This window comes from Pan troglodytes, chromosome 7 (assembly GCF_028858775.2).
Source record: "Pan troglodytes isolate AG18354 chromosome 7, NHGRI_mPanTro3-v2.0_pri, whole genome shotgun sequence".
Lineage (NCBI taxonomy): Eukaryota > Metazoa > Chordata > Mammalia > Primates > Hominidae > Pan > Pan troglodytes.
This window is the reverse complement of record NC_072405.2, coordinates 34,623,480-34,767,658: the sequence shown is the minus strand read 5'-3', so window position 1 is coordinate 34,767,658 and position 144,179 is coordinate 34,623,480. Positions and strand designations below refer to the sequence as shown.

At 39.6% G+C, this 144,179-nt stretch overlaps 2 protein-coding genes and 1 pseudogene across 6 annotated transcripts; 1 reads left to right on the top strand and 2 right to left on the bottom strand.

The window, feature by feature from the left end:
- Window positions 1-1,275: 1,275 nt before the first annotated feature.
- BNIP3L (BCL2 interacting protein 3 like) lies at window positions 1,276-27,252 on the bottom strand. Of its 2 annotated transcripts, XM_009455058.5 has the most exons (7): window positions 24,710-24,855; window positions 18,027-18,406; window positions 17,118-17,301; window positions 13,095-13,167; window positions 6,293-6,396; window positions 6,020-6,169; window positions 1,276-4,036 (listed from the first exon to the last, which is right to left on the bottom strand). In XM_009455058.5, the coding sequence occupies exons 3-7, from the start codon at window positions 17,279-17,281 to the stop codon at window positions 3,988-3,990; spliced, it is 540 nt and encodes a 179-aa protein (XP_009453333.1). In that variant the 5' UTR covers window positions 17,282-17,301; window positions 18,027-18,406; window positions 24,710-24,855; the 3' UTR covers window positions 1,276-3,987. The 2 variants fall into 2 exon arrangements, with proteins under 2 accessions (XP_009453333.1, XP_001162300.1); XM_001162300.8 differs by lacking the exons at window positions 18,027-18,406; window positions 24,710-24,855 and adding an exon at window positions 25,302-27,252.
- Window positions 27,253-27,372: 120 nt separating this feature from the next.
- On the top strand, window positions 27,373-29,266 carry LOC472721 (protein SDA1 homolog; annotated as a pseudogene).
- Window positions 29,267-37,368: 8,102 nt separating this feature from the next.
- On the bottom strand, window positions 37,369-117,584 carry PPP2R2A (protein phosphatase 2 regulatory subunit Balpha). Of its 4 annotated transcripts, none has more exons than XM_016959251.3 (10): window positions 117,217-117,584; window positions 115,303-115,377; window positions 69,431-69,528; window positions 53,804-53,969; window positions 48,173-48,285; window positions 47,303-47,480; window positions 45,661-45,825; window positions 44,612-44,781; window positions 42,103-42,194; window positions 37,369-38,364 (listed from the first exon to the last, which is right to left on the bottom strand). In XM_016959251.3, exons 1-10 carry the CDS (start codon window positions 117,221-117,223, stop codon window positions 38,085-38,087), a joined length of 1,344 nt encoding a protein of 447 aa, XP_016814740.1. In that variant the 5' UTR covers window positions 117,224-117,584; the 3' UTR covers window positions 37,369-38,084. The 4 variants fall into 4 exon arrangements, with proteins under 4 accessions (XP_016814740.1, XP_016814742.1, XP_063672318.1 ...); XM_016959253.3 differs by having other exon boundaries at window positions 69,431-69,525; window positions 117,217-117,551; XM_063816248.1 differs by lacking the exons at window positions 115,303-115,377; window positions 117,217-117,584 and adding exons at window positions 74,847-74,931; window positions 110,432-110,509.
- Window positions 117,585-144,179: the final 26,595 nt, after the last annotated feature.

Genomic DNA, 144,179 nt, shown 5'->3' with positions numbered 1-144,179 from the left:
CTGTCTCCTCTTCAGAAACTCCCCCCTTGTTTTCTTAATCATGAAGTTTATTCAGAAAAGCCAACACTTCTTGCTATTCATTCATTGACCCAACACAATCTTATCCAGGATCCCTCTTTCACTCCTACAGAAAATGCTCTTGCAAAGATCAGCACAGATCTGACTGCCATATTCCAAAGCTTCTCGATTTATCTTACTTAACCACGAAACATGTCAGGCTTGGTCACCTCCTACTTTCGGGGTTTCTGTGATACCAACAATTTCACCTAGAACTTCTCTTCTGCTTAGCCTTCAAATTTTGGGCTTCCCTGTTGTTTGAGTAACTTTCTTCCTTGCCCATTGTCCAATCTTTAAACATCATATAAATATATAATGCATGGGTCTGATTGTGTTTTACTTCCACTCCAGACCCTTCTCCTGGGTTATAGTTCTATCTAATAAGTGTCCAATCAGAAGGCCCTCAGACATTTCATGTTCGACACACTCAAAACTGAAATCCTCCCTCTTTGCCCCTACCACCCCATTTCTTCTCCTGTCCTCCTTTAACTAATGGGATCAACCCATGTTTTCGGGCCACACACACAAAGGAATACACACGCCTTTGTCTCTAAGTCACTTTCTGACCAGTTTACTTCCGCTTTGTTTCTCATACGTATCCTGGCCCACCACTGCCAACCTCAGGGTGACAGCCCAGGACAGGCCCTAGCTCCTCGCCTAGAGAACTGATTGATCTTCTCTGGTACTCTCTCACCAGATGGCTTGACTGTCTAAAATTTACATCTTAAATCACCTCCTGGTTTAAAAGAAGTAAACCCCGCTAACTATATGATGAAGTGTGACCCCTGGGAGGGCACACACATTTCAATTAGGTTCAGTACTAACCTACATTTTTCAGTTTCCTCTGTATCCATCCTGTTTTCCAGGCACGTGGAACTTCCAGTTTCTTCTGGATCCACTTTCACTGGTGTCCCCACTGCCATTCCCATCAGGGCACACTCTTCGTCTCTCCTGTACTTCCTGAGCACTCCTCCCGTGAGCACCCTCCTGCCACTACCTGGAGGCAAACGCTCTGAATGCCACAGTCCCGAGGCACTCACGAATGCTCACACTGCGGTGACTGTCCCCACAGAACACCGTTCACACCCTGAGCACTGTTAGGAACTCCACTGCTGGGGAGCCAGATGACTGGAAGGCTGTGTGCAGGCGAGGAGGCCTCATCGCCTGCAACTCCCAGGCAACAGGTGCGACAGAAAAATGATATACTGACAGGAAAAGTTTTGTGAGAGCTTTAATGGCACAAAATGTTTATAGCTACAAGTTATACATGTATTGTAAACTGTATATAACGATACAAAGTGCTAACTAAAATAGATGAAGAATGCATAATCACTTTGGCTCAGTTAATTCCAATAATTTCCACAACGGGTTCATGAAAAAACTTATCTGACTGGCTAAGTCTTCAATTCTCATTTTTTTTAGAATAGTAAATATTTTTACTGCAATCACGGGAACTTGTTGCACTTTCCAATGTGCAAGTTTGTGCAGTTTTGCTCTTGATTCTATTTACAAACATCTTGAGCCAGTTTTCATCAAACATATGAAAAATGAAGCCTGCCTTTTTGTCCCCAAATTGTAAACAGGTGTAAAGCTTTTTAAACATTAACCTCACAATTTCAACTATTAATTGTTGAATTCTCCTTTCCAAACCACAATGTTTTCGTTCAACACAAATCTGGGTGTAGCAGTAAAACGTTCATCCCATGTGTTAGGGCTACAGATACATACTACATGCTCTCATAATAAATTCTACTGTGATGATGTATTCACGTTTTAAGTAATTTTCCATAATTTCACTGATGCTTTAAGAAAAAGGGCAACACTATGTTTCTTTTTAATGCTGAAAGAAATCATAAATATACCCAGTTTCAGTGGCACCACTGATAGAACTGCTGCTGAACTTGGAAAGAGCACAATGCACTAGCTGTAAGAAGTCACTTTCAGGTAAAGTGTAATTTTACTTTCCCCCCCTGTAATACCAATTGTAATAGAAATTGCATACCGTAGCAGTTTAGCTAGTCAGTTCTCCTAACTTTCCAGCCTTTCCAATTTTATTCAGGCTTTTCAAAAATCAGTGAGCCATCAGATTTACTTTCTTCCCAAAGAAATTCAAATATGAACACTTGAAATAAATAGGTTATAGAAGGCAAATCAAGTGTTACCAGGTTTAAGAGTAAGACAGAAACATGGTCTAGGAAAAAGATGTCCAAAATTATTTAGACATCAAATGCTAGAAAGAAAAAAGAAAATTACTTTCAAAACTAGGATATATCATCTTTCTTAAAGATAGCCAGCTATATTCTTGAAAAAAGATAAAAATTTTGTTTAATCTGTATGTTATTTTCCACTATAACACATCAATTTTACAAATGTTGATGTGAGAGAAAAGAGTTAGTTTCTGCAAACTGGCAAACCTGGCTGTCATAGTGTTTTTATTCAAGTTGACCTGATGCACTTTATAGATTGCTAGTTTTAAAATTAACAATGGTTCTCTAAATAGTCAATATCAATGTCTATATCATAAACAGTAATTATTTATATATAAAACATGTGGTATCCTTCAGAGTCATGCTAGATGTTCTGAAATCCAAGAAAATCTACTCGAGATAACTGGTCATCCTGATGCTTTCTAACAATTTGGTCCTAAAGCTTCACATTTTAGAAATGAACGAACAAGTATATCATTGAAGGAATCTGTTGAGTGTTCTGAACTTTAAGAGTTTACCATAACTGAAAAGACAGCTACATGAGAAAATGACCAGTGCCTGCAGTCGCAGGAATCACCTTGGGAAGACTGTACAGTAAACATTAATCAGTGAGAGATCAGAAGGAAACAAATGGCATCTTTTCAGAACGCTGTCAACTGTTCCCACAACCCAAGTCTGTTTTTCCAAGTTGTGCAAGTGCTTGGAATAACTCTGAAACAATTCTCTTCAGAGTTTAAAGGCTTCAGAGTATAGGTGATGCTTCCTAAAACAAGAAGCCTGTATTAACATCACAAATTGGAACTCATTCCAAAGCCTCTTCTTAGAGAAAAAAAAATAAAGAAATAAAAAACAAAAAATGTAAAGAAGGTCATGAAAAATTCACATGCAGCTAATTAACGTAAAAAATATCAAACACACGCAAAAATCTCAAAAAGCAATTTCATATATTTCTAGGCCTGAGACGTTCCTTATCAGAAAGAAAGATTCTACACCATAGAAAAGACAGCATTACAACATACTAGTATGAAAATCTGCTGATGTATTTTAGTTCTTATTCTATTTCATACCTATCATTTATACAGCTTGCCTCCTATAAATTAAAAGACGCTATTAGGAGGCTTAGACAAAAAGGTGGCTCCAAAGCTGGTTTAAAATAATTTTTTTATTGCCCAGGATATTTTTTTCTTGTGCCTTGCTTTTTTTTTTGTTTTGTTTTCTTTTTAATAACTATCAACTCAAACTTAGGGAAACTTGCCTTTGTCTTGGGGGAAAAAAAACAACTAGACAATAAAGCTTCTTTTACACCATTTGCTAACCTGATCTCGTTTTAAGAGAGAGATGGTAGTTATGTTGCAAGAGTAAAATTTATACCATGAATGATACAGGTCTAGTCTGGTGGCACTAATTAGAGATAACAGCATTGCTGACAAAATTATAATCTGCTGGTGGCATTTGCGGAAAAGAAGCCCTTGCAAATTTCTAAACAACAGTAAACTCTGTTAGGAAATTCTAAAATGTCTTCAGGCCAAAAAGGGTATAAGGTTAGTAAAATGCCTCAACAGAGTTTGAATAAAATACTGAATTTGAGAGTTACTGGAATTGGATATGTAAAAACAGGGTGGTAGGTTGGGTCATGCTTACAATGGTCTCAAGTTCAAATAAGCTACTGTGACAATACACCACTTCACAGGTCACACGCATTTCCAGGGGCTTTTCCTTTCCCTCAGTAGGTGCTGGCAGAGGGTGTGCTCAGTCGCTTTCCAATATAGATGCTGAAAGGAAGCAGAGGCATCATGTTTCACCTGTTTCAACAGTTCTATACCAGCTTGTCCACAGGTTGAACTCTACTTAAAACTCTTCAGTCTTTGTAAAAGGCTCTAAAGGTTTGTGGGTACCGCTCCCCAAACACCGTGAAATCATCACTGACTTTCTTAAAACCAGTCACCAGCCCGGCCAAACTGGTTTTATATGATTTTGTTTACTCATTAAATATCGGGGCTCGACAGCAAAGGGGTAGTGATTAGACAAAGTAAAGCCAGAGAGAACAGATCCCTCCACAGAGTAAATAAAGCAGCCCAACTCCTTCAAGATGTTCCTCTTTGGTGGACAGAAGGTTCTACTGACATTTCAGACACAAAAATATAGTAATATGTGAAATTATTCTGGTGCTCTATGTAGGACAAAAGAAAAAAAAAACCTTAAAAGCTGCCAGTGCTTTAAAGACAGCTCTTACTAATAACTCCTAAGGATTAGGGGCCTTATAATACTTTTTCATGCCAAGAAAGTATTTGGCCTCTTCAACAGCAAAAGCAGAAGGGAAGTTAAGGGAAGTATGTAACTAGCTTCACCTCCAGTGCAATTAAAGCAACGAACTTTTTAAACACTCTTTTTACATTCATCTATAGCAATAGTTATACTTACAGCCAAGACAAACAATCTGAAGATGACTGAAAGAGAGACGGCAAGGTATAGAAACCAATCGCTTAAGGGCAATGAACTGCTGTATAGGCAGCAATGTATTAAACTCCTACACCTGCCCCACATCAACCCCCACGCAACAGTCACACAGTCCCCTTCTGCACAAACCCCTTCTAGGTTGCTGTTTGTGATTACTGTCCTTGCCCTCACAAAAGCAGATCAAGCACCCAAGAGAGACAAGACGGGTGTGTGGAAAGCTGTATGCAAGTTTCTGAGGTCGTGACTAAGAATCTCTCTCCAATATGCTGAGCTCCTTAAAGGGAAGAAAAAGGATGACCCCATCTTCTGCATATCTTATACTGAAAATGACCCACTGGGCATGCTTAGAGCACAACATATGTCTTGAAAAAAATTAACAGCTACTGTTTAACTCCTAAAATCTTTCAGAAGTGTAATTCCTCAATTGTTTAAATCAAGGAAAAAAAGCAATTTATTTAAAAGATGTGGCTAAGAAACTAATGAATTACACGTAAATATGAGGTCGATTTTAGCAAAATAAATGAAAATACTACAAAGTTAAAAAAGGAAAAAATTAGCACCAATCAACCTACCAGTTTCATTAAAAAAAAACTATTCCATGTAATCATGTATTTTCCCATATGAAAAAAAGGTATTTGCACTGACCACAAAATGTACATGCTAAAGATTAGTTTAGTTCATAAATTACTCAAGATTAAATATTACACAACAAAACCCCAAAAGAAAAATCAATCACAGAAGAGTCCGCTTACATTTGATCATTTAGGGGATTATTATGAACATCTTTTTTTTTTTTTTTTCCCGAGATGGAGTCTCACTCTATCCCCCAGGCTGGAGTGCAGTGGCATGATCTCGGCTCACTGCAATTTCCGCCTCCCATGTTCAAGCGATTCTCCTGCCTCAGCCTCCCAAGTAGCTGGGACCACAGGCATGTACCACCATGGCCAGCTAATTTTTGTATTTTTAGTAGAGACCGGGTTTCACCATGTTGGCCAGGCTGGTCTCGAACTCCTGGCCTCAGGTCATCCACCCATCTTGGCCTCCCAAAGTGCTGGGATTACTGGCATGAGCCACCACACCAGGCCAAATATCTTATTTTCAAATAAGAAAACACACTCTACTATTATTAAAAATGCTTATTTGTAGAACAATTGTGCACCCACTTTTTTAAGTTCACCTTATTTGCACTAAAACACTGAAAGTAAAGCAATAAAAACTGCTTTCACATACATTTCTTCAATCTGAAAATAAGAGGATAAAATGAATGGAAAAAACTTCAGGAGTTGACCAGTACTTACCCTAGCCCCAAAGCCAAAACATGAGAAAGGAAGAGAGATGGAATGAACACCTTCAGAAATTCTGCGGAGAAAATACCCCCTTTCTTCATGGCTCCACTTTTCCTCATGCTTAAAGACACAGAACGTTTAGGGTGTCTGAAGTGGAACTCCCTGAGAAAGAAATTCAGAGGCAGATGTCATTTGCTGAAAATATCGTGGGGATTACCAGGCCCATTGCCTGTAAGCGTGCGCAGATCAACTGTGTCCACTGACAAGAAACATGTGAGAACTCACTTGGGTGGAATGTTTTCGGGTCTACTGGACCAGTCTGATACCCAGTCCGCACTTTTCTTCAAAGCCTCGACTTCCTTCTCTCCTTCTACAACTTCTTCTTCTGACTGTAAAGAAGAATTCAAACTTTAAGAAAAAAAGGAAGACCAATTCCTCCTAATACAAAGAAAAATCTAGACAGAAAAGATACCAAACTCATAAGGTTGTGTCTCAGAAATTTTAGATAACAAACATGTTGCTTTTCTAAAAAATGCTGAAAAATAATGTAAGATCAGAGTATGTAATATCTTCAGAACAACCTGAGTGAGCTTCACTGTTGGGATATCTAAGCACAGCACAGGAACTGCATAAGACTGTACTTTGGGATGTAATGCTAAGGGAAGTATGAAAAACCTCGATAAGAGTTAAATCTGGGCAATACTTACATGGAGGTCCATTATATTATTCTCTCTTGTATGCACTTAAAATTTTCGTAATTAGGCCGGGTGCAGTGGCTCATGCCTATAATCCCAGCACTTTGGGAGGCTGAGGCAGGCGGATCACTTGAGGTCAGAAGCTGGAGACCAGCCTGGCCAACATGGTAAAACCCCGTCTTTACTAAAAAAACCACAAAACTTATACGCTGGGCGCGGTGGCTCACGCCTGTAATCCCAGCACTTTGGGAGGCCGAGGTGAGTGGATCACAAGGTCAGGAGATCGAGACCATCCTGGCTAACACAGTGAAACCCTGTGTCTACTAAAAATACAAAAAAATTAGCTGGGCGTGATGGCGGGCACCTGTAGTCCCAGCTACTCGGGAGGCTGAGGCAGGAGAATGGCGTGAACCCAGGAGGCGGAGCTTGCAGTGAGCAGAGATCGCGCCACTACACTCCTGCCTGGGGGAAAGAGCGAGACTCCGCCTCAAAAAACAAAACAAAACAAAACAAAACAAAACAAACTTAGCCGGGCATGGTGGCGGGCACCTGTAATCCCAGCTACTTGAGAGGCTGAGGCAGAAGAATCGCTTGAGCCTGGGAGGTAGAGGTTGCTTGAGCCTGGGAGATGGAGCCGAGATCCAGCCACTACACTCCAGCCTGCGTGATAGAGTGAGATTCCATCTCAACAAAAAAAAGAAAAAAAAAATTTTCATAATTAAAAAAATAAAAGGAAATAAAAGGATATGCTAAAAATAAAATGATGAGAAGTAAAACAAAAATAAGTGAGAGATGTGATGAGGAAATAAATAATAGTATTTATTGAGCACTTAAAGGGGCAAGTATTATTCCAAGCATGTTACATGCATTTTTTTTTTTTTTTCTGGAGACAGGGTCTCCTGTGTCACCCAGGCCAGAGTGCAATCACAGCTTACTGCAGCCTCGAACTCCTGGGCTCAATTAATTCTCCCACCTCAACCTCCCAAGTAGCTGGGACTACAGGTGTGTGCCACCACGCCCAGCTAATTTTTGTATTTCTTTAAAGAGACAGTGTTTCACTATGTTGCCCAGCCTGGTCTTGAACTCCCGGGCCCAAGGGATCTTCCCTGCCTCAGCCTCCCAAAGTGCTGGGATTACAGGTGTGAGACACTGCACCCAGCCACATGCATTAACTTTCACCTTGCAACAAATAACCCTATAAAAATAATTATTAAAATCCCATTTTACAGATGAGGAGACTGAGACATAGATTAAATAACTTGCCTAAGGTTCCACAACCTTAGTACATAGCAGGGCCAGTACATAGCAGGGCCAGTATTCAAACCCAGGAATACTGTATAGAGAGGCCCTACTGTTAAGCACCAGGGTTTACTCTCTGGAAGGAGATTATATTTTTAGGACAAATTGCTATACAAACATTTTCCAAGGTTTCGAAACTATGTTAGCCAAAAGTTTTTGGGAATAATCTATAATAAGTTGAGTCAGAATTTAACATCTGTCATATCAAATAAAATAAAAAATGTGACTTTTAAAAATTGCTTATTATAACCTAAAGTTTCAGGCCAAGAACAATTAACATTTCCAATAGCTCCCCTTTTAATAGAACCAAAAGGAATGAAAAAGTCCTAAAAATGATATTTATTTATTCAGTATTATTTATTCAGTTTTCTTTTTGAGACGGAGTCTCGCTCTGTCACCCAGGCTGGAGTGCAGTGGCGTGACCTTGGCTCACTGCAACCTCTGCCTCCTGGGTTCTAGCAATTCTCCTGCCTCAGCTTCCAGAGTAGCTGGGATTATAGGCGTCTGGCACTACACCTGGCAAATTTTTATATTTTTCATAGAGACGGGGTTTCACCATGTTGGCCAGGCTGGTCTCGAACTCCTGACCTCAAGTGATGATCCACGCGCCTCAGCCTCCCAAAGTGTTGAGATTACAGGCGTGAGCCACCGTGCCTGGTCATAGTCAGTTTTAAGGAATGTCATGCTATGACCCCAAACCCAGGGGTCTCAAAACTAAGAAGCATTTTGACATTTTATTTTGTTTGACTAGGATTCACTCAAAAGAATGACCAAAGCTGTCATTCTTTTCAGTAGGTAGCTAAGAAATGCAGAGTCTGACATATTCACATGACTCTTGACAGGTCTAGTTCTCTGTGAAACAGCTACCCCAGAAAGGAGCTTCAGACAGGGCAAAGTAAAACCCCTGTGCGTTCTGCTGCTCTTGTTAGTACCAATCTTATCTAGTTCTGCTGAACTTGGCAAATTCCACTGAATGACACAATGTAGCATTTAGGATTAAGCTCCTTCCATTGGCTATTGAGATTACTCAGAATCATGAGTTGGCTCTTTGGAGTAACACTGAAATCATCCCAAATCAAAAACAATAAACTGTTACAATTTACTTGCACATCAGTTCCTGTACACACAATATCTGACTATACTCAACACACTGCAGGTCGCTTCTGTTTAGTTTCCTGCTTTGGCCTCACAGGTCTTTCTTTAAACCTGCTCAAAGATTTAACAAGTTAATATTTCATAATTTCTGACAGAATGAAACGCAGTAAGATTTCACGCTCTAATTTTTTTTTTCATGAGGATGGAATTTTCTCAGTTGAATGAAGCAAAGTTATCTCTGGACAAGTGTTTTAAAAAGAAAACAAAACAAAAAAGAACTCCAGAAGTTTCTCAACTTATAATACTTTAAGAATAAGAGTGGTAAGCTTTCCTCATTCACTACCACTCTGTGCTTCCTTTTATTAATCTTAAATTTGCCACTTTCAGGTTTTAAACTGCCTTCCAATTCTTAGAATTCCAGAATATGGTAAAAATGTACTTAATCTAATTACGTAAGATTTGTGCTTTTAAAATCAATAATCCTCTCTCTATACCTACATCTATTCAAAGAAGATTCTGGCTGGGCACCATGGCTCATGCCTGTAATCCCAGCACTTAGGGAGGCCGAGGTGGACGGATCACTTGAGGTTAGGAGTTTGAGACCAGCCTGGCCAACACGGCGAAACCCTGTCTTTACTAAAAATACAAAAATTAGCCAGGCGTTGTGGTGCACACCTGTAATCCCAGCTTCTTGGGCAGCTGAGGCAGCAGAACCACCTGGAAACAGAGGTTGCAGTGAGCCGATGCCACTGCACTCCAGCCTGGTGACAGAGTGAGGTCCATCTCAAAAACAAAAAACAAAAACAAAGAAGATTCTGATCGTTCTAGCCTGTTCTCTCACATGGAGTTCTTTGTTTTCTGATCACTTAAGTTTTCCTTCTCTGGTTTACCTCAAGGTCACTTTGTCCTCTAAATATGGATATTAAGCTGTATACCATGATTCATGTACAGATAAAAATCACAGTTTTACAAGACAGGAAATGGAGGATATTTTCTGTTTGGATCATTTTTCAGTAACACTCAACATTGTGCTGGCATTTTTGGTCCCAGAAACACAATGCAAAAATGTCTTCAATAAATAATCTATATTGCTTCTCGGACTTTTGGCTAAGATCAAGTGAAGAAACAATCTACAGTCTGTTTTCTGATACAAAACTGAGACTCTTGAGGATGATCATCCGAAAAGCAGTTTCATGGTCTTTTTCCTAAGTGCACACTGCCTTAGGCAGATTCCCCATACCATAACTCAGCAGACATTTTTCAGTTCATTCTCATGGCTTTGTGAGCTCTCCTGTTATCAATCGAATTCATTTACTTAGTCCAGTAGAAAGAACAAGGGCCACAGACTCAGACCTGCTTTGAATCCTGGCTCTAACAGTGACTTGCTTTGTGATCTTAGATAAGTAATTAGTACAAAGCCTCACTTTTTCCACTGGTCCATGGGGATAATATCACTGCTTTCACTGGATTGAGAACATTAAAAGAGAGGTGGGAGTAGTAACTCATGTCTGTAATTCCAGCACTTTGGGAGGCCGACATGGGAGGATCATTTGAGGCCAGGAGTTTGAAAACAGCCTGGGCAATATAGCGAGACTCTGTCTATACAAAAAAAAAATAAAAAAGTAGCCAGGCGTGGCAGTGTGAGCCTGTAGTCCCAGCTACTAGGGAGACTGAGGCAGAAAGATTGCTTGAGCTGAGAATCGAAGTCTGTGGTGAGCTATAACTGCACCACTACACTCCAGCCTGGGTGACAAAGCAAGACCCTGAGACGCTGTCTCCAAAAAAAAAAAAAAAAGAAACTGAGCACCTAGAACATATCTAGTTAATGTTAGTGACTTTACTTCCTCATCTTAGAAAAGCTTGAAAATGATATATAGTCCTTATAAACACATATAAAAACATTCTATAAGATCAAGTACAATAACAGTCCTTTAACTGCTTTTTTAAGTTTCCTAACCCTAAACTTTCTTCTTATTCAGGAAGAAAATCAATTTTCCCAAATCCTAAAGAAATTAATTTTTAAATTATTGTTTCTTCCATTAAAAAAAGGTAATGTCAAAGGTTTTTAAAAGTTTAAACTATACCTGCTGACAGCTCCCTTATTAAGTCTTACTCAACTGTTATTTCTCACAGGGGTTAGACTGTCTTTCCAAACTCTTCCCTCTGTTGAAACTGACCGATCTGATTGTCAACATAAAGTAAGTACCTCCTCTTGATGATAGCCTATGCTCTTTTAGGGATTTGGTCCTGAGAAGGGATCAACACTGGCAAACCTACCAAAGGCCAAAAACCTGACATTTTCTTTCCTGAATTTCAAAAATTCCTTTGGAATTCCAGGATAGATGCATTCAACTCTAGAATTCCATGTACATTCAATATTGAGTTAAGCCTGATTGCACATCTGCAACTCCATGAGCCAGGAAAGCACTTACCACAGTGCTCCACGGAGTTATTAAGTTCTTAAGGGAAAAATGTATGCAGAGAAGAGGAAGAAAGTCTAAGGTCAAATAAGCTTGGGCAACATTTGGTTTAATTAAACCCATTTCTTTTTTTCTTTTTTCTAGAGACAGAGAGTCTTGCTATGTTGCCCAGGCTGGACTCAAAACTTGTGGGGCTCAAGGGATCCTCCCACCTCCACCTCCCAAGTAGCTGAGACTACAGGCAAGTGCCACCATGTCCAGCTTAAACTATAATTTCTTTACTGCAGGAACTGGTCAGAATTACTCATGCGACTACTAGGGTGAGAGTGTGGGGGAACCTGGGGCTGCATTACCTTCCATTTATTTGACCTTTGAACAAATGTTCTTGAAAACACATTTTGGAAAATGCTAATCTAAACTTAAAGCTTTCTGTATAAAAGGTGATATAGATTGAAGAAATCCTCCTCAGGAAAGACCACGGCAAAGAATTCGATTTCTCTCCTGGATTCCGTGGTACACTTTCTGCTATGGAGACTTTGTAAGCTTTCTTCTACATCAGCTATAGCTTACTGCATGTGGCCAAACTGACATACATAAGCCAGCAATTCAAATGCTCCAGTCAGATCATCTTATATACGACAGCCTATTGTGAGCTTCTCTATAGTATAAAGCTCATCATCATAAAATAAATTTGTGTTGAATCCATAGATTTTCGACATTTCAGAGAAAAGCAAAAATAGAGCATAGTAAAGTATACAGGAATTCTGTGGCCTTTGGAAACAGAAAGAATACTGGGTGGATCTAAGACACACAAAATATTTCTAGTGCCCAGGACACAGAATAGTGAGAACCCGACAAAACAAGGTTTTTGTTGCGACTCATTCAAAGGTTCATTCAACATTTTTCAAGCACCCTAAATACAGGAGAAAAAGATAATGGTTCCCGTCCTCAAGAATTTGTACTCTAATGACACTTTTAGGTGATCTTACATATCAATAAAGTTAAAGGCTGGCTATGAGTATTCTAAATCATTAGCCACAATTATATACTTACCATATTTTAAGTCTTATAACACAAACATTTGTAAGATTTTAATACTATATCCATCTATGTTTCCAACATTGTCAACTCCTAGTAAACAATATTTATCTTGAAGGAATCCTGCATAATTTAGATAAATTTAAAATTTATCTCAAAAGCCACTGCTTTGATTTCAGATGCAAAAAAAAGTCTTCATGTCTAGTTCTAATACAACCTTCATCTTCATTTATTCTGTGGTCTTAAAGCATCTATCTCAGTCTTTTTCTACTTATAAACTCAAGAAACTAGCCTGGAGTATTGGCATGATTTATTATGGACAAGAATTTTCCAATTCGTTTAGAGTGACAGGGCCCAAAATCCTTAGTTGTAAAGGAGTGCGACAAGAACTATATCATCCTAAATAAATTCCAAAATCAGAAACTCAATAATAGCTTCAAACTATTCCTAAAAGTCTTCACATTTATTTTAGCAAAATATACTTAGAGAATTTACATCTTTCTTAATTGTTTACTGTAAATCAGAATCCCCCCGACACACCTGAGAGCTATGGTCCCTGCTGGTGTGCATTTCCACATCAAACATGATCTGCCCATCTTCTTGTGGCGAAGGGCTAGAAGAGAAGGAATTCAGCTATTAGTTTTAATTCTCACTTTGTCAAATGACTTAGACTCTACTAGAAATTAGAAAATTAAAAGTTACAGCAGTATGGCTTTGAAAAAGCAAATCAGAAAATATATCATAACCCTATACAAGAAAAATTTATGTGATATTAAAAGGCTAAATGAAATTGAGCATTCTTACTCCCAAAATGTTCTGCACTTTTTCAGTAGTAATGAAATCCTTCAAAATGATAAATTTGCAAAGGAAATACTACCTACAGACACAAACTGTCACATTCTCTTATATTTACTCTTTTGTCCATTAAAGGTAAAATAATCTTCAAATTCAGGAACTTCAGAGTTCTTTTTCTCAAAGTTCCCTCATCATTAAATAATTCACCAGTAGTTCTCAAAGTGCATAAGGTAGTTCTCAAAGACGCTTTCAGAGGGTCTTTGAGGTTACAGTTCCTTTCTCAATACTAGTAGGATTTATTTGCCTTTTTCATTCTCATTCTCCCATGTGTATAGTGGAATTTTCCGAAGGCTACATGATGTGTGATAGCACAACAGTTAGAATGCAAACACAGATGAGAACCAGCTGTCTTCTATTAAGCTTGGTATTAGAGATTTGTAAATGTGTAAAACAATGCCACTATTCTTATTAACTTGGAGGGTTTATAGAAAATAGGTATTTTCACTAAAAAATGCTACTTATGTTAAAATGTATTATTTTTGAATGAATATATATTTTCTCTGTTTTAATTTCTAATATAGTAAATATCAAAATATATAAACCCACAAACAAGTTTTTTGGGGTCCCTAATGATTTTTAAGAATGTAAAGGTATGTAATGACCAAAAACTTTGAGAACCACTATTTTACTTATTTCAGAAATATTTGCTTTGAGATATTTCAGAGTGAATTATATAACTTATATATTAATATAAAACCTTTATGATTGCACAAAATACATTCTTAGAACTGTAACAATTTACAAATAAGTTTTTAGACAAAAACAACATGATCACAAACTGCACTTGATACAAGAGATGAACAGAATGTGCTAAGTTAATTTCTTAGCTTTATTAATGATTTCTTGTATAAAAACTAAAAGTCACTGGGGATCCTTCACTACATACACAAACCCTCCCCCAAAATCTAAAATAGAAATAAAAAATATTTGGGGCTTAACTTGCTGAAAGGAATAGATATTAACTATTAAAGTTATCAAGAGTATGTATATAATGTTAATTAATGTATAGAGACGTTGGTGAGACTGACTCAGAAATAAGATCGTCAGAAATTTATCAGACAGATTAGGCCTAGGAGTCTTTTAGACTGGTATAATTGACATAGGAGATTTTTAAATGGGGACAGGAAAACCGAAAAGCTGGTTCTGTATCAAACCAACGTCATATATATTTAGGAAATTTTTGTCTTGAACTAGCACAGGAGTCAACCCGAACTGGGCACTCCTACTGGCCTCAGTTTACCATCTTTGTGCTCCTAACTGTTGGGTTCACAGCTACACATCAAGTTAAGGGTCAGCCTTACACAGCCGTGACCAGGTCAAGGCAGTCAGGGTGACAAAGTCAAGAATCCTATGGAAGCATTGCTCTGCTTCTATATGCTTCTTCACACTGGCACCAACCTCTTCTCTAAACTGTTTACTCCTCCTAACAATTTGGAAGGCATTAGAGCTTCACCCATGGCACATATTAGAATCGGCTGGGGAGCTTTTAAAATATTGTGACGTCTCTACCCTGCCCCTTGTCAACCAAAATGAGAAGTTCTTGAGATGCAGTCCGTGTGCTGCCATTTTTAAAAGCTTTTGGGTGAATCTAGTGTGCCGTCAAGGTGAAAACCCCTGTGACAGGGTGAAAGGCAAAGCAGAACACACTGGGGTTCCCAGCTAACAACCCCTGCGGCAACACAAATATTTCTTTTTTTTTTTTTTTTTTTTTTGAGACGGAGTCTCGCTCTGTCGCCCAGGCTGGAGTGCAGTGGCGCGATCTCGGCTCACTGCAAGCTCCACCTCCCGGGTTCACGCCATTCTCCTGCCTCAGCCTCCCGAGTAGCAACACAAATATTTCTATGGAATAATTTTTAAGTTGAAAATATACATAAATCAGCTCTAGGACTGATACCCAACAACCCTAAAACATTTCCCCCTACAAGAAACACTTCCCAATTACTTTTCACATATAGAGACGCATGGCAATTCAAATGATGTGAGTTTTGAAGACACTCCTCAATGGTAAAGCGTGTTAGTAGGCTATCCCAGAAGACTCGAGTTCTAGCCATTCTCTGAAAGACGACCACTAATCTAGGGCCTGGAGAGACATAAGATGAGGGGTACGAAAGTGTTCAAAAGCATTTGCCATGCCTCCTCATGGCAACCTAAACTTAAACATGATCATAGGAGGGTGAAGGCATATTCAGTCACACGTAAAACTGCACCATAAATGAAGTAAGATGAACAGACAAGTAAGCAGGTGACTCTTCTCTGCTCATTGACAGCACCATGTGAACAACAGGCTCATGGACACCGTGGTATCAATGATCAAGGCCTACACACCTGAACGCAGAGTGAAAGCCTTGTTGACAGGCCGTAACAAGCAGAAAACTTGAGAAACCCATCAGCAAGTTCCATAATATAAATATAAATCTTCATTCGGAAAGACAGACTAATGCTGTAGCTACTGGAATCAAGGGCAAGCTGTTCAGAAGAGAGCCATCTGCTCTGGTTCCGCTTATGACAAGAGCCATCCCAGGCTCTAAGAAGCACAGGGACAAGTCAGGGATGACACGGGGGTGGCGGGGGTGCACAGTGTGCCACAGAGCCAACAAACCAGTCCCCCGCTGCCTTGGCAACATTAGTGGATCATAAGCCACTCAGGAAGTTGGACATGATTTAACTCATTTCTCCTTTTTTTCACTTCTTCTGATAAGTAATAATATGTGCAATATACACAATTTTTACAAAATACAAAAATGTTAAGAAGAAACATATCCATACTGCATTCCTAAAAATAGTCACTGTTTACATTTCCTTAATCCACTTCCCGTGCATTTGCATTTTCTAAATGGTTAACATCAGTTAACAACCACCCAGAAGGTCATCCAGTGCCCCATAATGCTAACAGTGTAGCTGTCACTGAAACAAGAATTTCTTAAATGTCATTTAATATCTAGCCCTTCTGAAAAAAAAAAAAACAGAAAAGTTTATACTAAAAAATAATGACCTGGTTTCATTCCACACACATATCTCGTTGTATTCTTACTCTTTCACCATAAGCAGTCCTTAATCCATGTAATTAGTTTCTTCAGCTCAAATATAGAAAAATGAGGTCTGAAACAAAACATCCTCTGAGAAAGCAGAGGAGACTTCAAAACTATCTTTACAGACCTTGGTTGGTGCTTCCAACTGTGCAAATATTGCTATAACATGAAGCAACCTGCAGTTCCTATGAATCAAACATTTACTGAGTGTCTACTACGTGCCAGCACCATTACTGTGAAGGTAATAAAAATTAAACATGGCCCCTGCCCTTTGCAACGTCAAGATCTAGAAGGGAAGACACATATATACAGAGGTAACTAATTCAAGAACAGTCTGTGATCTGTAACACAGGGACACAAAGGAAAATGGGGGAAAGTCAGATTAATTCTATAAATTAGCATTTATGCCACTGAATTTTAAACTGATAAACTGCTAGAAACAATATAATCTGGGTAAGAAAAATGACAATCTGGGGAAAAACAGTGGGCACTGAAGCACCTGTCAATTAGCTGTCTCATATAAACACAATATATATCTGTGCAATATATATTATACTACAATATATCAGAAGGCATATTTTGCTAAGTGAAGATTTAAGCAAATAAATTTTTCCTAGAGAGAATGGGCCCTGTAACCCACCTGTTTCCTGAATTCCACCAAAACATGGGTCTCACTTACCTGTCACAGTGAGAACTGCCTCTGGAACTACTCTGTCCTGATTCATGTTGTGCATCCAAAAGAATCTTCTCCATGTCTCCATTGTGGATGGAGGATGAGGATGGTACGTGTTCCAGCCCCCCATTTTTCCCATTGCCATTATCATTGCCATTGCTGCTGTTCATGGGTAGCTCCACCCAGGAACCTGTTGGACAAGTCAGATAAGTTAACCACAGCAGAACTGAAATCTGTCATGTGCGCACAGATGTGAACATGGTGAATCCAGATAAGAATTCTGACTCTCCTCAAACCAAATGTAAAAGTATTCTGAAGAAAATAAATAAGAAGTAATAAAAGTCTAAAGATCTATATAGTTCTGTTCCTGAAATAGCTCATGCCATCAACTGAGAAACAGCTCAAACTCTAAAACATCTCAGAAAATGTGTTTTTCAGTCAATTTCTCTCTGGGTAAAGCTTGGTTTATAATAACACTCTACTGAAAACTCAGGTTACTTTTCAAAAAAAAATTGCTACTTTTAGGCTATTTACCTTTAACATTTTAGTTGGTGTATATATACACACACACTTTCTTCATAGTCTACCTAAGCTACTCAGCTGTATCTGCTCCAGAAATGAAATAAATATATCACCTACAAATTTCATAAAAGGTCATCTAAGTAAGTTAGCAACTATATCCTACTTAGTGCAAACAACTGAGAAACTCCTAGAGAGGGAACCTAAATCCAATAGCAAAAATTTCAATTTGTGCACAAATCAGGAGCATAAAATTAATGCAGCTGGTTAACTAAATCAGGTGATAATGCTAAAAATTCAGAAAAAAGCTTTATCTCTATCTCACTGATTAGTTTCTTCATTTCCTTTGTATCTCAGGCTTTCTAGTCCTTCTCCTTTTTTATACACTAAACATACCTTGTGAACTTGTCTTTTTTCTTTTCTCTCCCACGGGTTTCTACTTTCTAGGGTTTTCATTAAACCCTGTTGATTTGGGGGCAGAAACAACTGCACATCAGCTACAGGCAAACACGAAAAGTTTTCTTGGACAAAAAGTTGAAGGGGTGGAGCCACAGAAAAAGGGGATGTGCCACTGGTAATTTTGCATAGGTCTTGAAAATATTTATTGGTCTGATGAGTTTGCTAAATGTTATTAAGGTGCTTTAATTTTAACAAGAGTTGAGGCCAGGTACAGTGGCTCACACATGTAATCCCAGCACTTTGGGAGGCTGAGGCACCAGGATTGCTTGAATCCAGGAGTTTGACACCAGCCTGGGCAACATGGCAAGACCCTGTCTCTACAAAAGAATAGTAAGTAAGTAAATAAATAAATTGTTAACAGTAGCCAATAAACTTAACTTCACAGCAAAAAGAGATAGTGGTATATTTTGTTCATAATTTCCATTTCTTACAATAAATTTTGTTTTAGAAAATGTACCCAAGCAGCTTGGTGTGGCCATCCCTCTAAACTCCCAGCAGAAGTGTTAGAGAGTTCCAGGGATGAACAAGGAGTTCCGTCAGTAAGTTGAAGTAAAATCATCAAAACTGGCTCAAACTCTAAAATGCACTCTAAATGTGGCGATGGCTACACCAGTTCCAGAGTGAACTGAACATCACCCTCACAAGAAGGAAAGCTCCAAGGCAGACCTAGCTGGGAATCTGACCCCATCACTTCCTGTCTACCTGTGTGACCTGAGCTTCAGCTTCCTCATTTGTAAACAGAGATAATAATAACACCGGGGTGCTGTGACGATTTAGTAGTATCAAGTGCTGGTAAATAGAAGATGCTCAGTTATACACTAGAATTTTCTTTTATAAATACTTAGAACTCTTTCCTTTCCATTTGAGGCAGCCCCAGTGGCTACCACCATCCCATAATCACCACCAATTCCTTAGGACTCTGCTGCCAAACGACACAGTTGTACAACATCTCCATGGCCTCATTCTATACACACATAAAATGGACACAGGCTAGAGAACTCAAAATGGATTAACAAATACAACTAGCAAAGCTAAGAGAGATCTAACATTGAAGATAATTTATCTCGAGTGCCTCTGGAGTGTATAAGAAATACGCCAAAAGCATCCCTAAATTTAGAGCTCTGCAACATATTTCAACTGGAGAGAAAGGGGGTGGGGGAGAGAATATGTACATAAAAACAGTTTTTTTTTCTGACTCTCACTGTTTCTAGGATTTTCAAACTTATTTTTAAACCAATGGGACCAGTTCTTCTTGTATAGAAGCCTAACGTGTACAATAGTAGCAAACCAAAACCCAGAGCTGCTCTGACAGAAGCAGAGGTAAGGAACCAGGAGTTCCAGATAGGTCTCTGTGGAAGTCAGTCTTCCCTAAAATACAATTAATATTCACTTGAAGTAGGCAATCAAAGAGAAAAAAGGGTGTAACAAACAATATCAGGTTTTCTGGTCCTTACTTTTGTTTTTCTTTTGAGACAGTCTTGCATTGTCACCCAGGCTGTAGTACAGTGGCACAATCACAGCTCACTGCAGCCTTGATTCCTGGGCCCAAGCAATCCTCCCACCTCAGCCTCCCAAGAAGCTGGGACTACAGGGCACATGCCACCATGCCCGACTTATTTATTTATTTATTTATTTATTTAGTAGAGACAGGGTCTCCCTACATTGCCCAGGTTGGTCTCAAACTCCTGGGCTTCAGCAATCCTCCCACCTCAGCCTCCCAAAGTGCTGGGCTTACAGGTATGAGCCACTGCTCCCAACCTGGTTTTTACTTTTTTGAAGGACTTTCAAATCAATGTCTGGATCCTATTTTCTTCATTAAAAACACATAAGCAATCATAATCCAATATATACTTTTGGAACCTGAAAGAGACATACCTAGAAAAGCTTAGTAAAAGTGATCTCTGCTGTGGCCTCCACACCCTGAATCATAACTGAAAGCATTTCTACTTAAGGCGGACAATTTGTACTTGGGATACACTGGTATAGTGTGGTCAGGGGCTGAGACTGAAGCCAGGCTCCCACTCTCAGTTATAGCTGTTACCCTCGCACAGGGTACTTAACCTCTTTGTGCCTCAGTTTTCTCATCTATAAAATAGAGATAATAACTGTATCTACCTCGAAGACTTTGTTAGGAGGATTAAATGAATATAGCACGCAGAACAATAAGAAAGGTCCCTAAGAAAGTTTTAGCTACTACAATTATATTCTGTATCATAGAAAAACCATTCCTTACTGGAAAAATGTGTTCCTAGAAAACGTAAACATCAGTACATAAAATTAAAAATTAACATCTCTCCCAACCTCCCGTTCCTACTCCCAAAGGAGCCACTTTTGACAGTTTCACATGGAGACTTGCAGAGTTTTTGTCAATGAAATATAGGTCTGTTTTTGCTTTTGTTTTTATAAAGAAATGGAACTGTACCATACACACATACTGACATATTCTGTAAGTCGTTTTTCAAATGTCTTCCCTATCAATATATACTGACATTCATTCTTTTGAACAACTGCATTGCATCTCATCTTTTATAAAGATATACCATACTTTAACCATTATCTAAATGGCAATGGTTAACTACTACTGAGATGGTTGTTTCTAATACTTTGTTATTACAATCAGGGCTTCAGTGAACATTCTGGAGAATAATTTGACAATAGGTATTAACAGCCTTAAAAGGGTAGATTTCCTTTAATTAATTAAGGGTAATTCTCTTTCAAAAATATCATCTATGGAAATACATAGTGGTGCAGAGAAAGTTATGTACACAGGCATTAAGAGGCTACATATTAATCTTTTGAGTAACACATAAAAAAGCAAATGTGTCTTCCTCAATAGATGAACAACACGTCTGTTTCCCATCACCCGATTTGTTCCTGATTTACAGCCTCAGAATTTCTTAGTGTTCTAACTCTACCAATCCTCACAAAGTCCCTTTTTACTTGGAAAGGAAACAAGGCTAGATAAGAGGTTTGTGCTGTCCAAGCAACACAAAGTAGAAAACAACCACAGAGTGAATTCTCCTCCTAATGATCAAGCTTGAAAACTAAAAGCTGGAAGCTTTCTCCATTATCTAAAAGACTTTACAAACTAAGAGCTGTTCCTTATGCCAATTTGTACATAATATGCAATGACATGAGATATTTTCTGGTTTGGGTTTTTGGGAATGACTAAGAGATTCAGAGAAACTTCTGTGAATGCTTCTCCGTTCTCTAACATAATAGACTGTGAAGGGTGGTCCAATAATTGTGATTATACTCATTGCCGTATGTTGTATAATCTTCACAGTTTTATCATCACTAGTTCAATCCTCTTGCAAGAAGAAGAAGAGAGGAGCTTTGGGACAAGGGGAGGAGAGAATGAAGAGTATTTCTCCTCATCTTTCCCCCTAACTTTTCAAGGCCCACATGTAACTCTTTGAAATTTCATTATATTTACATTCTTTCCTCAAAGCTTTTCATTCATTATTGAAAGGAATCCAGACCAGGCCAACCTGATGCTGAAATCCAGACCAGGCCAACAAGAGTTACTGGCATTCTTCTTAAATAAAAAAATAAATAAATAAATTTTTGAAAAGTTGGTCTTTTTGCAGAAGTATGTATTTACATACAAGTTACGTAGGTATTCAAAACATTATTATGAGGCAGTGACAATCCATGAAGGCCTTAAGAGCACTCTTCATAACAAGAAAGCAAGGACATTGTGCTTGAAGATGTTTCTATTTAAAAAAAAGAGTTTGTGACCAGTTTGGGCAACAAAGCGAAACTCCATCTCTACAAAAAATAAGTTAGCCGGTGACCAGCCTGGGTGACAAAGTGAAACTCGAACTCTACAAGAAATAAAATAATTAGCTGGATGTGGGGGCGTACACCTGCAGTCCTAGCTACTTGGGAGGCTGAGGCAGGAGGATCACTTGAGCCCAGGAGGTCGAAGCTGCCATGAGCTATGACTGCACCACTGCACTCCAGTTTGGGTGACAAAGCAAGACCCTGTCTCAAAAAAACAAAAAACAAAAAAGAACAAGAAAATTTGAAAAGAAAAAAAAGGCTGTACTTCTCAACAACAAGAATTATACTACGATTTACACTACTACTTTGGTTTTCCTTATTCGGCCTATTGAATCTTATTCAAACATTCTTAAGGAAGTTGATAGTTTTCTTAACAATAAAACAAACTGGACAACATCCTTTTGACTTGGAAGGAGTTTGGGTATTTGCCCTGTAATTTTTAATGAAAGTGAACAGTCTCTCCACAGCGGTAAAGTTAAAAAAAAAAATCACAGAAATACTTCACTATTCAAATACTTCAGTAATTTGCTATTGAAACTCTGCTTTGACCCCTGAACCAAAGATAAAATCCCAAACGCAAGATAATCTGTACATTTCTTCTCCTGTTTTTCAGTTGTGCAACTTTACCCAACAAAGTCCTTCGACTTATCAGCAATTTGGATAGTACTAGATGCCTGAATAAGTTGTTTTGCCCATTGCCCAAAAATCACTTCAAGGAATTCAATGAGGCTTCTTGTTTTGTTCAGTACAGTGTTGTGTAATGAGCTAAAAAAACGAACAGAGTGAGAGGCAAGAAGGGAGTAATTAAATATGGCAATATCTAAAAGCTTTTCAGAAAGCTCACCCTATCCCACACAAAATACTTTCTATCTAGCAGATGTCCCAAAGCAACATTTTGATATCCCATGCAGGCTGAGTGTACTTCCACCTCTGTAAGAGCTGATGTCAGCCAAGCAGGAACCGACTGGCCGAAGACATCAAACTCCTCATAGGTCTGTCAGACACCAAGATAAACAATGACATATGGCTCAGCCCCGCCCCCCCTTCCCCCCCTTTTTTTTTTGAGACAGAGTCTTGCTCTGTCACCCAGGCTGGAGTGCAGTGGTGTGATTTCGGCTCACTGCAACCTCTGCCTCCCGGATTCAAGCGATTCTCCTGCCTCAGCCTCCTGAATAGCTGGGATTACAGGCGCCCAACACCAAGCCAGGCTAATTTTTGTATTTTCAGTAGAGAGGGGGTTGTTCGCTCACCATGTTGGCCAGGCTGGTCTCGAACTCCTGACCTCAAGTGATCCACTCGCTTTGGCCTCCCAAAGTGCTGGGATGACAGGTGTGAGCCATCGTGCCCTGCCTGGCTCAGCCCTTTTTGTTGTTGTTGTTAAAGGGTCAAAGGAAGATGAAAATCCCTTTGCTTTCAGTGAAATCACGTACACCTACCAAGTATCTTCACTCATAAGAAAACTGTACAATTAAGAAACAATACTAAAAAGAAACAGAAAGGTTGGCCACCTTTGTCAATTAGGTAGAATAACACACTGACAAAATAAGACACACAGACCAGCAGGAGGTTCTGCACCACTGAAAAGAAGCCGGTGCGATGGCTCAAGCCTGTAATCCCAGCACTTTGGGAGGCCCAGGCGGGCGGATCACGTGAGGTCAGGAGTTTGAGACCAGCCTGGCCAACATGGTGAGAGACCAACAACCCCCTCTCTACTGAAAATACAAAAATTAGCCTAGCTTGGTGTCGGGGGCGCCTGTAATCCCAGCTACATGGCGAAACTTCGTCTCTACTAAAAATACAAAAATTAGCTGGGCGGGTGGCAGGCACCTGTAGTCCCAGCTACTCGGGAGGCTGAGGCAGAAGAATCGCTTGCACCTGGGAGGCGGAGGTTGTAGACAGAGCGAGACTCTACCTCAAAAAAAAAAAAAGTCCTCAAAAGAGCAGTAGACAGGCTGAACATGAGAACCTCTGCTTTGCTCCCAGCCGGTTGTGAACTTGGACAAGGCCATTTACTCTAGACCTGTTTCTCTACAGGCAAACAACAGGAGGCAGTTAGCTAGTTCTGAAGTTTCTTCCCATTCTAAAATCTAAGACAGTATGCTAAACATGGGCAAATAACTTAAAATTGCATAGGAATATGTGATACAAGTAACGTTTAAAGACTCATACATTCATCCTAATTTACTGTGGGAAATAATATAACCATCTTACATTCTGAAATATATGACACTTAAAGGTTTTGGGAATTAACCCATCAAAACCTGGAGCAGCAGCATCCATCTTAAAATCTCCAAACTCCATCGCTACCTGGTGAGGGCTCAAACTCTCTTCCCTAAAATAATCTTCAGGCCACACTGGAAGCACCTCCCTCTTACGAAAGATACTGCATGACCTTTAAGCATCCAAGTGGTTTTGAAAAGACTTCATCTGGCCATATGCTCACTGCTCCCATTACCTCTTTCCCAAGAGTTGAATTAAAGAAAGGTTAGGCAAGAACCCTTCCAAGAAGGCTCCCGGTTCTCACGACTAGGAACAATCTGAGGACAAGATGTCTGGGCAGCGGAATGTTATGAAAAGACCCTGGCCTGGGTTGTCTATCAGCCTGGTCCGTTAACTTTCAACTGCCCGAGTGCGTTTTTAATTCCGTTTCTTTAAATGCATGGCCCCAGACTCCCTGACGTGTGCAATCCTGGGTGGTTCAGGAGACTGCTCTCAGCTTTACTGGGCGCACAACCCATCGCTTTAAAAAAAAAAAAAAAATCACTTGGGCAACTTCGAGAAATCTAATAAAAAAATAAAAAAGGAGAAAGGAGAAGCAAGGCACAGCCTCTCACCCCACACGTGACTGAAGCCACCCCTAGACGAGCAAATGAATTTTCCTGACAAACATGTGGCAACAAAGGAATGTTCGCTGGGGGCTCCCGCGCCCGCCAGACGCTGCCCGCCCGCGGGCCCCGCACACCTGATCCCCGACACGTCCCGCGGCAGCCGCCCGCCCCGCCCCGCTCCCGCGCGTCCATCCCCCGGCGTCCCCGCCGCACGTCCCCATCCCGGCCCACGTCCCCTCCGCGGCCCGCTCCGCCCACCCGGCCTCCCCGCCCCCCAGGCCCGCCCCCGCCCCGCCCCGCCCGGCTCCGCTGCTGGGGACCACCCCCCGCACCAGGGGGATCCGCGCTACCCGCGCCGCTCCCGGACCGCGAACCCAAACGGCCCCCGGCCCAAGACCCCAGGAGGCAACAGAGAGGCCCGGAGCAAGGCAGGCGCCCCTCCTCTTGACAGGGGACGGGAGCTGTCAGTCACCTGGACATCCCATGCCTGGGCCAATCAGCTGCCTTCTCCTCCCGCCTCCCGCGCCGCGCCGGTGGCGGCGGCCGGGGCTGCTCCTCCTCCCCCATCCCCTTCACTGAGCCTCGGCCCCACACTCACTATTGAGGCCGGCCGGCGGGGGCAGAGACTGCTCATTTTCCTCGCAGTTGTTGTTGTTGTTGTGCAGGGGCGGCGGCGGCTCGACTAGGTGGGACGACATCGTCGGACAGCTGGCAGGGCTGCGGCAGCAGCAGGACCGTCTCCGGCACTCAGGCAGCAACACAACAAGCCGAGTCCGCCGCCCCCTTTTCTGCGCCTGCGCCGTCCCTCCCCTACCCCTGACGTCAGGGCCCGCCCAGGCCACGTGATGACAACACAACAAGCGACCGGACGGGGCAGGGGCGCTCCCCTGCGGGCCCCGGACGTGGAGACGCTCGAGTCAGGCTGACGCGCGCGCCGGGAACGAACTCTTGCGCGTGACTTGGGATGACCGGATGGGATGAGTGATGCCAATGGCAGTGGGAGAGAGGATGAGGAGAAGCGGAATGAGGAAGTGCGCTCCTGTGTTCGCGCCCGTGCCTCCTCTCACACAGGCTCCACACTGCTTCACCCAGCCCTGCGCATGCATCTGTTTTCTACCTCTTAGGACTCACTTCTGCAATAGGTGTCTTGGGGACACAAAAGAAGCCCCAAACCCAGGTGCCTCCACGTGTAAACTCCAAATAAAGCTGCTGAAACATCAACACTCCATACGGGAAACAAGGGAAGGCCGCCCCCAAATTTAATTGTTACAGAATTTTTAAAATGTCGATTACAAACACACCATCATTGTGAAAAAAAGAGAAAGAAGAAAGGGGAAGAAGGAAAAAAGAAAAATTCAGGAAAACAGAGAGAAGAAAGTACTCACCCAAATCCCATCGACTAATCGCTTTCTGGGACATGACGTGGGAAGCCGTTTATCCTGTACGTGGATGACATTAAACTATGTTCCTGAGCACACCTCCTACTTCACATCTCCATGTCTTCGTCCAGTCTCCTTGGTCTGATTTATGAGTGACATATGTTTCTCGCAGTCTCTAACTTGTCTTTTAATTTGTTTTTTTCACTCTGTAGAAGCTTAAGGTTTTCATGTAATCAGATTTATCATTCTTACATGGCTTGGGGAGACCTTCACACCAAGATTATTAATCTGTAATTCCCTTATAACTTTTTCTAATTTTCTTATAGGCTTAACTTTACATTTAGAGCTCTAATCCATCTGAAATTTATTTTCCATATGCTGTAAATTATTTAACTTCAATTCTTCCCAATTTTTGTAGCCCATTGACCTAATAATATTAATTTTAAGCCATCCTTTCTACACTGATTTGAAATTGCACCTTTGTCACTCTCTGACCACAAAAATGTGAGTCTGTTTCAGGGCTATCTGCAATACCTCTGTTAGATAACTATTAAAGTTTCTCTTCCTTTGTCTTTTTCAGATGTTAATGGCTAGTTACTCTTCAGATGAACTTAAAAATGGACTTGTCCAAGATTGACCTTGTGTTGGTAATTATTGAAGCTATGTAATACATTAAAGTATTCCTCTAATTTTTTAATATATTTGAAAAATTCCATGCTAAAAGGTTTTTTTTAAGGATTGATTTGTCAAATCCCTTTGCAAATTCTTTTAAGATTTTGGTCAGAAATGAACTCTATTAATAGATCGAGTGCTGTTTCTGGTCATACCCGGAAGCAGGAGTTCAAGCCGCAGCTGGTAGGGATTGGCGGCTGCTGGCCATCTGAGTTTTATTCAAACTGCTCCCCGTGAAGCCAGTCTTCAGCCAGAATGTCCAGCAGAAACAACAACAAGCTGCCCAGCAACCTGACTGCAGTTACAGAATCTGATGAAGCGAGACCCACCACCCTCCATCTAGGAGTTTCTACAGCAGTATAATCACTACACATCCAATGTGGGGATTTTCAAATTGCAACCATATAAACCCGGTAAAGAACTAGCAGAGCTGGTGGTGTTTATGGCACAGAACGTCCTAAATATGTGCATCTGAATAATAGGGGAGAGAGAAACTTCAGAAGAGCCTTTACTTTGTTATAGATTAGTTACTGCTACCCAGGGTATCTAAGTAATTTTCCTCAAGTGGTGAAAGATCTTCTGTCCTGTAATCATACTGTATTGGATCCAGATCTTCGAATGACATTTTGCAAAGCTTTGATCTTGCTGAGAAATAAGAATCTCATCAATCCATCAAGCCTGCTAGAACTCTTCTTTGAACTTCTCTGTTGCCATGATAAGCTTCTGCAAAAGACTTTATACACATATATCGTGACTGATATCAAGAATATAAATGCAAAACACAAGAATAAAGTGGATGTAGTATTGTAAAATTTCATGTACACCATGTTAAGAGATAGCAATGCAACTGCAGCCAAGATGTCTTTAGATGTTATGATTGAACTCTACAGAAGGAACATCTGGAATGATACCAAAACTGTCAATGTTATCACAACTGCATGTTTCTCTAAGGTCACCAAGATATTAGTTGTTGCTTTGACATTCTTTCTTGGAAAAGATGAAGATGAAAAACAGGCCAGTGACTCCGAATCTGAGGATGACGGACCAACAGCAAGAGACCTGCTAGCACAGTATGCTACAGGGAAGAAAGTTCCCAAAACAAGAAAAAGTTGGAAAAGGCAATGAAAGTGCTCAAGAAACAAAAGAAGAAGAAAAAAACAGAGGTGTTTAACTTTTTAGCCGTTCACTTGATTCATGATCCCCAAAATTTTGCAGAAAAACTACTAAAGCAGCTTGAGTGCTGTAAGGAGAGGTTGGAAGTGAAGATGATGCTCATGAACCTCATCTCAGATTGGTGGGAATTCATAAGCTCTTCCTCTTCAATTTCTATCACTTTTTGCGAAGGTTTCTGCAGCCCCACCAAAGAGAAGTAACAAAGAACCTTCTGTTTGCTGCACAAGCATCTCATCACCTAGTACACCCAGCGATTATTCAATCATTGCTTATGACTGTGGCCAACAATTTTGTTAACGACAAGAACTCTGGAGAAGCCATGACAATAGGAATCAATGCTGTAAAAGAGACAACAGCTCAGTGTCCTCTGGCCATGACTGAAAAGCTTCTCCAAGACCTGGCTCAGTATAAAACACACAAGGATAATAATGTAATGATGTCTGCTAGAACTTTGATTCGGCTCTTCCGAACACTGAATCCTCAGATGCTGCAGAAGAAATTCTGGGGTAAGCCTACAGAAGCCTCCATAGAAGCAAGAGTACAAAATATGGAGAATTAGATGCTAAAGATTACATTCCAGGAGCAGAAGTTCTGGAAGTTGAGAAAGAGGAGAGTGCTGAAAATGATGAAGATGGATGGGAAAGTACCAGTCTCAGTGAGGAGGAGGATGCCGATGGCGAATGGGTTGATGTGCAACACTCTTCCAATGAAGAACAGCAAGAAATTTCCAAGAAGCTGAACAGCATGCCCATGGAGGAGCAGAAAGCCAAAACTGCAGCCGTCAGCACCAGTCGAGTTTTAAGTTAGGAAGACTTCCAGAAAATCCACATGGCGCAAATGAGAAAAGAACTTGACGCTGTCCCCCGGGAAATCCCAGAAGAGGAAATATATTGAAATCGACAGTGATGAAGAGCCGAGGGGTGAATTACTTTCTCTTCCAGACATTGAACGCCTTCATAAAAAGCCAAAGTCTGACAAAGAGACAAGACTAGCAACTGCAATGGCTGGAAAGACAGACCGAAAAGAATTTGTGAGGAAGAAAACCAAAGTGAATCCATTTTCCAGTTCAAAAAGTAAAGAGAAGAAAAAACAGAAGAACTTTATGATGATGTGGTATAGCCAGAACGTCTGGTCAAAAAATAAGCGTTCCTTCTGAGAAAAACAATTGGCGCTGCGAGATGCCTTTTGAAAAGAGAAAAAGAATGAAGTAACTTCCCAGAAAGTTTTCCATTCCAAGAAGAATGCTAAGTTTGTGTCATTACTCTGAAAATTGGTAAATCAAGCATGTTTGTTTACATTAAAAAGTCCAGAAGCACTATATTATGAAAACTGCTGAAAATGTGGCAGCAATTTGGCGTTTTTATTTTGGGGACAGCTAATGATGGGAAATGTTAATGTAAATAGTGGTGGTAGTGTAATATCATTTATCATTCATGCAAAAAAAGTATTGAGTGCCTATTAATTGTCACTGTAGATACAAAATGACTGAGTTGTAACTACCCCTTCACTCAAGGCATTGACAGCTTAGTTGTGGGGGTGGACACAGACGTGTATTTACAGTGCAGTGTAAATAGTTCTCTAGTAGAGGTAGGTCCACATTTCTATGCAGACACTGAGGCCTTATGGACTAACTCTGTGGGGATGGGGGTTATATATTCCTGTAAAACAAAGCAAAACAGGACAATTGTAACAAGAGTAAGAGGTTCTTACTTGCATATAATAGGCTTACCTGCTGAAAACAGGCCCCTGCTGTACAGATTTTGGGTACATAATTTAGCTCTTTTAGTCAATCCAAAAGATTTAAATGACCCCCTCTTTTTTTTTTTTTTTAATGCCATGTAAAGGCTTTTTGGTTAAGACCTCACTTTTAAAATTGCCTTAAGTGTAAATAGTACCTTTGGAATGTATTTAGTTCATCATTTGAGATGCCTTCATACTGGTTTCCTCAACCTTCCTTCACCCTGTATTATTTTCAGCCCACCGTTTGTCTCAATAAAAGGTTTCTAATGCCAAATAATAAAAAAAATTGAGGGGATTATTGACATATTTATAGAATTGTTTTCCCAGTCAGGACTACGAGATCCCACTTTGTTCTATTTTCCTTTTAGGTGCTCCTTTTAAAAGGTTTTAAACTTTCAAAAAAAAGTTTTTTATTAATCATATGCTATTTTATTTTATTTTATTTTTATTTTTTTGAGACAAGGTCTCATGCTATCACCCAGGCTGGAGTGCAGTGGTACAATCACAGCTCACTGCAGCCTCAGCCTCCCGGGCTCAAGTGATCATCCCACCTCAGCTTTCCCAGTAGGTGGAACTACAGGTGCCTGCAATCATGTCCAGCTATTTTTTTTTGTTTTTTGTAGAGACAGAGTTTTCCTGTGTTGCTCAGGCAAGTCCTGAACTCCTGGTCTTACGGGATCCCCCTGCTTCAGCCTCCCAAACTGCTGGGATTACAGGCATGAGCCACTTTGCCCAGCTTACTATACTCATTTTATTGAAAATAATTAGAAAGTTTCCTTTTCTCTGGTCTTACATAGATGACATTGAAATTACTTTCTTTAAGGAGATGTTATAATTCCCTATGGAAACATTGGGGCCTGATGCTTTTAGGAAGGTCATCTCTGTTTCTACAGGTTGTTACTTTTATTTCTTATTTTATGTTGTTTGTTGTCTGTTTTTTTCTGGATTATATTACCTAATCATTTATTTTATTGGCTCTTGAATTGAATTCCTGCTTCCTAATTGTATTATTCCTAATTCTTGTTTTTTTTTTTTTTTTTTTTTTTTTTTTTTTTTTTTTTTTTTTTTTTTTTTTGAGACAAAGTCTAGCTTTGTTGCCCAGGCTGGAGTGCAGTGGCACAATCTCGGCTCACTGCAACCTCTGCCTCCTGGATTCAAGTGATTCTTCTGCCTCAGCCTCCCGAGTAGCTGGGATTACAGGCGCCCGCCACCACGCCCGGCTATTTTTTTCTATTTTTTTAGTAGAGACGGGGTTTCACCATGTTGCCCAGGCTGGTCTCAGACTCCTGACCTCGTGATCCACCCGCCTTGGCCTCCCAAAGTGCTGGGATTACAGGCGTGAGCCACTGCGCCTAGCCTCCTAATTCTTGTTTTTTTAACAGCCCCATTGAAATATAATTCACATACTATACAGTTCATCCACTTAAAGTTCAATTCAATGTTTTTTATATATTCAGAGTTACGTAACCATCACAGTCACTTTGGAACGCTTTTGTCACACCGCCCCCCCCCCAACCAATGAAACCCTGTACTCATTGGCAGTCACCCTCATGCTTTCCTAGCTTCTTATATATTTGATACTTATTTCATTCTTTATTAATTTGGGTATTTAAGAATTTTTCCCTGGTCAGATTTGGTTTTTGTATCATGCCTAACTTATGATGCCTTTTGGGGACTATTCCGTATTTGAAAAGAAGATGTAGTTTGTGTTCACAAAATCAGGTTTGATTTAAGTTTTCATATAGTTGATTATTTCCCCCCTTTACATGTCATGGATTTCAAGAGGTAAATTAATATCTCCTACTCCTGTTTCTTTCTTCTTGTGTCTTCATTCCTTATAGTTGATGCACAGATATTCATAACTATCCCTGTTTATCACTATAAAGTGGTCATAATTTTGTCTTCAGTTCAACCTCAATATTAAGATCATGGTTTGGGTTTTTACTATTATTATTGTTGCTTAGTTGTATTAGCCTGATGAAATTTTAATTTTTGTTCAGTTAGTTACCTTTATAACTATATATTTATATAATCCTCCTAATCCTTCTTTTCCTTAGTTTCTTTTAATGTCCAGCAAGGAACAGTAATGAAATTAGTATAATTCCTCTTCTTCCACTTTTATCTCTACTACCCATTTTTTAGTTGATCATATCCTTTTTTTTTTTTTTTTGGATAGGTTCTCACTCTGTCACGCAGGCTGGAGTTCAGTGGCAGGATCCCAGCTCACTGCAACCTCCACCTCCCGGGTTCAAGCGATTCTTGTGCCTCAGCCTCCTGAGTAGCTGGGATTACAGGTATGTACCACCATGCCCAGCTTTTTTGTATTTTTAGTAATAAAGATGGGGTCTCACCATGTTGGCCAGGCTTGTCTTAACTCCTGATCTCACGTGATCCACCTACCTTGGCCTCCCCCAGTGTTGGGCTTACAGACATGAGCCACCACGCCCAGCTGATATCCCCACTTAATATTTACTTTTCTCATTTTAGCTATAGTTGTACTTCTGTTACTTGATTGTGGCAATAGCTACTGGATACAAATACTATTACCTGATTTATTAAGATGATTAATTTTCATAAGAAATAAGGTAATATACTTGCCCTACCAATTACTTTATTTATTTATTTAAAGACAGAGTCTCGTTCTGTCGCCCAGGCTGGAGTGCAGTGGCGTTCGAGACCAGCCTGGGCAACATGGTGAAACCCCATCTGTACGAAAAATACAAAAGGGTGTGGTGGTGCACATCTGTAGTCCCAGCTACCCGGGAGGCTGAGGTGGGAGGATCACCTGAGCTTGGGGTTTAAGGTAGCAGTGAACTGTGATTGCACCACTGCCCTACTGCCCTCCAGTCTGGATGATGGAGTAAGACTGTCTCAAAAATAAAGTAAATAAATAAAAAGAAAAAAGAAAAACAGAAACGATGCTGTGCTCTGCAAGATGTTTTACTATTAATTTTTAAGCATTGATTCCATAATACCATATCCAATTACAAGTATTTTGCCTGGTTTGGTTGTAATTTTAAAGCAAAAGAGGAGGTACAAACTCAAATGCTTACAGAAGGAAGGGGAGTTAGAAAGTGTAGTTGAGGAGTGACTGTTGAGAGGCATTGTCATCCAATGACCAAATAAACTTGTCTGCAAATAGGTCAGGACTTGGCTGCCAGTGGACAGAAAGAAGTAAGGATGAGAAGAGGGAAGAAGGGGAGAGGAGGAGGGAGAAGTTTCTATTTTCTAGGCTGGGCACAGTGGTGGCTCATGCCTCTAATCCCAACATTTTGGGAGGTGGACGCGGGAGGATCACTTGAGCCCAGGAATTGAAGCTTAGCTTGGGCAACATCTCTACAAAAACTTTTAAAAAGTTAGCTGGGCATGGTAGCAGGTGCCTGTAGTCCCAGCTACTTGGGAGGCTGAGATGAGAGGAGTGGGCCCAAGAGGTTGAGGCTGCAGTGAGCCATGATCAGGCCACTGCATTACAGCCTGGGTGACAGAGCGAGACTGTGTCTCAAAAAGCAATTATCATTATTATATTTTCTTAAACTCACAGGATTCCTAGTGTGGCAGTCCAGCACGTCCTAACCACTTTGCTCTGTGTTACTTAACAACTACATTACCTGATCAGTGAATCTTTTTAGGCATTGGTAAGTTAAGTGTTGGGCAACAAAAGTTTGATATAGATTTGGGCTAACAAATTAACATTTTCAAAGATACTGTAAGAGAGCAAAATGGTGTTTGACAAACTCAAATTATGATGCTTCATTCTGTTAACTCTGCTGGGCGATTTGGTGAATAGAGCAGAAATACATTTCAATTCTGAAAAGAGACAAACGTTGTTCTCCTTACAGTGACTCAGTGATGTGACCTTTGATAGAATGGTATTTAATAATTTGTCACTAGTGAATTCTACCAAACACTGAAGGAAGAAATTGTACCAATTTTGTCCATATTCTTCAATAATACAGGAGAGGAAAATTCATTTTATGAGATCAGCATTACACTAGACAGTGACATTAAAATATAAAAAAATTGTAGATCAATATCCTTCATGAACATCAATGCAAACTACTCAACAAAATACTTGCAAAATACAAAACTTAGCTGGACGTACCCAAATGCCAACTGTGATGTCATTACTTATATTGTACTACAATAAAGTCATACAGTGTAAGTACAATAAAGTAGTACAATGTAAGTAATGACATCACAGTTGGCATTTGGGTAAACCCAGCTAAAGTTTTGTATTTTGCAAGTATTTTGTTAAGTAACTGTACTACTTTGTTGTACTTATATTGCATGACTTGATTGTAGTACAATATAAGTAATGACATCACAGTTGGCTTTTGTGTTCCCCTCCATCAGTGGGTTCTCAAATATTTACTCGAGGGTCATAGGGAACAGTGGTTTTGGGTACACAATATCCTGTATTTGGTCCCTGATTTTAATAATGAAGCTCTTCCAGTACATAAAGACTCCCGTTTATACTTTCTCAAAAATACCCCATCATTGCTGTTCAAAACTTAACGATCGCCCCCTAGTGGTTTCTTAAAATATATTTCTTAAAATACATCTTTTATTTGTAGAGATGGGATCTTGGTTTGTTGCCCAGGCTGATCTCAAGTGATCCTCCCACCTCAGCCTCCCAAAGTGCTGGGATTACAGGCATGAGCCACCGCTCCCCACCATTGCCCTCTAGTGGGAAAGTCCTCGAAGAACTTGTTGCTATTCAGATTACAAAGGAGCATGAGTAGAACATGTGAAAAAACACAAATATTAGTTTTTCCCCTTATACCAGTTTGCCAAATTCCTTTTAGAGGAAACTAAGCTTTGTAGTGCCTTCTCTTTGATACACTGAGCTAGCAAGAGACTTACTAACGTTAAGCCTGTAAAATGGGTGTTTCTTCATTCTAATACAGAGGTAAGAGGTTCCAGTCTGACACCACTATGGAATAAAACGTTGAGGCAAACTCAGTTACAAAATATATTTGGCATCTGAGAACACCTCAAGACTCTGTAGAATCGCTAAGCATTTGATTAATACTAAAAGAGTTGTAATGTTTTGACCTCATGCATAATTACAAAATGAAGCAGGGTCATTTTTCAAGGCTTTTTGAGGGGGAAGAGGAGGTGCATAAAACTCCCTTTTTAACCGCAGTAAGACATACACGCAGAGCTTAAACTATCACCATCTGAACAGATAAGTAAGATACTAAAGTACAGGTGCTCTCAAATACACAAGTAAACTGACTTGATTCTTGACTACCCAGCATATGCCTATCTTTTCCATCTTTCGGGGGGGATTGGTTTTGTTTTTCTGGAAGGGCACAATACTATCTACATTTGAATTTATGTGTGGTAAAGATGCTCAAACAATATTCCCTTAGAAGGGTTTAAATATCACTAAAAATTCTTTATCAGTACTGCATAGCTTTCACATGTGCACAATTTCCTAATTAACACCTTACTCAAAAAAGTCACACACTGAAAGAACCTGCTTTCCTATCTCTAGCTTTCCGTAGAAGTGTCCCTAACCAGAATAACTCACATTTAAGGTTTAAAAAATTCTCTTCATTTTGAAAGGAAAAGAGTGCATGGACGCATTTTTGTTTGAGTCGGCGTCTCGCTCTGTCACCCAGGCTGGAGTGCAGTGGCGCGATCTCGGCTCACTGCAACTTCTGCCTCCCGGATTCAAGCCAATTCTCCTGCCTCATCTTTTGGAATAGCTGCGATTAGACACGTGCCACCACACCTGGCTGATTTTTGTATTTTTAGTAGAGACGGGGTTTCACCATGTTGGTCAGGCTGGTCTCGAACTCCTGACCTCAGGTGATTCACCCACCTCGGCCTCCCAAAGTGTTGGGATTACAAGAGTGAGCCACTGCGCCCGACTGGACGCATTTTTTTTAATCCCAACAGACGGAGGGCTGCACAGAAGCTTACCATCCAGCAGTTAATGGTTACATAAACATGTATTTAGACAGGTTTATAAAACAATTCTTCTTATTGCCCAGCCACTAAGTAAAGATCAAAAGAGGTTAATAGAATGAAAGTCCTTTTCCTACCCACAATCTCTTCTAAAAGGTTAAGTGATGGAGTATGTGCATGTATATTAGTGGCAAGAGAATAGGAAATACAAGCAACTTGACAAGACTAAGTTTATTCTAAGTATATTTTTTATTAATAAAAAGATTAACCATGGCCATGTAAAATGAGTGGCTGGGCTTAGAGTTTGCTACACCAATGAAATTAAAAAATTAATACTTGAGAATGTTAACAATAATTTATAATAGCATTCCTTGATAGAGGCATTTTAATTTTAGCAATTATTTCTCTTAAATATATAAACTAATCCTTAGTGTCATGGAAGAGAATCATCATAGCTACTGATCAATCAAAAAAGAATTTCTGAGAGCTGTTTGGTGGTGTTATCTCAAGACATACAACCAAGCTGTAGGAAAATCTCCCAAAAAAGATCTGGAAAACTGTCCAGTCACAACACAGGAAGAATATCACTGTTTGACACTTGTGGCAGGGGAATATCCCACTTGCAAGTCAAGTGTGAAGAATAAACACAAATTAAGAATGTACCCAAGATCCCCAAATAAATTAGTAAAAGTGCCATTAAGAATTATCAGACATAGAATGTGTTTCAAATACAGATTTGTTAAATCCAAAAGATACAGTAATTTTATTACATAAAATTTCTCCTGTGTGCTAAAAATGCTAACTTACAAGACATAATATTTGTAGTAGAGGGAATCACGGTCGGCTCGTTGAATTCTTTTTCATTATTGAAGAATAGAACAATAGGTAGTGGACATAGAAGCACTCAGAGTCCTCTGAAATTCAAGGTTGTTACATTATGTTCCACCAAAATAAGACTACCATTCTCTAATAATATAAATGCCTGTTCATTTCACCTTTCAAAAATAAAGTCCATTTCTTCTCCATTAAAGTTTCTGCAAGACTGACAAAGGTACATTCTACCTATTAAAAATAGGAGCACTCTTCATCTTTGGATAATGTATCACCGCTTAGGGAAAATGTATTCATATACAGATTTTTATTTGAGGCAGCTGTTGGAGTTCATTAAGCACTTTTTGAACGCTGTACCTTTAAAAATTTGTCTTTCATATAGCTTTGGAAAACCAAAAATAGAAGAAAAATATCTATGGTAAAGTATATTTCATTCTGATTTGATAGCAGTAAAATACAAAAAAAAGTATTTAGTGCAGTGTCACTTGATGTTAGTTTTCTGCTATTTTATATGACTGAATGACAAAAAAGTTCTAACTTGTTAAAAATGTTTTATAAGTCTTTGACTATTTAGTAAGGCAAAAATGAAATTAAGCACTCTAAAAAGTAGAAATGAAGTTCTACAAATTTGGTTCCCATTTACAACAATTTCATTAACACATAATGAGTTAAATAGAGATACAATGTATCCAATACCCTCATGACGGTAAAAAACAAAAAAAAAACTAGTAGCATTTATAGATTGTGAAATCCTTAATAAAACCAATATATATTCAAAATATGTTCATAGAGAACCAATACCTCTCCTCCTGCATGTAAAAGAACACTTGTTAAAAATAATTAACAAAAATACCAATAAACAATGAAAACCCATTTTGTTTCACTGTGCCCAAAGGTATGACACAAAATATTGGCTACAAGAGGTAGGTTAAAAAGAAAAAGAAAACCAGATTCTCCATTCTTTGTCACTTTTATTCAGTAGTAGGTTTTTTTCCTTATTTTCAGTGCCAGACACGGCGAGGAGTGATTACAGCCAACTGTTACTAAAACATTTGTTCGCAACATATACCCCCTTTATACCACTGACCCCAAACTCACTCATTTTGTGTGCTTTCATTCTTTCTTTTTTTAATATACCACCACCAAGACCGGGTGGAGGGGGCAAGGGTAAGAGATGAAGGGGAGCAGTCCAGGAGGCCAGAAGAGGAGGAATGCTACAAGCCACAGTAAGAATGAGCTGTATTTAATTTAAAAAAAGGGGGAAGGGGTGTACCCCACAAATGATACAGTAATGAGGATACACAATTAAATCCCATAGCATGACTGAAGGCTTTCACTGTGTTTGACGTCATCACAATGGAAGGCATAAAAAGTGGAGTAAATCAATGTTGATACAGTCCAATCTAGTCCATTAGGCAAGATGGTGCAAGAAGTCATTTAAATTAAAAGTGCCCTACCCTTACCTAAATGGCTAGCAGACATGGAGAACACCACAGTGATGAATCCACAGAGCTTTCTCCATGTAGCTATAACAATGTGTTGTCGAATGGCACACTGTCAAACACTGGAAAGGGGCGCCACAATGGACCTCTCTCTTTTATAGGAACGAATGCTAGATTCAACTATCTCAACTAAGCAGGAAGTGGGTTCTTCTGCTAGGAATGCCAACCCTAATTCACTTTGTCTTGAAATATATACAGATTGTTTGTAGTAGCTACGGCAATGATATTTTCCTTGGGGTGCCAGGCTGTGTGAAGGATTTTCTTATTGAAGTCTAGGCTGTCAACACTTATTTCATCTTTCTTTCGCTTGCCACTTGCACAGACTTTGCGAGGCTTCAGAACTGTGCGAGGCTTATTGTTTTCCCGCGATGCTTCTAGGGTTATGTCTCGCTTTGTGTTTCTGTCAAACATTCTGAAGAAATTATTGTAAGATCCAGTCATGACAACACTGTGAAAATAGATAGTACACTCAGTCAAACAAGCAGAACAAGAAATTGTTTTCAAGTAAAATGATTCAGCAATTAAACCATAGGAAGCTACTTCAAAAGCAGATTTAAACTAAGGGACAGGGGCTGTTGACATCAACTCAATCACTAGAATAAACCAGAAATACGGTACTAATTAACTGGGTTTTCTGCTTATTCTTTTTATGGCTACCAAAACTATCAGCAAAGTTGACAGCATCCTCAAGTAAAACTTCTTAGGAGTGCAGAATTACCGTTGTTAAGTATTTTTGCAACTACGGGCTATGTGATCAACCAGGCCAGCCAGTTTCTCAAAGGAGCAACTATCTGTGGAACTCACAGGTTCTAAAACAAAAGAACCCCGCATGAAGTAGCTGTAGCTGTTCACAAGAAACCAATGCTTTATCTTATGATTTACATTTTTTGGGCCGGGCGCAGCGGCTCACGCCTGTAATCCCAGCACTTTGGGAGGCCAAGGTGGGCAGATCACGACGTCAGGAGATCGAGACCATTCTGGCTAACACGGTGAAACCCGGTCTCTACTAAAAATACAAAAAAAATTAGCCTGGCGTGGTGGCAGGCGCCTGTAGTCCCAACTACTCGGGAGGCTGAGGCAGGAGAATGGTGTGAACCCGGGAGGCGGAGCTTGCAGTGAGCCAAGATCGCGCCACTGCACTCCAGCCTGGGCAACCGAGCAAGACTCCGTCTCGGAAAAAAAAAAAAAAATTAGCTGGGTGTAGTGGCACGTGCCTGTAGTCCCAGCTACTCAGGAGGCTGAGGCAGGAGAATCCCTTGAACCCGGGAGGCGGAGGTTGCACTGAGCCAAGATTGTGCCACTGCACTCCAGCCTGGGTGACAGAGTGAGACTCTGTCTCATAAATAAATAATCTTCTCAGGGTATTGTCTGGTTCAGATAATCACATTTAATAAATGCTTATGTTATAATCTGCTCCTGAGAATATTAAGTGGTACATAATATATGTGTGTGTGTGTGTGTGTGTGTGTATAATTTTTTTTTTTTTTTGAGACGGAGTCTCGCTCTGTCGCCCAGGCTGGAGTGCAGTGGTGCGATCTCGGCTCACTGCAAGCTCTGCCTCCTGGGTTCATGCCATTCTTCTGCCTCAGCCTCCTGAGTAGCTGGGACTACAGACGTCCGCCACCACACCCGGCTAATTTTTTTTGTATTTTCAGTAGAGACAGGGTTTCACCACGTTAGCCAGGATGGTCTCAATCTCCTGACCTCATGATCCGCCTGCCTTGGCCTCCCAAAGTGCTGGGATTACAGGCGTGAGCCACCGTGCCCGGCCTATATATATGTATTTTTCAAGACAGGGTTTCACTCTGTCACCCGGGTTGAAATGTGGTGGCACAATCACAGCTCACCGCAACCACAACCTCAACCTCCTGGGCTCAAGCAGTCCTTGCACTTCAGTGTCCTGAGTAGCTGTGACTATAGGCATATGCTGCCATGTCCAGATAATTTTTAAATATTTTGTAGAGACAGGGTCTTGCTATGTTGCCCAGGCTGTAATATTTTCTTAACAGAACATCATTTTACTTTTACCACTGAGAACATTTTAAGCAAATATTTATAAAAGTATCAGTTTAAAGGGGTGGCAAAATTTTTAAACTGCCCAAGACACTTCCTTGTCACTTCTATTTGCCACCCATTACTGCTCGACATTTATTAAGTATCCTCACAAACAAAACTTCGTAAGTTTGAAGCTCTTCATTTGGAAAGGGTCTGCTACCGCTGCTTACCAATGGTTCAAATTATTATTGTAAATAAGGATTACAGGATACTGGGGAATTGTTCAAAGTAATACTTACATACAAAGGTCACCTACTGAGTACATATTATTATCTATTTAGTAATGTCAATTCCCAAAGGACACTTGACCACAACTTTAATCAAACTCAAGGTAATGCATGCCCCTGAAGATGACAAAACTGTATTTCTTTAAAAATGGCTTGTGTAATTTAGATTGACATCCCCATATCATCTGAGTTTGTGTGGTTTTAATGGATTAGGACACCTAGGCTGTGGCTACTTGAAACTTTAAAAAGGTATCATTAGGCCAGCATTTCTGTGGTATTCCTGCCAAAAATGTATAGCCTGAATCTAATCATGAGGCAACATTCTATAAAATAACTGGCCTGTGTTCTTCAAAATGCCAAGGTCACGAAAGACAAGGAGAGACTGAGGAACTGTTTCAGAATAAAGGAGACTAACAAGAGATGACAACTAAATGTTGGATACTGAACCAGACTGACTTTGTTCTGCGCCATAAAGGACACAGTTACAGTAACTGGTGAGTTTCAGTGGGTCTCCGGATTAGATGGCAGTACTGCATCGCTGTGAATGTTGCTTTGGATGCTGCACTGTCACTACGTTGGAAAGTGTTTTTGTCAGGAAATACTCATTCAAGAATTTAGGGTTATGGGCATCACATCTGGAGTAAATGGAATAAATTCCCATGTGGCACACAAGTTGCATGTGAGCACATGCGCACGTACCTATGTGGACAAATATAGCTATAAATAAACAGAGAATAGAACACATGATACAGCAAACAGCAACAGGGGAACCTGGGTCAAGGCCAGCCAAGAGTTCTTTGTGTTATTCTAACAAATTTTCTCTAAGTTTGAAATAGTTAAAAAAAATTTTTTAATATTAAGGAAAACAAATAGTTTTTTTCTGATAATAGAACATAAAACTGCTAATTATCTGCTTAAATACAATGAAAAACTGGTTGTAGCTGTGCGCCACACCCTATTTCAGTATCTCTTTACTCTTCAAATTTGTTAATCTTTTTTTTCTTCTTCCCTTTCCTTCTTTCTTCTTGATGCCTCAGGTTTAGTAGTGGCACTCAAAGGCAATGTTTGCTATTAGCAGAACTCTAGGTTTACTAGTCCTTATGTCAAAAATCAGATAATTTTAAAAGCCAGATGAAAGAAAACATTCTATAAGTTCTATTATCCTCTGTAACACACAACACCATGAAACCGGAATCATATTAAGCTCTGTGATAAAACTGTTGTTAAAGTATCTCTGATTACTTTAAATGTCAGTCTAATTCCAAAATTATGTTTTACTACTTTCTGTTCTACTGGAACATAGTGGCAAACAGACAACTAAAAGACTCAAAGTAAGACTTATTTTATCTTTAAATAATGGGTAACATTTTACTAAAAATGAATACGAAAAAGGAATTACACTACGGCAAAACTGGAAATTATAAAAAGCAAAGGATAACTACTAAAATTTTAACCATATATATTATGGTTAACATCATACATAACATACATATGAAAGACCACTTCTATGAGGTGTTAATGTAGCATCTGGAAAACCTGGTGTTTCTAACAATCCAAATGAATTATCTGCCGCCTGAATGTTTCTGAAACAGTTTAATGGAAGAATAACAACCAAGCTGAAGCTTCACCGTTTTAATGGTTAGCATGTCAGAAATGTGATCTGGTTCATAAAAGAAAAAAAATTCTAGACATTTAAATAATTTAGATTACCTAGAATTTGTGTACTTTTATATTTACTAGTGAAATACAATGCTTTAATTTTTTATCTACCAGTACTGCTGTGCTATATCTAAAATTACTAAATTTATTTCAAGGAATCCCTAGAGACGAAGTTAGGACCTGGAATGAAATAGTTGTTTCTTTTCTTTAATAAAATTCATATTTGAGAGGTTTGACTTAATTACCTGTCAGATCCATTCCAACAACATTCAAATTTGTCAAATATGCAGTCATTTTCATACAGTGAACAGAGTTTACTTCTGAGGTATTCATGCACCTGGGGGAAAAATACAAATATACTGCACTGAAATTAGGAAAATGATTTAACAAGTCCATATCTTTAAAAAGAAAAAAAGGGCATATACAGACACATACACACACCTTTTAAACCTATTAAGCTCAATCTTCTCAGTAACAATAAAGGCATTTTGTCCTTTTACAAAACACACAAGCCCTTCAGGGAGGTACATTTTCCTACTGGTATGACAAAGGAAAACTCCATTCTGGGCATGGCACACATAGCCTTTATAAGCCTGAATAAAACATTCAGGCCAAAAACACTTGAAAATGGCACAGTTAAGAGACTAATAAAAGAACATTACAGCAATATCTGAATATCACTATTCTTGGCTTTCAGTCCATTAACTACTGATAACAACACTGAAACTGTGCCTATTTCTTTCTTAAATACCATTTTCTGGGCATAAATTTAACTGAAGCCTATATTTTCCATTATAAATGCACATGTATGCATAGCGTAACCATGCCTTGGTTTGGTGATAAATTATATGGTTATTCTGGGCATATATTATTAAAAATTTGATAGTATCATATTATACAATGTCAAAAGCTAACAAAGCTGTGCCTGTTTTTTGAATTATATAATTCTGTATTTACTAATATGTCAAAGGATAAACTAGAAATCCCATATTTAAAGTCTGAGAAATATGACATATTTCAACATTAATATTAATTACAAACAAAAGTTCCAAAGTATTTGTTGTAACTCAAAGGAAAAAAGGAAGTGTCTATATTTCACCATCTCTTTTTAAGGAGCTACTTAAGGAGAAATGACAGAAATGAGTCGGTACCTTCTAAATGCTTAGAATTCTCTATTTTATATGAAACAATCTAAACTTATTTTCAGTGTCTATTTTAACTTTAAATATAGTGGAATGATTCAGGCCATGTCTCTGTGACATTAAGTGAAAATCTGTAATACAGAGGAATAGCAACTCATGTGGGGTTAGGATCAAAAGTGAGCATGTAACACAAAAAAATCAGTAAGAAAAAAATACTCTTCAATCACACAAAACTTGGCAAGATGCTGGTACAAATTCAATAAAAATAGTTTTATCTATATATGATACATTTGCCTATAATGTGACTACTTTTAATCACTACTCCAACTGTTTATAAGTAGAAAAGTAGCAAATCAGGTAAAATTAGGTAGATTATCATAATTTAGCAACATTTTAGAATGCACATTATAGAGTTTCTCACTATACATCAGTATGAAGCTAAGCTTCAAATCAATTCTTCTCAATGGGAATGAAATGATGGTGAGGGTAACTAGGAGATATATCAATCTTGGCAGTTACACAAATAGAAGTCTTTTTTCAGTATACACGAGGGATGGGTTCCAAGAACCCCAGGTATACCCAAATCTGCAGTTAGCCCTGCGGAACCCACACGTGAAGTTTTGGCCCTCCATATATTTGAGGGGTTTGCATCCCTCAAATATTGTATTTTCAAATGTGCATTGGTTGAACAAAACAAAAAAAAACCTGTGTATGAGTGAACCCATGCAGTTCAAATCCATGTTGCTCAATAGTGAACTATACTTTGAAAAGCAAAGCAGTATTTTGTCTTTTGTTTCAGTGCAGTATTTATTTTGAAATTTCACGTATCAAAAACAATCTTGGTTTATGTTTGTCAGAGGATTTAAAGTTTGAGAAACATACTTCCCAGTCTATTGAGAATATATAACATAAAGAAAGTATATGTATAAATTAGAGTTAAGTGATTTCAACACTGCAGTCTAGGGCCTAGCACAGGTTTGTGCTGTCCCACACCCTGTTCCAGGCTGTGTACTTCATTCTCTTCTGTTTGATGTAGTGGACACGGATAAACAGTAGTGGCTGGCTGATAAGAGAATCAAGAACTGACATCCAACAACGGATAGGCAACTCCTAAAGCCATCTGCTACGGCTTTCAAGCCCTTTCCTTTAGCTGAAGACAACAGTTATCTGCCAAAAGGCAGAACACCAGTCCATTTGACTTGGCACACCAAATTTAATCTCTAGTTCAACTACTCCCACAACCTGAGCAGGTGCACCTCTACTAAGGACTGGCCACTTTCCCCAATCCTCTTCCTGTCCAGACCTCAATGAAGGGTGCTCTTCCATCCTCACTTTAAATGTACATAGTGGCAGAAAAAAAAACAATGTCAATACTGAACCAAATGGGTAGCAAAATCACACTTTAACTGCAAAACTCAAGAGACAACACAACCTATGTAAGTTTATATACATTTAACATAAGGAAGAGCAACATACTCATAGATCTCTGTGGGAAAAGGCCTAATGGTGAACAAACACCATACAGGGATTAAAACCTAGTAACAAAATCCTTCTCTATAAACACTTCAAAGTAAACAGGGTATATGCTCATTGAAAGAAAAAACTCAAATACCTGGTATGTTTCCACAGGCCTGTTTTCCATATTTAAGTCCCAAATTTTGACTGACAAATAGTCTCTAGTCATCATATATCGACCACTATGGCTGAATTTTACATCCGAAATAGAGGAGATGATTTCGGAAAAAAATGACCTGTTACTGGGATCTTCAGGTTCTTCAAACACTAAAAACAAAACAAAACAACACAAAAAGGGCAAGGTGTACAATATTCTGGCTTGGACAAAGCATTTCCTAAACAACCATTCACAAACTCCCTACAAGTGAGGTAAAATGCCAGGCTAATAAAGAACTGAAAAACATCTCTCTGGCTAGAATTCTCCTGAAAGCTTCTTAGTTTAATTGAATATTGAAGTTGAAGATGCAAAAGTATGCAGTATACTTCCAGTCATATGACTAATTTAGAACCAGACTCACCTGGGACTTCTGACTTCAGTGCACCAGGTTTATTGGTATTATTCCTGCAATATGCCTCACTGACTGCCTATATCATCACCATGAGAAACACACCATCCTCGCCCATCCCAAATTCATACCAGGATTTTATTTTCTAGTAGCCAGGTAAAATTATTTTGGTAACAGGCATGTATCAATTTTCATGAGTTAATATTCAACAAGACAAGAATATTGTATCCTGAAGTTTTTAAACCAAAGTTTTTTTGTTTTTGTTTTTGTTTTTTTTAAGCCAAGGAAACCTCAGAAGAAATCTTCCTAGGAAGCTCAAAGTAGGAAGGGAGGATGGGAAAGAAAGGAACAGCTCTACTTCAATACAAGGTTACAGAGCCCAACCGCAAGTTACCAAAGAACAACAGCATTCCATGAGAGATATATTCCTTGGCAATCAATAGACATGCCCCCCAAGAGAGCTTTCAGGAATAACCTGGAATGCCTCATGAGGAGGTAGGCAGATTACCAAGGGCACACGTGGCTCTGGACACACGGGTTTAAGACTTTTAAACCTCTGTAATTGTACTTATCATGTCTGAGGCTTATTTCAGACAAACAGAATATGTAATCATTTTAAGGAAAGATACAATAAACTTACATTTAGAATGTCTATCACAGAGGGCAGATGCCCTCATGTCACATAGCCGAATAGTTCCTTTACTGCTGCTGTATACAAATGTGTTACAGCTGTTTGGATGAAATTCTGCTGCTGTAATCACCTCTGTTAGCTCTTCCATATTGGCAGGCTTGATATCCACAATGTCTAGATAACATTTTATTAAGGAATTTCCACTTAGAAAAAAGGGCAAATATAATTCTACATTTCTCAAACCTAAAACCCATTCATGGACCTAAGCAAAAATATTAATTCTGAATTGCACTCCACTGTTTTTATGAGTATAAATTCCAAAGGGATTAAAACTTTTTTTTTTAATTTTTATTTAGACGGAGTTTCACTCTGTCACCCAGGCTGGAGGGCAGTGGCACAATCTCGGCTCACTGCAGCCTCCGACTCCCAGGTTCAAGCGATTCTACTGCATCAGTCTCCAGAGAAGCTGGGATTACAGGCGCACACCACCACAACTAATTTTTTTTTTTTTGTATTTTTAGTACAGACGGGGTTTCACTATGTTGGCCAGGCTGGTCTCGAACTCCTGACCTCATGATCCATCCGCCTCGCCTCAGCCTCCCAAAGTGCTGGGATTACAGGCATGAGTCACTGTGCCCAGCCTCAATAGAATATTTTTATTTCTAATCTTAATCTAATCTTAATCTTTAATCTTTCTTTTTCTAATCTTTTTCTAATCTAATGATTAATCTTTTTCTAATCTTAAAATTAATCTTAATCTAATCTTAATCTTTCTAATCTTAATATCAATTAATATATATAAATCTATATATATATAAATCTATATATATATATATTTTTTGAGACAGAGTTTCACTCTTGTTGCCCAGGCTGGAGTGCAATGGCACAATCTCAGCTCACTGCAACCTCTATCTCCCAGGTTCAAGCAATTCTCCTAACTCAGCCTCCCATGTAGCTTAGATTACAGGCATGCGCCACCATGCCCGGCTAATGTTTTGTATTTTTAGGAGAGACGGGGTTTCACTATGTTGGCCAGGCTGGGTTTGAACTACTGACCTTAGGTGATCCACCCACCTTGACCTCCCAAAGTGCTGGGATTACAGGCTGAGTCACCGCAGCCAGGTGAGACTATTTTTACAATAAAAAATTCAAATACAGTAGTTCATACATTTGATTAGAAGAAAAAAAATTTTTTTAGAGACAGGGTGTTGCTCTGTCATCCAAGCTGGAGTGCAGAGGCACAATCAAGTTCACTGTAAACCTTGAACTCCTGGCCTCAAGTGATCTTCCCACCTCAGCCTCCCAAACCGCTGGGATTACAGGCATAAGCTACCATACACAGACCTCACAAATGTGATTTTTAAAACAAAAACCTAAATTATAAAAAATAATCCTATTTACATAGATACAATAGACAAATTCCTTAAAATTCCATGAATCCAATTTTAAATCAATACATTATGCCCTTTATGTTTAGCAAATAACTTTTTCCAGTATTTCATTACTCATCTACAAAGAAAAAAATAAGGTGCCATACATATATGTACACAGACTACAAAAAGCAATCAAATTCATTAGGAGAGATGAAATAAATCTAATATGGGCACAACATGCCTTCTTCACCAAACACCAAAGAAAACCAAATGGATACTAAAACTCCTGTCTGTAATTTCCAGATGCCAAAGATTAATCCGCAAATCATCTGCAGATAAATATGTTTCATAATCACTATTAATAGAAATTGAGTTGATGTGATATGTATGAGCATTGGCAAATATTCTTCGTGGACTGGCCTCAACCATTAGATCCATAGGCCTAAAGACTGGCACCTGTCAATAAGACACATGAAAAACAGAAATTACAAAAGGCTCAGTTTCAAATAGCAATTAAGATTCAGAAAACTTCATTATTTCAGTTTTTGAGAACATAAAATAGAACAATATTACATAGATTTAGTTTTAAAAAGCAACTGATGTTGATCCTTTCAAGTGCTGAAGAAAAAATGAACAATGTGGATAATATATCTTCTTTTACTGGTTGCAATACTATTAGAATTTGCAGTTCTTAGTTTCAATATTTTGCTTGAAAGACATGCCAAGCTAATAAATGTTTATGGTTCAGATTAAAGAGGCTAAAAAGAAAATTAACCCATAACATCTAATTCTTGGTATTTTTTAGCTACAACTAGAAGATTTGATCTGTATCTACTTTTTTGATTTCCAAAGAAAATTTATCTTGAAACTTGACCTTGTGATAGCTAACATGACAAACCAGAGATGAAGTCTGATGGCGTGAAATACTGTCTTGTGCTTGAGTCCTGCTTCTGTCCCTGGCCAAAGTGAGACCTCTATGTAGGTCAGTTTCTATGTTTAAATGAGTTACTCAATGTTCTACCTGATTACAGAATTATTGGGAAAGGGGAGATAGACTGTAATTATTCCTATTCAAGCTCTGCTCAGGATTTGGGCTATATAATATGAATACAAGCACTATCTGTGACATTTTTTTCTTATGTACTTACTCGTAGTGTAGTAACTGTAGTAGGATCTCTATACCTTCCATCTTCCTCTTTCAAGTTATACCCTTCTGGTCTTTTGTCCCTTTCACTGATTTTCCATAATTTTATTGTTTTATCTGGGAAGAAAATAAAGAAAAGTCCTTAACTGAAGAAGAAAAACATTTTAAGGCATTTAAAATATGCTATTTCACATTTCACGTAAAAGGATTCCACGAAAAAAAAAAAAAACCCTAATCTGAACTTATTAAAAAATTTCCTATTATCAGCTGAATAACATACACACATGGAAATAAAGTGCAAAGATTGGTGGCACTCATAAATTCCATGTGATAGTCAAATCAAGTCACAGACAGGTCTCTATCCCTGTCCCTTAAAAGTAATTAAAGCTAGAGGGAAAAACTTGATATGCATGTGTGGTGTATGCAAACACATATATGTCTGTACCTACATGTAAACATATACATGTTCAGTACTGAATTTTAAAAAATTTAAAGGGAACAATGAAGTTGATTAAGACTGCCTATTATGTAGAATCAAAATAGTAAAGCTGCTCTCCCTTGCTCCCACTTCTTAGCAGAGCCTATCAAAGATTCCACAGAGGCCTCCATAGGACTGGATGCCTCCTTTTTAAACCTTTCCCCTTCTTGTATCAGGGTTCAAAAGTAGGAAACAGGGCCTGAAGAAAACTGATTAAAAGCATACATCCCCAAGTCCTTCAAGAAGAAACCAAATTCCTAGGTATCAAGGATATATAAAATGGCATCTGTTTAAAAACAAACTTTTGTTTTACAATTAAGTTTAGATTTACAGAAAAGTTACAAGAATTGCAGTGTTCCATATATCCTTTACCCAGTTTCTTCTGTCAACATCTTACGCAACCATGGTACGTGTGTCAAAACTAAGACATCGACTTTGTATATTACTATTAACTACAGACTTCATTTGGAGATTTAACCAGGTTTTCCACTAATATTTCTTTTCTGTTCCAGAATTCAAACAACACTGCATTTAGTCATCAAGTTTCCTTAGTCTCTCTGCCTTTAAGTTTCTCAGGCTCTCCTTATTTTTCTTGATCTTGACAGTTTTGAGTAGTGGTGGTGAGGTACTTTGTAGAATATCCCTCAACTGGATTTGCCTGCTCTTTCCTCATGATCAGACTGGGACCATGGGTTTTTAGGAACAGAACAGAGAGATGAAGTGACTTCTCACAGCATTGTTCAAAGGGATACATGGTATCAACATGACTTACAGCTGGTGGTGTTAACTTGGGTCATTTGGTTAAGACAATGTTTGCCAGGCTTCTCCACTATACAATGACTCTTTCACCCTTGCCATATTCTGTTCTTTGGAAGTGAGTCACTAAATCCAGCCTGTACTTAAAGGGAGAAATAAGTTATACTCCCTGTAGGGAAGAGTATGTATCCACGTCTTATTTAGAATTCTCCTGCAGGAAGCATCCCTGCTCTCCATGTATCCATTCAATTGTTTATTTGTATCACTATAGGCTCATGCATGTTGATTTAAAACTGTTATAATTGTATAACAGTTTTTCTTATAGAAAAGCATACATTCCTAATGATCTTTCATAAGCAAAATGGTGTAACAAAATTGTTTATAACAGTATATAAAGCCATTTTATAAAAACAGTTAAAAACAACTCAGAGAGATGCCAGTGACTCTAGCCTGGCAGTCTCTGTATCGTATAGAAGAATGATAGTTGCCCCTAAGGATGCCCTTCCCAATGATGAAGTGTAAACAGAGAAAAACTGCTAAATTTAATAATCTGTAATCTATTATTTCTTCTAAGCCCTATGTGACCTTGCTTATAATTTTCTTGTTCAGTCATACAGATTTTCTATGTGTTATTTAGTTTATATATGTATACGATTTATAGATAGATATGAGCCTAGCCTAAATCTGTATTCTGAGAAGTATTTGTTCTAAATACTTGCAAAGTATTTGTGATGAGGATGACAACACCCCCGCCCCCTGGTCCAGTTGTCTTGTGGCCTGTTTAAATCCATCCTCCTTATTAAAGATCCAAATAAAGAAACCACAATGTATTTATGAAACTTTCAGATGAGATAAAATTAGTTTGTGGTGCCTAATAGTGTTTACAGGAAGAAAGCTCTTTAAAAAATGTTTTTTCCTTAACACAAACACAGGACACATATGAATTAGGATACATTTTTCAGTAAGGTGGGGACAAGGCAGGCAGGAAATAAATCAGTATGTTAATAAATATGACAAATTTTTAAAAAATCAGAATCCTTATGTTCTACAGCAGTGATATTTTATTACCTGGAGTTTTTGGCCCGTAAGACAAAGTATGTGAGAATAATCAAACTCCATAAAACTGTATGTGAGATTATGTAAAAACACAGTTTTCAGTGGAGATGTTATTAGATTCTCAAGATCTGTTCCTTCCAAAACGACCACACTGTGGTGTTCCCCTGAATTATCAACACTAATAACTAAAGCATTGGAGAAACTGCAGAAGAACAGAGTTCCTCTCACCACAAGCAGAAGGTATGAGCAGGGAAAACCACACTGCCGTTTCCTTTGTGGGAATGCAGCTTTATGTAAGACCCTAAAAAACTTATCAAGAAGTTGTTAAGACACATCCTATTTATGAGTGAACTTTACATTATTCATATATGTAAGACTCATGGTTGACAGGTCAGTTTCATGTTTTCTGCAATGTAGAGGAATTAATGAGAATTCAGAGGAGCAAAAGAAGATTAAAGAGAATTAAAATGCTTGAAGGAACATTAAATTAACTCAAGTTATAAGGTGACTATGACGTCCTTTAAGTAAAAATGATCTGGGAAACCCAGTTCACATAATGATCATGGAAAGCCAATGCAAATATTTTTATAAGATTAATTTTGGTTAATCAAACCTGGAAAGTTTGGTACTATTTTCCACCATTCTCCCACAGAGATAGTTTTTATATAGACCCATTATATTGGGGGGGGGGTGTTACTATGCTCACAGAAAAAACTCACAGAGAAAAATACACAAAATAATATAAAAGATATCACTCAGAATCAACAGATGTTGACATTTTTCTCTAAGTTTCCTTCTTTCCAAATAGTTTTTCAGATATAGTTCAAGTCCTACTCCTCCCATCCTTTTCCCATCATACCCAGACACAACAGTTCATATGATTCTCATAATCTGCTTTATCCTTCCACATTGGACTCTATTATTAAGCATTTTTAGCATTAAAAAATGCAGCCCCCAGTTAGCTGTATTTTACTTAGTATTAAGAAACAAAAGACAAAAATCTACAATGCATTCTCTAATGTCTTTAAATAAGATTTAATCCACAGACGTTGTAATCGGATTTGCTTCGAAATAACACTGAGGAGGAGGGGAAGGGGAAAGATCCGAGACACAAATTAGCCATGAACTGTGGAGTGTCAGAAGTGGATGATGAGCATGCAGGGCTTCATTATACTATTCTCTTGACCTCAGCCTACATTTAAAAAGTTCTCTTTATAAGAAAGCTGATGTAGCCCTATAAGAAATAAACTGCCATAAAAATATTCCAATATATAAAATGTTAACAACACATTTCCCTAGGAACATTTACTTCTAAAAGTAGAAATTATATAAATGGTTTAATTATGTATCATCTGATGCCAAAGAACAGTGTCTAAAATATTTGAAGCTATTTGAAATAACTTAGTTTACCATATAAATTAAAACTGACCCAAGACTAGAAGCTAGCATATGACAGGAATAAACTGTTCCCTCCACCCATAGTGCTGTGAGTTACAGGCTTTAAATAGTTACTTCTGTTTATTTTTCTTCTAATAAGGACAAGAGAGGGGAATGCAGTCTATTGTGAAAACAGAGAAGGCAGAGGGTACGCATCTCAATGGACTGGCTGGGGAAAGCTTTCATGATCAGAAAAACGGGCACCCAGGAGGCGGCCAACGCTGATGGCCATCAGGCATTTGTGAACAGCATTTCTAAGAACTAATACTGTGGACGAGGGGCATCAATTAGATGGAGGAAGTGCTGAATTTCTTCCCCCATTTCATCCCCGAAGTCATTTAAGTATATATTCTGCAAATGTTTATGGTCTAGGTGTTAGAATTTGCTTTTTAAATTAATAGTGAGGGGATGAGAAAATAAGAGGTTCCCCTCACCCTAGCACCAACCTCAAAAAAGTTTTAATCACAAATTTTTATAGACTACGGCTGCCCAGAAACTAAAGTATCTCCTCAGTCACTCTAATGATTCCCTTTAGACTCAAGACCCCAACAAAGTCCAAACAATTCACAGGAAAAAGTTTTTCATAAGAACAAAGAGAAAGCACCCAACTCATCATAAAGGATTTCAAATTCTGGTAGAGTCATTACTAACTTTTTTTTTTTTTTGAGACGAGTCTCGCTCTGTCGCCTAGGCTGGAGGAGTGCAATGGCGCGATCTCGGCTCACTGCAAGCTCTGCCTCCCAGGTTCACCTCATTCTCCTGCCTCAGCACCCCCGCCCCAGTAGCTGGAACTACAGGCACCCGCCACCACACCCGGATAATTTTTTTGTATTTTTAGTAGAGACGCGGTTTCACCATGTTATTAGCCAGGATGGTCTCAATCTCCTGACCTCGTGATCCACCCGCCTCAGCCTCCTAAAGTGCTGGGATTACAGGCGTGAGCTACCGCGCCCGCCCTGTCATTACTAACTTTTAATCCTCACTCAACTTTTCCTGGGCCAGGCACAGTGGCTCACACGTGTAATCCCAGCACTTTGGGAGACTGAGCAGGGCAGACTGCTTGAGCCCAGGAATTCAAGACCAGCCTGGGCAACATAGGGAGACCCGGTCTCTACAAAAATGTTTTTAAAAAATTAGCCGGGTGTGGTGGCACACACCTGTGGTCCCAGCTACTCAGGAGACTGAGGTGGGGAGGTCGAGGCTGCAGTGAGCTGTGATTACACCAATGCACTTCAGCCTGGGCGACAGACATTGTCTCAAAAAACAACAAAAAATGTTCCCTTGGCAAGTAAACAGTAGGAGAGGAATCTCCTTCCAGCCATGTGGATTGCTGGGAAGAAGGCAATATGCTAATGGTGATCAAGTAAGAAAGTGCTCTCCTATAGCGTATCCTGGAATGGAGACCATCCTTTGAGTATTTTGTATCTGCAGTTTGAGATACTCTGTGTAGAGTTTAGAAACACTTAAAAAGGAGGAATAAATTAACATTTATTGAGCACTTGCACTCATGATGTATGTGAAGTTATTTAATATTCATAATAATACTATAATAAAAAATTGCTATCTCTAGTTTGCTGCTGAGGAAAATTCAATTCAGTGTTAGTAACCTGCCCAAGATTACGAGACTGAGAAATGGCAGAAATAGTACCTGACCTAAATCCAATGGTATAGCAGCCCATTCTTTTCACTACAAATTGGAGGTGTAGTAAACAAAAAATTGCTATCAGAGAATCTTTCAGAGAATCTAAAAACTGCAAGTGACAGTAAAAAAGTAGAGTTTACATTCTGTATAGAAAAACAAAAGTCCTTTTTACAAGTATCTCTGTTAAAGGATTCCTCTCCTAGGCTACAGGATATGTGCAACAGGTACACACAGTGGGCACATGGAAAGAAAATATGTATACTTACCATTGGTAGACAATAAAAACTGAGCAGCATTTTTCTGGGGTAACCACCTAATTTTGTTGATCTTTTCTTCTATTTCTAAACTTTTCAAGTAGTCAAACTCTGGTTCATGGCTCTGGAAGGTGCTGTAAACATTATATTCTCCTCTGCTATGAGACTGGATTTTGTTCTAAAATGAAAACAAAAATATATGGACCATTGTTGAAAAATATTTCAAAATAATCAAATATGTAATCAATTCCAAAGGACCCTGCACATTCTCGATACCCCATTAACTGTGTCTTTATACAATTACATTCTGTTTTTTATATTTCTAAAGGCCTTCAAGGATTAAATGAGAAAACTTAAGGGGGGAAAAGGCTAAATAAAGCTGAATAAATAAGCTCAATTCATTAGGGAAATAATGACATTAAATATGGATCAATTTGATTGCTAATTTACTCTTATGTATTTGATGGTATAGTCTATGAAAAAAACTGATGAAAAAAAACTGAGCACCCATAATAAGGAAGTTCATCTAAAAATAATGATAAAGCCTTGCCCAGAAAGAGCTAGATGAGGCACACCTTCTTCCTATGCCCACTTTAGGGTCAACTCCCTGATCTGTTATTTAATATGATGTATTGTCCTTTTCCTTTCTGCTGCCTGCCTTTTGGTTATTTCGCTGCTGAAAGCTTAAAAAAAGAGCTCTTATAAAAGGAGGGATACCATTTGACCCCTACCTCCCACCCCAAGACCACTGTTCCAGACAGCTTTGCTACCAATCAAGTCCATATTCAGCACTACCCAGCAATGGCCCCATGCACCCCCATCAACAACTGCTTACTCGCCTTAAATTCGCTTTCTCATCTTATGAACCTGGCACACACTGATGACTAATTTCATTTAGTATCACTTTGAAAAAATGTAATTTAAGCTATCTCATAAAGGGACTACTTTTGAACTACTCTGGTTAGCATTAATATCTCAGCAAAAGTGAGAATTATAATCATGTTCAGAATTTCATCTTTTGACCTATTATCACACGATTAAAAACATTTTTATAAAAAAATGTGAAAGTCTAGTTCAAAGAACCACCTATGGAAAAAGTTTAAGTAAAAAATAGAATGAGATATTATTGACAGTCAACTATTTTAAGTAAAAGTGAGTTACCCAGTGAAATGTTTAGAACTTCTTGATAATAAAAACAGCCTATTACTATTCTCCATATCAAAAGGAAACTTCACTGAATCATCTTGAAAGTCTATGTTTTGGGTTGTTTTTTCCAGCAGCCTGATGATCTGGGTTGTTCATTCATGGATGGTTGTATTTGAACCCTTGGACAGCAGTATCAGTTATTAGACGGCAAGTCTGCCAATGTTAAGAATACATGTCCCACAAAACGATCCACATATCGGGGATACACAAGGGGTAAAAATCAGACTCAGAGCCTTGGTCTCATCACCATACCCATACACAAAATTAGACAGCCTATTCCATTAACATATATAAATACTCCAGTATCACTTTAAAGCTCCACAAATCTTTTACCTAAAATGACTCACCCAGTCTCACAAAGTTTATCATTATAGTCTACAAGGAAACCACAATACCATTAAGCAGGCAACTCGATTTTTAAAATAAATCCTGCATTTTAGACTGGTTTTTCATTTAACACTTAAAGAGACTATAATATATAGTACTATGTACACTAGGGCGTAGAGGGATAGACAGAATCCCCACATTCAAGTAACTTGTGTACGTCAAACTTTAGTCAAAGTAGAAACTGGTTATGGTCTACACAATTAAGGTAAGCAATATGAAGGGCCAAGGGCGAGCCACACATTGTATTTGATGAGTTAAGAAAAGCACAAAACAACAGAAATATTTTCTGAAACAGAACATGAACATCTTCCTGTAGACTGGTGGACAACAACACGGGTCTACTAAACATGGTATCTTACAGAATCCAAAAACAAAATCACAGAGGTATATGGCAGTTTCATGGACTGCAAGAAGCTCCATCTCTTTGCAACAGGAAATAAATTAATGTATCACCAAAGGAGAAAATTCTGTCTAAAAAGCTCAAGATGCCAGGCTGAGCACATGCATTAGCCTCCCCTCTCTCTGAAACTTTATTAAAATGATCATAACAGAACTTTTAAAAACAAGTCCACAGGACAAAGAGTAATGGCAGAAATGACAGCAGCAGTAACAAAACTGAAGAGGCTATAAAACAGATGGGTACAAGTGGTAACTGACAGTAGACCACAGAGAGCTGCAGCAGACTTTTCCTAACACTTTGGGAGGGGATGTTTACATTATAATGATCATGATAGCATTGTTCCCTGCACAAACAAAGTACAGTGAGCAAGCCTGAATAAGAAGACACATAACCGCATACTCAACACTGAGCCACTCAAATGAGAATGCATCAAAATCAAACACAATGTTTTTGTTTTAAAAACCTCTCCTACAGTCATACAGAATTGTGACACATCCTTCAACAATTCATACTGGCTTTACCTGCACGGCATTTTCACCTCCCTCTCTTTTCTTGCTTGCCTTTATGATCACTATGAGAATCATCTTCCTAACCATACGATCTATTTGCATGAAAGTTTCTACAGTAAGTTTAGATGTGCTTTATTCCCCAGCACCTATAACAGTACTTGGCACATATAACAGGCATTCAATAAAGACTTTCAAAGCAGGACTTAGAATGAGGTATGTCACATACTTTACATACATTACAAACACAGGACACAAAACCAAAATCACACATTTTCAACACAGATGCTAACAGAATTCACTAAAGGACATCATAACCAAGTTTTAAAGCAAAGTCATAAAGACTGTGTACTGGCATGAGGATACACCAATGTGCCAGTGAAACAGAACAGATGGCCCAGAAACAGGCCTAAATAATGACAAAGGTTGCCTTGCTGGGCAATGGGGAAAGGATGGTCTTTTCACTAAATGGTGTTAGGTTGACTATTCATAGGAAATAAAATGAAGCTCGACCCCTTCCCAAAACCACTCGTAAAGTGATTACAGATGAATAAGAGATATAAATGTGAAGGTACAATAATTAAGTTTTAGGATAACATGACCCAAGAGAACTTTTCTGCAATGATGGAAATAGTCTGTATCTGTGTTGTCCAGTATGGTTGCCACTAGTCATGTTGAGCACTAGGCACACACTGAACACCTAAAATGTGGCTACTGCAACTAAGGAAGTTAATTCTACAATTTATTTTTAATAATTTAAATTTATTTATTTACTTATTTATAAGGTAGTAAGGCTGACTTTAAAGAGGGCCATGGAGACAGGGACCACTGCAACAGGGTCTTGCAGTAGGGGAGAGAGAACAGACTCAACTCCCCATTAATCTGAATAGCCACATGGATCTAGTAGCTACAGTACGAGTCATACAGTTCTAAAAGATAACGGAAATGTCTTCCCTGGATTTTGGGGTTGAAAAGTATTTCTTATACAGGACAGAAAAACCAGTAACCCTAAGAAAAATACTGATCAACTGTATTATATTAATAATCTCTATTTATAAAAATATACTATTCAAAAAAATGAAAAGGCAAGTCGCAGAATGAAAAATACTTCTAACAAATGTGTGGGTTTTCTTGTTTTGTTTTGTTTTTTAAAAAAGATGAGGTCTTGCTATATTGCCCAGCCTGGTCTCAATTTCCTGGGCTCAAGTGATCCAACCAATTCAGCCTCCCAAAGTGCTAGGATTACAGGCGTGAGCCACTGCCCCTGGATCCTCCAACAAATGTAACTGAAAAAGAGTTCATCTACAAAAAGTGTAAAGAAAGTCTACAAATCAGTAAGAAAAATGACACACAACACAGAAAATTATAAGAGATTTCGATAGTCACTTCCAAAAGATAACATCCAAATAGCCAATAAACATACAAAAAGCAGCTCTGGCTAGGAGTGGCAGCTCATGCCTGTAATCCAACACTTTGGGAGGCCAAGACAGAGGATTGCTTGAGGTCAGGAGTTCAAGATCAGCAACACAGTGAGACCATAAAAAGAGAGAGAGAAAAAAAAAATTAGTCAAGTGTTGCAGTGCACGCCTGTAGTCTCAGCTACTGGGGAGGCTGAAGTGGGAAGGATCACTTGAGTCCAGAAGTTTGAGGCTACAGTGAGCTGTAAGCGCACCACTGCACACTCCAACCTGGGCAACACAGAAACACCCTGTCTCAAAACAACACAACAACTACTCAATCTCAATGTGAATCACAAGAGTAAGTACAAGGCCGGAAGTGATGTCTCATGCCTGTAATCCCAGCACTTTGGGAGACCGAGGCGGGCAGATCACCTAAGGTCGAGTTCGAGACCAGCCTGGCTAACACAGTGAAACTCTGTCTCTACTAAAAATACAAAAATTTAGCTGGGCATGGTGGTGCATGCCTGTAATCCCAGCTACTTGGGAGGCTGAGTCAGGAGAATCACTTGATGGGAGGAGGAGGTTGCAGTGAGCGAAGAGCACACCAACTGCATTCCAGCCTGGGTGACAAAGCAAGAAGACTTCGTCTCAAAAAAAAACAAACAGTAAATACAAACTTAATTCATACCCACAAAGTGTTAAATTTTAAAAGACCAATAATACAACACATAGCACTGGCAAAGATGTAGAACAGCCATAAAATTTATATACTGTTCACAAGAATAAAATTAGCAGAACTTTTTACTGTGATGTCTGCTAACAGTGAATGCCTACCCTATGGGCATAATATTTCTACTCATGATTGTACAGCAAAAAACATGAGTAAGAATGTTCACAGCAACATTACTCATAATGGATAAACTGTGGATTCCATCTATTCAAAGTTCTAAAACTGCAGGCCAAAATAATCGTTAATAAGACAGGCTCATAAAGGAGAGGAAGGGAAAAGAGAAGGGTTTGTGGAAGCGTGGGAAGTTCTATTTCTTGACCTAAATGTTTGCTATGTAATAATCTGCTAGTATTTTATGTACTTTTCAGTGTATATTTAAATAAAGATTTTAAAATATATACCACACATATGTTGCGGCCACTATGGAAAACAACGTGGAGATTCCTCAAAAAAGCTAAAAATAGAACTACACCATATAATCCAGCAATCCCACTTCTGGATTTTATCCCAAAGAACTGAAAATGGGACCTCAGAGAGGTGTTTGGACAGCCATGCCCATTACAGCTTTATTCTCAAGAGCCAAAAGGTGGAAGTAACCCAATCAATGGTTCCAACAGTCTCTTCGTCTCCCTAACTGGAAGGCAGTATTTCAACCTGAGAAAACATTGACAGTACATAAAACTAAACATTACAAAGTGATATGTACAACATGAGTCTCATTCTGTAAAACAAAACAAAAATCCCCAACAAAACACACACACATCTACCCACCCACCAAAACTAAGCAATATTATTTTCCCTTAAATGAACAAAAAATTAAAAATGTGATAATGACCATTGTTTTAGTGACAGAAAGGCAAAGTCACATACTACTGGTAGAAGTATAAACTGTTCCCACAAGCCACAAGTTTATTGAACCTTGTCACCTAAGTTATAAGATGGAGTATGTTCTTCCCAACTATTCAAGTGCCCCTTTCTACTCAATGGTTCCAACAGTCTCTTCATCTCCCTGACTGGGAGGCAATATTTCAACCTGAGAAAACATTGACAGTACATAAAACTAAACATTACAAAGTGATATGTACAACATGAGTCTCATTCTGTAAAACAAAACAAAAATCCCTGAGAAAACCACACATACATACACACACACAGGTCTTCATTCTTCATTCCTGTTATGGGATGGTTTTGATTTTATTCTTTGTGGAAATGATACACATTTTTCCTATTTTCTGCAATAAACATACTAAGAATAGTCAAGACTTAAAGGCAAACTTCTGAAAGAATTTCACTTAACATTTTTCAACAGCTACTTCTAAATATAAGTAACTCCATTGTGCTTTTACAGGCTGAGTATCCCTTATCCAAGATGCTTAGGACCAGAAGTGTTTCAGATTTCACATTTTTTTCCATATTTTGGAATATTTACATATTCATGATATTATCTTAGGGAGGGGACCCAAGTCTAAATACGAAATTCAGTGGTTTTGTATATACCTTATACATATAGCCTGAAAGTAATTTTATACAGCATTTTAATTAATTTTGTGCATGAAACAAAGTTTTGACTGTGACCCATCACATGAGGCCAGGGGAATTTTCCACTTGTGGTATCACATCAGCATTCAATAAGTCTCCAATTCTGGAATACTTTGGATTTTGGGTTAGGAATGCTCAACCTGTACTAACTTTCTCCTTCCTTAAATGAAACTCTGCAAAAATGTAGGAAATATTTACTTTGCTCCGTGGAAAAAATTTAAAAATTTAAGAAAATAATAAACGTATTTTACTTTGATCTCATATAGCAGAAAATAAATGAATATTTTTAAGCCTCCAAATAGAACCCTACTAAAACTTACTGTTTATTAATGTTCATCTTCTATATAGTGTAAGCAGTCATTTGTTTTATATTTTATAGCAGTATAAAAGTATTTTAAAAGAGTCAGTGTCTTGTGAAATGGGCATTCAGGGACAGTGGCAGAAATGGTACAAAACAAAATTAAATGATATCTGATAACTACTCTCAACACATTCAGAAAATATGGGGAACTTTCTAGAATAAAGCAAAATACAAGTCATTCGATGAAATAAACACAAGAGAAATCTCAAAACTTTCTCTAAACTAATGATAATGATAGTCATGGAGCACTTCAAGATTTTGCAAGGCCTTATTAAATTATGTTCAGTAAATTAATACTCATTCACTGAGTGCCTATTATGTACTATTCTAAGTGCAATTTGGAAGCGTATCAGTCACAATATCCTATCAAAAAAACAACAATATAGTGGGAGAGATATCTGAATGAAGGATACCTGGTTGAAACAATTAGAAAGTCAAATGAAGTAGCATTATTATTTGTCTATAAGATAGTCAAAATTTAAAGGAAATACATAAAATACAATTAATATAATGCTTTAAAACCTAAAGTTGTTAAAGTGCTTTCACTCAGATTATCAAACTAGCTAGAATATCTGTTCTAAACTATGCTACAGATTAAGTGATAAAGTTACATAGGAGGAATGCTTATTTATTCTACATTTTACACATTACTGAAAGGAATGGAAAAAAAAAAAAACCCTCCATGCACATGCGCGTGGACACACACAAACACCCCACATGAAAACTGTGCCTTGCTCAGATGCTAGCGCTCTTCCCCAGTTCTATCAACAACCAAGGAATGGAGGCAGATCTCAAGGCTCTCCAACCTTGTTTCTCTCAAAATGGAATTTCAATCTAACCTGGACCCTTAAGGAGTTGGTTTCTCTCTGAGAGAAGATTCAGATGAACCCTACCTGGTGTTAGATTAAAAAAAAAAAAAAAGATTCATTTTACTACTTGTGTCTCTTTCCCTTTGAAGTTCATAAAACATAACAATCCCCTGGATCACGTTTTCTTCATGTGTTAAATACAATTTATTCTCTCAGGACAGGATAACTTTGGGAATTTAATGCAAAAGCAACTAAAGTTCAAATATTAGTTTCTCTTCCAGATAAGGATCAAGTGCAAATTCTATCATTTAGAAACAACATGATGCAGGTAAATGCATGACACCCCGACATTTGAGGCGCCTGATTTCAGACTCTTCTCTGTGCCTCAAATTGGAGAAATAACAAATAAGATCGGATCAGATAGTCTTCAATGTCCTTTCCACTGGTAACATTCTAATAAGAAAGTCCTCCATACCCCTGATAAATTGACTACAGATGAAGTTCGCTAGAAAATTCCCCTTTGTAAAGGCACAAGTCAAATCCTTCTTAATAACTAGACACTAAGAAATATGCAACAACAACTATTCTGATCAAGTATTTACTTTGAAAGGCTATAGAGAGATATTTGAGAAAGAACCCAATTTCAATACATTTCAAAACCTATCTACACAACTCAACTGTAAGAAGGAACGAATAAAGTAGAAAGACGTTCATCATCCTTGAATAAGACTTTGAAAAGCTAAAATACAGTGAAGTCTAGACACAACTCTGCAGATGACTGATCTAATGTGCATTTTAAATCCATGTGAAAAAATTTCAATAAATAATGTAATAACCAGCTGGGTGTGGTGGCTCATGCCTATAATCCCAGCACTTTGGGAGGCCTAAGTGGGCAGATAACTTGAGGCCAGAAGTTTGAGACCAGCCCGGTCAGCATGGCAAAACCCTGCCTCTACTAAAAACACAAAAATTAACCAGGCATGGTGGTGCACGTCTGTAATCCCAGCTACTCGGGAGGCTGAGGCATAAGGATGACTTGAACCTGGGTGATGGAGGTTGCAGTGAGCTGAGATCATGCCACTGTACTCCAGCCAGAGTGACAGAGCGAGACTCTATAAAACTAAAATAAATAATAATAATAATAATAATAATAATAATAATAACCCGACTGGCAATCTGTGAATGGGTGGGGAAGGTGGAAGAGAAAAAAATCACTTCATCACATAATGTAGGGTAATAAAGTCTAACTAAATAATAAATTTAAAAGGGAACAAAAGAATGTTTAAATAATCTGTGGGCAGAAAAACAAAGTAAAATAAAATTTAAAGGCAGCCAATCAACAAAGCTGAAAAACATAATGCCTCGTGAGAAAAAGAGCTGATGCCGTCTCTCACAATATGTGGCCCATCCAAATTCAATAAATACACCACTAGAAAAAGAGGGCATAGAACAAGATGCTTTAATTATTGGGAGTATTAAGGCGTAAAGTAAAACCAAAATCCAATGAAATAATGTATTTTCAATCACCAAGTTGCTACTTTAATTTTTTTAGAAAGAGGGAAAAACACAGTAACTGCAAAGGGGCAGTTGCTCACCTCCCAACCCTGAAAAAAGAGGCAGAAATAAACAATCTAGGAATCTAACAATAGAGACTAGATCAAATAAACATAATTATGTCATGTCATGTCATTACAGAGATGGTGATACAGAAAATTGAATGACATGAAAAGGTATTCACTATACAGTATGTGAGAAAAAAAAATCATACAACCCTAAATTTATAATCAGATATTCAGAAAGACAGGCCTTTGGTATATACCAAAAGTTCTTATTTTTGTTTGGTGGGGTTATACATGCATTCTTTGCCACTTATCCATATTTACTAAAATATCTACATCGACCATAATGAATTTATAATTAAGAGGGAAAAATTATTAATAATAAGAATACAATGAAATGTTTTATATGTGTGAGGCTAGGGAGAGCACAGGAAGAAGGAAAGGTAAATAAATTCCAAGTTTATTAATTAAATAATTAATTCCAAAATTACTGGGCATTATTAATTTCATAGATTTGGAGTTGTTTTTGGTGGAGAATTTCTTGGGGATAGGTTGAGCATACCTAATCTGAAAATCTGAAACCCAAAATGCTCCACAATTCGAAACTTTTTACTGTCAACATGACACAAGTGGAAAATTTCACACCTGGCCTCATGTGATGGGTCACAGTCAAAACTGTGTTTCATGCACAAATGATTTAAAATGTTGTATAATTATCTTCAGGTCATATGTATAAGGTGTATATGAAACAAATGAATTTGTGTGTAGGACTTGGGTCCCATCCCCAATATATCTCATTATGTACACATGCGCATATTCCAAACTCCGAAAACATCTGAAATTTGAAACACTTCTGGTTCCAAGCATTTCAGATAAGGGATACTCACCCTGTATAAGAAATATGGTTAATTTAAATTTCTGCTCAACGGGTAAAATTAGGTACCCATTGAGCCGATATTTTAAATATTTAAAATACATGATATTTTGCTTTTGGGAAATGTAATACCCTAAGGAGCCCCAAAAGATTAACAGGTAGCTGACAAGAATCTGATGGCAGTCTGGACAGAAATCTGGACGCTAAAAGGCTGAACAAGAAGAGATGGCTGGGCAAATGCATAAATGAATACCAGGACTAGAACCAAGGCTGTTCAACTCTTAGTCCATTTTCCCCTCTAACACCTATGACAGAAAACAGATCACTCAATAGCTCATATTAAAAAGTCTAAGGATCACGTACTTTCCTCATTAGGTATAAAGTAATGAGACTGATTTTCCTGTGTGATTTCTTAACAATTAGGCTCATCACACCAAACAGGATTAAAGTTTTTTTAATTTTAATATCAATAGCCAGCATTGTGAATACTCATCCAAATTTATACAGAATTAGCTTTTACCCACTTACCTAGCAGGGTGCTCTTGGAAATGTTACTTATCCTCTCTAAATCTCATTTTATTTATAAATTTGTAATACATCAAGATATAGTAAACATACATACATCTTTGTTATTTTGCTGTGATGATTAAGTAAGATTTAGGGATCTTGGCAGAGGTCCTAGCACATAAACTGCTGCTACTACATCCAGGTCAGAGTGGGCAAAGCCATGCAGTAGAAATCAGGATGTGTGGCTTCTGCAGTGAAGAATCACTTCCTTATTAACTGTATGACTTTGGATGGGTAATCTGGTACCTGGGCCCCCAGCTGGCAAAAGGAGACTGCACTACCAGGGGTTAAAAATTGAGGGCTCATGGACACAAGGGTCCAATGACAGAACCCAGGGATTTTATAAGCCTGGATGGGGGGGAAAATGTACATATTTATTTTCACTAACCTCCAGCTAAATTTCAGCATTTCTTTTGATTATGGGCATAGGTAACAAATTGCATATAGTATTAGCAGTTCTTGTGACTCTGTCACACAGAAATGACATTTTAATATCATAATCCAGCTGTTATCCACTTAAAACATATATTACTCAATTATGAGTATTTTGGTAAATTATTTCAACCTTTATAATCTTAAATATTTTATGCAATTTAAACATTCTGGCCAGGCATGGTGGCTCACGCTCAGCACTTTGGGAGGCCAAGGTGGGTAGATCACGAGACGGGTGGATCACGAGGTCAGGAGATCGAGACCATCCTGGCCAATATGGTGAAAACCCATCTCTACCAAAAATGCAAAAATTAGCCAGGTGTGGTGGTGTGCACCTGTAGTCCCAGCTACTCAGGAGGCTGAGGCAAGAGAACTGCTTTAACCCTGGTGGTGGAGGCTGCGCAGTGAGCTGAGATCGCGCCACTGCACTCCAGCCTGGGCAACAGAGTGAGACTCCGTCTCAAAAAAAAAAAAAATCTGAGAAGTCTACAGGATTTACTAGGCTATCAAAGGAATCCATGGGATGACAACAAAAAAGTTAAGAATCCCTAGAAAGCCCTATAAATTTTAGCTCTTACATTCTATGAATGCACCATATACATACATATTCTGATTTAGTAATCTTGAGGAGCAGGATAGAAATCTGTATTTTATTTATTTATTTTTTATTATTAGTTTTTGAGACAGTCTCACTCTGTTGCCCAGGCTGGAGTGCAAAGGCACCATCTCAGCTCACTGCAACCTCCGCCTCCTAGGTTCAAGTGATCCTCATACTTCAGTCACATAGCTGGGATTACAGGTATGTGCCACCAGGATCAGCTAATTTTTTTATTTTTATTAGATACAGGGTTTCACTATGTTGGCCAGCCTGCCCTCAAGTGATCCACCTGCCTCAGCCTCCCAAAGTGTTGGGACTGCAGACATCAGCCACGGCCCCCAACCCAGAAATCTGCATTTTAAATACATGCAAACATTTTGAGCCATATATAATTTAGAAAGAGAATACTATCATATTAACAATACTATCCATCTTTTGTGAAAAGCATGCTTTTTAAGGTTTCTTCTGTATCCTGTTAAGGAATTTTGGGAATACCACATTAAGAATAAAAAAAGCCAGAGGGTATGAAATCCGAGAAAGTTACCAGCAGCCCTAGAAAACAAAAATCAAAGGCCCCATACCAATCTAGAAAAATTATAAAAAGAAGTGGAAAGAGGTACAACCTCCCTCCTCACCTTCCGCCTTAGCTGTCCCTTTAACCCAGCACCCACACACCCACACTACCTTACAGGGTACATCACAAAGTCTCAGAGAAACTGAAGGTCTGAGCAACCCAACTCAGTAGGAAACCAGCTACTTTGACAACTGCTAATTACCTAATTTGAGCACCCATGGAAACAACAAAAATCCCTAAAACCTAGAGAACATCATTATCCACTTTAATAGCTGTTTGGACTCTTCTCCTCAAAACCCTGTATTAATATTTTCATTAACAAAAAGAATATACCCTATCATTTACTTTGCTGTCAAAAGCTATTAGAAGCTATAAAAATAACATGGGTCACTTATATCGGGTCATGCTATAAAGAACACTGGATTTGTTATCAGAATTTTGGACTCTCACTGATCACATGATGGCTGTGATTACATCAGGGAAATCACTTTACTTGTGTGCCTCAATTTCTTTAGATGCCCTGATTCTACAACAGAGATTCCGTGTAGCAGAATATCTATACAAATATATTAGTTATAACAATGCTATTAAATGACAGCTAAAAATATTAAACAATTATCAGTCTGAAACATACTCAAACCAAATGAAGACCCTCTGAATTGGCTACTCAGTTTCTTTATATTACGATTGGGGAATAAATGGACAGGCAGCAAGAGGACACAGATACCCGCCTGGATCACAGGAAGGAGACTAGCTACTTCTGAAGGGTAAAATAAATGAGGCAGACAATGAGGGGTTACAGATGTCAAAGTCTGATGTGCCAAGTTCTCTGTTGCTGTTATATGATCTCTTCTTCTTCCAAGTAAAGACAATAAAAATGAGTGGGTGGAGATATTTTGGTCTCCGGTAAAGTCAAGTTGAAGAAGGAACCCTGCCACTAGGTAAGAGAATAAAGCCACAATAGATCAAATGCCAGTGTATTCTGCAAACAAGGCTAGCACCCTCATCAGAGTCTAAGAAACATTAGGCACCAGTGTACTCTGGAATGAACATATAATAGTTGGATTGAAAATCGGAGACCCAAATCCTAATCTGATTTTTGCTACTAAATGAAGCAATATAACCTTGTTAAATAATTTGGATTTTATCTACAAATTAGGAAAGGACTATTTCTTTCACTTTTCAAACTGTAACACTATCTTACAGATATATACATGTGAATTCATAAAATCTCATTCTATTACATTAGGTATTGAAACAAAGGTGCCTCTAGATGTGAATTCATAAAATCTCATCCAATTACATTAGGTATTGAAACAAAGGTGCCTCTAAGTGTCAAGTATACATATTTATGACCAATGACATAGATTCTGAAGACAACACTGTATTAGAAACTCTAATATAAGACAGGGCTTTAAAATGTAGAAAATTAAATAGGCAAAACACACCAAATTAATAGTCAAGATCAAGTTTCAGAAGTGAAGAGTCAATCACCATCATCATCTTTACTTAATCTATCACTTAAAAACATGCTGATATTTACACCACTAAGTAATTCTCAAAAGACATGTTACTGAGTTTCTACAAAACTCTCTGTCTAGAATTCTTAAATATAGTTAAGAAGAATGAGACACACGAAAAGGAGGTCCTATTTTTCCTATCAATGGCCCTTCCCAAAAAGTTATTCTGCTCATTTCTTCTTACAAGAAAATGTAGTTAAAATACTAGCACTTTAGAATCTTCAGTGGGATTTCAGAAAAGAATCACGGGAAATGATTATCTTTAAAATAATTTTGTCTTATTTTCTAATATAAGTAAATGAGTAATTTCAGTAACTATTAAATTTGGAATTTAATTACAAATTAATGTATTACTAACAACCTTTAGGAAAATACTAAATACTAATATTCTGACTACATTACTAAACCCATATTAAAACAAACATTTCCCCCAATTAAAAAAATTTTCAGCCATTTTTTCCACACTTGATTTTGACTTGGACAACAAACGACCACAGGAGATGAAAATGACTTCATTCTCAGGCAAAATAGTTCCAAATTAGCTTTTAATTGACAAACTTGTATTTTAGAATTGACAATGACACAATGCCCTCATTAAAAATGAAGACTTTCTGAAACCCTCAGAATGTTAAGCCTAGGGCAAAAACAATTTTTACGAGTTTTTCTCAAACACTTTTCTTTAAAATAAAAGTAAAGTGTAGAGAGTCAATAACTTTCAGTAAAAAATACATTCAAGGGCAGAGAACACCTATGGGAAGGTCTGCTCTAAACTCTAGATAAAAACTTTCACATTTTGGTTATCTAGCATGAAAAACAGCAAAGAATACTGAAAAACGACATGTCAAAAGTTCAGGTTCTGCTTGTTAGTTCTGCCACTAAGTAATAAAGTAATCTATTTATATCTTGACTTTCCCGTTAGTAAATAAAGGGAAATTATAATGAAATTATAATGTAAGGTTCCATGTCAACTCTAAGTATGTCAAGATTCTTATGGTCGAGTTTTTGGCTACTTAAAAACAGAAAACTGATTTAGCCCCCCACTTCCCACGAGACCATTCTTTGTCAAGCAAAGCTTGAGTCTTATTTTCATATTTTCTTCCAAACGAAAAAAATAATAAAAGACATATTTAGTGTTTGTGCATCTTCTAATCAGACACTATTAATCATTTCTTTTAAAATTAAATTACCTACCTCACTGGGGTGTTGTGAGGATTAATTCATTAGTGTTTGTAAAGCACTTTGAGATCCTCAGGTCAAAGGCGCTATAGAAGTGCAAAGTAGTAGTATTATTACTAGATTCTTTGCTTATTTAAGGAATTTCACAATCCTTTAAAACCTAACTCTGTGTTATGATTTAGACATGTATTTGTAAAACCCTGCAATTTATCCACATTACTTTAAACTTTTTAAATATATTATAAATAGGGGCAGAATGTTCCAAAACAACTGATTTTAATGGTTAAACTCTGATCTACAAATGGAAGGAGAGAATGAATAAGAAAAAACCAAGTGTGACAAATTTTGTTTAGCAAAAAATTTTTAGTGAGAAATCTGGTCAATTAAATTTAGAAGTGTGCCTAAGTTGTAAGAAAAACAAAACAAAAGCCCACTTTAATTACCGATTCTGCAATTTTCTTTCTTCAAAAAGCTAGCACTGCACTTTTAAGTTACTTTACATGCATGTACATGCAACTGTCATTTAAACCTTTACATTTAAATCATTGTAACAGTATTATTATGAACTGACATCAAAATAATTGAGCTGCTTTTTCTTTAAACTAGCCTCTCACCCCTCAATTGTACAAAGTAAACCAAGCATTGAGAAGAAGTCAAAGCAACTTTGCTTTATGGAGTTTCAAAGGAAAAATTATAATGAAGGGCCAAGGCTTCAAAACCGTTAAAATCTTGGATTATTCCATCACTTTCCACCCCCTTCTCTAATCAAGTATTTTTACAATTAGTGTTATGTTTTTAAACCAAAACAACATACGCTCATGTACACACATGCACACATACAAAGCTAAGAGAACCAGAGCTGTCTATATATTGGACATTGTATTCAATAAACACACACTTCTTTTAAAATTCCAACATCCTCTGATGAGATTCTCCAGTGCAACACAAGCTCTAGTCCTAAGATCAAACTGAAATTTAGACAATAAACTTTAAACACTTACCTCCTGCTCCTGTTGAAAGATGACAACTCTACCACCTTTATCTCCTGTTGCTAGTAATTCTCCAGAATGATTAAATTCTACTGTAGAAATTATATCTGCTGTATAATTGAGACAAAACAAAAAAAGATATTAGTTTTTCTTTCCCGACTCACTAGTTTCAGAACTTAGCATGTTTTCCCAAACATTCCAAGTCTATGAAGTATATCTTTGAAGTACATCAACCACCCATCAGAAATAACATGAATCTAAAGTTCTTTCATAAATATTTTGATCCACTAATAAAAATTCTCCTCAGAATAAACCAGTATGAAACTATTTTAACAGAGAATACAACAAATACTAATTTATTAACATTTCACTAAATTTGTGAATGCAAAGAAATCAACAATTTGTGAATCATTCTGATAGCACCCTTAAACATTATCTTGCTAATTTTCTTATATACATTTGATAAGCTTGTTTATGCAAATGCAAATAATCATCTATAATAAAGGCACATATTACTAATAAGGAGAGGGAATTTTAAATGTAAAAATACTTTTACATGGAATTTTAAGTCATAAATTCAAAATCATGGCTTCAAACAAGTGTTTGCAAATAGATCCCGCTTTTTTATAGCAGAAATGCTTCGTGCTATGTGCCTTCAATGTGCACGGCTCCTCCAGCTCCCCTACACTGCAGGATCACTAGAATCAGTCACGTCACATGGATTCTACCAGCTCAGTGCTGACTTCACAGTCATGATCAAAGAAAACTGTCAAGTTTTTTTTCTTGGTTTTTCACACTAGAGCCCTTTTCCTAAGAAAAAAAGTCTAAATTACAGAAATGGGCATAAGAGCAGTAACATGGTAAAATTCATCACTGCGTCATTAAGAAGTTCTTCACTATAAAGCATTAAGCTGAATTAGAAAAGCCCCTATCATATGCATTTAAAATAAATCAGCTTTATAAAAGAACAGACATCCTCTGGTCTACAGAAGCTCACTGTTAAGAATTTAAGAATCTGATGATACACATACTTTAAAATTTTAAATTTACTGACATGTATTTTACCAATAACCTATCCAGCACTGCATTTCATAATTTTCTTTTAGCAATTTTTTAAAGCCCAGATTTTGAGAAGGTTTCTTTTCTTCCTCCGTTGTCTAGGTCCAAGGCATTTAATCTTTTTGAACTCTTTCAGAATCTACCAAAAGTTACAAATGCTCTCCCACAAAACTGCACATATTTAAGTGCTCATAAAAATGTGCATATTATCTCAGACTGTTTGGACAACACCTCAACGCCAGGTTAAAAAACCCCTGGCTACACCACGGTGGTTACCTAAGTAACTGCTTACCTAAGTAACATAAAAGGCGTAAAACTGAATATACTGGGCTAGTACATAAAGCCAAACACAGTAAGTACTGAGAAGTCATTTGATTAGGAGTTCTGTACTATACTACTGACTTCTACAGCGAATAAAGGATTAAAAATATACAAAGTCCCTGCACTTAAAGCACATTAGAGTACAACTGGGGAGTTAAGTAGGAGCAAAGAGTAGCAGACAAAAAATATTGAATCAAATCTGAGGGTTAGGCTCTAAAATCAAATAATAATACAAACATACAGAGTCAAGATTATCTTTAAATTCAAATCCCTCACACAGACACCCTGAAGACACAAATTCTTTCTCGTAAGTCCAGCTCAATTTTCCCTACAGCATTGATAATTTGCTGGGGTTTTTTTAGCCTAACCATCAAATGAACTAGTTAATTTGAACATGAAATCTTGCTGTACCAAAATACCTATCTTTGATCTCTAGAATATGCTCTCAGCTTGGTGAAATGCTCACATCTGAAACCAATACCAGACTCATTCTCCTGTTCAACTCAGTGGAATAATGGGCCGAGTTGCCCATTACTTATTTTATCTCTTTCCCAGGTCCAAGTTGTTGCATCCACCTAAATTAATTACAACTCCTTGTCAGGCTGATGAGCTGTTACAACTATCACTTAGTAAAGAGATGTCAAGGACCATGGCGTGACTAGCCTGACTACACTCTCTGCTAAGCAGTAAAGTTAGACAGGTAGGTTTGGTGCAGCATGGACTTTTTTTTTTCTTAAAAGAGTCTTTAAAAAAAAAAAAGGCCTTTTGACCAGGCTGGAGTGCAGTGGTGCAATCACGTCGAACTTCTGGGCTCAAGCAATCCTCCCACCTCAGTCTCTTGAATAGCTGGTACTACAGGCACGCACCACCATACCTGGCTAATTTTTAAAAATTTTTTTGTAGAGACAGGGTCTCACTATGTTGCTCAGGGTAGTCTCAAGCTTGTGGTCTTCAGTGATCCTCCCACCTCAGCCTTCCAAACTGCTGGAAGTTTGCAAGCGCTACCATACCCAGCTGGGCTCAATTTCTAATAATGAAGAAACCTTAATATTCCTTAAGTGAACTGAACACATAAAACCTACAGATGATTAAGTCAGTAAGGACAGCATTACAGTAAAACAACTGAGATTTGAGACTGAGGGGTGGGGTGGGAAGGCACATTCCACGCCAATTTATTATTTTTTGAGATGGGGTTTCGCTTTGTTGCCCCAGCTGGAATGCAGTGGTTCAATCATACCTCACTGCAGCCTTGACCTCCAGGGTTCAAGCAATCTTCCCATATCAGCTCCCCAAGTAGCTGGGACTACAGGTGCGGACCACCATGCCAGTCTAATCTTTTTATTTTTATTTTTTTATAGACAGGGTGTTGCCATGTTGCCCAGGCTGGTTTCGAACTCTTGGCATCAAGCAATCCTCCTGCCTTGACCTCCCAAAGTGCTGGGATTACAAGCATGAACCACAAAACACAACACCCAGCCCTTACCTATTTTATTATGAGAAGACAGAACAAGAATCAAGTAATGATTGTAGGTACAATATTCCAAACTGAAGACAGGGGACTCTCACAACCAGTTATAATGTAATCACTGAACATGTGAATGGAAGAGGAAGGTGAAGGGTGTGTGGGGAGAAGAAAAAGACTTGATTGCAAGATGCAACAGAAACAAGACATTTGCTCCAATAACATATCACTTCTTATGGCAGGAACAATTATTTTATGATGACATTTTTAGCGTACAGTGATGTGGTATGTGTTTAGCAGTGAACTAGTTTTGTAGCAAAGGTAAAGAATTTTAAGAGGGACCCTTGTGTAGGGTGAGGAACCCTAGAAACAACTGGCCCAAACAGCAAGTGGCTGGATATCAGGAAAGGACAAGAACCAAAGATTTACACCACAAAAGTCAACTCACTGTAAAATCCTTGAGGGAAATAAACAGTAGGTACATGGATTACCAATTTTTAGATTTTAAGACACTGGTGTTTGTTACTATTTATCTTGCCAAAAGCCAATAAACAGAAAGTTTCAGAAACAGCCAACCAAGTCACTTTTTATCTGAATAGTGTAGAGTAATTTTATTTTGGGGAGGCGTAGATGGACAGATTCATGGTCTCCTTGCTGTGATCTTTATACTGCATATATTTAATGTAATCATATTTCTGGTAGGAAAACTATTTTCCTGGTTTGTAAAACAGAATTTAAATATATCACTACGTCATGGTGTTCCTTCCTCCTTTCTCCCTTAAACAAAAGAGAAGAAGAGAAAGATCATATACAGTTACTCACTAAATCTCTAAGTTTATGGATGATGCTTTGAAAGCTCTTCTAAGTTGTGAAATGTCAATGTCTCACAGTCTCACTGGGAATATGACATATAAAAATGATGAAATAAGAAGGGAGAATGAATTCAAATTCCGCTCATAGACCAAGAAAAACATCCAGGAATGAGTTATAGGGAGCACGCTGAAGCAGCTTTGTACCGTATGTGCCACTGCATACCGGCATGCCAAGAATGGGGTATGGTCTTGCCTGGTGCTGCAGAGCACTCAGATCGGTAAGCCCTAGTTGTAAGCATCCTCGGCTGTGTATCCCAGTGTGCCATACAAACATCGCTGCTTTTTAGGAATGCCATGACATGCAAAAAGTGAGGAAGCACAGTCCTGCAAACAGGGATACCATTTCATGCTACACCCAAACAGGGCTGGCTAAATACTGGTATCCAGGTTTTTAGAAAATAATCTACTCTTAGAAAATATTCTTCTCATGTTCTGATACCCATATGTAGCTAGCGGCTACCAGACTGGACAGCACAGGTCTAAAACATTACAGAGTGGATACTGACTTTTTTTGTTTTTGTTTTTTGTTTTTTTTTGAGATGGAGTCTCACTCTGCCGCCCAGGCTGGAGTGCAGTGGCGCGATCTCGGCTCCCTGCAACCTCCGCCTCCCGGGTTCACGCCATTCTCCTGCCTCAGCCTCCTGAGTAGCTGGGACTACAGGCACCTGCCACCACAACCGGCTAATTTTTTGTATTTTTAGTAGAGGCGGGTTTTCACCGTGTTAGCCAGGATGGTCTCAATCTCCTGACCTTGTGATCCGCCTACCTCGGCCTCCCAATATGCTGGAATTACAGGCGTGAGCCACCGTACCTGGCCGGATACTGACTTTTATTGCAAACCCAAGAATGCTGGAATTTGAGAATTCTGCACCTTTAAACAATGCACTGTGTATCATGTTTTTTAAAAGCAAAAACTGACATCACTGTCAGAGCTATCATATCGAATTTGTGCATACTTTAGTATAGTACATCAGTTGAGTTATATTCTCACAAACCACCACCACCAAAATGCCAAAGAACAAACAACTTCTTTAAAAGGAAAAAATCTGTCCTATGACCAATCACGATGTTATTTTACAATGAAAAATGCCTGTATTAATCTTACAAAAGAACATTCTAATACAGTTAATAAAGAAGGACCTTTCAGAACATTAGTCCACTGCCCTACTATGCATTAAGTCAACCCAGCGATTTTAGATACACATTGACTTCGAAATTGTGCGATATAAAGGTAGTATTTAAAAGGCATAAGAATATTTTTGTTAAAAAAAAAAAAGTAATGTAATGTTCTCAAATTTTATCTATACACTATTAATGCAAACCAAGGGATTGGTAATTTATTATAAAGAATGAAATTCTTACTTTTTCCACCCCCTCTTTCTAAACTGTCAGCACCCAGGCAGGTTTCACTCTTAGAAGGTGAAATAATTGCTTTCTTTTGTGAGTGGAAGAGCAATTGGTAGTGGGAATGACAACAGTGTCATTGGTCGGTTTTTACTTCATAAGGCCGTTTCCTTATTGCCACCTATCTTCTGTTTCTTATGTATTATAAGAAACACAATAGAACACATACAGCCAAAGGTTCAAAAATGTAACTCTCAGTATAAAAATCAGCAAGGGGAAATTCACAAATAGTATATATAAATGGGTGTAACAAATAATTACTATCCATTAAAAGACTAAATTATTAGTAGCCTTGGCATTCTCTAAATACCTCAGCTCTTGTGTTGTGAGGCACTTTATGGAGTCACTCTTTGATTTCATAATTCCACTTGAGGACTATGTCTCAAATAAGTGATCTGAAAGAAATTAATCAAAGTGCAAAGAAGGTTATAACTGTATTACCTATATAATTTTTAATACAGCTGAAGGTATTTGAAATACTCAATAGTTAAGAAATACATTGTACCAAAGCTGTCAAATGAAAACAGCAACAAAAACAAAAAAGACAAAGAAATACAAAAGTAACCTCTAGTCACAGGTTGGAAAACTACGGCCCACAACCTGTTTTTGTAAATAATTCTTTAATGGAACTTGGCCATGCCCATGAGTTGAATAGACGGCACAGACTGAAAACATTTACTATCTGGCCCTTTGCAGAAAATGTTTGCCAAACTCTGCTTTATATTAACTGGATACTGGCATTAAAATAACACAAAGTCATATCAAACTAATGCCAAAGCACATACAGATGTTACAACCAAAATGTGCCAAACATTGTGCTAAGTGGGCATTTATTCTTTCTTAATCTTTATAACATCACTGTAATATGCATATCATTTTCAATGTATAGAAAAACAAATTAGAGTGATTAACCTGCCTAAGAAAAATCACACAGTGATCAACTGTCAGACTCAGGACTCATATTTAGCACTATAGGGATAAGGTGGCAGCACAGAATTCTATACATCTCTGGATGATGAAAAAAGGGATAATGTGTAAGTATTCAGTTTATTGCCTCTTTTTCATTGTCAAAATGTCTGTGTTTAGTAAAATATTTAGAGCCAAGCAACATCAACTTTATACTACTTATTAATGACCACATTACAGTTACTGCCTGTCCCTACAACTTTTAAATATTTATTCAGCATCTGCTACATTCAAGGCACTGGGTGATACACATTCTAAATTCTACCCCCTAATGTGGCTAAGAGAAAGCACTGTAATCCCTACAGATGAAGCATTAACCAATAAAGGATTCAGTAAATGCTTAAGAAAAATCAAAGGAGTATCCTAAGGCAAAATAAACAATTACAGCATGAATTACAAGACATAAGGACCAAGTTAATATGTAAATGCCCGTTTTAAAAAAATAAAAATAAAGGAGGGGAGGAAACAACTGAGAGGAATTGCTTAAGTATTTTTTTTTCAAAAAGTATTTTGATATCAATTTGTATCTTCTTTTTTTGAGACGAAAGAGTCTTGCTCTGTCACCCAGGCTGGAGTGCAGTGGCACGATCTCAGCTCACTGCAACCTCTGCCTCCCGGGTTGAAACAATTCTCCCTGCCTCAGCCTCTTGAGCAGTTGGGATTATAGGTATGCACCACTACACCCAGCTCATTTTTTTTTGTATTTTTAGTAGAGACAGGCTTTCAATATGTTGGCCGGCTTGCTCTTGAACTCCTGGCCAAGTGATCCTCCCACCTCAGCCTTCCAAAGTATTGGGATTACAGGTGTGAGCCACTGCGTCTGGCCTGTTTAAGTATTTTTAACCATCTGATTTATAGATTCCTGAAAGTGCCATTTGAAACAGCTGATGTAGGATCCATTCCTTAAGATGCTGACAAACCCTATTCTGTTATTTCCCTCAATATAATTAGGCTTTACAGTGAAATAGTAACAATTTAAAAGGTTAAAACTCATAAAACACTCTAAACATTGCTGTAGCAAATAAACAACACTGAAAATCCAGAAATATCTGTTTCATGCAACACAAAATAGCATAAATCTTAAGATAATCATGAAGTGTGTGAAAATTCTATTGAGTAACCACTATTTCTTAAAATTCTGTATTCCAAATACTGCCACAAAGGGCTGCATTTGTGTAAAGAGCAAGTATCTACAAACAAATGGGGTTGCCAATGTAGTATTCTAATACGAAATTAAATGTTCATACCTGGAAGAAAATGCTCTTGTCAAGCTGGCTATAATAACTCGTATCTTTCTACAAATAACATTTGACTTCCTGTAAAGCTCTACTAGGTAATCAGTCTCCTCTACTTTTTGTTATATTTCAGTAAAAAAGACAAAGACTAACAAAGAACACTAAGACTACATAAACAAAGGTATTCAGAAAAAGTACCCAATAAAAATGTGTGATTTTTACTACTACTACTTTCAAGAGGTTAAAGTAAATGATAAAAATCAAAATTAAAAATCTGATAACTGGTCTTGTTTCTGGCCACAAAGGAGTTAAGATAACCTGAATTTATTGTCCTGCTGTGAAAGATTAGAAAACTGAATAGAATATATGAAACAACTGTTTTTCAGACAACGGACAATGAATGTGGGTTGGAGACTCTTAGAAAGGAAAAGAAAGTGATCCCCGTAGTAGCTCTTGCTTACTGACTGGAAGGACCAAGACAGCATGGTGAGAGTTATGAAGAATCCAGAGGCCAGAGGTTAAAGCAGCTACAACGTAAAGGCAGAGTACCCCAAAAAAGGTATCTACAGGCTGCTCACTTAGAATCTTTGGCTGAATACTGATCTGGGCATCTATGAAGTGACATGAGGCTCTGAAAAATTAGGGTGCCCACCAGCCAGAGAAGAGAAATCCCCACCAGCAGGTAGAGTTCTCACAAGAGTGTCACACCTTAGTAATCAGGCTAAATCAGCACTAAAGACTAAACTTGTCCTAACAAAGTTTAACAACAAACATTTGATCCTTGGAAAGGATCAAATCTATCCCAAGTGTCTCAACTATGTGCTAGAACAAAATCCAACACTCTACAATGTAAATGCACACTGTCTGGTTTCCAATCCGAAATTACCAGGAATATAAACAAGCAGGAAAATACAACCCATAATCAGAAGAAAAACCAGTGTAAACAGAGCCAGAAGTGACAAAAATGAAAGAATTAAGGTCCTAGCAGACACGGACCAAAAACAGCTTTTGTAAATATGCTCCGTATGATCAAGAATAAATCATGGCCCAGGCACAGTGGCTCACGCCTGCAATCCCAGCACTGAGGCGGGTGGATCACTTGAGGTCAGGAGTTTGAGACCAGTCTGGCCAACGTGGTGAAACCCTGTCTCTACTAAAAAAACAAAAAAATTAAGCCAGGTGCTGTAGCGTGCTCCTGCGGTCCCGGCTACTCAGGAGGCCGAGGTGGGAGGATTGCTTGAACGTGGGAGGATCGCTTGAACCCAGGAGGTGGAAGTTGCAGTGAGCCAAGATTGTGCCACTGCACTCCAGCCTGGGCGACAGAGCCAGACTGTGTCTCAAAAAAAAAAAAAAAAGAATAAAGAATAAATCATCAACATGATGAGAAATAAAAGACGAAAGACAAAAATGTGACTAAAAATAAAAAAACATACTATTTGAAGTGAAAGATACATTGGATAGGACTAACAAATACTGTAGTGGAAAATATCAAGAAGTTGAAGAACTACCCTATAATCAAAACAAAATAAAGCAAAGACAGGAAGAAAAAGTAACCAAGACCTGACCTGTGGGATAACATCAAGTGCTCTAACGTAAGTATCACTGCAGTCCTGGGAAGGGGCAGGGCGGGACTATTTGAAAACATGATGACTAAATGTAAATACTCAAGGTATGATGACACTGTATGCAGAGTACTCAACACAAAGGGTTCAGTATTAAATGTAGACTTACACGGGTATATGGTACCCACAACTCAAAATCCATTAGCAGCATTGCAGTAGTGATGTGATTTTGCAAAACTGTGAAGAATTCTTTGTAAAAAAAAATCCCAACATTTCAAAGTATAACATTCCCTTGATTTACACAGTAAACTTTAGTACAAAAAGTCGTGGCCTCTATCCCCTGAAAAAACCCTTGGTAAGTAAAACAGTTTGTAGGCTTAGAAAATAACCAAGCTTTTTTCCAGCATCACGAACATTTGGCAGTATATTCTAAGCTATGCAGACCATCGAACAATTTTTCTTGTTCAAAACTGTCCTGCTAACTGCCAAATAGCTAGCATACTTGACCCATGCCTAATAAATACAGATGATGTCCCCAAAGTCTGGTGGAATTTTTTTAAAAAGAATTCAATAGGAAAAGGGGGTTTTGTACTATGCAGGTAGGTAGATAAAAGGTATGGTGAGAATGTAACAGTCATAAATTTTTATGCGCAATGCCCAATGCAGATTTTAACTTTACAATTTCAGGGTTATTAGGAATAAGGAGTTGAAAAAAAAGGTAGTAGAAGACAGGAACAGTGATGGGAGCTGGGAGGGAGAAGGGATAGACACCTAAAAAATATAAATGACAAATACACAGAAAAATTATACCAAATTAAAAGTATATATTTCTTCTAAAAAGGTATGCAATTAAGAGTCACAGAGAAACTCCAAGAAATCAAATTATAAAGACCATACTGTCTGACCACAACAAAATAGCTAAAGATTAATAGCCAATGGTTAAATCAACCACTTAGGAACCTTAAAATCAGTACTGCAATAAAGGTACTTTAAAAAGTTTTATAAGAATCTAAATATGTAAATATTTAAGATGGCATTATGTTCATAAAAAAGATACAATTATCACTATAAACTAACCAATTCACAAAAAATAAAGTGTAAGAAACCCTGAAATCTCACCACTGGAACAGTCATTTAGCAGATTCATGCAAACTGCAAATTATGTATCAGATGTGTTTATATACAATATGATTTTTAAAGATCACTTGTAGTAATGAGATTATCATAACATAGGTTTTTAATTAAAATTAACTTCATTCCTTAATCTCACAAATAAACTACTTTGTAGAAAAACGATAATCATCACTCTTAACCCCACTTCTGAGGAAACCACTATTATTTTAGTAAATATTCCTCTGCTGTCTGGCCATATGTGCTTGCACATACCCAGTACAAAAAAAATAACACATCTCTAAGAATATGGTCTACGATGTATCACCGAGTTTTTAAAATGTTACAAAGTACATTTGATCTTGTTTGTATAAAATAAACAAAACAATCAGGGAATTATGGAATAGTTACCAGAGCTCGGAAAGAGAAACCAGGTGACAGGTATTTGATAGCTATTTGCATAAAACCATGGAAACTTTGATAATAGATGGATTTCCACAAGGTGGAAAAATGATATGCCACTACACACCATTCCAATGATTAAGATTTTTTTAAAAAGAGGCAATACTTAGTGCAGGTATTGGGCAATTACTTTCACATATTCCTGGTGGGAATGCAACTTTTACATATTAATATTACCATAAAATCACTTCTGTCATTCTATAGTTCATACTAAGTTTTTAGAACTGAACTCTCTCAGTGAGTTCTATAAAGAAGTATAAATATATTGAGAACAAAAGGACTAAATACATCAAAGGGTTAAACCCATAACTAACTCCTTGACATATATGGTTATGACTAAAATGTCTATCCTGGAATAATAGATGGATCATTTAGTAAACTGAGGCTCTGAAAAAGTTAAGAAACTGTATATGTTAGCTTACTCAGAAATTTTAACATATGCCTGCATCTTGCATTTCCTAATATTAATCTTCTGGAACTCACTGGTTTTGTTCAGATGAGGGGGAGGAGTGGGTGAGAACACAGCTGGTACTATAGATCACCTTTTCCTCTGTTCAATTCAAAGGTCTACTGTCGAAACATTCCGGCACAAAACAGCACAGAAATCAGGTTCTCATCTTGATCTGGTTTGTTCCAATGGTTAGAATATACTAGTCTGTTAGGTCACATGACCCATTTTCATGATCTTCTCAGCTGTATTTCTACACAGTAAATGAACTTTACAATTGGCCCCTCATAGCTAATTAGAGTATGATTAACCCAAATTTCTTTTCAAAGGCACCAATTTCTTCCCAATATAAGAAAACATTTTACTGGATAATACATCTATAAAATGATGGTTTCTTGCTGAAAGGTAGCTTAGCTAATCATTGTAAAATGATTTCCGTACAGACCACTACGACGCTCTTTTATCACTGCTGGCCTCTAGAGGGAGCTCGAAGTTCTTGCTATTTTTCCCAAAGGGCAGGACATTCCTCCCAGAAATGTGTGATATTCAGGATTTAAGAACGTTTTATTGTAATGCCCTGAAGAGCAAGTTCGGTTTGTCCTTTAGGAATCCCTTCCTCCTTAAAAGTGAATAAAGCTTGACCTACTCATCTGTTCCTGATGGGAACAGGTTCCAACCATTCCTTCCTCTCCTTTTAATACTCTTCAAAGGCTCTCCCCACTTGGGATTAATTAACTTATTTATTCCTGTAACCTGAGGCTGAAGGGCGGGAAGGGCAGCAGGCATGGAGGGGCAAATGCTCCCTCTCGCTGATGTGAGTGCAGCAGGCTGGTGAGCTTCTACTTTCCTTACGTCACGGCACACCCTCGATTTAATGCTTATGTAACACACTCTAAAGAGAAGATGGAGCTGCTCTTGTCTGCCCAGGCACTCTAGTCAGCTAAGACCCCACTCAGGCACCCGCTTCCAAGGGCTGAAGGATCTTGGCACACCTGTAACACATTCTCAGGGTCCACAAGGTAACTTCCAGAGATGTGTCCTGGAACCAGTTTCCCTTCTTTGTAACTTGTTCCTGGATAATCTGATAGCCCGTTTGGATAAAATGGAATGGAATCATATCCTACTGCAACCAAGAACAGAAAGATAAACAGCTGCTAATACATTTAGTCTATAGGTGTGGTTTTTTAAACAGACAATAAGCCTTGGTATATAACTGTTACATATGTTAGAAAGAAGAGCTCTAAATTGAGCATTCTAGACTTTAAGTTAGTTATCATCTTCATTAGATGTTCCTCAACTTTTAACTGGCTAATTAACTTCACAAAAGCAAACCACCTCATTCAGTGGCCTTATTAAGTATAATGTAAATAGCTTCTCAAGGAGATTATACAAACAAGTAGTACAGCATGAAACTCTTGCATCTATGTATGCCTAATTAAGGTATTTTTATAATTAGAATGGGTATCTGGCTATTAATATCTCCCTAAAATCTTTACAAATTAGGATTACTATGGCTATGCTATAAGAATCAGAAAGCACTTCACTATCCATCTGTCTTGGTAGAGTCACACCCAATACAGTTTGTTTCCTGCCAGAATTGTTCTAGTTCACCCACAAACTGAAAACAAAGAGGCAAAATATTTAGAGAAAATGGCGGAGTCTTTAAGGTATGTTACAAAACATTTTACAGACTTTATTCCAATGACAAAAAGAAGTCCACTTGGGAATTTTAAGTAAAAGCAATCCAGTCAGACATGCACCTTAGATTGCTCAAACTGAAGTGAAGGAGACTGAGAACTGGGAGGAACCTAAGCAAAGGGAAAACTGGAGACCAACCTGGAGTTACTCCACAGAAATCCCAGTTTAGCAATGATAGTGACCTGAGCCAGTAATAGTAAAATATGGTTATCATTAGACAGCAACATTTAACATTTACGTAACAAGCCAACATGGTGGCTCACACCTATAATCCCAGCATTTTGGGAGGCCAAAGTGGGAGGATCACTTGAGCTCAGAAGTTCAAGACCAGCCTGGGCAACATGGCGAAAACCCGTCTCTACAAAAAATACAAAATATTAGCCAGGCATGGCAGCGCACACCTGTAGTCTCAGTTACTTGTGGGGCTGAGATGAGAGGATGGCTTGAGCCCAGTAGGCTGAGACTGCTGTGAGCCAAGATCGCGCCACCACACTCCAGCCTGGGTGACAGGGTGAGGCCCTATCTCAAAAAATAATAAAAAATAAATAAAAATAAGTAAAGTTTACATACTCTATGTTAGGTATTTAATCATCACAACAAACCTATTAAGTTGGCTGTATCAATATACCCATTTAACAAATGAAGAAATTAAAGTACCAAGGCCAAAGAGGGGTCATAAGCGAACAAACTTTAAGATACATTTCCAAAGTACATACAACAAGGCTTGATAATTGATAAAGTGTGGACAGCTACAGATGAAAGCCAAGAATAATGTTCAGGTACTTATGCAGCTGAATGCACCTAATATCATTAATAGGCAGATACTTATCTTACATGAAATATTATTTAACAGCATCTAAACAGGGAATACAACTGTATTAGTCCGTTTTCACGCCGCTGATAAAGACATACCCAAGATTGGGAAGAAAAAGAGGTTTAATTTAACTTGCAGTTCCACATGGCTGGGAAGGCCTCAGAATCATGACGGGAGGTGAAAGTTACCTCTTACATGGCGGCGGCAAGAGAAAAATGAGGAAGAAGCAAAAGTGTAAACACCTGACAAACCCATCAAATCTCATGAGACTTACTATCACGAGAATAGCACAGCAAAGACCAGCCCCCATGATTCAATTACCTCCCCATGGGTCCCCCCACAACATGTGGGAATTCTGGGAGATACAATTCAAGTTGAGATTTGAATGGGGACACAGCAAAACCATTTATCATTCTGCCCCAACCCCTCCAAATCTCATGTCCTCACATTTTAAAACCAATCATGCCTTCCCAACGGTCCCCCAACGTCTTAACTCATTTCAGCATTAACTCAAAAGTCCACAGTACAAAGTTGCATCTGAGACAAGGCACCCTAGATACAGTGGGGGTACAGATATTGAGTAAATATAGCCATTCCAAATAGGATAAATTGGCCCAAACAAAGAGGGTATAGGGTCCATGCAAGTCCGAAATCCAGCAGGTCAGTCAAATTTTAAAGCTCCGAAATGATCTCCTTTGGCTCCAGGTCTCACATCCAGGTCATGCTGATGCAAGACGTGGGTTCCCATGGTCTTGGGCAGCTCTGCTCCTGTGGCTTTGCAGGGTACAGCCTCCCTGCTGGCTGCTTTCACAGGCTGGCGTTGATTGTCTGCAGCTTTTCCTGGCGCATGGTGCAAGCTGTCGGTGGATCTACCATTCTGTAGTCTGGAGGATGGTAGCCCTCTTCTCACAGCTCGGCGAGGCAGTGCCCCAGTAGGGACTCTGTGTGGGGGCTCCGACCCCACATTTCCCTTCCGCACTGTCCTAGCAGAGGTTCTCCATGAGGGCCCTGCCCCTGCAGCAGACTTCTGTCTGGGCATCCAGGCATTTCCACACGTCTGAAAACTAGGCAGAGGTTCCCAAACCTCAGTTCTTGACTTCTGTGCACCCACAGGCTCAACACCACGTGGAAGCTGTATTAGACCCCATTTCTAGGTACAAGAGTAAGACAAACAAAAATCCCTGCTCTCATGGATCTTACATTCTTGTGATAAACACATACTATAAACAAATTAATAATATAAAATGTATCAGGCAGTGCTCAGTGCTCTAAAAATATAAAGCCCTAAAACAATAAAAAGTCATGGAGTGGGGAATACTATTTCAGGTAGGGTGGTCAAAGAAAGCCTCTCTGAGGTGGTGACTTACGCAGAAACCAAAATGAAGACATAGGAATGAGCCATCCAAACTTGTTGAAGGAAAGCATTCCAGAATGCCAGGCCTAATGAGAAAAGAGGCTGGCAAACTTGATGCAAACAAGAAAGCCAGTAAGATTAATGTAGACTCTGTAAGACAAATGGTGGCAATGGCCTTGTAGGCCACGGTAAAAGGGCAGTGGACTTGTCCTAACATGTGATAAGACACTGGAGAGGTTCTAAATCTGTTGTGTGAAAACAATGAAAACTGGAGGAAGGAAGAAATGGTTCCTATGTTACTGCAGTAGCCTAAGAGAGTAGAGGAGTCAGAACTCAGGTGGTAGCCACAGAGAAGTGGAAGGGAGTGGGGCTGAAGACTGAGCAGATCACAAACGGCCAATGACTTAATCATAATGAAGCCTCCACGGAGTTTGGAGGGCTTCCAGGAAGGTAAACTAGAACACATCCAGGAGCTGGGTAGGTGGCGCACTCCAACTCCACGGGGATGGAAGCTCCTGCATTCAGGACCCTTCCAGACCTTGTCCTACATATCTCTTCATGTAGCTGTTCATTTGTATCCTTTAAAATGCCCTTCATAATAAAAGTGGTAAATGTTTGCCCTGAGTTCTGTGAGCCACTCTAGCAAATTAATCGAACCCAAGAAGGAGGTCTTGGTAACCTCTATGTATGGCCACTTGGTCAGAGGCACAGGTAAACAACCTGGGGCTTCCAACTGGCATTGGAAAAAGTGGGGGCAGTCTTGTGGGACTGAGCCCCCTCAACCTGGGGAATATGATGCTATTTCCAGGTAGACAGTGTTGGAACTGAATGGGGGGACACCCAGCTGGTGTCTGCTGCAAAACTGATTGCTTGCTTGATGTACAGAGAAAAACTTACAGATGAATATATGTTATCAGAAGTGTGTTGTGCAAGAAACTGTGTGTGTGTTTTCTACATAGTCAGCTAGATTGATCTGACAGCAGATTAGGGAAAAGGAGATATAATTAGGGTATCATCAGCTCAGAGAAAACATTTAAAGTCACATGACACTTAAATGTGATTTCCTAGTGAATAAGTATAGATAAAGAAAGCCAGAGGTCTGGGCTAAGGATTAAGCCTGGAGACCAGGTAAAAAAGGAGACTGCACAGGAACTACTAGTGAGTAGGAAGAAGTTTTCTGGAAGCTAGGCAAAGACCGTGTTTTTAAAAGGACGCAGTGATGAATTGCATCCAAAGGTACTTAAAGATCAAGAAAGGGCTGAGAATGAAACTTGGTTTTGGTGACTTGGAGACTTTTTAGTGATTTCAGCAAAAGTGGTTTCAATGGATTAATGTCTTTAAAAACTGCTGCTTCCTGTGGCTTTATTTATCGTTGTCAAAAGGAGAGGGGAAGCTCTGGAGTTGAACTAAGTTGAAACCACCGTTCTGACGGTCTGAAGTTTGGCTTAAGAAGGGCATCCTCTTAATAGCTGTCAAAGATGAAGATTTTCCCCTACTTTTATATGTAAGTTTTGGGTTGTTCTGGGAAACAGGAAACAGAGTTAAACAATGCTGAAGTTGACTTACATGCTTCTGAGATGCTAACTACTCAGCTGGGTGTAGTTAAGTCTTTTTTTTTTCCCCAAGTAGTCGAGTGATATACTTTGAGTTCCTGCACACCTATAAAAAGCCATCTTGTTGCACTGCCTATGTAAAGGATAACTTCATCAATTTAGGATTCTTAGTTTATCATAGTTTTTTCCTCAGAGTTCTCTGGAAGACACTCTACCACAGCACTGTCCATCAAAACTTCCTACGATAGAAATGTTCTATTCTGCACTGTCTAGTACAGTAGCCACTAGTCACACACAGCTACTGAGCACCTGAAACGTGCACAATGCAACTGAGAAAATCAACGAAAACAAATGCTGTGTTCCTTATATTTTTGTTACAATTTTCAACTTTTTTTCCCATTGTATTGAGGGAATATTTCTAAAACCCTGCTGCTACTTGACTCCAGAGAGTCACAAATTTCACTTAAGAACTCCTTCCTGCTCTCTGATTCTTTCAAATGCTCATCAGTCTCCCAGAGCAACTAATTAGTTGCTCTTTAAACTTCAACAGTTTCTCTTGTTTCCTGCACTAAGTCTATTTCATGGGAAGTTACTGCTCATACTGGTCAACTTCTTTTACAGTACCTACTGAATCTGTATGTGTCTATCATTCTCTGTATGTATCTTTAAAGAAAAGGGCCTGTGTTTATGTAATATTGGGTACTGTGTTGGGTTCAACCAGAAAACACAATAGAACCAAGTTCAAATCTTAGACCTAGGAGGGGAAATGTTGACATTGTTACTTCCTATATAAGTTCTCTATTGCTGCCTTAAAAATTGTCCCAAAGGTAGCAGCTTAAAACAACAAACACTTATTATCTCATAACAGGTCAGGAATCTGGGTGTGACTTAGCCAGGGGGCCTTGCGTTCAAGGTCTCTCACAAAGTTGCAGGTATCCGAAAGCCTGACTGGAGGAGGAGATCTACTTCCAAGCTCGTGCGCCTGGCTGCTGACAGGTGTCAGGTCGCCAGCTGTTGGCCAGAGACAACAGATCCTTGACATGTGAGCTCCACAGGGAACCACATAAACATGGTAGCTGGCTTCCCTCAGCAAGTGAAATAGGGCAGCCCAACATGGATGCCAAAACCTTTCTGTAACCTAACCTCTGAAGCAGCATCCCAGCATCTTGCCCCACTTGTGGAAGCAAGTCACGAGAGGTCCAGAAACACTCAAAGGGACAAGGTTACACAGAGACATAAATACCAGAAGCCAGGGATCACTGGGGCCACCTTAAGCGGCTGCCTGACAAAGAAGGCAGCTTTGGGGCAGAGTTTCAACTTTGTGCTTCTCTCTCAGGTCACATTTCTCTGGTCAGAGCCATTTAGTTTTTAATCCCAGTTTCAAAGTACAGAATACATGAACCAATTGTCCAGTGGCTCCCCCTTCAATTCTAACTCTGGCTATTCAAAGTAGGTCTGTCACTTACTCCTACTAGCGCTTCACAACCACAGAAATGAACACTAAGGCCTTCCCTCACGATGTTTCTTGTTTGTACCGTTTCCTGCTAAAATTTTTTTAGTTTAGTTATGGCACCCTTCCAGGGTTTCCAAGGATACTGAATTCTCCTTATTATGCTCGTTGGTCATTTCAGTGTGTCATCTGTCTGTTTTAACACATGGGCTTAGGTAACCATCCTCCTCCCAAAGTCAAGACAAGCTATTTGTTTAAGTAAGGCCCTCTACACATTCTTTAAAAGACTGTTTCGATAACTGTGACAGGAAGTGCTTGCTGGTGTTCCTAGCCATATAATTCAATTCTATTGTTGGATAAAACAAAGATATTTTAATCTACACCATCAATCCCCAGGATATTTTCTACCATGTTAATTTAAGTAACTGCTTTCTTTTAAAAAAATAATAATACCACCAAACTTGGTTCCGTTTAAAACATCACAAAACTTAGTAAGCACAGCAACACTATCAATATACCTACAATTGTAAAAGGCAGGGAGACACAGCTGCTCAGCAGTATGAACTAATTGCACAGACAGGATAAACTAGCCAGAGTTATAAAGAAGTACCTACAACTGCATGCCCAGCAGTGGGCACCTGGCACTGTGGAATATACATAATACTTAAAGACTAATCATAAGTTAGAATACCAGCAGTATTTTAACTCACAAACCAAAATACCCACTTCTGGTTTAACAATTAAAAAAACATTCCCTACATCACGTATCTCTTTTACCCTCTCCCAATAGCTTATTCACTCTATCTCCTGAGAATATTAATGATATCGGAGGGGAAGAATCAACCAAAACTGAATCAGGCAGCAACGTATTTGCTGATCTGACACCTTGGAGTACAACGTGTAGAGTTTGCCAAATAACCAGGATTCTCCTTTTTCGTCTTCTGCTGATGAATACTCAAGAGAACAAGAGAGTTGACACCCACATAACGTCTACCACATATGGCTGTACAGGATATAACCAACACAGGTAGCTATCCTGTACAGCACATGTAAGGCACAGTGCCTAAGGGTCAAACCTGATCTCACCAGATTTCCAGGTGAGGTGTTGAAAGAAAGGTGATTTTCAAACATTTTAGCACGGCACTTAGGGAATAAAATCACTTACCTTGGCAAAGATACAGACACAAAATCACACAAAAATCAGTTGTTTCTACACACTACCAATGAACAACCCAAAAAGGAAATTAAGAGAACAATTCCATTCACAGTAGCATCAAAATGAATAAAATACTAAGGAATAAATTCATCCAAGGAGACAAAAGACTTTTACACTGAAAACTACAAAACACTGCTAAAATAAATTAAAGACATAAATAAATGAAAAGACATTCCATGTTCATGGATTGGAAGATTTAATTCCTAACAAAATCCCTAAAGCACTTTTTGTATAAATAAAAAAAAATCCACCCTCATGGGTTCTATCAATGGAATAGAGAGCTCAGAAGTAAACCCCTGCACATATGGTCAAATGATTTTGGACAAGGCTGCCAAGACCAACGAATGGGGAAAAGTACAGTCTTTTCAAAACATAAGAGTTAGGAAAACTGGATATCCACACACAAAAGAAAAAAAAATGGACCCTTGCTTTACATCATACTAAAAATTAGCTCAAAGTGGATCAAAGGGCTAAAGACCTAGAAGTATAAAATTCTTATAAAAAAAGTAGAAAGTGTTAATGAGAAATTAAAACCCTTGTGTATTGCTGGTGAAAATGTAAAATGGTGCTGCCACTATGGAAAACAGTATGATTGTTCCTAAAAAGTTAAACACAGAATTACTATATGATACACTAGCTGCACTTCTTAGGTATATACCAAAAATAATTCAAAGCAGGGACTTGAACAGATACTTGAAGATCAGTGTTCATAGCAACACTATTGAAATAGCCAAAAGGTGAAAGCAATCCAAATGTCCATCAAGAGATGAGTGAACAAACAAAATGTGGTACACACATAAGATTATGCAGCCTTAAGAAAGAAAATTCTGACATACGCTATAACAGTCACAAAAGACAAATACTGTAGGATTCCACCAATATGAAACATCTAGGAGTCAAATTCATAGAGACACAAAGTAGAATGGGGGTTGCTAGGTGCTGGGGAGACAGGAATGAGGAGTTAATGTTTTAATGGGTATAAAGTTTTAGTTTGGGAAGATGAAAAGAGTCCTGGATATGGATGGTGGCCATGGCTGCATAACATATTTGTATGCACTTAATGACACTGAACTATACACTTTAAAATGGTAAATCTTATGTGTATTTTACCACAATAAAAAAATTGTCATCCCACATAAAAAGTCCCAAGGCATGGCAAGTAAACCCAGGGCTAGTTAATTCATTGGCTTAATGTTATCAAATATCCAGGTTCTGTCTATCTTTATATTCTGACAAAAAATAGTTACAGGGCTGGGAACTAAGGTTCTCACTGTGAGAGCCAAAAGACATAAATATAGAATGAGGGAAGTAAGGAATAACCCTGCGGTATCAATTTAAATTGGAGTTATCAGTATAAACTGGTATTTTAAAAGTTTCACTACAGAGTATTTCAATCATATACAAAAGTAGGCAGAAGAGCATCATACGAATTCCTGTGTACCTATCACACAGCTTCTACAATTATACATTCATAGACAATCTTGTTTCATCTATAAACCCATGCCACATTACTTCATGTACATCCCAGACATCAAATTATTTCACCCATAAATATTTCAGGAAAGATTTATAAAAGACCACCATTTTCAATATAATCAAACACCATTACCGTACCTTGAAAAAATCAAAAGCACTTCCTTAGTATGAAATATCCAGTAACTGTTCAAATTTCCAATTGTTTCATGTCATAAAAAATATTAAACTATTTGAATTAGGATCCTATAAGGCTTTTACAGTAACACTGGAAGGAGGAAGGAAAGAGGAATGAACAAAGTCCTGAGTAAAAGTTCTAAGAATTAGTAGCTGTAGCAGAGACTAATCGTCCCTAAGAGTGGCCATTTCCCCCTTTCTCCTTTAGTAATGGCACATCCTGGCACCTTCACTCTCAGAACCCAAAAAACCACATACACACAGAGTTTTAACAGGAAATTAGAGGCTGCATGTTTCTCTAATATCAAGTTCTAAACAATAGGTTATGAATAAAATTTCTGTCACATCCTTAAAAGGTAGCTACTTGCCCTTCTCTCTCTTTTCTCCCCCATGGGCTAGATAGAACACAGACTTGAGCCAGATCTGACCGTGCACACAAGAGCAATACACCTAGACCCTGAGCAGAACAAACCTGCAATCCTGGGTAATCTCTGGCAAAACCAGCTTATCCACTTCAGATCCCTCTCTGCCACCAATGGTCACGTGAGAGAGAAACAAGCTAATTTTTTGAACCACTGCGTATGTGGGTCTTTAAAGTAGTTTGGTCAATAATACATATACTAGCTTGTGTGACTGTGGGGATTTGTCTGGGTCTCCTTTTACTGGTTCAAAAAACTGGGAAGTGCTACTAATTTTTAGCTTATTTCATTTCCCTATTTTAAACAACAAAGTGTACATTTAGTAAAATAAACAACTGAAGTTATCATATATTTTAAAATGAGATGACATATTGCAGAATTTATCTATCCATTCAACAAATGCCCACTAAATGCCAGATACTGTCCTGTGCCTAAAAATGTTACAGATGCTAAGAATGAAAATCACAGAACAAAAAAATCAGGATTTCCTCATACGTGAAACTCACAAACTGGAGAGAAAGAAGCCTACATACAATAAGCAAGCAAACAATAAGTAACATCATTTCAAATAATAGTAAAGATATTTTAAAAACAGATAACATTAAATGTACATCTCTTTTGGGGTTGGAATGGAAATGAGTTAATTTACACAGGTAGTCAAGATTATGAAGGAAGGTCTATTTCAGAATAAAAGGGGCAAGTTCAAAGCCCTCAAGAAAGCTCCTGTGGCTGGACCTACTAGTGAGCAAGGGGAGAATGACAGGAATGACCTCTGGGGTAGGCAGAGGGAGCACAGTACTAAACCTACGATACAAATGTTGTACTACTAGTAACAGGCGAGTATTCCTGATGGAAAACAAAGAAAGCCATTACTCTCTTAATCCTATGTCTTAGTTTCAAGACAAATCATCTTCCCAATGGAAAACTGGTATTTTAGTTGCCCTGCAATCAGTAACTGACTATAATCTTATGTTCTACTTTATGTTGCTATGGACTAAATGTTCATCTCCCACAAAATTCACATGTTGAAACCTAATATGATGTATTTGGAGGGGAGGTCTTTGGCAGGTGATCCAGTAATAAGGGTGGAGCCCTCATGAATGCGATTAGTGTGTCCCTATAAAAGAGACCTAAGAGAAAGCCCTTGTCCCTTCTATCATGTCAAGACACAGTTGTCTCTGAACCAGAAAGTAGGTCCTCACCAGATCTGCAGGTGCCTTGATCTAGGACTTCCCAGCCTTCAGAACTGTGAGAAATAAATGTCTGTTGTTTGTTTGTAAGCCACCCAGTCTGTGCTATTCTGTTAACAGCAGCCCAAAAGGTCTTTGACAAATGTCTTCATTCTAAGACAAATATATGTATTAATTTAAATTATTTCAGGAGTAAAAAAATATAAACTGATTTTTATCTAAGAAAGCTGAAGTTTTCTCTGATATATTAAGTTCTTTGAAACCTCACGGCTTTTGGCTGACTGCTTCATGCCTGAAATTTAGGTCTAAAAATGCAGGTAAGTATCTTAGACAAAAGCTATTTTAATTTTTATCATTTTTTTGCTATTAATTGAAGAAAGAAAAGGCCATTAAAAACAGTACACAAGCTGGGCACGGTGGTTCAGGCCTATAATTCCAGCACTTTGGGAGGCCGAGGCAGGTGGATCACCTGAGCTCACAAGTTCGAGACCACCTTGGCCAACATGGTGAAACCCCATCTCTACTAGAAATACAAAAGAAATTAGCCGGGCGTGGTGGCAGGTGTCTGTAGTCCCAGCTACTCAGGAGGCTGAGGCAGGAGAACTGCTTTAACCCAGGAGGCGGAGGCTGCAGTGAGCCGAGGTCGCATGGTTGTACTCCAGCCTGGGCAACAACATTGAGACTCCACCTCAAAAAAAGAAGTACACAATATCAGAATTTAGATTTAAGAAAACAAATCTACTTTTATATAAATTCTGTGAATTCCCCTTTTCTATTGCATAGAAAGTGATTACCAAGTGTTCTAGACATGAATGAAAAGAAACTATAAACATTTTATTGATACACTTGTTAAACATGTAGATGTAAAACACGCATTTATCTTCTAAACCCACTAAAATGACGGTAAACTAATAAAAACAGTCTAAAATAAGAACAAAGAAAACGCAAGGCAACAGCAGAAGGAAGGTAACAACCAATGTGCTGAAAAATAGAAAACTCAGCAAAATAAAGTGAAACCTCTGAGCATGCAAAAGGGGTTGTCAAGTCAGGACACAGAAGCACCAGGTACCTTGGAGGGCTGCAGTGAAGCATGAGACTCAAAACAGCTATTGGTTGAAACATCTATGCAAGACACAGAGAAGCTAGACTCTAAAATAGAGAACACATTTACCTTCTGGAGAAACTGAACCTGACCTTGAGAAGGTATCAATTTGAGAGGAAGCTGGTGGTGAGGCGTCAAATTAAAAACAAGATTAAATGAAAGGCTGCATAGTAATCCATGAGTTGCTCGGTGATCTTCCTGGCTCCCAGAATGTCAGCAGCCAGGCTTAAGATGTGACCCATCCCACTTACCCACCTCCCACTGAGATAAGACACTAGAAGTTCCTTCTCATCTAGAGATACTGACTGCGGGTCCCTGGCTCACCACCCTACAGTGAAGCCCACCAGCCGAATATCTCTGCCAGTGGACACAAAGCTCCTAATTTACTCTTACTACCTCATTCTTAAGAACTAACAGACAACCAAGGATTACCAGATACCAGTCTACCAATATGAATAAGAAAAAAGAAACTCAAAGGAAATAGATGCTCAGATTAGAAAATGAAAAGAAACCCAAAAAACTATTAATCTTCTCAAAGACAAGATACTCCATTTATAAAACCGGGGCTGCTTAAAACTACACCACCACCATTATTTCCAAAGGGCAAAAGAGCTCTTAAAATGCAATGGTAAAAATAAATGAAAGAGTTGAGAACAAAACTGAGGAACTCCCCCAGAATGTAAAGCAAAAAGGAAATGGAAAATAGTAGGGGGGGGGGGGAGGGAAAAAAAAAAGAGGACCAGTACAAAAAGTCCAAGATCCAGATAAGTTCCAGAAAGAACAAATGAAACAGAGAAGGAAAAAACAGAAGGAAATGAATCTACAAGCTGCAAGGGTCCAGTGAGTATGAGTCCAATTAATGAAAAAGACCCACACCAAAGCACATCATCCAGAAAGGAAAAATCAGTACACAGAATGGCATTAGTGTTCTCAAATGTAACACCGGAAGCTAACAGACAAAAGAAACACCTCCCAAATTCTAACGGAAAATGTTAACCAGCCAAACTTGAAAGTGTGGAAGTAGAATAAAGACATCTCTTCCAGGCAGGCAAGATCTCAAAAATTTTACCTCCTATGAAACCTTTCCCATAAAGCACTGGATACTGTGCACCATCCCAAAATAATAGCATAAAACAAGAAAGAAAAAGATGTGAGATCCAAGAACAAGGAGCTCCAACACAGGAGAGGCAAAAGAATTCCCACGATGATGATGATCACAATGATAATGATGAAGGAAAATCCCAGGACAACAGCTGTGCACCAGGCTTAGAAACTGCCCAGATTGAAGCACGTGTGTTGGAGGGATAGAGCTTAAGGCAAAAGTAAAACTGATACAACATCTGATGTGCTTCAATATACTAGGAGGGGATTCAGTCTCTGCAGAGGATTTGAGGATGATTTAGTGATAGATTCACAGAAAACGAAACGAAGTACTCCAGACTGAAACATGATGGAGAACTCCAGGAAGAACATAAACTGATTCTTCTTGATCATGTGGAAAATTACATTAGAAGGCTTTTGAAGGTGCAGAAAGAAAACAGTGATGGGAGATTAAAAGCCAAATTAATAAGGTAATTTTTAACTCTAAAGAAAACAATAATAGAAAAAAATCAGAATTTATTATACAGCAGCCATATGTACAATGTCCACTCCTGCGTGAGTTTCCTATGGCTGCTGTAACAAATTACTGCAAATTCGGTGGCTTAAAACACCATTAATTTTTTTCTCTTACAGTTAAAGTCAAAAAACAGTTTCACTGGGCTAAGGTGAAGTTGTCAGCTGGGCTGGTTCCTTCTAGAAGCTTTAAGGGGAGAATCCATTTTCTTGCCTTTCCTCGCTTCTGGAGGCCACCTGCATTTCTTGGCTTGTGACCCTTTCCTTGCAATCACTCCTATCTCTTGCTTCCTCCTTTGATTTTCTTGCCTCCCTTTTATAGCATCCTTGTGCTTACATATTTACAGCCTACCAGGATAACCTAGGATGATCTCCCTATCTCAAAAATCCTTGATTTACTCACATCTGCAAGTCCTTTTGCCATATAAGGTACCAGTCACAGGTTCCAGAGATTAGGACGCAGATTTCTTTCGGGGACCATTATCCAGTCTACTACAACTGTGAACACTGGCTTAAACAATCAACACAGTGTAACAATACCAAGAAAGCTGGGAGGAGCAGTAGGAAGAGCCTAGCGGACCTCAGTTCTTAGCTACCATTTCCATCTGTGGACTGCTTTTAAAAACAGCTGTATGAGCATGTAGTTTAGAAATATGAAAATAGGCCAGGCACGGTGGCTCATTCCTGTAATCCCAGCACTTTGGGAGGCCAAGGCAGGCAAACCACCTGAGGTCAGGGGTTCGAGATCAGCCTGGCCAACATAGTGAAACCATGTCTCTACTAAAAATACAAAAAATTAGCCAGGCATGGTGGCGCGCATCTGTAGTCCTAGCTACTTGGAAGGCTGAGGCAGGAGAATCACTTGAATCCAGGAGGTGGAGGCTGCAGTGAGCCAAGATGGTGCCACTCCAGCCTGGGCGACAGAACAAGATTTCATCTCAAAAAAAAAAAAAAGAAAGAAAAAAAAGAAATATGAAAATAAACACCAGAAGAAATAGCTAAAAGAGTTTGGGAAAGTGGATCAAGATGAGGACAGGTGAGAGAAACAGAAAACTGTTCATTTGCCTTGTAAGTATTTTGAAATATGGACTTTTATTTAAAAACTATATACATGAGCTACATGGATAAAATAAAAATCAATCTAAAACAACATTAAACTTAGATAGCTGGTAAGGGAGAGAAACCCTGATCTGAGATGAACAGGTGCCTCAAGGGTAAGGAAGCAAACAGAAAAATGGCAAAGATAAAAATTTAAAGGCAAATTACCAGCAAAAAGCACACCTTTGCTAAGTATAGTAAGGTCTTAGACTGAGCCAAACTTGAAATTGAAATACAAATTTAAAGTAACAACTAGAGATGGCTAACGTGTAGCAGTATGATGCAATCTGCTCTTTTAAGAGCTAGTGCAAAACTCCCAAAGAGGTATTTTATTCATTTACAGAACAAATGTTAACTGATGTGAGAACAGCACGATAGATCTATTTATTCTGTCAAAAATGCTGAGTAAAAAAATTAAGCTACTAGTTCTCCCTTACCCTTAAAGAGAGGCTATAAGCTGCCTTGCCACTCAAAGTATAGTCTGGGGACCACCAGCAGCAACACCAGCATCACTGGGAGCTGATCAGAAATGCAAAAATCACAGGATCCCCCACAAGACCTAAATGCACCATCATCATCTGTATTTTAACCAGATTCCCAGGACATTCACATGCACATAAAGCTAGAGAAGTGTTGATTATCAGGCCAATACAACTCTTTTAACAAAACAGCACACTTCTGAATAAGGAATTGAGGGGAATTAAGCACGTTCACTGGTATAATAACATTTGCTTTCCATTTCTATTCTCTTCAGACTTCTGGAGAATTTTCCAAGGGCTCTAAATATATTTGTCAGCCTACTTGAAACTCTGATAAAAGATTCAGATCATCATACAAACAAGTGAGTAGAAGAACAAGGAGAAAGAGAAAATATCTATAATGTAAAAAATATACTATTTACAACGTCACCCTAGGTAGCAAGGGGAGCCAATAGCAGGGTGTTTTAGAGCCTCCGTGTGCCTGACACCATCCCTTCAGATGTTCCCAAACTCCATCCCTCCCTGCTATGAGAAACTGACACCAATAGTGAAGGGTGCTTTGGACCCTCCTGCATGTTCTAGGTGCACCCCACCCTACCCAATTATATTACTCTTGAGGGAAGATGCAGAATATATAATTATAGGGAAGAATAAAACACTGGAGGAACTTGAGAAAAAAGGGAAAACGAGAGAAAAAAAGAAGCTTGAATTTCTGTTGCCACACATTATTTTTCGTTCATTGTTTCAGAGACAGGGTCATGCTACGTTGCCCAGACTGGAGTGCAGTGGCTGTTCACAGGCATGATCACTGTGCACAACAGCTTTGAACTCGTGGCTTCAAGTGCTCCTCTCACCTCAGCCTCCCAATTAACTGGGATTACATGCTTGCACGACCGTGCCCGGCTCAGCACAATAATTTTAAATTAGTCAAATTAATAGTCAAAGTGCCAGACCCTAAACTAATCCCAATTCTGATGAAGCTGGGAAACTAATCTCTCCCTAGTTTTACCAAATGCCTAACCCAACCAAGCTGAAATGTTAGTCATTAATGTAACGTATATTTATTGGAAGTGCCTAAAATGTGCCCAAAACCTCAAAAACTAGTTGATCTCAATTTGTGGACCGGAATAGGCTTTTATTCTTCTGCTATCAACTGTTAATTCTGTTAATTGGGCATCAGATAGAAAAATAACTACATCAATTAAATGTTCTGAGGCTTACTATGTGCCAAAACTAAGCATTCATGTACATTTAATCCTCTAAATAAAAAGACAAGTACTATTATTCCCATTTACAGATAAGAAAACTAAAACACAGCAATTCTCAAATGTTTGTTTCCTTACTCTCTGGTTTCCTTTGCTTGAACAAAAAAGAAAAAAGAAAAAGGAAAAAAATCCACTTCATTTAGGAAGTCTTTCCCATGTAATACAGACCCAAATTATTTCTTCTTTGAGCTTCCCTCCAACATTCCTCCACTACAATGTATGATTCAGAAGGGGAAAAGGGCTGTGATACTACAAATAAATTTAAAAAAGCATCACCAAAGAAAACTAGACAAAGAACACAAAAAGGCTCCAACACTTGAACGTGCTCAAACAAATAACTGGGAAAGATTTTTCTGAATGGTGAATATTGTGCCAGGTATTGTCAAGAGGTCAGGAAATGGCCACTCCCATTCACTATTGGAGGAAGTGAAAAATCAACACCAACTTTCTGTGGTGATTTGGCAATAAATACCATAAGCCATTAAAAAAAAAAAAAAGAAAAAAAAATCACACCTTTCGACCCAGCAATCCCATTTCCAGATAATATATCCTAAAGCAATAAGATTCTCACAAGGATGTTCATCATGATCTTTACAATAGCAAACATTATAAACAATCTAAATGTCTAAATGAAATACACTAGAGATCCAATTAAATATCACACAGCCATTTATCTTCTCATATATGTTAACTGGAAAAAAACATAATACAAAACTGTACATCTGATAACAGTTTTGAAAATACATATTTGCTGTGGAAAAAGAACTATATGCTGGAAAGATCTATGCCCAAATATTAACAGATGTAATATAAAAATTGCGAGATTATACAGGCATACTTTTATTGTGCTTCATAGACACTGTGTTTTTTTTTTTTTTTTGAGAGGGAGTCTTGCTCAGTCGCCCAGGCTGTAGTGCAGTGGTGTGATCTCGGCTCACTGCAAGTTCCACCTCCCGGGTTCATGCCATTCTCCTGCCGCAGCCTCCCAAGTAAGCTGGGACTACAGGCACCTGCCACCACGCCCAGCTAATTTTTTTTTGTATTTTTAGTAGAGACGGGGTTTCACCATGTTAGCCAGGATGGTCTCGATCTCCTGACCTCATGATCCACCTGCCTCGGCCTCCCAAAGTGCTGGTATTACAGGCGTGAGCCACCACGCCCGGCCGACACTGTGTTTTTTATAAATTGAAAGTTTGTCGTCAGGCGCAGGGGCTCATGCCTGTAATCCCAACACTTTGGGAGGCCGAGGCGGGTGGATCACCTGAGGTCAGAAGTTCGAGACCAACCTGGCCAACACGATGAAGCCCCGTCTCTACTAAACATACAAAAAAAATTAGCCAGGTGTGGTGGTCAGCACCTGTAATCCCAGCTACTCGGGAGGCTGAGGCAGAAGAATCACTTGAACCTAGGAGGCAGAGGTTGCAGTGAGGCGAGATCGCGCCACAGCACTACAGCCTGGGCAACAGAGTGGGACTACATCTCAAAAAAAAAAAAAAAAAAGTAAGTTTGCAGCAACCTTGCTAGAAAGGCACTTTTTTTGAGATGGAGTCTTGCCCTGTTGCCCAGGCTTGGAGTGCAGTGGCGCGATCTCAGCTCACTGCAACCTCCGCCTCCCGGGTTCAAATGATTCTCCTGCCTCAGCCTCCCGAGTAGCTGGGACTACAGGCGTACGCCACCACACCCAGCTAATTTTTGTATTTTTAGTAGAGGCGGGATTTCATCATGTTGGCCAAGATGGTCTAGATATCTTGACCTCGTGATCCGCCCGCCTCAGCCTCCCAAAGTGCTAGGATTACAGGGGTGAGCCACCACGCCTGGCCGAATGGCACCATTTTTCCAACATGTGCTAGCTTTGTGTCTCTGTGTCACACTTTGGTAATTCTTGCAAAACTTCAATTTTTCCATCATTATACCTGTTATGGTCATCTGTGACCAATGATCTTTGATATTACTATTGTAATTGTTTTGGAATGCCATGAAGCACCTCCATAAGACAGCAAATGTAATTCTTAAAAATGCTGCGTGTTCTGACTGCTCCACCTACTGGCAGTTCCCCTCTCTCTCTCCCTCCTTGGGCCTCCTGGAGACACAATACTGAAATTAGGCCAATTACCTATGGGCCTCTTAAGTGTTCAAGTGAAAGGAAGATAATTTAGTTGATAAAGGTGACTACACTAAACAACAGATTTTCAAAGTCAACTAAACAGCTCTGTATTAACAGCCCTGTATTCAAAGAAGATACCACCTAGGACTCTCATAGCTGGAAAGGAGAAGCTGATGCCTGGCTTCAAAGCTTCAAAGAACAGGCTCTTTTGTTAGGGGCTAATGCAGCTGGGTGACTTTAAGTTGAGGCCAATGCTCATTGACCATTCTGAATTCTAGGGCCCAAATCTACTCTGCCTGTACTCTAGAAAAAAGCCTAGTTGAGAGCACATCTGTTTATAGCACTGTTTACTAAACATTTTAAGCCCACTGTTGAGACCTACTGCTTAGAAAAAAGACTCATTTCCAAATATTGCTGCTCATCCAAGAACTCTGATAGAGAGGGACAAGGAGATGTTGTTTACATGCCTGCTAACACAATATTCATTCTGTAGCCCATGGATCAAGGCGTGATTCTGACTTACAAGACAATTGTTAGCATTATTAAAGAAATATAGGCTGCGCGTGGTGGCTCACTCCTGTAATCCCAGCACTTTGGGAGGCCAAGGTGAGTGGATCGTTTGAGCCCAGGAGCTCAAGCCCAGCCTGGACAACACATTGAAACCCCAACTCTACAAAAAGTAGAAATATGAGCCAGGTGTAGTGGCGCACACCTGAAGCCCCAACCACTTGGAAGGCTGAGGCGGGAGAATCACCTGAGCCCAGGAAGTCAAGGCTGCAGTGAGCCATGATCACACCACTGCACTGCAGCCTGGGCAACAGAGACCCTATCTCAAAAAAAGTATATATATATACATTTTGTAAGGCTGTAACTGACATAGACAGTGATTCCTCTTAAAGATCTGGGCAAAGTCAACTGAAAACCTCCTGGAAAGAATTCAACATTCTAGATGCCATTAAGAACATCCATGATTCATGGGAAGATGTCAAAATACCAACACTGACAAGAGTTTGAAAGGAGCTGATTCCAGTCTTCACGGATAACTCCGAGGGGCTCAAGACTTCCATGTAGGAAGTAACTGCAGATGTAGTGGAAATAGCGAGAGAACTAGAATTAGAAGTGGAGCCTAAAGATGTATTGGTCCAATTTCATGATACCATCAATAGATGAGCAGTTTCTTTTTAAAGAAAATGGTTTCTTGAGATGGAATCTACTGCTGGTGATAACACTGTGAACATTGTTAAAATGAAACAAACAAAATTTAGAATATTATATAAACTTAGTTGATAAAGCAGCAGTAGGGTTAAAGAATTGTCTCCAATTTTGAAAGAAGTTCTACTGTGGATAAAATGCTATTAAAGAGCATTGCATGCTACAGAGAAATCTTTCATGAAAGAGTCAACTGATGCAGCAAATTTCATTTGGCACTTTTTAAGAAGTGCCACAGTCACTCCAACCTTCAGCAAACACCACACTGATCAGTCAACAGCCATCAACATCAAGATAAGATCCTCTACTGGCAAAAAATGTAAACTTGCCGAAGGCTCAGACGACTATTAACATTTTTTAGCAATAATGTACTTTTTAATTGTCATGTACACTGTTGTTTCAGACATTAACGCTATTATACACTTAACAGACTACTGCATAATGTAAACATAACTTTTATATGCTCTGGGAAACCAAAAATTTGTGACTCACCTTATTGCAATATTTGCTTTATTACAGTGATCTGGAACCAAAGCAGCAATATTTCTGACGTATGCCTGTATTTGATTTTATTTTTTCATTTACATATAGTACATGGGCTGTGAAGTCAGAAGAACCAAGAAGGTTCAACCCCTCACTCCCCCATTTTCCAACTACGTGACTTTGGGCAAGTTACTTTATCTAAGCCTTGATTTCCTCATCTATAAAATGAAAGTAATAATTTATCCTCAGAGTGAGAGGATTAAACGAGATAATGCATATAAAGCACTTATAGACAGCTCAGTCTCTTGAGCACTTATTTTTTAAATTTCTCAGACATTTATAATCAAAGTTGTTTTTCCTTTAACAAACAAAAATTCTTAAAGATTAAAAGAATTCTGCATAGCAAGAATTTAACAAAGCTTTATTCCAATCAACCTGAGCAGTATACAAATTATGACATTTTGGCATTTTAAGGAATATTAACAAAACTCCCAAGAAATTAGGTCGAGAATTAGACATGGTGGACAAGTGACCAAAAAGGCCTACGTGTTTACTGAACACTTAAGAACACACATTATGTCTTTAGGATCTAGCCTATTCTATAATGTGTAATATAGTCTTAATTAAATAAATCACCAAAATGAACCGATCACTTTACACACTGCCAGGAACAATCAGATTCAAGTGGAGAAAGAAGACTTAAGGTCTACAATCCGAAGACTCCAGTATCTATGAACCCAAACTGTTATTTTTAAAGACTTGTATATCTTAGATATTATAGATTTTACTTAGCTTTGTTTAGAGTCCACTAATTACATATCTAGATGTAAATTCCAAATGTGTACAACCTTCTCAGCAACTCTCCATATAGAAATCTGTATGGTTTTAATCTACTGGTTAAAAGAAAATGCTAATTTCTCAGGCAACTCATCAGATCTTTAAGGCAGGGCCTATAGACCTTGCTTAATAATTCATGGATTCCTAGAATACATTTTCCTACTTTCAAGTCCAAAATGATAAAGATGCGCTGTTAAAAACATTGCAAATACAAAATAAAATACTTCTGGAATGATATATAAGAAACCTGTGATGGCATCTCTGGTGAGAGGACAAAGAAACTGGGAGAAAGAAGAGAGAAGCATACATTTGCTGTATTCCTCTTGATTTACCATTCTATATATGTATTAATTTTTTCTGTCACCCAAGCTGGTATGTAGTGGCACGATCATGGCTTACTGCAACCTCGAACTCCTGGGCTCAAGCAATCCTCCTGCCTTGGCCTCTTGAGTAGCTGGGACTACAGGCATGCATCATCTAATAAAGCCCAGCCTTTATTAGATTTTTTTAACCTAGTTACTAAAACATAAAAATCTTTACCTATATTTGGTTTGTAAAACAGACGTACAAACTAGATTTGATTAATACAGTGGGAAAAGTTAGATGTAAATGTAGTCTGTGTATGACTCAGAAGTACAGTGCTGTAAAATGTTTTTCTTTTGTAAATGCAGTTTATTGGCTCTAGAAAACTTTTTTTTTTTTTTTTTTTTTTTGAGACAGAGTCTCGCTCTGTCACCCAGGCTGGAGTACAGTGGCGCGATCTTGGCTCACTGCAACATTTGCCTCCTGGGTTCAAGTATTTCTCGTGCCTCAGCCTTCTGAGCAGCTGAGATTACAGGCAAGCGCCACCAAGCCCAGCTAATTTTTGTACTTTTAGTAGAGACGGCGTTTCAACATGTTGGCCAGGCTGGTCTCGAACACCTGACCTCAAGCGATCCACCCACCTTGGCCTCCCAAAGTGCTGGGATTACAGATGTGAGTCACCACGCCCAGTCTAGAAACTCATTTTTTTTTTTTGAGATGGAGTCTTGCTCTGTCACCCAGGCTGGAAGGCAGTGACACGATCTCGGCTCACTGCAACCTCTAACTCCTGGGTTCAAGCGATTCTCCTGTCTCAGCCTCCTGACTGGCTGGGATTACAGGCACGTGCCACCATGCCCAGCTAATTTTTGTAATTTTGTATGGTAGCTTGTAGGCTACCATAAACATTCACCTAGAGAAGTCTCTAAAAATACTAATTGGAAAATTCCAACTCACGACCATTTGAAAGCAGTAAAAGACAAATTTATGGTCTTAGACCTGCAATATGGGATTTTTTAAAATTTAACTCCAAGAAACAAGTAAATATTTGTACTACATCCCCATCTCAATATCAAGCAGCATAAAATCAACTTAGAAAAGGGAAAGTAATTTACTACTCAGACTCTAGTATCATCTGTAAAATTTTTACATGGCATTAGAGAAGGTTTTCACAGTACCATAAGTAGGTGTAATACCAAATGCCAAGTGCTATGGGAAATGTTTATTTCAATAAAATGGACCTCCATGTACCTAAAATGAAGGAATAATGTCTTCTATCTCCTTCACATTCTCCACAGTGCTGGGAACTCAACAGATACCTGTTGACTTGTGGCTGTGTCTCACCTTAGCTCTGCCCCCTCCCCATAAAAATCAGAGATGTAGACTCAATCAAACAGGAGTTTTAAAAATAAAACTACACCAATCTCTAAATCCTTTAAACTGACACTTTCATGTTCTACCTAGACTACTCAAATTAATTACAGAAAGTACCTACCTGGTTCCTTCCCACCGAACCCCATATATATAAAAAGACTAGGAGCTCGAGAGAGTTAAAACATGAAAGCAACCAAAATGCCCATCAAAGGATGAATGAATAAACAAAAGGGATATATACACACAATGGTCTATTATTCAGCCTTAAAAAGGAAGGAAATCCTGTCACATACTACAACAGGGATGAACCCTGAAGACATTATGAAATAAGCCAGTCACAAAAAGACTGTATGATTCCACTTGGAGGAGGAATCTAAAGCAGTCAAATTTACAGAAACAGAAAGTAGAATGGTAGCTGCCAAGATCTGAGGGGAGGGGAAGAAGGGAGTTATTTAATGGGTATAGAGTTTCAGTTTTGCAAGACGAAAAAGTTCTGAGGATCTGTTTCACAATATGAATAGAGTTAACACTACTGAACAGTGTATTTGAAAATGGTTAAGATGGTAAATTTAATGTTATATGTTTTCTATAATATGCATAAAAACATTAGGTAGCTAAAAATTTTCATTAAAAATTGGTTCTGTTGCTAGAAAAAAAAATAATGCTCACTTTATGTCAAGGAGAAGAAAGACAGAACAAGCAATGCCTTTGCTACTACCAATTCCTTTAACAAACATTTTTGCATGTTGCATGCCTTGATAAGAAATTTGGTCAGAACTATTTATTGCCTACAATAGCCTGTTTCTCTTGAATTAGAGCCTTCCCACTCTATTAGCCAAAAGGAAAGATTCCTCTTATGTTCCCTTAGAAAGTCATCCACCCTTAAGAATCTTACCTTGTGGTAAGCAGGAAAAAAGAGACACGCAGGGTAACACCAAAAAGGTACTATTTCTACTTTCATACAGAGCAGACCTACAATGAGCCTGCAATGGCAGGTTTGAAAAGTAACACTGCTCCAGATCTAACCATGTTCTTCTGGATCTTTAGAAAATTTTTAAAATTTTGCCCCCAATCCCTTTTACCTACTCTGATTTCTCTCTTAATACAAGCTACTGAAAAACTTAAATTTCCTTCTGATTAAAGTATAAAATAAGCAACTGGTTCAAAATCCAATATATCCTTCTAATGTTTTTACCCATGACAGACAGTTTTTAATAAAGGAAAAAAAAAAAAAAAAGATGGGAACACACTAAATCTGTCAAGTCTGGTATTTTACAGATGATTAATCCCTCCCATATTATCTCAGGAAAAAGTAATAAGAGGACCGGTAAGAAAAAATACCCTCCTAAATAGTCTAAACACCATTATTACCATACAAATATCCTTGATTCTTCCAAATTTAGAATCCAGCACAGAAGTTTCAGTAAGTGTGTAAACACACGCATAACTCAAGATTAGAGCAGAAGTTCTTAAACCAGATCACCGGTCCACAGACCCTGTGAACTGGAAAAAGAGAGATCATTCGAAGATTCTAGAAGAGAAAACTCCATCTGGTATTTGAACATACAGAGAGGATTTAACCAATAGAAACTAAAAGCTACAAGAGCGTAACTCCCGGCAATGTGGTATATAGAAGTATTCAACGACTTGCCAAGGATTCCACATATGCCAAGAGCAAAGATCTAGATGATATTGTAATCAACTACTGCCAAAATTAACTAAAAACATTCATATTCATTTTTAAAAATTAGCGGAGTTTTTTTTAAAAATTACATTCAGTGTTTAAACCTAGACAGAAAACTGCTAAAGTCTACAAACTTTGGCATTCAAGAGTAGAAAACAAACACAAAAATACTGAAAATATTAAGCAATAGTTGATACTACATCCTTAGAATGGGAAATTTAACTATTTAAAATATAATTATGTTGTTCACTTCAGGATTTTCAGAAAAACATTGTTCCCTCTCTCTCTTCCCTTCAGTAGTTAAGATGGGAAAGTTAGCAAGCCAATTTTATGCCTTCTTTCCTAGAACAGACAACACATCACCAAACTGCTACCAGTTGGGCTCAAAATAAAACACAATGTCAAGGTCACCAACTCACTTCTAATGACGAGGCAGGCAACCTAGGAGTGGCACTAAATTAGGCTGTGAGAATTTCAGTGTTCCTGATAGTTGGACCTGAGCAGACATTGTGGGGAAAACCGTAAAAAATTATTTTATTCTGGCAAATATGTTACTGGTATTTAATCTCTGTAAGGGAGAGGTAAGTTTAAAAATAGATACTTTAACGTCCTGAAGGTATTCTTCCTTCACCAAGATCACCAGCTGAAGGAGCTTAAGGCAGATCTAATTTGGTATCTAAAAGAACAGGGAGGGAGGAGACTGAAACAATTTCAAGTCACAGAAACTACTTTCATAGGCAATTTTTTAAGACATTCATCCACAAAAGCAGTACACTATTCTGATCACTTATCTTGTGGTTCATGAGACTTGTAAAGCATTATTACTAAAATGAAATCTATGAACAGACTAAACCAACAACTGTCAAATTTTCTGAATGACAGGATCCCCTTAACTCTTAAAATCTTAGACCATCAAAGACCTTTAAAACTTTAAAATATTTCTTCATTGTAAAATAGTAATAAACCTCACACATTAACAAAAATGTTATGAAAAATGACTACATCCCCCTCCCCACCAACAAAATTAATGACATTGCTTTACACTGCTGCAAATCTCTTTAATTTAATCTGGCCTAACAGAATGAAGATTCTCTTAATTGCTTCTGTATTCAATGTACTGCACCACAATATATTCTGTTGGTTAAATGTATGAAGAAAATCCAGCCTCACTCAGATATGTAGTTAGAAAGGGAGGAATATTTTAATAGGTTTTTCAGGTAGTTATGGATATACCTTCGATACTACACCAAAATTCCGCAGTGGTGGATTCTTGAAGGTTTGTGGAATCTCAAAACATATCGGTAGTCTGTCACATTAAAATTCAATGCTGTAGCACGCACTTTTACTGATGTATGACTGTTTAACATCACATGCATCGGTCACCCGTAAAAGACTGATTTACTGAGTTATACAGATCTTCCAAATGTTAACACATTACATAGTATCAAAAAATCACATTCGTTAATATGACTACTGATTTTATTTGAAAAAATATTTTAAGTATTGGGAGGCTGTCAAGCTCACAATGGCAGAGACGTGTTTTCCAAAATTCTAAGTTTTGCTTGAAAGCTCAAATTTCATCATGGGCAACAAACACTGTACACTGAAGTAACAGTTTCACTGTTCTTTTGAGAAAATGTCCACCAAATATCCAAGTCTGAATAACTATAGTTCATCAGTTACTTCAAATAAAAGTGATGTTCCATGAAAACTGCAGTTGAAACTCAAAACAGCTGCACCAATGCTGTTCCTCCAGACAACCACTTTACCCCCTTGCAGAAGTTCTCTAGGTATACCTTCCATTCTGTCATGCAGAACGTTTAATAGACATGTGTTCAAGTAGAAATTTAATCAAATTAAGTTTTCACTGCTTCAAGGACATTCTTAAAACTGATGGTTTTTTAAACTGCTAGTACATGGTAATGAAGATTACCTCTACAGGTACCCTTTTGTGCTACTGTCTTGATCTCATGCTAAGATGGCTTCTGCAGCACTGCTGCAAAGTCAGTGTATTGAAAAAGGCCAGTATCACCTGAGTACTACTGTGAAAATAAGTTTTTACTTCACAGACATTTGGAATGAGTTCAGGGGTTGCCAGACGACATTTAGAGAACCACTGGACTAAATGATATCAATTTTGATGGCAGCTACGGACTCCGACCAGACAAATGCACATATGTACAATCACACACAATTTCACACACATCATCAGAGGGTTCACAAAGCCCTTATAACCCATCTATATATAGCACATCTCAGCTAACGAATGCCATCAGCAGACCAGCCTGGGCAACATGGTGAGATCTGTCTCTACAAAAAAAAATTTTTTAAAACTAGCCGGGCGTGGTGGCCTGTGCCTGTAGTCCCAGCTACTCAGGAGGCTGGGGTAGGAGGATCGCTTGAGCCTGGGAGGTTGAGGCTGCAGTGAGCCATGATCACGCCATTGCACTCCAGCCAGGATGACAGAGCAAGACCCCGTCTCAAAAACAAAAAACAAAAAAAAGAAAAAGGAAAAAAAAAAGAATGGCATTAGCAGAAAATTTAACAAATCTCCAAATTATATTTAATTATTTCAAAATAAAAATTATCTACTAGGCATTACAAATAAACCTTGTTATAAACAGGAGTTGCAGTTCAACATCAAACGCCTTCACCTGAACTAAAAGGAGATTAAGTTTTGAAATAAAATTATATTAGGAAAAGTGAAAGGTCTAAGGTAAGAATCCCAGCTTCACCACCTGCTCAAGATTATACAGTTAATTAACTTTCCCACCAGTATCTACTTATTTCACAGGGTATTTGTGAAGAACAGTAAATAAATAGATGTAAAGGACCTAAAACAATGCCTGGTACACAGTTAAGCACTCAAAAAATGTAGGTACTCAAGATGGCCATGCCATGCCTTCCTTACAATGACTATATAGCAGTTTATTTATAGAAAATCTAATTTGCACCCAGGCTTTTTCTTTTCTTTTTTGAGATGGAGTCTTGCTGTGTTGCCCAGGCTGGAGTGCAGTGGCACGATCTCGGCTCACTGCAACCTCCACCTCCCAGGTTCAAGCAATTCTTCTGCCTCAGCCTGAGTAGCTGGGACTACAGGCACGTGCCACCACACCCGGCTAATTTTTGTATTTTTAGTAGAGACAGTGTTTCACCATATTGGCCAGGCTGGTCTCAAACTCCTGACCTCGTGATCTGCCTGCCTCCGTCTCCCAAAGTGCTGGGATTACAGGCGTGAGCCACCGCGCCCCGCCAGCTTTTACTTTTCTTTCTGTCTGCTGAGGAAGCACCTTATGGATACTTGATTACTTAATTATAAATTCCATCATCACCTTAAAGGGCAATGAGATTACAGTTGAGGATATTAACTAAAATTTTTTAGCTATTTCCAATCCTTCAGTTTTCCTATTTAACAGCATTAAGAAACGTACCTTTCTTCCTACAATCAACTTTAAGATAAACTAGGCAAACACTTATATGCAAATACGTAACACATTGTAACCTCTTCACTGATTTAATACATTTTTGCTTCAACCTCTCATCATTCTGCTTATTCCACAATTTTCAAGAACTTGATTTTAATATTTTGTTCACTATTACAGAGTACTAAGAAATACCTAAGGCTAATTTTTGTTTTATTTTAATAACATGACAAAATGTCAGCAATATGTTTTCAATGGCCATTATCTCTCATAATTTTTTGTCAAATGAATGTGAAAAAACTTAGTATTTTAAAACAAAGCAAGAAAACTATTTGATGCTAAACAGATACTATCATTCATGGTATTTAATGGGTAAACTTACACTACTACTTTAAGTGACTGTACTGAGTGAGGTCTACTAGACTTCAGTAGTAATGCTAGTGTTAAGAAAAAGAAGTGTCACATGTCATACAAGGTAAGGATATTAAATAAGACCTTTACCATAGGTCATTAGGTTTCGGAATGCAGCTAATGTGCCACTATTTTTAAATCCACAAAACAACAGGGTTCTACTTTTTCTACTAACTTACCTTACTGCCTAAATCTAACATGCATACTACTCTAAGAAACACAGAAGACGGCCTGGGCAACACAGCAAGACCTTGTCTCTAACAAAAAAAAAAAAAAAAGAGATGCAGAAGAGAAATGATTTTAAATTGTTTATATTATAGCATTAAACATATGGAATGGACTAAAACCATTAAATTGTGTGAGATATCATAATATGGACTGTTTTTCAAATTTTTACTTATGTCCTTATTTGGGGCATATTTTAGCCTCTACCATTTAAAAAATATTTTTTCAAGACCCAGTCCACAAGGCTAAATCCTACCAAAAGTAAACAGAAAGCAAAGAGTTGAAAACACACAATGCACTTGGATCCAAGTTTCATAAAATAAGACTTTATAAGATAATATCCTAAAATAATTTCCTGTGAAAGTTTAAGACTATCAAATATGCAGATGAGGTTCATTATTAAATATTTAATAACATCTGATATTTTAAGATTACTAAACAATGAAAAATTTACATTAAAATAATTAAAATAACTATCTTGAATGGTTAAGTTGTTCCTTTTTTTTTTGAAACAGAGTCTTACTCTATTGTCCAGGCTGGAGACCAGTGGCACAATCACAGCCTAAGTGTAGCAGACCTCTCAGGCTCAAGTCTCAGCCTCCTGAGTAGCTGTGACTACAGTTGCACACTGCCATGCCCTGCTAATATTTTTAATTTTTGTAGAGAAAAGGTCTCACTATGTTGTCCAGGCTGGTCTCAGACTCCTGGATTCAAGAGATCCTCTCGCCTGGCCTCCCAAAGTGCTGGGATTACAGGCGTGAGCCACTGCACCTGGCCTGTTCTATTATTTTGACCAAATATTACACACTTCAGATTATCCACATGTATTTGAATTTTTAATAATTTATTTCCACAAGTAAAATTTAAACACATTATCAAAATCATTAGAAAAAATTTCTTACTGTTCGACTTTAAGAAATGAACTTGGCTTTCTATTTTGTTAAATTCAGATTTTAAAAACAAGTATTACATTATTAAATAACAAAAGGATGGGAAAGGGTCCAGTGATGGAACCATACATGGGGCAACACTGGCCATTGACAACACCGGGTGACAGGAGTTCATTATACTATTCCACATACTTTCTGTAATGTTCCAGATTGATTACGGTTTTTAAAAAACCAAATAGTCAAATTAACAAACAAGCAATTACTGTATTACCTTGAGGATGAAATAAACACTGCAGAGCACTACTGGTTCAGCAGAGAATGTGTGCGTGGTCATAACAACTTAAGCACTGACGTCCAATTTAATCATAGTGTGTGATGTAACATCGGGGCACAATGGGGACAGAAATGGGGGTGATAATGTGAATAGCTTAGTTATCATCTACTAGAGGAGCAAGTCAGCTGGAAATACTAAAATTGACAAGATATAGAAATACCATTTTATTCCCAAAAAGGAAATGAAGCACCAAGGAACCCAGCGGAAGAGTTGAACAACTGCTCTTAGGAGATGGACTAGGGATTAAGGAGTGGGGAGGTAGGGGACTGCCATTTTTCATCCTAAACCCTTTAATACATTATTAGATTTCCAAAAACTTCTTATTGTAAAATGTAACAGATAAAGAAAACCAAAAATTGAAACAAAAATGTCCAGGTTACTCTTTACAAACATCTGTACAACCACCATCCCAGTCAAGATAGCCCACAAGGGCCTCCCCAGCCCTTCCCGATCACAACTCCTTTCCAACAGCGTAAGGGTAGCCACTATACTGACTTTTATAGTACTTTTTACAGTATGTTTTTTTCCTTTTACTTCATAGCTTTTCTTCATAGTTTTACCAGCTGCATATGTGCCTCTAAACCTATAGCTTAATTTTGAATGTATTTTGTAATTTACTAGTGGAATCAAAGAGTATGTATAAAACACATACATGCTATTTCCTTCACTTTGAGAAATTTTTAGTAGGCTTTAAAGACAAATCCTCAATATACTCATACTCCAAAGACTCTTCCTTCAAAGTAACAATAATATGAAGGTTCAAGTAATAATATCTAAATCCTCATAAGGCTCTTTTCTGCTGGGTACTGTTCTGTTTTATGTGTATAAACTCATTTAATCATCAAAACAACACTGTAGGACAAGTTTTATTGTTATCCTCATTTTATAGAGGGGAGCTAGGCACAAAGAGATGACCACAGAAATGATAAATGACTGAGCAAGATTCAAACCATGTAGCCTAGCACCTGAGTCTGTGCTCTTACCTACTGTCTCATGACAGACAGTTTTCAATAAAAGAAAAATTAAAAATGTAAAATATATTACTAGCAATAATTTATTTTTTATTTAAGGCCTCTAGAGAGTACGGTATCTCAAACAATCTAGCTTACCAGTAGTATTAATTACCAGTAGTAATAATTTTGTGGCCGGTGGCTCACACCTGTAATCTCAGCACTTTGGGAGGCCGAGGCAGGTGGATCACTTGAGGTCAGGAGTTCAAAACAAGCCTGGCCAACATGGCAAAATCATCTCTAATAAAAATACAAAAATGAGCCGGACATGGCGGGGTGCACCTGTAGTCCCAGCTTCTCAAGAGGCTGAGGCAGGAGAATCACTTGAACCCGGGAGGCTGAGGATGCAGTGAGTCGAGATCGTGCCACTGCACTCCAGCCTAACAGAGTGAGACTCTGTCTCACACACACACACACACAAAAAGAATTTGGGCTGTTTTTACATGCCTTTGGAAATTAACAAGATTAAAGTACAAGGAAGAGCAGAAATCACCTAATCCGCTCTTGTTATTCCATTGCTAAACACACAGGAACCCAGGAGAGTACTTATCCCCAGTGACCTACACTAGTTTGTGCTGGAGCTAGGGTAAAAACCCAAGGTCTCCTGATTTCTTTGCATTATACGGTTGCATAACATCAATCTGGTTATAAAAAGCCTACAGATGATTCTGCAGAAAGCGTTTTAAATTTTTATTTTAAAAAGCCTACCAAGTAAATATATCCATGACTGCTAGAAGTACATCTCAATCATCCTGCCTTTTACCATTTCTCTTCCCCTTTCAAAACCTAAGAACAATAACATTTACGTTCCTTCATTCAAAGAAATATTCAACTACTGTGTGCCAGGCACTGTTCTAGACAGAGCAGCTTCATGCCTGCATAAGGTACGAAGATAAATCAGTCCTACACTAAACTCTGTAGTATGTAACAGTAGAGATGTGGGGTACCATATGATATCTACGTAACAAAGTGCTATAAAGGAAGATTTTAAAAATAGGTTATTTCCAAAAGAGGAAATTAGCAAAAAGGTTAAAGGCATGACTTGAGAGATGAGCAGGATCCTGGTAAGAGAACTGTGGGATGATTGTCAGGCATTCCAAGGTGGAAGCAGCAAAAACAAAGACCCTAAAGTGAGAGAGCATAGAACGCCTTTTAAGAACAGTATCTGTTTAGCTGGGTCATTAGCCATAGCAGCAAATAAACTGAGAGGAGAGGCCATATTGGGCAAAGGTCGTACATTCTAGACTGAGATGTTTGAACTTAATTCCTAATCCAGTGGATACAGTGATCCACTGTAGATTTATGAGGAAAACGACAAAACTGGGACTGCATTTAAGATTAACTTTGAAGCAAAACATAGGACGAAGAAGCAGGGAATAATTTAGGAACTTACTGCAATCTGGATGAGGGAGAGTGCAAACCTGAATAGAGGTGAAAGCAGGTATGCAAAGAAGATTAAGGCATTACAGAGTAAAAATGGTATGCCCTTGCAGCTGACTGCATGTAGACGGGAGAAAGGCAGGCAATATGGAGACAATCAAAATGTATCATTAACAGAAAACAGGCAAGTAAAAGTTGAGCTACATGTAACCTGTTTAAGAGATCAGTCTAAAGGTAGGGGGGTGGGGAATGTGTTAATAACCTTATTTTACTTCAGAAAAGCAAATCTCCCCTTAGTCAAATAAACAAGACTATAATATGCAAACTCTAGTATGCAGAAATATCCAAATTAAAGCAGTGTCATTTGAAAACTGGATTATTTTTATACTTAATACATTTGTACAGCAATACCTATTAGAACTAGTCATATTTTTACTAAGATATGTTATTTTACTAAAATGTATATACCAAGTATCAGCATTTTACCATGCTAAGAATATGCTTACGTTAAAATATTTAACAACCTCTAAAGAAAATTATTTAACCAATCAGTAGAAAAATGCAGCTACTAAGTATCAGCAAAGGGGAACTATAACTGATTTATCTCCTAACTTCACGTCAATAGGTTCTTGAAAACTTTGACTTTGTTTTCTGCTCAGCATCTTTTGTTATGGTATGGATAAAAAATGGTTTTGTTATAAGTTGCTTTCTTTGCTTAAAGTCACAGAACCTATTAACATTACACTATTGACAGAACCTATACATTAAGGGAAGACTTAATGTATATCACAAGTTATTTGGTTCAGGTAGGTAAATGATGTTCAGTTTGAACTATCAATTTCTTCTGATTAAATAAAAGCCATGTGATCTTTCTGCGTAATGTTTAACAAGCAAACTATGAGCTCCTTGTGGGCAGAGTTTATGTTCCAGACACCAAGTATCCTCAGTGCTCAGCATTTAGGGGAACTTTCCTAAGGGAATAAATGGAATTCAACCAAAGAACATTTTCCAAGTATACAGCACTTTCATAACTTGGTGAGTATTACACAACTGCACAGAACTAATGATCCAATACTGGAGTGTCTACTATTCAACAGGTAATGTAGTTACAACATGAGTAATACACAACTCCTCCCTTGAAGTCAGGACTTACTTCTCTGAACAAGTCAAACACCACTGACTTCATCAGAAAACCCTGATTTACACTATGTGCATGACCATCAGTCAGTCTCTTCTGTTTCTGGTTTCTCATCTAAGAAACAGATGAGGATCCAATAGAAAAGGAACGTGAGAGAGCTCTGCAAAATATGACAAGTATAATCTACGCCAGTTGGCTTCCCATAGGATTCACCACACTCTAAAACAGACAATTAAGAATGACACTGACACAAGCAAATAAGAGAGTTCGGCTACCACCCACCACCTGAAAAAAAATCTCCAGAACAAACAGTACCCTACAGACAGGTCAGAAATATGAGGACAACACAATCTAGGGAAAAAAGGTTTATGAATTTTCACCAAATTTTTAAAACTCACAAGTACATGTTTAAATTTATCTGAGTTTTGTTTGGAAAATTCCTACTGTAATTCAAGACACACAATACCATTAAAACTCAAACTTTAACATTTCTCAGGAATGAAACAATGCAACAACTTTGTGGAAAATGCCTCCGCTGCCTAAGACCATCTCAAATGAATGCAAAACCTTGAAGTTTCAAAACTTAAACTTCTGAAACACGTTAGAAAACAAATTTGGGGAGAAAATTAGACGTAAGTACTTCAACTGATCAAACACAGTTTCTGCCTGCACAAGAATATACGATTCCTAAAAGACAAGCGATATATGCATAGCATTGTTACTGTCTTATCCACCTAAATACCAGAAAGACAACAAAATGAATAATCTGAGCTATCATCTCTTCACAGAATATGCCAAGCAGCATCACACTCCCAAAGTGGACAAATTCAAAAGTAGTTTAAAAATCTTCCCATAAAAATCAAAGATGCCGTTAAGAATGTTTCTGAGCCAAATGTTGATGGCACCTATTTCAATTTACTTATCTAAAAACAATGTACAAACATAAAAATGCATCACCATTTATTTGTATGTGGAATTTACATAACAAAGAAACCCTTACATGGAGCTCAGAGCTTTCATGTGAGGATCTTATATGTCTCATCATCTACCGCTCCTTCCATGTAAATTCAGAGGAAAAAATAATAAAAACAAGGCGTAAATAACAAATGAAATTTAAGGCTGTTTTTCAGAAAGGTATCTTTTAAAACTGTTCTTACATTTCTTGGACAACAAAATCATCTTGAATTTATAGCAGTCTCGGCTTCAAGGAAATCCTCCAGTAGGAAACATTTCTGCAAAAATTATATATCCAAATTTTGCATTATTAAACGCTTTCTTACCTTCTGCTACATCATCATCTACTGCTCCTTTCACCTGAGAAAAACACCACTGAATATCATTCCCTCCTCCAGCTCCTGGAAAAAGAAAACATACCAATTAAAACCGAGTTCTGCTTACGTTGACTCTCGTAAACACAGAGATGGTATCCATGGTTGGCATGATACTAACAGCCTAGTTCTGCCCACACATACAACTACCACCAAGAGCACCAGTTTGGAAAGAGGTTAGTCCCCAATACTTGGTACTGCATTAGAAAGAAAAAAAAGATTCCAGGTACGAAATATTTAAAGGCACATGTTCTGTGGTCATTAAACATCTGTTCACAAACTTCCTCTCAAATACAGTAAAAGCCTTACATTCAGGCAAGACCTACCAGAAAAAAAGTAAATACCAAGAGTTAAAGAGTTTTCTTAAGTGTACAAAAAGCCTGCAGAAGAGTTAATAAGGTTAAACTACCATGAAACATAGAACGAAGAGAAAACTTCGGGAATATTACTGCCTGGGTAAGGAGTAATGATTCATATGAACCTTATCACCAAAGTGCACACACAGCAAACACTACACCCATTTCTTTGCATTCATTACCAGCAAATCACTGGCTCCAGACAGAGAGGAAAAGAAACCGAAATGAATGCTGCTAAAGAGACTGTCAAAGGAAGCTTGTTCTGCCTCCCTTCACCTCATCCCTTGACTCCAAAGGACCTGGCAAAGAATTCATTTTGCTAATGTCATCTCGTGCAAAACAATTTTAATCTCATTTCATTTTTCAACAAGGCCAACAAGCAACTTGTTTATAGCAAACCGTAAGTCAATCCGACATGTTAACTTTTTCAAAAGGTTTAATTATCTAAATAATGAATACAGCACGGAAAACTGGTCTCATCTCGGAATGTTTCTATTTCACGTGCAAGTACTGAGGTCGAAATGGTTGAAAATGTCCTGGGGCTCTAGGGAGAAAGAAACTGAATCTAAATCTGCAACTGATTCTACTACATGAAGGAAAAGATTTAGCAATACCAACATGTACAAAAAGAATTCTCAAAGCAATTACATTACTTCTCTCTCCCCCATCACCCCTATTCCTTGCTAAATTTATTTCCAAACTGGTTTTCTCTCTACATCCTTTCCCCTCCCCTTCAAAGCTTCTACCTAAATCTCTCTCCTCCTTGCTATTTATATCTCTGAACTCCGCAACTATTTTAACTAACTCTACCAAACCCTTTTGGGAAAAGGACATCTGCAAAAAAGCTAACATGCTAAACGGAAAGTTTAAATTATTTTCATGCAACTTGCTGTACATGAAAGGCCTTGCACTCTTCGGCGGTAAAAGGGAAGAAACGGAAACGAAATGGTTCGAAACAAAAAATTCAGGCTTCCAGTCTCAAAAATATTGGCATCTACAGTGGGGAAAAAATACACATATGCCCCCACTGTATTTTAACTTATAAGGCGCTCTTCCTTCTCGAGGCAAAATAAATGTGTATATACACCCAAGGCGGCTTGCAGCAGGGGGAAAAATAGAAATTAAATGAAGACCTGCAGGAAAAAAAAATAAAGGCGGGGGGCAAGGTGGGGAGGTGGGAGAAGATCCACCAGGCTCCCGAGCGGGAGGGACAAATCTGCACGCACCCCCACCCCGCCCCACCCACGCCTCACCCCAAGCTCGCCGGCACACCCCACCCCCACCCCCGCCACGGCGCCAGCCCCGTTCTCCAAGCCCAGTGACTCCCACCGTGACCACTTGCCTCCCGGGAGCCCTCCCCGCCCCCACCCCACCCCTCTGGACCCTACTCCCTCAAACCCGAGGGGCGCCCTGTGGCTCTGCGCGAGGCGCGGGCGGTCGCTAGGGGGTGATGGAGGGAGGAAGAAGGAAGCGGTGCCTTGTCAGGGGGCGAGGGGGATTTCTCCTTTACCTGCCATGTTGCGCTGCAAATGGTGACCCTGCTGGGTTCCTCGGGGTCTCCGCTTCCTGAACTCACCCCCCTCACCTGGGGATGGGGGGGTAGAGAGGGCGGATGGCGGCGGATGGCACCTGCGGGGGGAGGGGACGGGGGCCGGGGGAAAAGGAAGGAGGGGCGGGCAGACCAGCCGGCAGGATGCTAGATTTCACTCTGGGGCTTCCCCGCTCGTGCTCTTTCTCCGGCAGCGGCGGCGGCGACTACGACAGCGACGGCGGCGGCGGCAGCGGCAGGGGCAGGCGACTCCACTTTCAAAATGGCGCCGGCTGGCCTGGCCAGTGACGTCACCTAGGGGGCGGAGCCGCCGGGCTGGGGCGGAGAGCGGAGGGGGAGGGGCGGGGGAGCGGCCGGGCGGCTCTTGGCCACGCCCCCTTCCTGCTGCGCCTGTGCCCCGCCCTCCGTGTCCCGGCCTGCAGGGCCTGCGCCGCGCCAGCGTCTCGCCATGGCATACCCTCTGTCCGCACCGCCTGCGCCAGGCCGCGGCTGTGTGCACCTAGCAGTGTCCCAGCCTCGCGCACTAGCCCCGGGGCTCTGGGGCGGGCTTAGCAGTCCAGTTTACGTGCTCTCCTGCAAGGATTCATGGGGTCCTATGTCTTCTAGGAATACCTGGGCCGGGCACGGTGGCTCATGCCTGTAATCCCAGCACTTTGGGAGGCTGAGGCGGGCGGATCACAAGGTCAGGAGTTCGAGACCAGCCTGGCCAACATGGCGAAACCCCGTCTCTACTTAAAAATATACAAAAATTAGCCAGGCGTGGTGGTGTGAGCCTGTAATCCCAGCTACTTGGGAGGCTGAGGTGTGAGAACTGCTTGAACCCGGGAGGCAGAGGTTGCAGTGAGCCGAGATCGCACCACTGCACTCCAGCCTGGGTGACAGAGCAAGACTCCGTCTCAAAAACAAAAAACAAACAAAAAAAAAACCCCGTACTGCTTCTTAGGAAATTGTCACTTTGGATTAGCCCTGAGACCACAAAGAAAGGGACAGCGGTGCAGACTTACTGCTCAGCCGGGGTGAAAGTTCACGGGGTTCAGAGGGACACGATTGGGCTGGTTCTATCTGGGTGAATTAAATTACCTTCTCGTGGGCCCCAGGATCCAAGGCGGGAGTCCTAGGCACTGCGGACACTAAGAGTGATTTCTAAGAGAAACCTGAGTTTGTGATGAGAGGGTATGGCCCAAGAAGTGGCCCGGCGTCTCTCCAGCTAAACGTGTTGGACTGCGTGCTTAAGAGCTGGGTTCAGGGCCGGGCGCGGTGGCTCACGCCTGTAGTCCCAGCACTTTGGGAAGCCGAGGTGGGAGGATCGCTTGAGGCCAGGAGTTCCGAGTTCAGCCTGGAGAACATAGGGAGACCCATCTCTACAAAAAAAAAATTTTTTTTTTAAATTAGCCAGGTATAATGGCGTGCCTGTAGTCCCAGCTACTAGAAGGCTGCAGTAGGAGGACTGCTTGAGCCCAGTAGGTCAAGGCTGCAGTGAGCTATGTGATCACATCACTGCACTCCAGCCTGGGAGAAAGAATGCGATCCTGTCAAAACAAAAACAAAAGCACAAAAAGTGCTGGGCTCTGAAGCCAGGCTGCCTAATATGATTCCAAGGCTCAGGAGATGAAGATGACAGTCCTACCTGATAGGATTGTTGGGGAGATGAAATGACTTAATTTGAGCACATGATAAATGTTAGCTGCCGTTATTATTAGATTTGTATTGAAAGCATCGTCAGTAAGGTTAAGAGGTAGAAGGAAAAAAATAAACAGGAAATGCCAGTCATCAGCTATGAGGGGATGTGCCCTTCTGTTGAAAGATGCTCTAATGATGCAGTTGCTATATACAGCACACTTTACATATCTCATTCCATCTCCACGATACTCCTAGGAGATAGATATGCACATTTTACACGTGAAAAACACCTGTAAAAGCATCCAGAATTTGGCCTAAGGCTGAATGGAGTGATAAAGGCGTTTGGAAACCAAGAAGGGGGAGTTAAAGATATTTACACGTCCTCCCCACCATCTCCACTTTCTACCATATTTTTGATTTCCAGGACAGTTGAACTGTAATGCAACGTTCAAAATTCCTTCAAAGGAACAACTGCACCACTGCATGATCATTCCTCTGTTTCTGCATGAATATTTCCCACGTTACCAATGAATTAATCAAAACTAAAAATCCACCCTCTATGTGTCATCTTTTGGCTACCTGTACAACAGGTACAAAACTTCAGTGCACTGCGTGCTGTATTTTCTTCAATGCTGGTGTTTTTCATAAATGTATTTCTCTGGATATGCCTTCATTTATTTTCCTTTTTGCTTGCTCTGCCCTTCTTTGGTGGTTCAATCCCAGACTCTCCAGGGAGAGCTCTCCATCTTAACCAGAACCCAGAAGGAAGGAGAGAGAGAGAAAGGAAGACAGAAAAAGAGAATATAGACTTTACATACCCTGAAAATGATTTGGTTTACATAAATGATTTGTTCTTAGAAGCCAATAAAGCTTGCCTAGAAACTGGGATAATTATAACAAAAATGTATATAGCACCGACTATATGCCAGGTGCTGTTTTAAGAACATTATTTGGAGCCTCGGGGGTACTGCATGCCTGTGGAATGGGCTGACTTGGGTCTGATAATCAAGGGCCAGTGCACCCTGGCACCCTGGTGTAAGCGACCTGGCTCTTTTTGGGCCCTGGTCAGCCCTTTCAGAGGACCATAAGCCACCTCCCTTTCATCAGAATGGCCCTTAGGAGGAGAGGCCAGAACACCCGCTAGCCCAGAGTCAAGGGTTGCTCTTGTCCATCTCACTTCCATATCTATCTTCCACTTAAAAAAACATTTTTGCCGGGCACGGTGGCTCACGCCTGTAATCCCAATACTTTGGGAGGCCAAGGCAGGTGGATCAGCTGAGGTTGGGAGTTCAAGACCAGCCTGACCAACATGGAGAAACTCCATCTCTACTAAAAATACAAAAAAAATAGCCTTGTGTGGTGGTGCGTGCCTGTAATCCCAGCTACTCGGGAGGCTGAGGCAGGAGAATCGCTTGAACCAGGAAGGCGGAGATTGTGGTGAGCCGATATCAAGCCATTGCACTCCAGCCTGGGCAACAAAAAGCAAAACTCCCTCTCAAAAACAAAAAAAAAACAAAACTTTTTTTTCTTTTAAAGACAGAGTCTAGCTCTGTCACCCAGGCTGGAGTGCAGTGGCATGATCATATCTCACTGCAGCCTCAAACTCCTGGGCTCAAGTGATCCTCCTGCCTCTGTCTCCCTAGTAGCTGGGACTATAGGCATGTGCTTCCACACGTGGCTCTACCTTCCACTCTGTCCTCTGCCCTTACCACTGCACTTAAATAGCCTCTGTCAAGGTCATTAATGATCTCTATGTTGCTACAATGGTCACTTCTCTCTTTTAATTTTTCTGTATTTCCCAGCAGCATTTGAAACCATCCATCAATCCCTCTTTTTTGAGACTCTTTTTTTCCCCTTGACACTTTATTTGTCACCCCCCCTAACCTATCCACCTGTCTAGCCATTCCTTGTAGTTTCTTTTGCTGGCTCCTTCTCCTAGACTACCCTCTAAATATTAGAGTGGTGGCCGGGAGTAGTAGCTCACACCTGTAATCCCAACACTTTGGGAATCTGAGTTGGGAGGATCACTTGAGCCCAGGATTTTGAGACTAGCCAGGGCAACAAAAGGAGACCTTGTCTCTACAAAAAAATACAAAAAAATTAGTCAGGTGTGGTGGCACGTGACTGTAGTCCCAGCTACCTGGGTTACCTGAGCCCAGGAGGTCGAGGCTGCAGTGAGCCATCATCACACCACTGCACTCCAGCGTGGGTGGCAGAACAAGATCTTGTCTCTAAATAAATAAATAAATATTATGGTGATCTGTCTCCCCAGCCTCCGTACTGGGGTCCCTTGTGTAACTACACATTCTTCGAGCAACCTCATTTAGTCTTAAGTAAATATCATGTAATACCACGTATATACCAGGGACTGCTAAATTTAGATCTCCAGCTATGCCCTCACCCTGGAACTGTAGACACACACCTCTGCATACCTATGTGACATTTCTAGATGCCCATTTAGCATTTCAAACATAGTGTTGCCAGGCACAAGTCTTGATTCCACATCCCCTCCATACCATGGTTGATGCTGTCCCTTTCCTGAGCACTACCATCCACTCACCCCGCCACCCCCACCCCAGCACTCCCACACACCCTGCCAACCCCACCCCCAACACTCCCACACACCCCGCCACCCCCACCTCAGCACTCCCACACACCCCGCCACCCCCAGCCCAACACTCCCACGCACCCCGCCACCCCCACCCCAACACTCCCAGCAGCCGTCCTTCTTCCTCCTCAGCCAGTAAAACTACTGTTCTTTAAAAAACAATTCCAATGTTAACTTCCTCCAGGAAGGCTTCTCTGACATTGTTCCCCATTTCCTACCCACCTTAAGCTGGGCTGGGCACCCTTACTCAATATTCTTGTAAAATCCAGTGCACTTCTGTCTTTCTAGACCACACTCAAATTATCTAAATATTTGTCTGTTACTACACTGAGTTCTTTGAGGGTAGGAAGTATGCCATTCATTGCCATATCATCAACCACATAATTTGTGGGATTAATGTATGAATGAATAAATCTCTCTGGCTTAAAGAAAACCACTGAAATGTTGACTCCTCAATGCTTGCCATATCATAAATGTTGTCACTCACCCTTAACTGTGGAAGAAAGACGTTTTACAATGATCTCAGTCATTCTGATCTACATTTGTCAGGCAACAGTTGTTTAAATATGTAAGTTGCTTATAGATAGATTCATCCCAGCTACTTCCACCTGGTCCTTTGTCTCCTGAATACATATTATCCAAGAGGATCCCGTAGGACACCATTCCCTCATCCAGATGCTATCATCCAAGTTTTCTTTAATGTGAGCCTTTAGCCAGAACTTCAACACCTGGCCACATATAACATACACAAACTCATAGTTTCCTGCAGAACTGAGTTCAGCTTAGGCACAAACAGGGAGAAAACTCCCTCTGGAGTTTCCTGGTGAGGTTGTAGACAGCCTGTTTGTCTTGGAAGTGTTCTGCTTTGGGTCTGAGCTGAAAGGTACTAAAGACACTCACAATCTCACCAGCAGGATGGAGCCAACAGGACTTAGCCATGGGTTACTGCAAGATGGCTTTTTAAAGTATACTGAATGACCAAAGAAGAAACATTTGAAAGTTACTCTTTTCCTCGATGAAGCATGTTTGGAGTTGAGAGGAACACAACCCACGCCCCCACCCCACCCCCACACACTAAATGAGAAGTGGCACTTTTCAGCTGCTTTTCTCCTCTAGGTGGTTAGACCAAGGGGTATCCAGGAAAGTCCATGAATTCAAGAGTAAGGGGAGAGGTCCCTGATTAAAAATGGTTACAGTTTAGAATTTTGACAAACCCACCATAGCTATGCCTTCTGACCTGAAGTGATTGCAAGGGCTTTACAGGGAAAGTTATAAGGACTTGTCAGTTTTTTATATACTTTTTTTTTTCGAGATGGAGTTTCACTCTGTTGCCCAGTGCAGTGGCGCAATCTTGGCTCACTGTAACCTGCATCTCTGGGGTTCAAGCGATTCTCCTGCCTCAGCCTCCTGAGTAGCGGGGATTACAGGCATGTGCCACCACGCCTGGCTAATTTTTGTATTTTTAGTAGAGATGGATTTCACCATGTTGGCCAGGCTGGTCTCGAACTTCTGGCCTCAAGTGATCCACCAGCCTCAGCCTCCCAAAGTGCTAGAACTACAGGCATGAGCCACCGTTCTCAGCCTACTTTTTTAATAGCTACACATTTGGCCTATAAGTCAGTTTCCCAAAACTCTGCAGAGTCTACACAATAAAGACTATTCATACCATGGTATTCAAGGTATAGAACTGACTATAAAATAACTAAGATATCTTACACTAGAAGGATAAACCCCAAAATGATAGTGAATCTACCAGGTGGATTACTATGTAGTCAAATGTTTGTAAGGCACATTGCTTGTGCCTTAGAAGCAGGATAAAAAATATAGATACAATATGAACGCAAGTATGTACAACAAACAAACACAATATATGCACAGCTGAAAGAGACAGGAAGGAAATGCACCAAGGTGTTCTCAGTAATGTCTCTGGACAGTGACACGATGGGTAATTTTTTCTCCTTTGACACTTGCGTTTCTCTAAATATTCTATAATTAACATATATTAAAGGGAAAGAATAAACTTAATTATGAAAATTCATTCTAATGCTGGTATTAGAGCTTGATAACATCTATGCTACCTATTTTCTACCTTAAAGTGAAAGTTGTAGTCTGTTATAACTGTATGCACAGATGTGACTTAATCCATGGTTTTACCATAAAATAGAGAAACATTTTGTCTTTGTCTTTTAACAGTGTTCAGTGTTGCAATGAACATTCATACCATGACATTCAAGGTATTCATTTCTGTGCAATGTATAATGTAAGGCAGAATTACTTCATGATTACATTGCAATGTACATTGCAACAGTGTCATTTAACGAAGGAAACATTAGTAAGTTCATGCAATTACCTTCTGTTTGTAAATTGCAACCGAAAATGTTGTATTATACTTTTGTGGCAGGTACATCCTGTAAGGATATAACCTGAATATCTGGTATAAAATGCAAACTTTGTGAAATTAAACATTATCTCTAAAATGTATTTTCAGTGTTGCATATTGAACGATCATAAATGTCCTGTAATGTAAACTATTACATTACAGCCTATTTGTTTGAAGAATGAGTGTATGTCCATGCTGCAGATTTTTTGTTGTTGTTGAGACAGGATCTCACTGTGTCCCCCAGGCTGGAGTGCAGTGACACAATCATGGCTCACTGAAGCCTTGACCTTCCATGGCTCACTGCAGCCTTGAGCTTCCAAGGAAGCTCAAGAGATCCTTCTGCTAAGCCTCCCAAGTAGCTGGGACCAAAGGTGTGCACTACCACACCCAGCTAATTTTTGTATTTTTCATAAATGTTGTGTTTTGCCATGTTGCCCAGACTGGACTCAAACTCCTGAGCTTATGCAATCCACCTGGATCCCAAAGTGCTGGAATTACAGGCATGAGCCACCACACCAGGCCCATGCTGCAGATTTTTTAGGTGGCATTTGAGGTTATTAGCCATGACACAAGTGTGTGTTTTATGCATGTATGACAGAAACACACAGGCTTAAGGTTGGGAGGAAGTTCAGGCATTAACTAACCCAGTTCTCATAATGGATACTTAAATTCCTTATATAACATGTCCTTCAGTGCTCATTCAGCCTTGGCTTAAAATTTGCAAGTAGCTGAGAACTAAGACGCATTCTGTTTTTAGAGAGCTATGATCACGAAGTAATTCGGCCTTACACTGTACATTGTACAGAAATGAATACCTTGAATATCATGGTATGAATGTTCATTGCAACTTTAAACAGCAGACCCTGGCTGTCCCATCTGAGCCCTCTTCAATGAAGGTCATTTAGATCTTGGAACATAACTACATCTCCCAAGTTTTCTCTTCTCTACAATAATCAATGAGCTTCTTCCAAGCTTCTTCATCTGCCCATCTTTAATCTCTGCATCTCATCTTGGGCGTACCCTCTACATATAGTGTACTTGTTCCAAATGCCTCAAATAGTGATGCCCAGAACTAAATATAATAATTCAGGCCTGACGATTATACACCTGAGTGAAACTGTTACCTGTTCTTTTCTACAAACTGGACTTCCTTGGATTTGACAATCACACAGACTGCACCTCCTTATATTGTGATCGAGCCTTTTCCCATGCACAGCTGTTAACACACATCTCTCTCTAATCTTTTTCCCAATAGGTCATTTTTTTTATTGATACATAGTCCCTAGAACATAGTAGGAACTTGGTAAATACTTGAACAAACACATATAAAGTTTTATGTTATTCTGTATTATTTCCTTCATCATTGAGATTTTATTATTATTCAATATAAACAATTTGTACAGAATATCTAAAAAGCCATGTAATTGTAATTCTTTCTAGAGAATTAACGACTTCAGCTTAAAATTTAGTGCCAAAATGTTTTTTGAGAGAGGATTTCTGGCCGGGCATGGTGGCTCATGCCTGTAATTGTAGCACTTTAGGAGGCTGAGGCAGGAGGATCACTTAAGCCCAGGAGTTCAAGACCAGTTTGGACAATATAGTGAGACCCCTGTCTTTATGATAAAATTTTAAAAATTATTATTTAAGGCCGGGTGCGGTGGCTTACGGCTGTAATCTCAGCACTTTGGGAGGCCGAGGCGGGTGGATCACCAGGTCAGGAGATCAAGACTGTCCTGGCCAACATGGTGAAACCCCATCTCTACTAAAAATACAAAAAAAATTAGCCAGGTGTGATGGCAGGCGCCTGTAGTTCCAGCTACTGGAGAGGCTGAGGCAAGAGAATGGCATGAACTCGGGAGGTGGAGCTTGCAGTGAGCTGAGATCGCACCACTGCACTCCAGCCTGGGTGACAGAGCAAGAGTCCATCTCAAAAAAAAAAAAAATTATTATTTAAAAAAAGAAGATTTCAAATATATAATCTTAAAATATTGATAAGTTGTTATATTTAAAGTCTCCTGAATTCACAATGTAATATCCGTCTCACTACATGCTCAAAACTACACTCAGTCAGGTGCGGTGGCACATGCCTGTAACCTCAGCAACTTGGGAAGCAGATGCAGGAGGATCTCTTGAGCCCAGGAATTCAAGACCGACCAGGACAATATAGGGAGACCTCATCTCTACAAAAATTTTTAAAAATGAATATGGTGGCATATGCCTGTAGTCCCAGCTACTTGGGAAGCTGGGATGGAAGGATAGTTTGAGCCAGGGAGGTAAAGGCTGTAGTAAGCTGTGATTGCATTACTGCACTCCAGCCTAGACTACAGAGAAAGACTCTGTCTCAGTTGATCAATCAATCAATTTGCACTCTTTCAGAGCACATTGACAAATTATTAGAAAAAAATATTGCCAAAAATGTTATGGGTAGTAGTACCCTTGTCTGATGGGAAGAATTTTTTAAAAATATTTTATTTTATATTCACTGCTGAGTAATGGGAAGAATTTTTTAAAGAGAGATCTTCTTGGGCCCCAACTCCAAAGATTCTGATTCATTAGGTCTTTTAAGAAGCCTCCAGAGGAATCTGATGTGTAGTCAAATTTGAGAATCACTGACTTAGTCTATCTCCTATGGTACGAAAGATTTGATCAACACACTATAACTTGTCTGAAGTCATTAATCATGAAGGTTGAAGGACAGGATACTTACAACCAACCTACTGAGTAGTTTCTTGACTGATCTGCCATAGATATTAAGTATTCTGTGGGGAATAAGAGGTTTTACAGTCAAAAAAGTTGGGCAACACTAGGCGTAAAAGATTCTTCATTATATGATTTTTTAATGTACGTGCCAAATCTGCAGCAGATGAGCTATAGTATGAAGCATTTCCCATGCCTGTGGGACAAAAGAAGTTGATCATTAATGAGCATTATTTAAGTAAAATCATTCTACAGTTATGCATTAACTTATATGAAGAATAATCTAAACCCACCTTTCTCTATTTTTTCCTTGTAAGTAACGAAATCTTTCACAGCTATTCCTTTCTCTCTCTCTTTTTTTTCTTTTTGAGACAGAATCTCACTCTGTCACCCAGGCTGGAGTGCAGTGCTGCGATATCAGCTCACTGCCACCTCTGCCTCCGAGGCTCAACCTGTCCTCCCACCTCAGCCTCCCGGGTAGCTGGGACCACAAGCCAGCACCACCATGCCTGGCTAATTTTTTTTTGTATTTTTGGTAGAGCTAGGTTTTCACCATGTTGCCCAGGATGGTCTTGAACTCCTGAACTCAAGCGATCCACCCGCCTTGGCCTCCTAAAGTGTTGGGATTACAGGCGTGAGCCACCGCGCCTGGTCCCTTTTTCTTTTCATCTTTCCCTAAAGATGCTCCGATGTCCTTTCACTCACAGGCAGTGGTGTGCTGGAGCTAGTTCATACTAGCTTGAAAGAGATGATTGTGAAATTTTTAGGAATTTTGTGAGCTTGTTAAAAACAGACATTAATAAAAATTAAATTATATAAACATAATTAAGTTATATTATAAACAAAGGTAATAAATATTCAAAACTCATCACTTCCTAATTATTTTACTATATTTTACTATTATCTATGCTCTTGGGGTTATTCACATCTATTATATCTGTATGGTAGAAATTGGTTACAGAGGGAATATTTATACCTCAGAAATCAACAAATGCTAGAAACTGGGGCTCCCCCACACTCCCAGAAAGCTGGTTATCAAACATTTACCAGCACACTACCACCTGTGGATTCATTGACTTCCACATACATAAATCTCTGCCCACAGTTATATCAGCCTTCCTCTCTAATCAGTGTATTTTTACCCTAAAGCATTTCCTTTCATTGACATGTTCCACATACGATGACCTTCCTTTCCGTGATAACTCTAACCGTTTTATTTTAAAATTTCAATTTTAGGATGTTCCTGAAATATGCCTGTACATTGGTTGTGAATCTTTCCTATTGAGATGGTGAAATAGTGATGTTAGAATACGTGTACTCTTGAATGAAGACCAACCAACCGACATCAAAACAAATCTATGATTTCAAATAAAGGTTGCTTTTGAGTTGCAATAAAGATCTATTTGGACATGCTACAGGCTGTTCCTTGCATTTCTAACTGTACTGCCAGCTAGTGTTTGCTCCCGTATTTCCCCCAGAAGTCTGCCCACAGCTCTGCCCCAATGCTTGATAATGCACTTTGGGACTTACTTCAACTATTGTTTCTGTGCTTTGACCTCATTTTGGACATCCATTACATTAGGTTTATTGTATCTTGCCGTTATTCTCTAATGTCTAGCTCAGGGCATTCTGTGACAAGTCATGGGCGATTCTTCAGTGCTGATAGCTGTTCCAGTGCCCCATGACGAGATTCTGCACTGTCCTTCATTATTCCACTGGACTCATTGACAACACTGATGAAACAATACTTCCATGAGCCCCAGTACCTTATGTACACACAGTCTTAGCTATGGGGCATTCAATCCTAAATACTAGATTCTATGATGTGCCTCTGCTGACCTTCTAAATCAGTTTTCACTAGCTATTGCGTCTGATAAACTCAAGAACCTATGAGTTCTTTAATATGGTTTACTGCATCCTGTTCCATCATATCCAAGTTCAGCCCATGTTGCTTCTAGACCCCCTCAGTGGCAACAAAAATTCAGTGGCCACTTAACCATCTGGGAATTAGCCTTTGATATCGGCGTACACTTCACAAAGGCCTATCTCAACCACAGCACTTGTGAATACCAAGCCTGGTCCAACATTGACTGAGGCTGCCTTGAGCACTGGAAGCCCCTGGACATATGGGGAAAAGGGATGTCAATGCAGATCTTCCTCAGTTCGCCTTCCAAATTTTGGAGTGAGCCAAAGCCCTGCCCACTTCCATTTTTACCATAATTCAGGTTTCAAATATTATATTATTATAACAAAATCAAGAATAATACTCTGCATTCGGCCAGTATATTAACTTTGTTTGTCATGTGCATGATCTCAAAGACCTTCATAAGAGAAACGAGGAAATGGGGGTTTTAAGAGATTAAGGCATTTGTTATTAAAGGCTGGTAGCTTGCATGCAGTTCATTCAGCTAGATGGAGGAGAGGCTGGGAGCTGGGAGCCAGTCTTTGGCTCTCAATCCACTCAGTCTAATGCTTCTTACATTATCCCACCAAGCTGCTTATTCCATACCGTTTATCTTTGTACTGTACTCTGATCCAGAAGATGTGTCCTCAAACACATTTTAAAAATAAACCATAACTGGCAAAGTAAAAATTCCTTGGGGGTGAAATATGTAAACTCACCCATGAGGACCCCAAATGTCTTAGTATGACTTTACTGTACCCTTGTCTTTAGAACAGACTCCCCCACCCTCCCTGAAAAAAGGTTATGAATGCTTCCACAAACACTTGAACACGGCCTTAGAGAAAATTGAAAGCTTAATGAATCTAATCCAGCTTACGCCTAACAGATCTGCAAAAACCTCTCTGACATGGTATATTGGTAGCTTTGCAATAAAAATTTAAATGTAATAACCTCTTAATATGGAAGACAATAAAGCTATAACAAAAGTTAGACTTCAAGTTGCTTTCAGCAAGAGAAATTAGATGAGACACCACCTTGCAAATGCTATTTGAAGCACCCACCTCCACAATCTAACCTCCTCCACCACAGCAAAGTTCTCAGTCCCAACCAAGTTGCAGAAGGAAAAGTGTACGATTTCTTTTGGAAGGTCACATGAGGATTCTATAGGTTGTCCCACCTATGTTCCTGCCAGAGTTCTTTCCAAAGCTAAGATTTCCCTCTGACACGGGTTCCCACTTCCATAATGTAACCTCTTTTATCACAGCAGGTTTCACGGCCTCAATCAAGTTATCCAGGGGAAAATACTGCCTTGTGTAAGGGACGGGAAGCTAATAAACATCAAGACCACGTGATAAGGCAGTAACATTTCCACTGAAGTCGGGAGACAGTGCTGTAGCTCAGGTACAGAGACATCCAAGAATAAATGGGCATAAGGTACTTCCATATCACAAGAGCCTACAGTGACAGCAGATCAAGGAGTGCCAATGGTGGGTAAGCCGCAAAGAACTCGGATGATTTAGTCAGCTGCCATGTTAGGAGAGCTGAAGATGAAGCAACAATCGCTTGAGTGAATAGGAAAGTATTGATAACTGAAATATATATATATGTCATAGGGATCGTGTAACCTTAATTGAATCCTGTTCCTGATTGGTCCCTATTTTGATTTGGAAATGGAGTCGCCAAAGCCACAATCTCAAGAGTTTTATAGCAGGAATTCACTTCATATCAGAAGACTCATAAAAAGGCTTACCAAATATCTCAGAGTCTGTAACTACCTTACACTCCTTGGGGAAAAACCAGGTGCTACAGGAGCGATGTTTAACTAGCCCATTTGGAAACAGCATTCCTTTCATTTAAGAAAATGCTACTCAGGCCAGGTGCAGTGGCTTATAGCCGTAATGCCAGCACTTTGGGAGGCAGAGGCAAGCAGATCATTTGAGCCCTGGAGTTTGAGACCAACCTGGGCAACAAAGTGAGACCCCCGTCTATACAAAAAATACAAAAATTAGCTGGGTGTGGTGGGTGCATCTGTAGTCCCAGCTACTTGAGAGGCTGAGGTGGGACGATCGCTTGAGCCCAGGAAGTCAAGTCTGCAGTCAGCCATGATTGTACCACTGCACTCCAGTCTGGGTGACAGAGCAAGACCCTGGCTCAAAAAAGAAAAAAGAAAAAAATAAATAAATAATACTCTGTTCTTAGAAGGTTCCAGAAGAGTACATTGTTAACACAAGAACTTAAGAACAGCACCTACGGAAAACTGACTAGAGGTGCCATTGTTGCTGGTGATCAACGTTTGATGGATACTAAATCCAGTCTGAGCTAAACTGGGCCCTGTATGGAAAGAGGACAGGCCTGTCTTCTAACAAGCAAAAAAGTCACAGAGATCAAAACGTTGCCTTTTCAACAAGGAAAAATCTATTGAGGAAAGGAGAAATATTGTGCTCACCTGGGAAGGAACACTGCTTGTCTGGGAAAGAGGGAAGTCAGCTCAGAGAGACCTCAGGCAGAGTGGAGAGTTCACAGGCAGAAAGTCCCCACAAGGAAGAAAGTGGAGAGGGGGCAGAACACACATATCTGAGACCTTACTACCACTGCAAGTGTGTCTGTGAAGCCCTTCTCCCAAGAGTCCATGTTGCTACCCTATAGGAATGCTTGGATCCAGATGGAAGCAAGGAAAAGGAGAGGGAAGTAACGGGAGTCAGAACCAGGAAACTTTTCTTTTGATTGACAGCTCAGAATTCTCCCCTGGAAGAACCCACAGGTGAGTTCAAGGTCACTGTACAGCTACTAAGAGCCACTCTTTCACAGAAGTAGTATTGATGGTAGAAATATCAGTAAGGTGACAGATTATGTAAAAATGAAGAAAGATAGCAAATGGATTTTTGAGACAAATAAGTCCAGGTTTACCTGTTGTCTCCTGCTATGGTCCAAATATTTGTGCCCCTTCCCTGCACCCCAACCCAGAACCAACTTCATATGCTGAAATCCTAACCTTCAAAATGATGGTATTATGAGGTGAGACCTTTGGGAGATAATTAGGTCAGGAGAGTGGAGCTCTCTTGTATGGGATTAATGCCCTTATGAAAGAAACCCCTGAGAGCTAGCTAGCCCCTTCCCACATATAAGGACACAGAAGGTGCCATCTATAAGCCTGAAAGTAGGCCCTCACCAGATGGCACATCGGCCAGTGCTTGATCTTGGACTTCCCAGCATCCAGAACTGTGAGAAATATATTTCTATTGCATATAAGCTGGCCAGCTTATGGTATTTTGTTATAGCATCCCAATGAACTAAGACATCTCCTTTACCCTTAAAAGTGTCTAGGTTTAGACAAAAAAATATATACGGTCACCTTATTAATATGTTCTATTAGCTTTCTCTGCTCACCTAGTGTCTCTTAGCCATAGGAGCCTCTGTCAGCCTAGCACTGTGGAAGGTGGGAGAACACTCTAAATTCAGGAGACCTAGCTATGCCGGCCCCTATCACTGCCCCAATCAGCTGAGACCTCAGAGACATCACCAACCTTGGTTGCTTTCTCAGGTTGGTGATGTCTCTGTCTGAGGCCTCAGCTGGTTGGGGCAAGGATAAAGAGGACTGAAAGAAAGAGGACTAGTGTATCTCGTGGTCTCTTCTAGCTCTAAAATTATGACTCTACCGGAAAAAAAGAATTGATTTGGGGCCTACTCAAATCCCACCTATTCGATCTTCACCTCCTACGATGAAAGGAACCTCAGTCCTTAGATGTTTCTGCCTTGTGTCTCTGGACTTCTCCGCTCATGCAGGTTTCATTGAGTCATCTACCTCTTCAAAATCATCTTTAGTTATTTATTTATTTTTGCCACCACCTTCTCTCTGTCTTCGGCTCTTTCAGTAAAGCATACTCATGAGATTGGATGGGGTTTAACAATCCTGAACAGCATGTGCTTTTCCTCCTGCTTCTTTTTCTCCCCATGATAAGCTCGGAGTTAAACGAAGTCTTAAGTGGTAGTTGAACAATACACGTCTTTGTGACATACTAAATAACAGAAGATGAAAGCCAGTTATTAGCTTAAAGAGAAATATGGCATACCCCACACAGAAAAGATATGGAAAGAAAAATGGGGATTTGTAGGGGGCTGGAAGGCCCAGATCCACTGAATTATTCTCTTAATTAAGGAGAGGCAGTACAGCTGTGTTTCTCAACCTTGGTTGAACACTCAAATCATCTGGGGAGCTTTAAACATTACTTATGCCTTGGTCCCATCCTCCAGATATTCTCACTTAATTGATCTAGAGTGTGGCTTGGGTATTGGAGTTTTTAAAAAATCTCCATGTGTGATTCTAACATAGAACTAGGGCTGAGCACCACTGCAAGAGAAGTTAAAAATAATGGAAAAAATAATTGAATCCCAAGGTTCATCTTATAAAAGTGTGGCCCTAGAACTTGACATTTGAAACAATCACCATGGAGATGTGCCTCAAAGAATTTTGGAAAGAAGCTCCATTCCATAACTTTCTTTTTCTACTTCTCCCATGTACATAGCAGTGATATCTTAACTTGAGGTCAGTGAACCTCATGCTTTTGCATGCAAAATAGTCTATGCATATGTGAATATGCACTGTTCTGAGCAGAGGGTACCTAGTTCATAGTTTTCATCAACTTTTTTTTTTTGTTTTTTTTGTGATGGATGAGAGTTGCACTTCTCACTGTGTTGCCCAGGCTGGTCTTGAACTCCTGGGCACAAGCAATCCTCCCACCTCAGCCTTCCAAGTAGCTAGGACTAGAGGTACAAGCCACCATGCCTGGCTTCATCAGATTTTTTTAAAGGAGTCCATGACCTAAAATATTAGGAACCACTGATTTACTGGAACGAGAAAAACCATATAAGATAATGTATTTGGGATGGCAAATACCCTTGTACTGGTAGAATACTGGCCATTTAAGGTTAGTCCCTGTGAATCAGTCCTCCTGGTTAAAAGTTCACTTGCAATAAAATGTTGCATTTTTCTTAGACTTTGTTCCCTAATTAAATAGGATTAATATGTCCATCCTGTCCCACAGGTGGGCTATGTAAAGCATCAGCATGGCCAGTTTTTTCTTGTCTTTTATTTTCTTTTGAGACAGAGTCTTGCTCGGTTGTTCAGGCTGGGGGGCAGTGGTGCAGTCTCGGCTCACTGCAAACTCTGCCTCCCAGGTTCAAGTGATTTTTCTTCCTCAGCCTCCCAAGTGGCTGGGATTACAGACATGCACCATCACGCCTGGCTAATTTTTGTATTTTTAGTAGAGACGGCGTTTCACCATGTTGGCCAGGCTGGTCTCGAACTCCTGGCCTCAAGGGACCCACCCGCCTCGGCCTCCCAAAGTGTTGGGATTACAGGTGTGAGCCACCGTGCCTGGCCCGGCATGGCCAGTTTTTGCTCCTGGTGCTCACTAGGTGAATTGGGAATCACAACAGCAACACAAGGAGCAAAAACCTCCCTTGCATTTTCTAACAGTGCCAGCACATCTTCTCACCCTTTGCACACATTCTCACTTGTGCCTCAAAACAGCCCTATGAGGTAGGTACTATTACCCTCATTTTCCTGGAAGAAAATGAAAGCAGCACAGAGAGTTTAAATAACTCTACAAGGTCCCTCAGCTAATAGACATCAAATACAAACCCAGATACAGCAGATACAAACCCAGATAGCCTGACTCCAGGGTCCATCCTTAACTAAACACCTCAAAAACGAGATGGCAGACTGGCCAAAGGGTAATGAAGGTTTTGAAAAAATGTCACTGCTGCAGAGGAACTGCCGCCTTTCATCCTCCTTACCGTTATTACTGGGCTAGAAATTTAGGATGACAATACAGTTAGATAAATTAAGGTGACAACACTCCAGCTGAGGGAACTGGAATAAGATGCAATGAAATGTGTTCTATTTATTTACAAAGGGCTTCTTTCCCCTCACTTAAAAGTTACTGCCAGGCCAGACATGTTGGCCCATGCCTGTCATCCCAGCACTTTGGGAGGCTGAGGTGGGAGAAATTGCTGAGTCCAGGAGTTTAAGACCAGCCTCAGCAACATAGCAAGACCTCATTACTATAAAAAAAAATTCAAAAATTAGCTTGGCATGATGGGGTGCACCTGTAGTCCTAGCTGCTTGGGTGGCTGGGGCAGGAGGCTCATTTATGCCCAGGAGTTCGAGGCTGCAGTGAGCCATGATCACACCACTACAAAGTTGCTGCTGAGAACATGAACAATTTCCTAAGTGGCCAAGGGTGACATGATTTTGAAGAAAAGTGATACTGTGACTCCAAACCTTTGTTGATGAAAAGAGTCAAACTGTAAAATATTTGAAGAGATTTATTCTGAGCCAAATATGAGTGACCATGGCCTGAGACACAGCCCCAGGAGATCCTGAGAATGTGCTCAAGGTCAACCAATACATGTCAGATACACGTTGGTTCGCGGTTCAGTCCAGAGAGGTGGGACAACTTGAAGTAGGAAGAAGAGGTGGCAGGAGGAAGGGGGCTTCCAGATCATAGGTGGATTCAAAGATTTTCTGATTGACAGTTAGTTGAAAGGGTTAAGTTATTATCTAAAGACCTTGGAATCAATAGAAGGGAGTGCCTGGGTTAAGATAAGGGGTTGTAAGCCCAGGCATGGTGGCTCCCAGCCCTTTGGGAGGCCGAGGTGGGCAGATCAACTGAGGTCAGGAGTTCGAGACCTGCCTGACCAACATGGAGAAACCCCATCTCTACTAAAAATATAAAATTAGCCAAGCATGGTGGTGCAGGCCTGTAATCCCGGTTACTTGGGAGGCTGAGGCAGAAGAATCGCTTGAACCTGGGAGCGGGAGGTTGCAGTGAGCCGAGATTGTGCCATTGCCCTCCAGTCTGGGCAACAAGAGTGAAACACCATCTCAAAAAAAAAGATAAGCGGTTGTAGAGACCAAGGTTCTTATTATGCAGATGAAGCCTCCAGGTAGCAGGCTTCAGAGGGATAGTAAATGTCTCTAATCGGACTTTAAAAGGTGCCAGACTCAGTTAATTTTCTCACGGACCAGGAAAAAGACCCAGAAAGGGAAAGGAATTCTCTGTAGAATGCAGCTTTTCCCTATAAGACAGCTTGGCAGGGCCATTTCTAAATATATTAAATAAATATATTTTGAGGTAAAATGCTTCGATTTACTTCAGGGCCTGCTCTCTTTCATGTTGGTATCTTAATGCTATAAAGAGTGTATTTTGTCAGTCTTAAGGTCTCTGTGTTAATGTTAATGCTGGTCAGCTGTGCCTGAATTCCGAAAGGAAACAGGGTATGAGGCAATTTCGACACCCCAGCCTATCCCATTATGGCCTGAAGCAGTGTTTCAGGTTAACTTTCGAATGCCGTTGGCAGAGACGAGTCTGTTCAGTTAGTTGAGGGGCTTAGAATTTTATTTTTGGTTTACACATTGATGATGACTTTGCAATCATCTTTGGTTTTACCTGGAAGGTTAACTCACCCCTAGTCGTCTTTTTTTTTTTTGAGACAGAGTCTCATTCTGTCACCCAGGCTGGAGTGCGGTGGTGCGATCTTGGCTCACTGCAGCCTCCACCTGCTGAGTTCAAGAGATTCTCTTGTCTCAGCCTCCTGAGAAACTGGGACTACAGGTGCACAACACCACACCCAGCTAATTTTTGCATTTTTAGTAGAGATGGTGTTTCATCATGTCGGCCAGGCTGGTCTTGAACTCTTGACCTCAAGTGATCCACCTGCCTTGGCCTCCTAAAGTGCTGGGAATACAGATGTGAGCCACCACTCCTGGCCTCAACCCCGATCTTCTTGTGATTGGACTGAAACCCTCTGAAGAAAGTCTGCAAGTACCATCATGAAATCTGTGCCCTTTTATACCATCCCCATCCGCGGGCCCTGCAGAAATGGTTCCATCTAAATTCAAGTCCTCCTTGTTACAGAAGGAGCCATCTCCTCTAGGCCACGTGTGGAAATGTGCTTTGCAGCTTTGGATCTCAAAGTGGAAGGCGCTTGGATGTCCTTCAGGGCAAACTTCTGGCCCTTCCAGAGAAATAAACTCTGTGGCCACTTTCAAAATATCTGTGATCTCCATCCTATCACTTCAGCCTTTCAAAAGGGACGGAAAGCATGGTATCTGTGCATGTCTCATTCTTTCACTCAGCCAAAGCTTTGTAACTTAGTGCACTGTTAAATCCTGAGCCTTCTCCTGCAACTCGATGGCAGGCAATTGCTCTGCCAGTGACTTGCTAGGAAGGGGCTCTTGGGAAGCCCTGTGGGCAGCAGTATTGAAGTCTATGCCCTCCACTGCCATCAAAGAGACCATCCTTGGGGATCTTGCAGCCATGTAACTGATCTTATCTTGCCGCGTTGGCACCAGAAGCCACACAGTGACATACACAAAGCATGGGGACATGGAAAGGCAGACACACAACACCCTGCTTCCCCACAAGAATGAAACATGTTTCTGTAAGTGTAAGAAACACCCTAGAATGGTCACAAGTTTACTAAATCTCCTGTGTGTTGTAAAATGCCACAAGTTTGTTATTGTTCAGTGACAAGGTAAAAAACTGCAACATTTTTCGTCAAAATAGAAAAGAAAAACAAAGAATAGCTATGAACATGCTGGGATAATTCAACCGATGAGCACAACGCCTCCTTTGTCCCATTCCAACTTGGCCGGTGTTGTGCCTGGCTGTCATCCACGTCTTTGGCGGTGTGTCTGCCTGCAGGCTTTGTGGTCCTTTGTGCACATATTTTGGACGCTCCCTTGGTCCCCCCAGCTAAGAGAAGCCGACTTTCTAGAGCTTCTCCATTGGGCTCCTCCCTCAGTCACTTGGGAGGGAATTTGATGCAGTTCAAAGTAGACCCACTTCCCTCCTCCATCCCTGACCTCTTCTTCCCCAGCCTGCACAGTTGTGTAATAAAGTCTAAAACACTGATCTGGGAGAGTGAGAAAATATATTTATGAGGGTGCAGAGGTGACCTTTTGTTATCTAGTTAGCACTTGAGGTGCAAAGAGGCAGACCAGTGGCCACCTGGGATATCAATCTAAAAGGTGTGTTAAACCATCGCTGGGGCTGAGTGCGGTGGCTCACACCTGTAATCCCAGCACTGAGAGGTTGAGGCAGGTGGATCGCTTGAGCCCAGGAGTTTCAGACCAGCCTGGCCAACATAGTGAAACCCTACAAAAAATATAAAAGTTAGCTGGGTGTGGTGGAGCATGTTTGTAGTCCCAGCTACTCAGGAGGCTGAGGTGGGAGACTTTATTGAGCCTAGGAGGTTGAGGTTGTAGTGAGCTGTGATCGCGCCACTGCACTCCAGCCTGGGTGACAGAGTGAGAGCCTGTCTTCAAACAAACAAAACCATCACTGGAATAAAGTCAAGCAACCCCAGCGAGTTAATTCAGGTTTGTTACCTAATTTGTGAATCTAAATTGGTCTTGTTATCACCAAAGTAGAGATTACCCTTGAATAAAAACAAAACCCTGCGTCCTATCCCCCCCCGCTCGCCCCCCCCCCACCCCCCACCCTTTAGCATTTTGTGACACATGCATGTAGGATCCAGGTGCAGCTTCATTCAGGTCCTGCCTTGAAGGCAGCTAGCTGACAGTTACCTGAATAATGGATGACACCGTGTTCTTTATTTGGAACAATTTACTTTCATTTAAATTTGAAATTACAAAGGAGTCTCTCTAAACCAATTCTCGTTTGGGAGGCTGCCCAATTACAAAAAATTTTTTTAAAATTATGTTGTCTTCTAAGAAGTCTGGTTCAGCAATTCAGAAAAAAAATATATGTAATAAATTTCTTATTTTGGGCCAGGTGTGGTGGCTTATGCCTGTAATCCCAGCACTTTGGGAGGCCAAGGCAGGTGGATCACTCAAGGTCAAGAGTTTGAGACTAGCCTGGCCAACATGGTTGAAACCCTCTCTCTACTTAAAAATACAAAAATTAGGCCGGGCGCAGTGGCTCACGCCTGTAATCCCAGCACTTTGGGAGGCCGAGGCGGGTGGATCACGAGGTCAGAAGATCAAGACCATCCTGGCTAACACGGTGAAACCCCGTCTCTACTAAAAATACAAAAAATTAGCCCGGCGTAGTGGCGGGCGCCTGTAGTCCCAGCTACTCGGGAGGCTGAGGCAGGAGAATGGCGTGAACCCGGGAGGCGGAGCTTGCAGTGAGCCGAGATTGCGCCACTGCACTCCAGCCTGGGCGACAGAGCCAGACTCCGTCTCAAAAAAAAAAAAAAAAAAAAATTAGCTGGGAATGGAGGCAGGTGCCTGTAATCCCAGCTACTCGGGAAGCTGAGGCAGGAGAATTGCTTGAACCTGGGAGGCAGAGTTTGCAGTGAGCTGAGGTGGCACCACTGCACTCCAGCCTGGGCAACAGAGTGAGACTCTGTCTCAAAAAAATAAAATGTAAATAAAAAATACATTTCTTATTTTGAACATAAAGAGGTATATAATATGTATTAATATTTATTTCTTTAAAAAATCAGTTCTTGGGCTGGGAGCGGTGGCTCACTCCTGTATAATTCCAGCACTTTGGGAGGTAGAGGTGGGCAGATCTCTTGAGCTCAGGAGTTTGAGACCAGCCTGGGCAACGTGGAGAAACCCCGTCTCTACAAAAAATGCAAAAATTAGCCAGGCATGGTGGTACACGCCTGTAATTCCAGCTACTCAGGAGGCTGAAACGGGAGGATTGCTTGAGCCTGGGAAGTAGAGGTTGCAGTGAGCCAAGATAGTGCCATTGCACTCCAACCTGGGCGGTACAGCGAGACTCTGTCTCAAAAAAATAAACAAAAATTTAAAAAATCAGTTCTCCTGAACTTCTCTGATTAAAAAAAAAAATCAATTTTTCTGTAACCCTGCTAAATACAGGATTTAAAAAGTTCATTGGTTTAAAGGGTGCGTGATCACTAATCCTCCCGAGGCACCATTTGTTTAAATTAAGCTCTATATACTCACATATCAGCCTAGAAAAACACTCTTGATGGCCTGGAGTCTTTTGAAATCAGTCAAAATGACATATATAATCATACTACTTGCAAAATTATTGGAAACATCTCGTACAGTGAGGTCTAAGTTTCGTCCTGTTCCAGAATCATCTTTAAAGCTTTTCTTTTTTTCCTTTTTTTTTTTTTTTTTTGCTTAAGTACAGACATCTAGGCCCTACCCCAGACCTATTGAATTATTCAGGAATGGAGTCCAGGAATCTATCTTTTCTTTTCTTTCTTTTTTTTTTTTTTGAGACAGAGTTTCGCTCTTGTTGCCCAGGTTGGAGTGCAACGGCACGATCTTGACTCACTGCAACCTCCGCCTCCTGGGTTCAAGCGATTCTCCTGCCTCAGCCTCCTGAGTAGCTGGGATTACAGGCGCGTGCCACCACTCCCGGCTAATTTTTTATATTCTTAGTAGAGACAGGGTTACACCATGCTGGCCAGGCTGGTCTCAAACTCCTCACCTCAGGTGATCTACCCACCGCGTGAGCCACCACACGCAGCCTGGACTCTATCTTTTCAAATCTGCCCAATTCTGCCGTGACCCATTGGAGAACTAGGATTAGAGCACTCAGTTCACTGACCCCAGTGAAACACTCTGACACGGATGAGGAGCTTGAGGCCCCGAAATCCCACAGTGCTGATGCAGCACATGTACCAGCACCATGCCACATGCATGGACTACACCAGTGAGCAGAAGAGGCCAACGTTGACCTACCCCCTAGGTATTTTGTTAGGCTAAATTCTGGAGATACAAAGATAAAGGAGGCATGTCCCTGCCTTCTAGAAGCATTCTGCTGCAGTTCTGGAGGCCGGAAGTCTGAAATCAAGGTGTTAGCAGGGCCATGCTCCCTCAAAAGGGGGTAGGGAAAGTCCTAGAGGTGGGGGTGGGGTGGGGGAATGATATTTTAACATTCTAAGAGAAAATGAAGAAAGTATACATTTTCGAACTATGAAATAAACCAAGTTTTGGACAGGATAGACTCTAGTCTTGTAAGAGACAGTATGGAAACAGATCATTCCAGCCCAATAAGATAAATTTTATGTAGTAGAGATACTAGGCAGGGCTAAAACAGCAGTGAACTGGGTGCTGTGGCATGCGCCTGTAGTTCCAGCTATTTGGGAGGCTGAGACAGGAAGATTGTTTGAGACCAGGAGTTAGAGGCTAGCCTGGGCAACATAAGAGACCTTGTCTCAAAAAAGCCAAGCAAAACAGTTGGGTACTGGAGAGGACTAGAGGCTCCTGTTGCCCATGATGTTTTTAACTTCAGTCTTCATTTTTAGGAAGTTTTGTTATTCTGTTAGTATCTCTTTAGTTGTTCATTTTGGGAGCTACCAATAAGGTGTTAGACTGGAATGCTGATTTACGTTTTTGGTGCCACTAAGAGAACTACAATACAGTGGCATAAAATTAAGTGCGAAGGTCCTGATAAAAACTGCCATAAAGGGCTGGGTGTGGTGGTTCACACCTGTAATTCCAGTACTTTGGGAGGCCTGGCAGGCAGATCACTTGAGGCCAGGAGTTCGAGACCCGCCTGGACAATGTGACAGAACTCCATCTCTACAAAAAACACAAAAATTAGCTGGGTGTGGTGGCATGCAGTTGTGGTCCCAGCTACTCTGGAGACTGAGATGGGAGGATTGATCGAGCCTGGGAGTTCGAGGCTGCAGTGAGCCATGATTGTGCCATTGCACTCCAGCCTGGGTGACAGAGCAAAACTTCTCCACTACTTCCAATGCTTCAGGCACATCTTATCCACGCCTTTATTAAATCCTCCTTAGAACCTGCAAAGCAGTTGTTATTATCAATCTCTCCTTTCAGATGAAGATACAGAGGTTCAGAGAGGCTGGGTAACTTGCCCAAGGTCACATAGCTAGGAAGTGAGAGATCTGGCATGGAAATTCAGGCATCGAGGATTGCCAACTTGGGGATTCTCCTACTTTACCTTCCAAGAATCCAGCACATGCCGAGGGGCAGGGGCAGGGCTCTGAGTGGTTCGTTGGTCTAACAAAGCTCTAATCATTGATGTTTGACCGGAAGTTGCATGTGAGAGGGACTGGAGCCCTGTATGGATGTCCCAAACCTCTAGCACGGAGCCTCCTTAGGCGTTCTAGTCATCAATGGGGTTCAGCCAGAGGGAAGCATTGTACGAGGAACCAGGCGGCTGCGATGGCCGGGGTGAGATAAGACTGCTGAAAGGCCGAGAGACGCTGCTTCAGGGGCCTGCTCCATTCAGGCAGGAAAATGTGTCACTTCCTCCCTGGCTCCTATATAATTTCTCGTGGGGGAGGTGGAGGGGGATCGGAGCCTTGAAAGAGTTTAGAGTGGGTCCGGGTGGGGTGAGGGGAAGGCCAGCTGAATGTAAAAAGCCAGGCAGAGTGGAAGAGTAGGATGGAACCAGCTCTGGCTACACCCTATTTAAAAGCCCTGGCATATTTTTACCTCTTGCCTCATTCTCAGCCTACTCTTCTAACTGCATTCTTATCCTTTTTTGAATTCAGAGCTGGAATATCAGCTCATGCACTCCTCCCCCACCTCCTTCTCCTGCGCAAAAATCTGAATCCTCTCTCTTGGCTGCATGCAATTTTCTGCAAAGCTGAAACATTTAGAGCTGACTGAATGCTTCCCCCTCTACACTGCAGAAACCGCTTCCTTGCCCCACCTAATGGAAATGTGTACACACACACACACACACACACACACACACTTGCAATGCCTGATTCCCACAGACTAGTTATTTTAAAGAGTCTGGCTTGATCTAACAGCCAGCCTCAGCTATTTCTCCCTCATCATCTCATTGGCAAAGTTATGGAAGAAAAGGAAAAAGTGGGGTCATGGTAAACTGATTCGAGTTTGCAATGCAGCTACAGGATTCAGAAATGGAAGAGCTCATCGTGTTTAACGCCTTCTTTTTGCAGATGAGGAAATGAGGGTCTGCGGAAATTAAATGACTTATGCCAAGTTTCAGCTCCTTAGGAATAACACCAGACTAGAGCTTGGGTCTCTTCAGGGGACTGCAGGGTTGTTAGAGATTGGGCCAGAAGTGGTAGACATCGTGTAGACATTTCCAACCCCTAGAGCTCCCTTCCTTCTGCAATTCACTGCGTGTGCATACTTGTATTACCAGGGCTTTTGTGGCATTTAAGGACCTTCCTTGAAACCCACCTTAAGCTTCATCTTTCATCAAACATCCGCCAAAGCTGGGCTTGCCGCTCAAGTGCATCTTGAGTTTCATGGGCAGTAACTCCTCCAACCTCTTGCATTCTGAAGCCACCTAGACGTTGGCAACAACCAGTTTCCTTATTTGCCCTGTTCCTTATTTGGAAGCAGCTCAGCTTTCCCCAAAACATGTTGGGACACTTTTAATTGACAAGGTGTGTGTCAACAGTTCTGAACTCACCGGCCAACTCGCATTGTTCACCTTTCAGAGTGGTTGCAGGAGAGGAGCCGGCTCCCTTCCCAGCCCTCGCTCGATACCACACACACCCAACCCACGGATCAGAAGGGCTTGTGCAAGGAGAATTTCCTGTTCTGCTGACTCATCTCCTGCCATGAGATGGAAGACAAGTTTATATTTTGTTTTCCAGCTTGTAAAGGGAAATGAGAGTCTTATAAGTTCGGATCTCTCTGAGATGAGATCAAGTCTAGGCAACTCCCTGGCACATATTGGGACTAAGTAAATGAGAGTTGGATATATTAATGATGGCCCAATCAGCCGACTCAAGAGTAGTGAGCATTCAGGTGGGGGCTGCCAGGTCGTCTGGGGAGTGGGACATGGCTAAGGGATTCTGAGCTTCCCTTTTGGAAGGAGGCTCTTGACTGTGGCCCAGGGAGATGGTTTGAAGGAGGCATACCTGGATGTCACTGTGAGTGCATAACAATGCAGCAGCCAGACTTGACATCCCATATGCTTTCTGACTGAGAACAAAAGCATTCCTCCTCTCCCAGCTAAACCTCAAGCAGGGGAAGGATGATTCAACTCAGGGTAGCAAACAGCAGGAAATCCGGCAATAGCATTTACACTTGGGAGGCAATAGAGCCAGATTTTTGCTAAACAAGATGGGAATGTTTTTAAAAAAGGATCCTGATAAGATTTGTGCATGTTATTGTATATAATTTTTTTTAATAGAGATGGGGTCTTGGCATGTTGCCTAGGCTGGCCTTGAACTCCTGGGCTCAAGCAGTCTGCCCACCTCAGCCTCCCAAAGTGTTGGGATTACAGGCATGAGCCACTAAATCAGGCTAACGTATATAAATTTTTACCTTGAAAAATATATATGTAAAATAATCAAGTGAGGTATGGGGAGTGATAGGTAGGTACATGAGTCTCCATTATAATATTGTATTTACTTTATAAATATTTAGAATTTGTCATAATAAAAATTTTTTAAACTTGGATCCTGGCCAGGTTTGGTGGCTCACACCTGTAATCCCAACACTTTGGGAGGTGGAGGCAGGTGGATCGCTTGAGGTCAGAAGTTCTAGACAAGCCTGGTCAACATGGTGAAACTCCGTCTCTACTAAAAATACAAAAATTAGCTGGGCATCGTGGTGCACGCTTGTAATCCCAGCTACTCGGGAAGCTGAGACAGGAGAATCGTTTGAACGCTGGAGGTGAAGTTTTCAGCGAACTGAGATTGTGCCGTTGCACTCCAGCCTGGGCGACACAGCGAGACTCTGTCTCCAAAAAAACAAAACAAAACAAAAACAACAACAACAAACTTGGATCCTATTTTAG

Coding starts and splice junctions, on each gene's coding strand:
- BNIP3L (XM_001162300.8), bottom strand. CDS start 25,401: ATGTCGTCCCACCTAGTCGAGCCGCCGCCGCCCCTGCACAACAACAAC. Junction 13,168..17,117: donor GGCAGTTCTCACTGTGACAG/GTAAGTGAGACC, acceptor CTTCTCTTCTAG/CCCTTCGCCACAAGAAGATG. Junction 6,170..6,292: donor CCCGAAAACATTCCACCCAA/GTGAGTTCTCAC, acceptor TTTCTTTCTCAG/GGAGTTCCACTTCAGACACC.
- PPP2R2A (XM_016959251.3), bottom strand. Junction 45,826..47,302: donor AATTACAGACAGGAGTTTTA/GTATCCATTTGG, acceptor AATGTTATCTAG/ACATTGTGGATATCAAGCCT. Junction 38,365..42,102: donor TGTTGGAATGGATCTGACAG/GTAATTAAGTCA, acceptor CTATTTTCACAG/TGTTGTCATGACTGGATCTT.